Genomic DNA, 144,179 nt, shown 5'->3' with positions numbered 1-144,179 from the left:
AACCTTGAGGGAAGCCAGATGAAAGAAAAAATATCTTACCCTAAGAGAAACTAGGATAAAAATTACATTGATCTCTGCAGAAACCATGCAAGCAAGAAGACAGTGGAAATGTGTCAGGAAGAAACTAATCAGCCTAACACTCTTGTCTCCAGTGAAATTATCCTCTAAAATGAAAGAAAAATAAAGACATTCACAGAAAAACAAAGAATGAAGAAATTGATTGCCAGGTCCATGGGGTCGCTAAGAGTCAGACTCAACTGAGCGACTTCACTTTCCCTTTTCACTTTCATGCATTGGAGAAGGAAATGGCAATCCACTCCAGTGTTCTTGCCTGGAGAATCGCAGGGATGGGGGAGCCTGGTGGGCTGCCATCTATGGGGTCGCACAGAGTCGGACACAACTGAAGCAACTTAGCAGCAGCAGCAGCAGCAGAACTGCCTTGCAAGAATATGAAAATAAACTCTTCAGAGAGAAGAATAGTCACATAGGTTAGAAACAGATCAACATAAAGGAAGGGAGAGCATTAGAGGAGAAATAAGTGAAGGTAAAACTGAAGTATTTTATTTTCTTATTCATTAATCCAATGGATAACAGCGTGTTCAAAATCATAATCACAACAATGTAGTTGGTGGTTATAGATTGTGGATAAGTGAGTGAATCAAAACAAGGTTATAAAAGACGGGAGGGAAGAATTGGGATTACTCTGGTATATTTGCACTATCTAGGAAGCAGCATAGTGTTATTGAAAGTGGACCTGAATTAGTTGTAAACATATATTGCATTTTCTAGGGTAACCACTCAAAAGAGTTTAAAAAAAAAAAAAAAAACAAATATTGAGTTGGTCAAAAAGTTCATTTAGGTTTTTCCATAAGATCTTACAGAAAAATCCAAACAAGCTTTTTGGTCAACCCAATATAATTGATATGCTAAGAGAAAAGATAAAATGAAACCATACATAATGCTTTGTTAAAACCAGACAAGGCAGAAAAAGGGGAAAGGGGGAAAAAAGAAATGAAGAACCAAGGGCGATGAATAGAGGACAATTATAAACATGGTAGATATTAAACTAAAACAATAAACACTTTGAATGGTCTAAGTACATCAATTAGAAGACAGAGACTGTCAGAGTGGATTAAAAACAAGACCTAATTAAATGCTGCCTACAAGAAACCTACTTTAAATTTATATATTTATTTTTTGGCTACATTGCATGGCTTGTGGGGTCTTAGTACCCTGACCAGGGATCAAACCCAGGCCCCTGCAGTGATAACACCAAATCCTAACCACTGAACCACCAGAGAACTTCCAAGAAACCCACTTTAAACAAAAACATACAGATAGGCTAAAAATAAATGGATATAGAAAATTTTGAAACCCTATGCATTTCTGGTAGGAATATAAAATGATGCAGCTACTGTAGAAAACAGCTTGGCAGTCCCTCAAATGCTTAAAATTACCACGTGATTCAGCAATTCTACTTCGAGGTTTATACTCACAAGAATGCAAAGCAGGGACTCACATAGATACTGTACACTGATGTTTCAACAGCATTATGCACAACAGCCCAAAGGGAGAGACAACCCAAAACTCCATTGGCGGATAAATAAACCAAATGTTATTTGTACACACGATAACACATTTTTCAACCTTTAAAGTGAAATTAAATTCTGATACACGTTACAACATGAATGAACCTTGAAAACATTATGTTAAGTGAAAAAAAGTAAAGGGCTGTCACCAAATAGGACAAAAAAAAAAGAGACTTCTGTGTGGCAGAAAGAAGGATGGTGTGCAGAGAAGGCTCACTGGAACTGTGTCTTGCAAAATGAGTGCAGTTTCTCCAAAGAAGGGCATTTTAGGTGGAGGAGGCAGCTGGTGCAGCAAGGAGGTCACCAGTCAGGTGTGACTCGTGTGTAATGTAGACAAAGGGGAAAGTTCTGGAAGACCTTGTGTCCCCCCCGTATCTGCCTTTTCTGACTGCCTGCAAAGCCCAGATTCCTCCTAGAACCTGCCCTACACACACCATGTCCAAGGGTATAGCCCAAGGTCTAAGGAATCTTTACAAACCCAACACTGCCTGGCACAATGCCCGCCTCCCAGACAAACTTGATAAGTCAATACCAACTGACTCTGGCTTCATTTATGTGATGGTAAACATGACTGGTGCTGGTCAAACAACTGGAAATTGTGCCCCGACTCCTGCCCCCATAGCTGGTTAATGGTCAATCTCACAGCGCTGCCTCATGCTGTCTGGCGGGAGGCTCCATATGACTCAGGGCTCTGCTGACATTCCAGGAGGTCACAGGAGGGACACTCCCTCCAGACGTGACCCCCGGCACACAGTCTGTGAGCACCAGCAGGTGAGGGGTGGGAGGGCCTTCCCCTCTGGGTCTGCACTTAGCAACCTGATTTCTGAGGAAGAGATGGAAAAAATGACCCAAGACACTTGCTGCTTCTCCAAATGAATTTATATCATAATGAAAGGGAGAAATAAAATGTGGCCCACTTTTATAAGCACAGATGCCTTTTTGCAAGCTTGATGGGAACTTTGGGTGACTACATGGAAAGAACATTTCGAACCTTCCAAATTTCTATGCATATGCACGTTAGATTTTTGACCATTAATGTTCATAAGATAATATAATAATATTAAGCAAGAACTGTCATTTTAAGAAGAAAGCACTTAAGATATTTAAAATGAGACATATATACAAATACAAGACTTAAATATAGACTATATAGTGGTAGATTTGGAGGATAAAAGCATTTCAGAGTAAAAGCAATAAGAAGTTATTAGCTTCATGATGATAATCTGGTGGAGAGCCATGTTCACCTTACAAATAGTAGTGATCACACCTGACATTTATTAAGCAATTACTGTATAACAGAGACTCTGAAGAGTTCCATGTATTTCTTCATTCCGTGCTCTCCAGAGCACTCCAACAGGTGTCATACTATTATCCCATTTTACAGATGAAGAACAGAGGCCTGCATTAGATCAGCCAGGGTCAAGGTGACAAAGTCCAGCCCTGTGTTCTAGTCTGAGCCTTTTTGCAATCTTCTATCTTAAAACCCCACCTCACCTGAGACTGTCTCCTTGAGACGGCACCTATTCATCTATCCACTCACTGAAGAAGCATTTACTGAGCATCTGCATGCACACACATGCCAAGTACCGGGGGATAAAAATGAGTATGAAACACAACCTGTACTCGGCAAATCTTTGGTCAAGTAGTTGCTATCCTTTTTTAGCTTTAAAACTGCTATGAAGATAGCAGTTGGATTCATAATAGCCCCAAATGAGAAGCAACCCAAATGTCCCCCAGCACGTAAGCAAACCATGGCACCCACATATGGTAGAATTCCATTCCTCAACAAAAAGGAATGCACTATTAATACATGTAATATGTTACTAGTGTTACTACCAGTTACATGTACTCATTAGGACTAGTACCTCTTATGTTACATGTAATGCAGTGCTAGCAATACATTAACACATATTAATAAATAACTCCATGGATTGCAAGGAAATTGTGTCCAGTGAAAAAGTCAACCAAAAGACTATATGAGTTTATTTATGTAACAGTCTTAAAATAACAAAGTTAAAGAGCTAGAGAAAGCCTAGTGTTTGCCAAGAGGTTAGGGATGGGATTGGGAAGAAGGAAGGCAGCCACCAAGGACAGCAAGAGGGAGTCTTGATGGGATGGAACCAGTGGGCATATTGATTGGAGTGGCAATTATAAGCATAAGTTATAAGCAGGGTTTCCCTGGGGGCTCAGATGGTAAAGAATCTGCCTGCAATGCTGGAGACCTGGGTTCAATCCCTGGGTCAGGAAAAATCCCCTTGAGAAGGAAATGGCTACCCACTCTAGTATTCTTGCCTAGAGAATTCCAGGGACAGAGGAGCCTGGCGGGCTACAGTCCATGGGGCCGCAGAGAGTCAGACACGGCTGAGCGACTCACACTTCAGTAAGCATACTCACCTGTGATAATATTGCATAGAACTATTCACATACACAGACTCAGAGGCACATAAAACAGAGGAAATCTAGACAAGTTCCAAGGAGGAATGTCAGAATGCAGGCGGTAACACCGTATGCACTATAGTTATGTAGGATGTTATCATTGGGGGAAGCTGAGTGAAGGCATAAAGACCTCCCTGTGCATTTGAGGGGAACCTCCTTGAATCTTTAAATGATCTCAAATTTTCTAAAAAATGTTGACTACTCTGCAAGTATTCTTTCTTTGTCGACACTTTAACCTCACCAGCAGCTGCAACATCGCTGCTGGGCCCTGGGGTCACTGTCCTGAAAAAGCAAAGGTTTCATGGTCTTGGCAGAGGTCAAATGCAGGTGGCCTATGGTTAAATAAGTCAGCAGTTAACATGCAGCAGTCAAAGGACAGTCTTACATGCTCTTTTTTTTTTGCTGAAGCATGGTCCTTTTATTAACTAGCTCTACAAACACACATTTTGCACTTTTATGCATTCTCTGAAGTATGATCTGAAATGAGCCATACATGGAACAATCGCTTCCACTCATATGCTCTGCTTCTTAATAGGAAAATTGTCCTATTAGTGACCTAATCTATAAAACATGCCACCCATGAGCCTGAGTCAAAGGCCCCAAATCCCACGAAAGAACAGTAGCATTTGGCTGCCGGTCCAATCAAAGTGACCAAAGCCTTCTTTTGGGGCAGCAGAAACACGGGCTCTGTCTTCACCGGCACCCTCTAATCCCCTCCAGACTCTCTCCCCAAGCATCTGCTTTTGTCCAATATAAGAGTCTGGGAATTCTAAGACACATCCTGATTTCAGAGGTATTCGAGCAGGAGAAAGGCATGCCTTAGAATGCACAGAACACTGAGATTCCATCCAGATACCTCCAATGAGGTCATGCAACCTCTACCCACATCTGGAGTACAGCCTCCCTTAATGCCTCAAGGAAAATGTTCCCACATGCGGAGATACAATCCCTCCATGTGACACTCAAGGTCCAAAGAAAGGGTTTCTTTCTGTGAGATAAGAAGGTGTGTGGGGAAAGAGGAGAGTGTGTGGTTATTTGCAGCAGTGAGATGAGCTCATATGAAACTTGCCAGAAAGACCAGAGCCCGGAGTCAGGTGTGGATGCGTGCACGTGTGGGGGTGTGGGTGTACATGGAGACCAGCTGACCGGAGGTGCACGATTCACCCACGCCGGCCCTATCACCAGCAGGGGTGGAGAGGTAATCGGCTGCTTCCTGCCTGTGCAGGGGTCAGGAAGCCTCGGTGAGTCACCCGGCGGTGACCCAGGTGTCTCTGCTGAAAGGAACGGGGTCCCAGCCCCTTCTCGATGCGCCTCCTCTGCTGAGTCACCGCCTGACTATGAAGGGAAATCTCCGGGAGCAGCAGCAACATGCTGGTCCACAACTGACAAGGCAGCAGCTTCCAGAAACCAAACACGCCTGTCGCCCTGACAACAGAGAGGGCCTGAGCAGGACAGGGTGTGGTCATGACCACCAGCCCCACCGGCCGGCTCCCCCCGGCCCAGGCTGGAGGGTTAGCGCGTCCCAGGTGAGGAGGCTCAGAAGCCAGGCACTCGGTGGACCCAGTCTGGAGGTCACTCAATCACAGATCCCACGGGGCCCCAAACACCACCCAGACCAGCTGTGGACAAGACTCAGGAACAAGTGTACTTCAGAATCAGAGAGAACAGACTGTGGTGGCCGGGGGAAAGCCAGTTTGGAGCAGGGACGGACTGCGAGGTCGGCGTTAGCACATGCAAGCTCTGATATACAGGATGGATACACAGCAAGGCCTATTGTAGAGTGCAAGAAGCTATATTCAATACCCAGTGATAAACCATAATGGAGAAGAATATGAAAATGTATGTATGTATATAACTAAATCACTTTGCTGTACCGCAGTAATTAACACAACATTGTAACGCAACCATACTTCAATGAAACAGTTTTTAAAAAAATTTTAAAGGAACAGATGCACTTGGATGGAAAATAAAAAAGATCTTTGCTTCCTCTGACCCATAATAGATAATTTGGCGTTTTAACGCAGGCATTAAAAAAATGCCTGTGAATGTCGGCAGACATCTGTGCCTGCCACCAATAAAAGTCCTAAGATGCTCATGTCCCAAGATGGTAGTTGTGGATCCTGAAATACCAGCCACCCTTAATCTCTACTTGGAAATCACAGATGTTTTTCAACTTGCCATTACATCTCGCTACTTAATCCATCATTAAAGTAGCACACATGTCACTGTATTATTAACACAACTGTATCCCACCATTGTAGGTTAAACATAAGGCAGGAAAATCTCAGAGAGCAGGGAGCAAGCTCTCCTCATGTAGATGTTCTCAGAAGCCTGAGAGGTTGGGTCAGAACGCAAAGCTCTTCACCCACGAGGCCGCCAGTGCTCTGGTCCCCAGGAGAAGAGCAGGAACATTCTGGGTTCGTTGTTTTTACTTTCTGTTGGCGGCTGCCACGAGTCTCAGCTGTCATTTTTATAGTAGTTATGATGCTCTATATCACACGTAAGAGGTGGCAGGCCATGGGTTACTGGAATCCACTTGTGGTCTCCACGGAAATGCCTGCAACCTTGACAGTGCTCACCAAGCAGAAGACATTTGAACCCTTTAGGAAAATGGGAAGTATTTTTCTCAGCACTTTCTCTTCCTCTCTCTCTGAGACTCTCCTGATCCATCTTGACCTCAAGCCTATTATCCAAGTCTGAAGTCCTGTCTCCTTCATCTGACCCTGTTCTCAAGAGAACTGAATTGAAATCTTTCCACCCAGCTGCTGGCCAGCCCAAACCCAAGGATAAGAAACCAGCCCAGCGGAAACCTGTTGAAGCAGAGTTTCCAGGGCCCTCATAGACTTATTTCAACACACTGGCTGGAATCCATATATCTGATGGATGATTCAGAGTCTGATTAAGAAACTCAGCACCTCGATGTCCTAATCGGGCAACCAGAATGATCACCTCCTGTACACCAAGGGAGTAGCAGGTGAGATGATGCCCTGCAAGCCCCAGGGTGATGTCAGGGACATTTATCATCTCTGAGTAGCACTCCTCATCGGCCATTTGCCCAAGTGTACCAGCCTGGTTACAGTCCCACATCGTGGGACCTCAGCGCACTCTGCACATATTCATAACATATTAGGTACATCGTGTGTACATGCTGAGTCATGTCCCACTCTTTGCGACCCCATGGACTGTAAACCACCAGGCTCCTCTTCCATGAAATTTTCCAGGCAAGAATACTGGAGTGGGGTGCCATTTCCTCCTCCAAGGGATCTTCCTGACCCAGGGGTTGAACCCTTATGTCTTGCGTCCCCTGCAGTGGCAGGCAGGTTCTTTACCACTGAGCCACAAGGTACGTACACGTGGTGATGAAACACAGGATCACTGCTTCACACGTGTCTCCCCTTCTGGGTCACAGCAGTGTGAGAGCACAGGTGCCCACACATGACTGACACTGGTTACCACGTACTCACCCACCTCTTCCACACTCACCTATTTGATAACCTACTGCCCTTTAGTGCCACTTCCTCCCCTCTGAGGTCACCCCAGTTTGGCCAAATTTAGCTTTGAAAACATAAAAGCATGTGAGAAGAAAAAGCACACTGCCACCTGCCCTTTAGACCCAACCCCCTCCCTCCGGAGGAGCCCTGGGCTGCACTGGGTACTGGATCCCAACTGCCTTTATTGACATTCACTCTCTGGCTCAGCCAGTAAAGAAACCACTTGCAATGTGGGAGACCTGGGTTTGATCCCTGGGTTGGGAATATCCCCTGGAGAAGGGAAAGGCTACCCGCTCCAGTATTCTGGCCTGGAGGATTCCATGGGCTATATAGTCCATGGGGTTGCAAAGACTCGGACACAACTGAGAGATTTGGTATGTGCACCGCATCATTGCTTCCACAAGGACCTTATTTTGGAAACTCTTGTGCAAGGTCACACAGCTAAGATGGTACTTGTGGCATAATGAGAAACAAGTTTGGTCTTTTTAAAATTTTAATTTCTGGCTAGACTGGGTCTACATTGCTGCACATGGGCTTTCCCTAGTTGCAGCAAGACAGGACTACTCCCCAGTTGCAGTGCTTGGGCCTCTCATGCAGAGGCTTCTCGCCTTGCAGTCCACAGACTCTAGTGCTTGGGCTTTAGTAGTTGGGGCACATGGGCTCATTTGCTCTGTGGCATGTGGAATCTTCCCTGACCAGGGATCAAACCGGGGTCCCCCGCACTGGCAGGCAGATTCTTTACCCCTGGATCACCAGGGAACTCCCATGTTTGGTCTTTGTTCCCGCTCCTGGGACACAGCCCCTAAAACCCGTGGCAAGTCCTGAGTGATAGGAGTGTCTTTTATTCATAAGGAGCTCCCTTTGATCAAACCTGAGTTATTCTAATGAGGAGATACCGATGCGGCCCCCAGATGCCGATGGGTGGGGCTTCCAGGATGGGACAGTTTCAGCCCTTCTGGGTGACCCTTGGGAAAGGGAGTGGGACTGTGGATCAAGTGCTATCAAAACTCTTAAGATTTGCTGAATTTCCTGGTTGGTGAACACGTGGGGGGCCAGGATCTCCATGCCCCCCCTGACAAACCTCACACTGAGCGTCTCTTCCTTCGGATGCTTTAAAATAAACTGGTGACAGCAGGTTTTCCCTGGGTTTTGTCAGCCAGTCTAGCAGATTATCAGACTTCACAGCCGTGAGTTAGAAGCCAGGTGATGGGCAGGTGGTGTCTGCGGTGGGGCTGGTCTTATGGGACGGAGCCCTTAGCCTGGGAGGTCTGCACTGGCCCCAGAGAGCATCAGAGTTGAGCTGAAATGTTGGTAAGCAGCTGGGGTCAGAGAATGAGCTGTCATGCAAAAAAACACCCCTGGTATCAGGAGTGATCTGGAAACAGACCAGAACTGAACGAGGAGGGGAGCTCAGGTACGGCTGATTCAAACCCCGGGCTTCAGCGGCTCTTGGTGCAGCCACCTGGTCCTGGCTTCATGGCTCTGAAAGGACTTTGGCTCCCCAGCCCTGCTCTGAGCAGTGAGCCCGAGGATGGCTTTCTCTGGGCTTGCAGGCTCCCCCACAGGCAGGCTGCCTTCTGAGCCCTTCAGGGGCTACAGGGCCTCCCAGGCTGACTCACAGGAACCCAGAAATACACTAAGAGGCAAAACCTATGTTCAGCTCTCAGCCCCAGTTTGTCTGGAGTGTCAGACATACACCAGAAAAAATGGTGGCAGAACCAACCTCAGCAGAGAAGCAAGAGCAGGGAGGTCTCACCACTTCCCCCAAACACCTGTGTCCTTCCCCTTCCCCCAGTACCTTCTCACTACAATTTAAAAATTTAAACTCAGCCTGCAATTGAAGAAAAAAAAAAAAGAACAAAGATCAGAGATTTTTCATTCACACAGCCTAGCTTGGCGATTCCAGCCACTGCACTCCCACTGGTGTTTCCAGGAGGATCGGTTAAAATCCTAAACACGTTTTCTCTTGGCACTTGCCACCAGGTTCCAGACAGCGGGAGCAGTTGAATACTAATTACTTGTAGACAAGGACATGTGAAGACCATCTTTTACCTTCTTCACTATTTAAACCATCTGTTCCTGGCACTTCTTGTTCCGACCTACTTTCCAGAAAACAAGTAGATAAACTGGCAAAAAATCTCTACTTAGGATGAAATTCATAAGATTTCTTTCCTTCCTTATTTGGCAAGTAGGTATTGGATGCCTCCTGCTCCTGGGCAGTGGGCTGAATGCTGATGGGCAAATACCACACTGTTCCTACCCCTACGTGCTTAAGCCTGGTGACAGAGCAGATGGGAAGCAAAGAATTACACCAATAAATGTAAAAGGAGAAGTCTGGGAATCCTGCAGGAGAGATGCATGTGGTCCAGGGAGTGCATTTCACGGAGATTTAAATTGGTCATTGCACGGATGTGAGAATTGGACCATAAAGAAGGCTGAGCACTGAAGAATTGATGCTTTTGAACTGTGGTACTGGAGAAGACTCTTGAGAGTCCTTGGGACAGTAAGGAGATCAAACCAGTCAATCCTAGAGGAAATCAACTCTGAATATTTATTGGAAGGACTGATGCTGAAACTCCAATACTTTGGCCACCTGACGAGAAGAGCCGACTCATTGGAAAAGACCCTGATGCTGCAAAAGATTGAAAGTAAAAGGAGAAGGGGACGACAGAGGACGAGATGGTTGGTTGGCATCGCCAACTCAATGGACATGAATTTGAGCAAACTCCAGGAGATGGTGAAGGACAAGGAAGTCTGGCATGCTGCAATCCATGGGATCGCAAAGAGTTGGACACGACTCAGCTACTAAACAACTAAAGGATGTCTCCCCTGAGGACATGACCCCAGATGCATCAGGAGCTCCCTGGATGACAGGGGGAAAGGGACACCAAGGAGCAGAAGCACTAACAAGGATGAAGACCCTCCAAGGGCAGAGACAAGGAAGGTACAGAAAGTCTACACAGCCCTGGAGGAGTAAAAGTTCTAAGATGAAGCCAGGGAGGCGGCTGAGGGCCAGGCCATCCCATCCGTGGTGAGCTGTGCTTCTTGGGATTGTCACTAAGCCCAAGAGCAATAGGAAAAGAAAAAGTGACAGGCCTGGGAAAAGCCCCAGCGGAGGGCTTCAGTCACTGGGGTAACACAGCCAAACAGTTCCATCAGAAACGTTACTCTAGTTTCATGGTAGTGACGGTGAGTAATGTCAGCCAGACTGCACTTTCCATACAAAATAGGAAAACGTATGAACCACTGTCTCCTCTGGGGATGACAACATTGACACACAGAAGGAAAGCAGCTTGTGCAGGTCACAGGGTACTGGAAGCCAAAGTGCAAGACCTGGGACTTCCCTGGGAGCCCAGTGGTTAAGACTCTGCCTTCCGGGCTTCCCTGGTGGTTCAGTGATAAAGAATCCTCCTGCCAATACAGGAGACACTGGTTCGATCCCTGATCCCACCTACTTCAGAGCAACCAAGCCCAGGTGCCACAACTACTGAGCCTGTGCTCTGGAGCCTGGGGGCTGAACTACTGAGCCCACACCTCACAACTACTGAAGCCTGCACGCCCTAGAACCTCTGCTCCACAACAAGGAAGCCGCTGCAGCGAGAAACCCATGCGTCACAACTAGAGAGCAGTCCCCATCGGCCACAATAGAGAAAAACCCACACATGGCAACCAAGACCCACCGCAGCAAAATAAATAAATAACTGCATGCCTGCTCAGTCACTCGTTCATGGCCAACTTTTTGCAACCCCATGGACTTAGCCCACCAGGTTCCTCTGTCCAAGGGATTTTCCAGGCAAGAACACTAGAGTGGGTTGCCATGTCCTACTCCAGAGGATCTTTCCAACCCAGGGATCAAACCCATGTCTCCTGCATTGGCAGGCAGATTCTTTACCATTGCGCCGCCTGGGAAGCCTACCCCAAATAAATAATTACTTTTTTTAAGAAAGACTTCCCTTTCCAATGCAAGGAGTGTGGGTTCAATCCTGGTTCAGAGGCTAGGATCTCACATGTCTTGAGGCTAAAAAAGCCAAACATAAAACAGAAGCCATATTGTCTACATAAAAAAGTGTTTAAAAAATTAAAAAAACAGCAAAGTGTGGGACTCTTGTCACATGTTCCCAAGTCTCTAAACAGCCATTTTAAAAAAAATAGATGAAAAATACACTGGTAGTCACATTAGGTGACCTTCTTCTCTTATACATTTGACACGCTGACTCTTAAAGTTGTGTGGGGGTATAAATGACTCAGCCAGTAGCCAGAAATATAAGCTGCGTAAGACCACCCCGAGGGAAGGTTAAGCCTCCGACCGCCTCTCTCCACACACTTCTCTTTCTCCTCCAATTTCTCGTCACTAAGTCATTCCTAGCTTTTTAACTGCAGTGGCTTTCCTCTGGCAAAGATTAGTTCACTGCCTTTTCAGCATAACCTCATCAGAAAAGAAAAGAGAGAACCCAGAGTCCTGCAGAGGAAAATAAAGTGTTAAGTGTTACTCCCTAAAACAAGTCTAAGTCCTCCTTGACCACCGAGTCTATAGTTCAGCCTTAAATTTGTTTAGGGGCAGTTCTTTATACCAGGTCTCAGTCTTTGCACCTGTAAAATGGAAGTAAGATCTCTACTTTCAGTAGCAGAGAACAGGTCATTCCAACCAAACACCCCGCTGAGAACAAATAGTACAGCTAGAAAATGTGAACAATATCTACCAGGACAGAGCAGGAAGCTGAAAATATAGTGAAGAATTGCCATCTGAAAAAGATAAAAGCCCAGGAGATAAGCCCGTGCATGTGTAGAACCATTTTTCTCCTGGAGGCATCTGCTCATTCCAGGGGGCTGACGGAGAGGCTGAGCAGTGATGCTGTAGCCTCACCTGGCTAAGGGCTTGCGGATTGGAGTCTAGGGACAGCATGAGGAGGAAGACATTGTGAAAATCCCTGACTTTAGATTGGAACCTCACAGGACTACATGGTAACAGGGTAGGAGACAGTCCCATAGGAAACTGATGCTCAGTTTCAAAGGAGCTGAATCACTGAAACTGGACTGACGCAACCAGACTGTTTGCACCCTCAGCCACCCAGCAGAAGAAAATGACAATATTTGGGGGAAGATAGCAACATATGAATGACCTCTGCAAGTAAGTTCATAAGAATAATGCCCTGTGCACTTCCGAAAATAACAAAGCGCATGAGGAGACAAAATCACATGATTGAAAACCTGCAGAAACAATGAACAGTGAAAGTTAACAAGCATAAACTGTTCCATGCTTAATATGTTCAATGAGATAAAAGACTAAAAATTTCAACAGAGAAATGGAAAGTATTTCCTTTAAAAAGAACCAATGGAAATTTTAGAACTGAAAATAACCAGTATTAAGAACAACCACATTTAAGAGTTCTTGGGACAGGTTTAAGAGAAAATTAGTCAACTAAAATATAGAAGGCAGGAAGATAATAAATGAAGCATAGAGTATCAAAAAGGTGGAAAACACAGCAGAGTGGAAAACAGAAATAGAACAAACAGTGAGAATGTCTAGTATATGTGCTTAATAAATTCTTGAGAGAGGAATGGGGGGAAAGGTAATATTTAAGAAATAATGATTGAGAATTTCCAAAACAATGACGAACACAGCATTCCAAATTCAAAACACTCTAAAAATACTGGAAGGATAAATTTAAAAAAGAAATCTACCCCAGGTACATCATAATAAAACCACTGAAAATCAAACACAAAAGTAATATCTTGATTGCAGCAAGGGAAAAAAAGGCATATTATCTTTAAAATACATAAAATGAAATGTCAGCTGACTTCTCAACAGGAGACAGGAGAAAGGTATCTTCAAAGTGCCATGAAAAACAGCGCATATATACAGGATCAAAAATTTAAAAAGGAAATAGCTCTACAAATCCTACAGACATTAAAAATACCCTAAGAAGGTATTATGAACAACTCTAGGAAAATAATTGTGAAAATTTGAGATGGATGGTCAAAACACCAAAGAAATGAAACTTATCAAAACTGGCATGATAACACAGAAAATTACAGTTGAATCTATCATTTCAAACCTCCCCAAAAGAAAGCTCTGGTCCGCTGGGAATTCTACCAAACACTCAGAGGAGAAATAACGCTCCCCTATACAAATTCTTCTCAAAAAGAGAAATGAAGCCATCTCCAGCTCAATTTTCTGAGGCCAGCCTAGCCATGATCCAAAACCTCTTAAGAACGTTATAAAGACAGAAAGTTTCAGGCCAATCTAACTCATAAACACAGACATAAAAATCATAAAGCAAAGTGAGAGTAAACCAAATGCAACAATATATAAAGAGGTGAATATATCCCAGACAAGTTTGGTCTATTCCAGGAATGGCAGATTGCTTAATATTAAAAAATCCGTCAGAATCATGAGATATCTTACTAGCTGCAGAAAAGGCATTTGATAAAATTCAGCACATATCCATCTCTTTTTTAAAAACTCATAAACATCTAGGGATAAAAGATAATTCCTTGCTTTTTTTTTTCTAAAGCAGCTGCAAAAACTATAATGGTGAAAAGGGAAGTAGTTTTCTTCTCAGATCAGGAATGAAATGAAAGCCCACTCTCACCAGTACTATTCGACATTTTACTGGAGGGCTGAACAGCAATAAAACAAGAAAAATGGAAAAGGATAAGAATTGGAAAGGAAGAGATATAACTGACATCACTGTCTGACCTCATAATAGGTTTAGGTAGAGAGTCCAAAACAAACAAACAAAACACTACAGGAAAACTATTAGAGCTAGTCAGTGAATTCAACAAGCTCTGAAGGTACAAGGAAATTTTCAAAAACACAATTGTTATTCCTATGTAACAGCAGTAAATAAACAGTGAAATTTTGATGATGCCTTTTAACCTCTTTATGATCTTTGTAAAGGTACTATTCAGTCCAAAAAAAAAAAAAAAAAATTTGTGATGAAAGTTTTTTGTTGTGGAAAAAAAAGATAATTTTTACAACATCCTCAACACATACACACACACAAGATCCTAGTCTGAGAGATAACAGCAACCTCTTGAATTCAAAACTCTCCACACAACCTCACACACAAAAAAACAAACAAACACCAAAGCCCCACAAAACCTCCAAAACACTGCCAAAGATAAAAAAATAAAAAAGAACATTAAAAAAAATAAAGCTTAAGATTATCAAGGAGTAAAAATAAGCCACAATGCCCTCAGCATCCCCAGGATAGAGAGGAACTGAGAATTATGCAGAGAAATATGTACCTAATTGCAACACAGCTACTGCTGGAATTCTGCTGTGTGTTCAGGACCTTGGGAGTAAAAGTCTTAAGAAAATCTCCCAAAAATAAGAGATCGGTGAACTATGCAGTCGCACAGGGGCCCGTGCTCAGAAGGACGCTCGGCCTGGGTTAAGGCTCTGTTCCTGCTACCGTGAAATTCTTAACTTTACCTTTGAACTGATGTTTTAGAAGTGAGGTCTGGGCCTGCACGTCTCCTTGGCCCCCTGGCGTCCCGCTAGACTGCAGGAGGGGTCGAGAGAGGGATTCTGAGAGTCAGGAGGAACTCGGAAGCGGCTTCGTCCTTCCCACTTTGCAGTTTGGTCCAGCAGCATCTCTGGGCGGCAGCCCTTCACCCGCCTTGTGCTCTGCTCCAGCCTCCAGCCTCCCTCAGCACACCGGGGTCCAATCTTATCGCCTGCCACCCCCACCCGCAAGCTCTCAGCGTCTATCCTTCTCAGCTGTGGGCATCCTTCTCTGAGCATCTAGGTTCTCATGACCCCAATTTTTTCCCTTTGTTCCTCTAGCCTTCAAGGCAGCACCTGTTTTCTGAAGCTATTATCTCTCTGTTACCCGAAGGTTCCTTCTTGGCTTTCAGCTTCTGAAACCTGGGTAACCATGTCTCCTTGTTCAACTCTGTTGAGATAATGTGATTTCTGTTCTCTCAACTCAACAGATACATACAACACACAACACATATTCTTGTGACCTCAGGGTAAGGAAAGATTTCCTAAGCAAGACACTGAAGTGCTAATCAGAAAGAAAACATTTGGGAAGTCAGATTACATTGAACATATCAAAAGACAGCTTTTAAAGTATTAATAGGTAAGTGAGGGATATTTGCTATTCATTGAACACACACACACACACACACAAAAGTAGGCCTTCTATTCAGAAAAAGACCCTGATGCTGGTAAAGATTGAAGGCAAAAGGAGAAGAGGGGGACGGAGGATAAGATGGTTGGATAGCATCATTGACTCAATGAACATGAATTTCAGCAAACTCCAGGAGATAGTGAAGGACAGGGAAACCTGACATGCTGCAGTCCATGGGATCACAAAGAATCAGACACGACTTAGTGACTCAACAACAACAATCCAGGCATAAAGAACTACAAGTCAAGGCAGAAAACCCAATGAACAAAATATTTTAAATATATACAATTTTATTTGCCAATTACACCTCAATGAAATTGAAAAAAAGTGAGCAAAGACTTCAAAATGTACTGCACAAAAGATAATATCCAAAAGTCCAATAAATGTATGACAAGGCACTCGACTTCATTTGTCACAAATGGAATACAAATTAAAATCAAGATATCACTAAATCTGGATATCATAAAAGCTGGAATTAAGACTGATAATGCCATGCAATGGTAGGGATGCATGCCTCAGACTCTTGTACTCTGTGGGTGGGAATGTGAATTAGTACAACCAGTGTGGAAAACTGTTTAGCATCACCTACCAAAACTGAAAACATGTGGATCACCCAGCAAATTCACTCCTGTTTACATAGCCAACCGAAATGCATGCTCTTTGTCATTGAAAGACACATGCAAGAATGTTCATTGCAGCGTTTTTCTTAATAGTCCCAAATTGGAAAGACACAAACGTCCAAAAGCAGAAGAATGGAAAATAAATCATGGTATATTCATAAGAAAATATTATACAGAAAATAGAATCAACTAAAACCGATGCAGCAATAAGTATGAATCTTAAGAATTTAAAGTTGAATTAAAGAAAAAAAAACAGACACCAAAGAACATACACAGTATAATTTTGTTTTTTAAAAAACAGCAGGCAGAACCAAACTCTAGTAGTTTAGGGACACGGGCTTAGATAGTAAAACTGTAAAGAAAAGCAGGATCATCACATGTGTTAGAATGGTGGTTACTTCTGGAAGCAAAGAGGGGTGAGAATTAATAAGGGGATGAATAGGTCTTCTGGGTACTGGCAATGTTCTATTTTTAATCTCATTTATGGTTTTTGCTTTTTGATGAATTATAGAACGCTACTTCATTTTTAAGCACTATTTTTTATGTAGGTTGTATTTTGTAAAAAAAAAAAAAAAGTCAAACTGTAGATAATAATGCACATTTCTTAGGATCATTGTAAGAATGAAGTGAACTAAGGGGTATTGAAGGCTTTGCAAACTGCCCATCATGTAATAAGTATTTAGTACATGCTTATTATTATTATCAGGTGTAGTGCAATTGAGAGACAAAAATAATCATGAACCTGGTTAGGAGAAAACAAAACTCTAACAAGAAGCTGTCAAAGAGCCTAAAATGGTTTCTAATATATATTAAAGACTAGGTACAGGGTGGAGGTGAGTTTTAAGTGTATTTGCTACAAATTAAGGATTTCCCAGGTGGCATTAGTGGTAAAGAATGTGCCTGCCAATGCAGGAGATGCAAGAGACACAGGTTCAATCCTTGGGTCGAGAAGATCCCCTGGAGGAGGGCTTGGCAACCCACTCCAGTATTCTTGCCTGGAGAATCCCAAGGACAGAGGAGCCTGGCGGGCTACAGTCCATGGGGTCACAAAGAGTCTGACATGACTGAAGCGACTTAGCGCACATGCACACTACAAATAAATGCCAGGGGACAAGGAACAGTGCCTACCACAGTTTCTGCTTTATAAAACTTTCTCGATAATTATTAGAAATACAGATGGATGGATGGGTATGTGGATGGATGGATAGACAAATGGACAGATGGATGAGCGGATGAATGGATGATGGATGGGTGGATAGGTAGATGGATAGATGGATGGATGGATAGATAAGGAGGGGTAGATGGTTGGGTGGTAGATGGTTAGATAAACTGAAACAAGGGTTAGACTGATGAAAATTTTGCAGCTCCAAGAGTGTAGACTTTCTCCAGGCAATTCTCCTTGCTCAGAGCTTAACACACATCACATACAATAAAACTTTAGGCTTTGTGTTAACAGTGAAATCGGTGACCATTTTTGCAGGACTTTTTATGGTCTTTCCTGGCTGTTTACTAGCCAGGGAAAGGGCTTATATCAAGCGGGATCTATAATATCTGCCATCAAGTGGGTAATTTATTTTCCCTACAAATTAATCACTCTGCCAGGGCTACCAATCTAGGCTGAAGGCAGACAGTCCCCCACAGGGAGCAGAGGCTACACCGATGCTCATCCAATGCACCTGGATTTGCTAGGCTAAAAACATGTTTTCCGACGACTGCCTAAAATGATAAACAGGCATCCGGAACGGAGACCACTGAAACCACAATTTCCAGACCAGTATTATAGGTAATTGTAGTCCTCAAGGTTCTGTTCATCGCAGAGACAAGAAAACATCATTACATTCACCAAGCAGTCACTATCATGCTGTCTGGGTCTTAGAACTGCAGATCAAGAAGGCTGTTGGCTGTTGAGACACAGGCTACAGTCACGTGGCACAGTTGTGTAGATTGCAATTTTTCCTATTCCAATTATAAGGCATAATAGGCTCTCTCAGGAACCCTCAGTGTCTCCATCTACCTCTCCATCCCCCTCCCCAATCCCAGCCAGTTCTGTAGTAACACAATTATGATTGGATCTGTTTCCTTCCAGACTTACTTCCTGCACACACATTTCTTTTTATTTTAAAAATCATATCCAACTATATATGTAAAATCTACTAACTCGCATATTTGGTCTCTGTCCCACGTTCCTGGCACAGAGCTCCTAAAACCCTTGGAACTTCCTGAGTAAGAGGAGTCTATCTTTTTTTTTTTAATTCAAAAAGAGCCCTTTTTGATCATACCTGAGTTTATGCTAATGAGGTGATCAAAGTGTGGCCTCCACATAACCTCAGGATGGAGCTGGTCACTGGAAAGACCCAGTGATGAAAAGCTTGGAACTTTCAACTCCACCCGCTGACCTAGGGGAAGAGGGCAGGAGGACTGGAGAGTAAGCTCGCTAAGACTCTCGAGCAACGAGATGTGATGAGCCCCTGGGCTGGTGAGCACGTGGAGGTTCTGAGAGGGCAGTACACCCAGAGAAGGCAGGGATGCCCTGCACTCCGTCCTGCATACGTGCTCTCTGCATTTCTTCCATTTGTCCTGAGCTCTTGTTTAGTTGCTAAGTCATCACTGACTTTTTGCAGCCCCATGGACTGTAGCCCACCAGGCTCCTCTGTCCATGGGAGTTTTCAGGCAAGAAGACTGGAATGGGTTGCCATTTCCTACTCCAGGGGATCTTCCTCACCCAGGGATCGAACCCACGTCTCCTGAGTCTCCTGCATTGGCAGGCAGGTTCTTTACCACTGCGCCACCAGGCTGTACCCTTTATAATAAACCTGTAACTGCAAGTAAAATGCCCTTCTGAACTCTGAGCCATTCTAGCAAACCACTGAACCTGAAGAGAGGGTCCTGGGACCCCCTGATTGGTAGGAAGTCAGCCAGAGGACAAGTGGCCCCTGCGTCTGGCATGTGAAGTGGGGGGAGGCGTGTGGAACTGAACACTAGAACGAACTTATGGCATCTGACAGTAACGCCAGGCAGTTAGTGCAGGGCTGAGTTAAATCACTGATGCCTGGCTGGTGCTGCAGAACTGAGTGGTGTTGGGAAACACCCAGAATATATCACTCAGCACCTTGCTTTCTCTGCTCAGGGCCTCTCATAAACAGCTTTCACGGGAAGGGCTCTGGACTGCACTGCACTCTTTCGGTGGGAAAGCAGACACCCACCACAACCCCTCGGGTCCCTGGTTATTCCAGCATGTCTCACCCCCAGCTCACGGGTGCGTTCCTGCAGCTCCTGCCCTCAGAGCTCTCTCCTGAGGCCTGCCCCGGGCTCTGGACCATTCTCCCTGGAAGTATCGAGAACCAGGAGGGCCCGCAGGATTAAGGCCCAGCATCAGGGCCTTAGAGAACAGACTTGTGTACACAGAGGGAATGGACAGGGTGGGACGAACTGAGAGAGTAATGCTGAAATGTTTATTACCATATGTAAAACAGAGCTAGTGAGAAGCTGTTGTGTAACACAGGGAGCTCAACCTGGGCTCTGTGCCAACCTAGAGGGGCGGGATGGGCTGGGGGTGGGGGGAGGTTTCAAGAGAAAGAGGACGTGTGTATGCTATGCTGTGCTGAGTCACTTCAGACTCTTTGTGACCCCACGGACTGCAGCCCACCAGGCTCCTCTGTCCATGGGATTCTCCAGGCAAGGATACTGGAGTGGGTAGCCATGCCCTCCTCCAGGGGATCTTCCTGACCCAGGGAGTGCACCCACATCTCTTGCATCTCCTGCATTGGCAGGCCCTTTACCATTAGCACCACCTGGGAAGTCCCGGACATATGTATACCTACAGCTGATTCATGTTGATGTATGGCTGAAACCAACACAAGCAATTATCATCCAACTGAAAATAGATTTTTAACAAAGAGGGCCCAGGGCCTTGCCTGCAGGTGGTACACTGCAGTTCCCCCACGGGGATCGGGCATGCACTGAGGCTTCATCTGAACTCATCCCCTGACCTGGTGTCTTCTCCCCTGCCTCCCTCCACCCCCCACTCCTGCCCCACTTTCCTTTCCGGGGTTGTCCTAGGAACACATGCCTGGTAAGTCACATCGCGGGTGTGTCTGAGTAAGATGACTCACCGCACATACTATTCCATGTATGGGATGTGCATTCATCCACCCAGTTGGTCTCCTGTGAGTGAGTTTTTGTGTGCCTCCTGAGTTCACCTATCCCAGACCATACCATGCACATATCTGCACACCAGTCCGACAACAGAGTGCTTCCTCGCCCCCCGCTCCCCACCCTGACTCTTAGGGGTCGGCCAAGTCATCGGCCATCAGAGCTTGAGAGACCAGAGGCCCCGGGGGGCACGTGGCCCTCCTGGGGCATCCCAGCCCCGGGCACCTGCCTCAGCCGCACTAGCATCTCAGTCATGCAGGTAACTCAGGCACTCCTGCTTTGTCTCCCAAATCTTTTTCCTCCCTGCCACCCTTTATTTATCAAGGATAATATTACATATTAAAGGAGAACAAATAAGAACTTAGTAGCATCCCACCAGGGCTTGGCTAAGGATGACATTTGGAAACGAGAACAATTCTCTGAAAAATGCCAGCCGCGTTGGCACTGTACACACACATGGTCCCCACACCCCTGGTTTGGGTTTTTGGTTTTGGTTTTGGGGGGCTTTTTCATGTTACAACTATGTCTGTATTTGCATCTTATTTGTTTCACTTTGAAGTGTATCATGGCATATGCACAGATTGTTGTTGTTGTTGTTAATAATATACTAGGATTTGCTAAAAAAGGAAAATAACAACATAGAAACCCTTTTGAGTTTGCCCTAGAATAAATGAGACTTAATTCAATTTCCAGAAAAAGAAGAAAAAAATGTATCTACAAAACAGAAACAGACTCACAGACATAGAGAATAGACCTGTGGTTGCCAAGAGAGATGGGGTTACCGAGCGGCGGGGTAGTGGAGGAGGGATGGATCGGGAGTTGGGTTTAGCAGAATGGGTAAACAGCAAGGCCCGACGGTATAGCACAGGGAACTATACTCAATATCCTGTGATAAACCGTAATGGAAAAGAATATAAAAAAGAAGTATACACGTGTATAACCCAATCACCTACTGCACAGCAGAGATTGGCACGACATTGTAAATCAAGTATGTGTCCATTTAAAAAATACATGAAAAGAAGGAGCCCACCAAGAAAGCATAAGAATTGCAAACACAGCAGCAAAGAACCCACTCCCCGTATTAGCCACTGAGAAGACAGATGACTCAGCAAGCTTGTTTATTTTTTCCTGGAGTTAAGTTAGGATCAGAGGACTCAGCCCACACAACTTCCAAACTGCTCAGCTCTCAGGTTCCTAAGTAATCGATGGTTATTATTACACACCCTCCCAGAGGCTAGGCCTCGTATTTCTAGATCAATGACTCAAGAGTCCTTTGTCCGAGAAATACAAGGTCTTACGTCCCAGCGTCTGATCTCTTCCTAACACCTTGCTGAGCTATGTTAAGCTGCCTCGGTCATGTCCAGTGCCTGGTAGCCCCGTGGATGTAACCCGCCAGGCTCCTCTGTTCATGGATTTCTCCAGGCAAGAATACTGGAGTGGGTTGCCATGCCCTCCTCCAGGGGATCTTCCTGACCCAGGCATTGAACCTGCATCTTCTCTGTCTCCTGCATTGGCAGGAGGGTTCTTTATCACTAGCGCCATCTGGGAAGCCCCTCCTAACACCTTGGATGGTTCCAAATAAAAAAAAGATGAAATCCTGATGCTGGAGGGGCTTCATTTATCAATGCTACTGTGAAATTTTCACAAGGAAAAGGCTCCAAGTGGGTTGAAAATTTCATTTTGAAATGAGCAGCAAGGACATATGGAAATCTATTTGAAACCCTTTTGTTTAAGAAACCTCTAAAAATGAGCTAAACTATCTTACTCTCTGGGGAATCACTGGAATAGAAACTTCCTCCACACTGTTCTCTTGATAACAGAACCTAAGGCAGGAATCTTTGGATTCCTTCTTGATTCTCTCCTCATGGGCATAAATTTGATCTCTCAGTGTCTGAAAGGCCCCCTCTCATCTCTGGCTGTGTATTTCCACTCACAGAATAGTTCCATGTGACATTTCATTCTGATGATAAATCTCCAACCTGTTAAGTATACCTGCTAGTAGCCCCACCTCTTTCTTAAAGCTTTTGAGACAATTAATAAAGTCAGCCCACTTAAAACCCTGATGGCTCAAGAGGTAAAGAGTCCACCTGCAGTACAGGAGCCACAGGAGACGTGGGTTTGATCCTTGGGTTGGGAAGATCCCCTGGAGAGGAAAATGGCAACCCACTCCAGTAATCTTGTCTGGAAAATTCCATCGACAGAGGAGCCTGGAAGGCTACAGTCCATGAGGTTGCAAAGAGTCAGGCATGACTGAGCACACACACACCACTTAAAACACACAACCCCCCCATGTGAATAGAAGTGTTGTGGCTGCTATCTCTGGGTTGTCTGATAGAATTTGAGAAGGCATTGAAAACATAATTGCATTTCACAACCCCAGGATGAGAGTGGTCCAACCATAACCATCTCTTCTGTGTGTTTTCAGTCACATCTAGCAAAGACTCTCTTTTCTCTTTCTCATAAAACAGGCTGACTCACCTAGACCTCTCACCATCTCCTGCTGACAAACCCCTTCCCATTCTGGAAAAAAAAAAATCTCAATTAGTCTCTGGGAATTTACATCCTCTGGTGGGAGGTATACCTACCAGGCCAAACCATCCACAAAGAGGAGATGCTTTTTCAGGAGAGCATCTCAGTACTGATGCCAAAAACAAAATACAAAGTTCTGAGCGCACAGGCGCTCAAGTCTCAGAGCAGGGAGGGACTCAGACTAAGAAGGCAATGAGGTGAGTAGAATAACAATGTTTTGGAGTTTAGGTGATTCACCCCAAATCTTCCATCAGTGGCCAAGTCAGAGGTTGCAGCCAGCTCTCCCAAATCCTGGCCTGAGGCCTCCTTCCACCAAAATGTATTGTTAATGTTATTATAAACAAAGAACACAGGAGGGAACAGAAGGTACGCATCAAGGCTCCCATCACCTGCCAGTTAGTTTTTAAATAATAATAATTGTTGTTATTATTATCATAGAATGTTGTTGTCATTTCTGAAGAAGCAACTGTATCACTTCCCCAGCAGTTTCATCATCCTGTGCCCCCAAGGCCACCCCTCTGGGCCTACAACTCAGAGCAACACCAGCCAGACAAAGCTCAGAACCCATAGCCTTCCCTCCTAAAGTCCACTCATCCCACGTGGCTCCCCGCAAGGCCTATTCATCCAACACCACCACTTACTTGACCTGGCCCAGATCTGTGTAATCAACAAAACTAAGCCAAAAAAACACTCTAAGTCTCTCAAGTTTACACAGTCAGATAAGGGAGACACTTGTTTAAATTATCCAGAATATAGATATAGATATATATAGATATATAGATAAATATAAATAGATTGCATTAAAATTGATTTAAGAAAAAGAGGTTGAGTAAATTGTATTTCATTTGTATGTGGGTCAGAAAGAAATAGAAATAGATGTAAACCCTCAACGTAACTCTGGACGTGGGGCCCAAACAGTATAAAATGCCAGGTTAATGGAAAACAATCATTTTCATTCGGTCTGTATTGGCACCAAAGGCATGGACGTGAAGACACTAAAGCTTATATTTTACACGGCTGTGGCTGATCTGAAAGTGCCAGGAGACCCCAGAACTAGGAAAGCTTCTCTGGGAGGCCCACCTCTGTCTCAGGTTATCTTTAGCAGAGGAGTCACAGCAGTGAAGAAGGAGTCTAAGCCCCAGTCCAGCTCCAGGTGCTGGGTGTGGGTACCAGCCCTGAGATGGGTGCGGGACCCCCTCTCCACACACCTACAGGCTACCATGTCAGCCCGGGGGCTTGAACGGGGTGACCCAGGGTCCCTCCCAGCAGTTCCACTCTTGAACTCCTAAATAGGAGGGAGCACATTGTAGACGGATTTGCTCGAGTGGATAATCAGAAGAGGAAAAACAAGCCACCCGAGGGTATGTGAGTTAAGATACTCTGCTCCTTGTCTCGCTCGAAGCATCACCTCTCCACGCTGACGGCCCAAAGCCTGTGCCCCTTCTGAGTCTTGATGGTGCACCGACGGCCCTCCTGCTCCCTGGACCCCCAGCGCCAGGCTGGGGCAGCCTTTTCGGTCCCTGCTCTAGGCCAGCGACCGAGGAGGGAAGACAGGCTGGGACCTGGGACCCTCGGAGGCAGGGCTGCAGTGCCCGCACCTGGACACAACTTGCTTCAAGCAACAAAATACACACACACACACACAAAAAGCCCCCAAGACCGAATGGGACTAAAAATAACCATGTGCATTCACGGTTGGGGCAAATTCTGGACCAAAAGATACCAAAAGACCAAAAAACCCAACTGCCAATTTTGAAGGGTCTGGAACAAAGACAGGGTGTTGGGAGCAAAAGCAAGGTACTGAGTGCCCCCTGCACTCAGCACTACAAAAAGGTGGGCGAATTACCTAAGCCACCCCTCCAGCCAGACCCCTAGACACACCCCTACCCTCACCCCATGTAAGGAACAAGCTTGCCCCCTCACCACAGCAGAGGCCCCAGTAAAGCCTTGCCTGGATTTTTTGTCTGGCCTCTGATCAATATCTATTGATCGGGGAAGGCTGAGAATCCTGGTTGGTAACAGTAGAAGGATGTTGGAAGCCAGGCTGAGGGAGCTTCTTTTGAGCTAAAAAATCCTGTCCCAGAACACACGTCACAGGGACTGCGGGGTGACCCTGGCCTGGAGCAAGCTCGTGCCCTGAGGGGACCACATCCTGCCACCCACAGCCTTCCACCTCCACGCAGCTCAGAGGGCGACCTTGCCGGGCAGGCAGTTCGCCTCAGGGCAAATGCCCAGTCAGTTAAATTTGCTGCTACCAATTTAGATTTGTGGAAGAGAGGATAACATTTTCTTTTTAACCCTGCAATAAGCAAGCAAGCTCTAAGAGGAGGCACACACACAGGAAGAAAAGGAAAAGTCAAATCATCTAAAGATTTTACAATTTTTAATTATGTATGTAATAGAAGTAATTGTTCTCATTGTAAAAGATTCAAACATAGTTTATAGAGTAAAACATAAAGTCCCGCTTTATCATTCCCACCCATTCTAACTTACCACTACTAGCAATTTGATATGTATCATTCAAGTCTATTTCTAAGTATTGGCATATAATACACATATAATTTTTATATTTTATATAATTGCTATATAGTTATATTATTAAATCATGTTTATATAATTTATATTTTATGTTATTAAATTATAATTATATTAATTAAATATAAATGATATATAATTAACACAACTATATATTTATTTTTGCCTTATATAAGATATTTATATTATATATAATTTATATATGATGACATAAGTGGTACCATACTACTAATAATAGGTATTAGAGATATTTTCAAAACTGGATGTACATGTTTATCTCATTATTTTTAACTGTAGCACAGTTTTCCAATAGTATAATCATATAATTTTTTAACCAATTCCATATTGATGGCCATTTAACTTGTTTCAGATATTTTTATAATCATATATCCATGCATATGGGTATATGACAAATATCATTCCTTAAGGTAAGACATTTTTATCATTCCTATTTTTATCCATATTATAAATAACTTTCTGCACAAGTATTTGCATTTATGTCTTAGGACGGATTTCTAGAAGCCAAATCACTGACCTGAAGCCAAGCTTTTGAAACAAAAGTCGTACATCTTAATTATCTAACTATCAATCAGAAAGCATACAGCATTGTTGATCACCACACCACACGTACACACACACAGAAAACTGACAGAGAATGTTCCGGGTGTCTGTTATCAACTACACCATGAGTTTTGACATGAGTTTTCTGAGCTATCTCATTCATTCTCGTAAAACAAAGCTGACTTTAGGAGTCCCAAGAGTATATCCTTCAACTACACCAGGACAGCCCCTTAAGCCAAAGAGAACAGACTCTATACTAGCCACAGAGCCGCAGGAGGAGCTCCCGACAGCCAAACAGCGCAGAAGACATAGACCGAAAGCTCAGGCTTTGGAGTGAGACACAGATGTGAATCTGTCTCCACAGCGTGAAGCCTGTTCTCCCATGATACCTCTGTCTGTCAGCTTGTGTTCCCTTCTTGCCACACCCTCCCCTTGCCTCCAGCTTCTCCTAAACCTCAGTCACTGTGCCTCTGCTCAGAGCAATCTTCCCCTACACCACTCCATATCCCTCCCTTCCAAGGACTTCCATGCCTGCATCCCACTGGAACACAGAAGCTCTTAACAGACCATCACACCTACCCACAACACTGGAAAAAGAAGAAAAAAACTGAATAAACTAACAAAAACATATTTTTAAAAAGCTATTGGCCAGGGCTTCCCTGGTGGCTCAATCATAAAGAATTAGCCTGCCGATGCAGGAGGCAAGGGTTCGATCCCTGGTCTGGGATGATCCCACAAGCCGCAGAGCAACTAAGCCCATGCCTGTGCTCTAGAGCCCCGGAGCCACAGCTACTGAAGCCGGAGAGCCGCAGAGCCCACGCTCCACAACGAGAAGCCGCCACAATGAGAAGCCCTTGCGCTGCAACTAGAGAAAAGCCCACACAGCAATGAAGACCCAGCACAGCCAAGAACAAACAAATAAATAAAATTATAAGAAAAAAGATATTGGCCAGCAGAAACCAACACAATGTGGTAAAGCAATTATCCTCCTAGTAAAAATTAAAATTATAATGTAACAAAAAAGCTATTGGGGGGAGGGGGGATCGGGATGGGGAATATGTGTAAATCTATGGCTGATTCATATCAATGTATGACAAAACCCACTGAAATGTTGTGAAGTAATTAGCCTCCAACTAATAAAAAAAAATAAAAATTAAAAAAATAAAAAAATTTAAAAAAGCTATTGGGAACCACAGATTCAAAAAAGTCTAAAGGCACTAAACTGTACAGAGAGTCAGGGGCTCTTCCCCATGACCGCAGATGGGACTTTGCTCCGGAGGTGATGTCTGGGTCGGGAAAAGTGGGAGGATGAGTCTGAGGGACAGGAACTGATGGATAATCCCTCTGAGGACTAACTGAGATCAAAGATACAAATGCACTGGTTCCCTCCCACCCTTGACCCTGGACACCTGAGGTGTACTAACATCCCTTCTAACTTTTGCAGTGAGAGCAGGAAAAAATAGTTTAGATTATTCTAGTTGAAGGCTCTTGATTTTGGCTGCATGTTAGAATCAAAAGGGAATTTTAAGAAATATATCCATGGTGGAGGTGGGGTGAGGGAGAGGGCAAGGGGATGTCCAGACCAATTAAAACAGCAGGTCTGTGGCAAGACCCAGACCACAGTGCTTCCTAAACTTCACCAGGTGAGTCTGGGGTGCTGCCAATGTTAAGAAGCGCTGGTTTAATTCCACCTGCTTCTCTCATCCCTTCGACTTTAGATTTTTCACATGTTAAACTATTTTATCTCCTTCCCACTGCTGAGGGCTCAGGCCACTTCTCAGCCACCTTTCTGTCTTTACAGCATCCAGGGACTTCCTTGGTGGTCCAGTGGTAACAATTCCCCACTTCCCCTGCAGGGGACACAGGTTCAATCCCTGGTTGAGGAACTAAGGGCCAACATGCAGCGTGGTGCCACCAAAAAGAAAAGGTTCAATGTGTCTTTACAGCGTCCACCAAAGTGCTCTGCATGCAGTAGGTATTCCATAAACATTCTCAAGGTGATGGATTAAATACATGCTCATGAGAGTCTTTAGGCACTCAACATCGGGAAAAAATTGCGTTTCTTTAAAAAAAAAAAGTCAGAAAGAGAAAGACAAACACTGTATGTTAATGCATACATATGAAATTTAGAAAAACAGTACCAATGATTCTACATGCAGGGCGGCCAAGGCAAGGGTGGGATGATTTGAGAGAACACCACTGAAACATGTGTATTACCATATGTAAAATAGATAAGCAGTACAAATTCCATGCGTGAAGCAGGGCACTCAAAGCCAGTGCTCTAGGACAACCCAGAGGGATAGGGTGGGGAGGGAGGTGGGAGGAGTGTTCAGGACTCCCCCACCCAGGGGGGGACACATGTATCCCTGGGGCCGATTCATGTTTATGTATGCAAGTGTTAGTCACTCAGTCATGTCTGACTCTTTGTGACCCCACGGACTGCAGCCCGCAAGCCTGCCCACCAGGCTCCTTTCTCCATGGGACTATCCAGGCAAGAAGACTGGAGTGGGTTGCCATTTCCTCCTCCAGGGCATTTTCCCGACCTAGGAATCAAACCTGTGTCTCCTGCATTGTAGGTGGATTCTTTACCATCTGAGCTACCAAGAAAGCCCATGTATGGCAAAGACCATCACAATATTGTAAAGTGATTATTCTCAAAAAAAAAAGCAATATATAAATATAGAAAACCATACTTTTAAAATATACATTTATTTGGCTGTGTCAGATCTTAGTTGTGGGATGCAGAATCTTTTATCACAGCATTTGGACCCTTAGTTGCAGTATGTGGAATCTAGTTCCCTGACCAGGGATCGAACTGGGGTCTCCTGCATTGGGAGTGTGGAGTCTTAGCCACTGGACCACCAGGGAAGTCCCCCAAGTGCATTTCCTACAGCTTCAAATTGAACACTTCAAATATAGGAGAGGGAGAAAGACATTTCCAAGCCAGAAAAATTCACACCAGCCCAAGAAAGTAGAAGTGGATACATTTCCAGGGAAATCCCCTAGATGAAAATGAAAGAAAAGGTTGGTTTTCCTATCCCAAAAGATTGCTCCCACAGTTTCTTCTGTTTCTGGAAACTGACTTTTGCTTAATCAAGTTGGATCCAGCAAAACATCTAAGACATTGACCACCTGGTAACCACAGTCACCTGATTTGACACCCTCTCTATCTGTAACCATCTGTGTGATCCAGGGCAGATTATTTAACCTTTGCGTCAGAGTTTTCTCATATATATTGTTAAAAGATAAACTGAAGCATATTAAACTTTTGAGTTTATTTGAGCAAAAATTGATTTGAATCAAGGTAGAGCCAATTTAGCGGAAAGAAAGTTGTCTGAAGAAGCTGTGCAAAATGAAAGACTTATAGCCAGAAGGAAGCGGAAACAAGGAAGTTATTCTAGGCAAAAAAGTTAGGCTGGTTATTGCAAGGCTCCTTTCCTGTGAGGGATTCAGGGGTCTATCAGGAGGTGACCTAACCAGAGCAGATAAGGCGTTTCCTGACTAACTGGTTTAAGACTCCATTTCTGGGACAGCTGAGACTGTAATTTAGTTTGGGTTTGGTGCTGTGGGGCTTAGCATAAATGATTCCATTTGGGGCCTGTTGCCTTGCTTTTAACAATATAAAGTGAGAAATAAAACCCCCAAAGACCCAGCTTGTAAAGTTGTGGGGAAAATTCAAAGCAATGTTCCAAATCTAAACATCTAGCCATAGTGGGCATTCAAGTATTACTTCTTTGTATTCTTGGGTACCACAGAATATTACATGTCTTAAAGGTCAGTCTAGTCAAAGCTATGGTTTTTCCAGTAGTCATGTACGGAGGTGAGAGTTGGACCATAAAGAAGACTGAGCCCCAAAGAATCGATGCTTTTGAACTGTGGTGTTGGAGAAGACTGTTGAGAGTCCCTTGGACTGCAAGGAGATCAAATCAGTCAATACTAAAGGAAATCAACCTTGAATATTCATTGGAAGGACTGATGCTAAAGCTGAAGCTCCAAAACTTTGGCCACGAAGAGCTGCAAAGAGCTGACTCATTGAAAAACCCCTGATCCTGGGAAAAGTTGAGGGCAGCATAAGGTGGTGACAGAGGATGAGATGGTTGGCTGGCATCACTGACTCAATGGGCATGAGTCTGAGCAAACTCTGGGAGATAGTAAAGCACAGGGAAGCCTGATATGCTGCAGTTCACGGATGGGATCGCAAAGAGTCTGACACGACCTAGCAACTGAACAACAATATATATTATTAATATTATGAATTATATATATATATATAATTATATATCTTCAGATATCCTCTGGTAAGAAAATCAAGTTAAGCCCTTGCCTGTAGTTTTGATTCCCGGAACCATCCAATGACAAACCTGGCCCCCAAAAGAGCTGGGTAATCCCTGCCATCAAGACTAGAGGGTTGAGTCAGGATGGGTCTGGAACATGACTCGTCACAGCAGGGGAGCCACAGACTGCACTGGCCAGAGGGAAGAAAGATGGATTTTTCCATTACTGGAGGGAGAGCTGAACTCTTGAACCAACCGGATGTGTTTTCCTGTGTTTCGCCTTCCCCCAGACTCTCCAAAAGCAGTGGGTGGATGGATGTCTCTGCCGGTTTCCTCCGGTTGTTTTCACAGACCTACACTTTGAGAGGCTGATTGTTGAGTCCTCATCTTTCTTCCCCACAAGAAGAGGGCTTTGTTCAGCGATTAAGTCAGGCTGAGAGGCAAAGCCTTCTTATTTTAGATCAAAGTTTGGGCCCCCAAGTAAAACAGCGCTCACCTCCTTTTCATTTAACTGACAATGTTTTCTCCCTTAGAGACTGAACTGGAGATTTCCACCAGACAGAAAGTCCCGCCATGACTTGTATGGATATCAAAATACCAGGAAGTGAGACCCCAGCAGCTTCCCAGGGGGCAGTGGTAAAGAATCTTCCTGCCAGTGCAAGAGATGCAGGTTCGATCCCTGGGTCGGGGAGAGCCCCTGGAGAAGGGCACAGCTACTCACTCCGGTATTCTTGCCTGTAAAATTCCATGGACAGAGGAGCCTGGTGGGCTACAGTCCACGGGGCCACAAAAAGTTGGACATGGCTGAATGCACACACACACACTCTGAGACCCCAGCTAGCCGAGGAGAGCATGAAGACACTCATTTAGGCATCTTATTACTATTTCCAGTGAAGGAACACAAGCAAAGTTCACCTTTGGTTCATCTACACAATGACCTCAGCTCTCCTCCTTCCTTTGTTTTGGGATAGACTGCATTTCAGACTCAGGGGGGCAGTAACCCTGCCAGCAGCTGGGTTCTGTGCTCATTGTCACCATCTCAGGAGGTTTCCTCGGTGCCTAGCTTGGCAATACTGACGGGTTTTTCTCTGAAGTTCTAGAGCCGTTGAGAACTTCTCACTGTCCCTGTCTAAGATGATTGCCTGCTCTGAGATTCAAGGATTGTGCTCTGTGGCTTTAATCTTAGTATAAACGTCTTCAGTCCTTTCTTTGGGAATTACTGCCTGAGTTTTTTAGTACAAGTTACACAGCAAATTCACCCCTAAAAAGGAGGTTCTACAGATCTTGAGTCCATCAAAAAGCAACTCAGGAGAGCTCTGGGGCTGAGGGAAGGAAGCAGAAGGCTCAGGGACCCAGGCAGCATCTTTGAGAAGAGGGAAGAGGGTCTGTTTGCAGTAAATGAAGGAAGCTGTCTTCTCAGCCATTAGTATCAGAGGGGAGCAGCTGTACCTGGCAGCTTAGAGCTTTTTTCTTAATGCCACACAGAACTTCTGAAAATTCCTGGGGTACTGTTTTCTCTCTCCTCCTTTCCAGGAAAGTAACTCTCACTGGAAAAAGAGCTGGATCAGGAGTCAAGTTGTTTCAGTCCCAGCTACTATTATGCCTGCAATTGCTTCCCCTCTGTGAGCCTTGGTTTCCTCACCTGTATTATGTTAGGGTTAAACTAGAGGACCTTGAAGGGGGCCTCCCCTGTTGCTCAGCGGTAGTGAATCTGCCTGCAATGAAGGAGACACATGTTCATTCCCAGGGTGAGGAAGATCCCCTGGAGGAGAGTATGGCAACCTACTCCAGTATCCTTGCCTGGGAAATCCCATGGACAGACGAGCCTGGCAAGGCTACGGTCGACCCATGGGTTCACAAAGAGTCAGACTTGACTGAAGCAACACCCCGCCCAGAGGACCTTGAAGACCCCAGCTCATCAAGGGTTCAAAGACTAAAAAGCTCATATGATGATGTGTTTACAATTCTCTTTGACAGGAACTAATGTTTTTCTCATTCGTTTCCTATAAGTTTCTCCCAGGATTTAGCACGTCTTGGACCATAATAGGAATGCCATAAACCCCAATGAGTGAGTGAATGAATGAATGAATGGGCCTGATTTAAGCCAGTTCTTCTCTCTCCTGAGAAGCTCTGCTTCTGACTGAAGAGGCCCAACTAGCAGCGCAATACGCTTTTGTCCTTAACTGCCAATTTCCTGCTTCTCACTCACCTAATCCTCTGTGACCTGTGGGTTTAAAGACCAGGCATCACTTGTCCAAAGCCAAGTGGTTCTATTGGCAAAGTACACCAAGCTTCCGAAACAGAGAAAGAAAAACACTTAAGTAATTTTTATAAAATGAGTATAAGTCAGAGTCAAAATCAGAAAAGAACAGTATAAGAAACAACTATTATAAGCCAATTTCACTTCTTTGGATGTGGACAATTTTTAAAGTCTTCATTAAATTTATTACAATATCGCTTCTGTTCTATGTTTTGTTTTTTTGGCCATGAAGCATGTGGGATCTTAGTTCCCCGACCAGGGATCGAACCTGCACCCCTGCATTGGAAGGGGAAGTGTCAACCACTGGACCACTAGGGAAGTCCCCAATTTCAGTTTTAATATACTGTGAGGCTAGAATAAAAAGGCTTGGTTTTGGTTTCAAGACTGTCGAGAATGACGGCTGAAATCTAATTCCTGGTGACTTTCATTTCAGGTTCCTGCTGAATCAGTTAACAAATAAAACACAAAATATATGAGATAAAGATACAAGTTAGAAAGTGGGTGCAGCTTCCCAACTCCTGCAAAGTTTCTCAGAGACATGCTTCCTAAGTTTTGTTTTCTTTTTTTCCCGAACTTTTGTTTTCTCTGAAGAGAGGGCAGGATGAGAAGCCTACCACATCAAAGAGTTCAAGTCACCAGCTTTCTTCCATTTATGCTTTAGAAAAAGGAGAGGGGTCATAGCATCATCTGAGGGTCTCTCCACTACTATATAAAGCAATTCCTTTTTCCACTATGATGACCACAATTTTGTGTCATTGAAACACTGTGTTTACATTGCATTACTGGGTCCAAAGTAGGCTTGACCAGAGTCTACAGCAAATATACATAAAGCTCCTAAAAATGTCTATCTGCACATTGAAATATACAATATATTTTAACACATTATTGACCGGGGGATATTTGCAGAAACTAACGCCTGTAGCTGGTGATTTGTTACACAAGTGAATATTGAAATGTCACCTGTCAATAATGTTCCAGTAACAAAAGACATGTTAAAACGTCTCTGCTCAATAATCTGTTAAAAGTAAATAATGACCAGGTTGGGTATATCTTAGAAGAGGAGGGATGACATGAGATTGAAAGCTCCCATAATGTAATTTAACACATCAATAGATTAAAGGCCAAAAGGTAGAATTTTTGTACATGCAAAAAAAAAAAAAAAACCCACATTCTCTTTAATCAATTCCAATTTACAATTTAACATAAAAAACTTACCAAATCAAAAAAAAAAAATTTACTTGTCCAGATGTATTCTGCTTGCCATAGAACTAACCTATTCCTGTGTTAAGAAAGCCCAGAGTCTGGACTGGGCTTAGGTTCCTCTGACCCAGATCTTCCAACCAAACACAGCTTTTGGGGGCTCTGTGCCCAGACCTGGTCTGAACTGGAATATGGTTAGTGTCTTCCTAAAATGGGCTTCCCTGGTGGCTCAGATGGTAAAGAATCTGCCTGCAATGGGGGAGATCTGGGTTTGATCCCTGGGTCAGGCAGATGATCATTCCCAGTAGGGAATGGCTACCTACTTCAGTATTCTTGCCTGGAGAATCCCATAGACAGAGGATTCTGTCCTCTGTGGGCTACAGTCCACAGGGTTGCAAAGGTTTGGACATGACTGAGCAGTTAACACACTTCCTAAAACACTGAGCAACCACATTGCTCCAGAGAGATCAGCATCTCTCCAGAAAGTCCCTCTCTCGACCAAGTTCGTCTTCTGTGGCTGGTGGTGGTGGGACTCCCTTGGAGAGCAGAGGGTTGGATCTGCACGAGAGCACTTGACTCACGCTCCCTGTGTACGTGCCTTCTTGTCCTGGTAAGTAGTGGGTGGCATGCTCTTCATTTGGCACCTGGGGGCCCAGAAAGTCCCCGACAGCTGAGTCAACGAGGCCACGATGTCCCCTCAATGGGCTGAGAAAACAAAGAGCTAATGTGTTTAACTCCAAAGCCTTGGAGTTACAGAATGACAAACCACAATCTGTCTCACATGCTCTTTTCCACTCCATCATGGGGAGATGCAAAGTGAATTAGAGGGAGAGAACAGGCCCCAGGAAGAACAGTCCCGGCCCCCTGGAGCAGCTGAGGCAGACATCTGCCTTGGGTGGCAGCTCAGACGGACAGGCAGATCAGAGGGACCGCGCCCAGAGGCTGGTCAGGCAGACACTGTGTCCATGCTCCCTCTGTGTGAAGGGGGGCTTGTCTGAAGCTGTCACTGTGCGTTTACTTCTCCTTCCGTATTCCTCCCTCCATCCCTGTCATTCCTCACCAACTTCATCCACTCAGATATTCTGGGATTTAATAACAAAGTAAAGAGTCTTGCGTGGAATTACCCTCACACCTCAGCACTGGACCAAAGATGGGTTTGTTGTTCTGGGACCAACTGCTGTTCCACTTCCGCTCATGGCAGCGTGGTTTGTAAAAGGAATCTTTTTCCTTCTTTAATGAAATAGTGAAGCTCCTGCCTGCTTCTCCATGCTGCCACCTCGGGCGTCCTGGGTCTCGGGATAGGGGCATCCCCGGTGAAGGGATTAGATCTCTGGCTCGGAAAGGGTGCTGCCAACTCCTAAAACATTTTCTGTCTCTAATACTTAGAACAGTGACTTGCACATAACACGCCTTCAGCAGATACTCGTTGGGACATGGAGCCCTGTCCCATGCTATGTGGCAGCCTGGGTGGGAGGTGAGTATGGGGGAGAATGGATACATGGATACCTATGGCTGAGTCCCTCTGCTGTTCACTTGAAAGTATCACATTGTTAAGTCAGCTATACCCTAACAGAAAATAAAAAGCTTTTTTTAAAAACAGATACTTGTTGAGGGGGTGGGGATGGATAAGCCTCTTCCAAGTGACATGTGAAAGCTTCACATTCTGGTGAATGAACCCCTCAAACTGCCCAGTAACTGAATCTTCTGGGGAAAAAAAAGAGACAAAGGGATAAATTGGGAGCGTGAGATGAATGGATATGCACTACTGTTTATGAAATAGATAAACAAGCTCCTGCTACATAGCACAGGGAACTATTTCAATACCATGTAATAACCTATAATGGAAAATAATCTGGAAAAGAATAGATATATGTGTATATGTATATGTATAACTGAATGTGTATATGTATATGTATAACTGAATGTGTATGTGTACATGTATAACTGAATGTGTATGTGTACATGTATAACTGAATGTGTATATGTATATGTATAACTGAATGTGTATATGTGTATGTATAACTGAATGTGTATGTGTATATGTATAACTGAATGTGTATATGTATAACTGAATGTGTATATGTATATGTATAACTGAATGTGTATATGTATATGTATAGCTGAATGTGTATATGTATAACTGAATGTGTATATGTATATGTATAACTGAATGTGTATGTGTATATGTATAACTGAATGTGTATATGTATATGTACATGTATAACTGAATGTGTATATGTATATGTACATGTATAACTGAATGTGTATATGTATATGTATAACTGAATGTGTATATGTATAACTGAATGTGTATATGTATATGTATAACTGAATGTGTATATGTATATGTATAACTGAATGTGTATGTGTATATGTATAACTGAATGTGTATATGTATATGTATAACTGAATGTGTATATGTATATGTACATGTATAACTGAATGTGTATATGTATATGTATAACTGAATGTGTATATGTATAACTGAATGTGTATATGTATATGTATAACTGAATGTGTATATGTATATGTATAACTGAATGTGTATATGTATATGTATAACTGAATCCCTCTGCAGTACACCTGAAACTAACAACACTGTAAATCAACTATATTTCAATTTTTTAAAAAAGAAAGAAAAAAATAAAACAAACACTGTTTTCAGAGCATTACAGTGAGATTGTTCTCAACCTGCATGCTCCACCCAGACACCAGAAAGAAATCATCCAGAGCAGTTACAGCACATGAGTGAACCATGATGGTGATGCTGACCTTCAGGTTGGCATGGAAACTGAGGTCACCACCTCCATCGCAGGCAGGATTATCAAGTACCAAACATTCTGGGTAGTAGAAGGCAAATCGTTCTCAGAAATCAAAGAACTGCAGAGCAGGTAAGAAACTCAAAAACTTATCTGCAGAGGGATATCCGTGAGTCTGTAGTGATATAAATAGATGACTGAATAAGTAAATGAATGGGGAGAAGAGACTAATTTTCCTTACAGAAGAATCACAAACAACAATTAAAAGAAAGGAAGGAAATAGAAAGTTACCATTAGACATCACAGTAATAACAACTGCAAGGAAAATACATGAATGGATGCTAAAGTCCAGGAGTGAAACTTTAAGAAGAAACAGGGTATTTTGTTGTTATTGTTCAGTCACCCAGTGATGTCTGACTCTTTGTGACCCCATGGATTTCAGCATGCCAGACTTCCCTGTCCTTCACTATCTCCTGAAGTTTGCTCCAGAACAAAAACTGCAATCACAGAAATGAGTTATTTGTATATCCTCAAAATGTCTCCCCCGCCCCAAACCTTGATCAATTACTGTGGTGATTTTAACACATGCCCACAAATTCTTTAACACTCCTCCCTTCAGAGATGGAGATAGTTCTCCTCCTCTGAGTGGGAGCTGGACTATGACTTATTTCCAAAGAACTATAAATTGAAAGGGAAAAAATACCAGCCTGACAACGGTTAGAACTGGTAGACACCACCTTCACCAAAGGACTGGTTAACACCACCGCCGACAAGTCGTGTTGTTATTTTGTCCCCCAAAATGGTGTGATGAGAAAATCACTTGTCCCCAGATGCATTAGCTTAGTCCCATCATGAGAAAACCTAAGACAAAACCAAATCAGGAGCCTTTTACAGGATACCAGACTAGCACTCTCCAAAAGTATCAAAGTCATTTCTTTAAAAAAGCAAAGACCGAGAAAGGAAAGATTGAAGGAGGTTTAATGCCATGTGAGATCCTGAATGGGATTCTGGAACTGAAAGTGGATATTAATGGAAAAATTTGGGAAATTCAAATAAAATCCACAGTCTTGTTGATGACATTATACTAGTGTTAATTCTTCGTTTTGATTAGTGTATTGTGCGTTTATAAGATGTTGACATTGGGGAAGTGGGGTAAAGGGTAAATGGGAACTCTCTGCTATCTTTGCAATTCTTCTGTAAATCTAAAAGTGTTCAAAAATGAAAAGTGTTTGTGAAACTATCTAGTCTACTCCCTTCATTTTATATGTAAGAAATCTAGGGATGCTAATGTGCAAATATTCAGTATCCTCACACCAGGCACATGGTATGTGCATGATAAACAGTCCTTTAATTACATGGACTTGATCCCAATGGCCATAGAACCCAGATATCCTAGCCATCTAGTCCAGGGCAAGTCCCTACAGACATTGATTCTATAAAGTAATGATAATGTCAAGTTTTGCTTTTAAAAGATAAAACAGAAATATGTAAAATAAAAACAGGAGCAGCTCCATTCCTTTCAGTAACCACCAAATTTAGACTTTCCCTATCTATATTTGTTGAGGTAAGGAATATGACTTTATTCTGAGAGCCTGCTGACCAAGAAGATAGCAGACTAACGTCTCAAAATAAGCATCTTGTCAGAGTCTGTATCCCAGGTTCTGCTATAGAACTGAGATGGGGGAAGGTGAGGAAACAAAGTAAAAAGACCATCAATCTTGCAGATATCTCCTACAATGGCAGGGGGATGCGTTAATTTCTTCCTTCCTGCCATCCACAGGTGGACAGGGTCCTGAACAAAGGCTTTAGTCAGGCAGAGGCTGCAGAATTCTCTGGGGCAGGGCTTCATGTATGATTATAATAACAAAAGTAACAGAAAGCAAGTCAAGGAAAGTTTCAGCATGGAGTCAGAATTGGCTTTTCTCTGCTGTAACATATTTAGTAAAAGAGAAAGTTTAACATGGCTGAAATCTAATCTGTCTGGTGGCTGGCACATCATTCTAATTTTAACTACACGGAGGTAGACATCACTATGCATTTGAAGATAAAAGGAGGATTGGTGGCAATCAGAATAAATATTTCATGACACAATTTGATAGAACAGTATTGCAAAGAAGGAGCAACTCTGACTCCATGTTGGAACTGTTTCTTTGACTTGATTTCCATTGCCTCGTCTCTGATTTACTGGCCTGGCATGTGGCAAGCAGAGCGAGCTCAGACTCAATGACTATTGGTTCTAATTAAAAGACACAAGACTTTTTAAAGAACCCAGGAAATTCTTCAGGAAGAAATTCTTTCATGTCCTTTACATGTTTCCATGCTTCTGTTCTCATTCTTCCTACTTTGTCAGAAGTACTAAAAAGAGTTTATTTTTTTAATCCTTGTTAGACTACTGATTTCAAGAGTGGAAAACAGCAACTCCTTAGACACTTCCAGATTTTAACTTTAAAAAAATTGTAAAAATTGTTTGGATTCTTAGACCTTGACACTCCTGAAGATAAAATAAACATGTCATCTTCTATTTTATTTTGCTCAATAAAATTGTTCAGAATATCAAAAGTGGTAAAGACAATGCAAAATTTAATGTTTTGATATTGATGTTGGATATTGTTTAACATTTTGGAGAGTAACTGCCCCTGACTTCAACTCAAGGAAATACTTTTTTGCTAGTAATGTAATCAGTTTTTTTTTTAATGACACCAGCAAAAATGTGTTTATTATTTTTTTAAAAATCACATGAAAACATATAATTTTTACCTTTTTCTTTGAAAATAATTTCAAAAGTACAGAAAAGTTGCAAAAATAACAATAGAACCAAAAAATCTGTAACCTTTACCTAGGTCTCCCTATTGCTAACATTTTATCTCATTTGCTTTATGATTCATTCTCACTCTTGCCAGGTAAATTTTCACTCAAATAGTTTTACAGTAAATCATAGGTATGTAGACATTACCCCCCTGAAACCAGTAGTATAAGAGATGATGTAGAACTTTCATCTGTGGAAACTTCTTCCAATGTTTTCTACAAATTGTTTTAGCCCTAGAAAGCATTTCTGTTATGTTTTAAAGAATATTTATGACAACCTGTATTGCTGCTCTGACTTTTTAAAGGTATTTTTCTCTCCAGATGGAGAAGAATATTGAGAATAACTGAAAATAATTGCTTATGTTTAAATTTTTTAATGTTAAGCACTCAGTATTTCTTACTGACAGTCTTTGCTTTGCACACAATGGACTGTCTTTCAAGAGGGCTGTATCCTTGGATCGCTGTTGCTGTTGAGTCACTAAGTCATGTCTGAGTCTTTGTGAGCCCAGGGACTATAGCCTGCCAGGCTCCTCTGTCCATGGGATTCTCCAGGCAAGGATACAGGAGTGGGTTGCCATGCCCTCCTCAGGGGATCTTCCTGACCCAGGGGTAGAACCTGCATCCCCTGCGTTGCCAGGTGGATTCTTTAATGATGAGCCAGCCACCAGGGAAGCCTGTATGCTTGGATATCAATGGAGAAATGAAAGAAGCCAAGACACTGAAATAAAATTATTATATCCTCCACTTCCTTTTATCATATGCCATTCAGAATAATGTAAAAAAATGAATCTCCTTCTAAAGAAATATCTATAAAGCAGGGAAAGGCAGGAGGTCCAGGGTTCAGGGTATCTTAATTAATAACTGATGAAGTCTTACTTTTTGCTTTGTGGCATAGAATTTTCTTACATACTAGGGTAATGCAACTAGGTAAGATTTAACATGGGCAAGAAGCGTGTTTTCCAACACATAACTTTTGCCAAAAAAAAAAAAAAAACCATGGAATTTAAAGTCTGGGATTGCTAGAAATGATTCTGTTTACCTTACATCTTAGAAGGTCTTCCCTAAAACCCCCAGGGGAAACCTTGTATACCATTTTAAACATCACTGTCCTGAAAAAGTCATGGGTGTCTGGCCAGAGAAGGTATTAAACTGGAGGAAGAAAGAAAATTGAACCCAGATTCTTGGAGATGAGATTAGGGAGATGGCCCTCCCCCATCACCATCCAACATGAGGATCAAGAGTTGAGATTCAGCAGATGGCCAATGGCACATGAAAAGGTGCTCAGCATCACTAATTATTAGAGAAAAGCAAATCAAAACTATAAAGCAAAAAAAAAAAAAAAAAAAACTATAAAGCAATATCACCTCAAGCTGGTCAGAATGGCCTTTATTAAAAAGTCTACATGAAATGTAAGGTGGCTCAGATGGTAGGAAATCTGCCTGCAATGCAGGAAACCCAGGTTCGAAACCTGGGTGGGGAAGACCCCCTGGAGAAGGAAATGGCAACTGACTCCAGTATTCTTGCTTGGAAAAGCCCATGGACAGAGGACCCTAGTGGGCTACAGTCCATAGGGTTGCAAAGAGTCAGACATGACTTAGCAACTAAGCTACCACTAAACATCCTACAAATGATAAATGCTGGAGAAGGAGAAAAGGGAATGTTCCTACCCTGTGGTGGGAATGTAAATTGGTGCAGCCACTATGAAGAATAGTATGGGAAGTTCCTTTAAAAACTTAAAATAGAGTCGCCATATGATCCTGCAATCCCACTCCTGGGCATATATCTGGAGAAAACTCCAATTTGAAAGATTTACAAATAGTTTGTATGACTTAATATCATCAAAACAAACAACCCAATCAAAACATGGGCAGAAGACATAAATAGACATTTCTCCAAAGAAGACATACAGATGGCCAAAAAGCACATGAAAGGATGTTCAACATCGCTAATTATTAGGGAAATGCAAATCAAAACTACAATGAGGGACCAGCTCACATCAGTCAAAATAGCCATCATCAAAAAATCTACAAGCAGTAAACACTAAAAATAGAGCCACCATATGATCCTGCAATCCCACTCCTGGGCATATATCTAGAGAAAACCATAATTTGGAATATTACTCAGTCATAAAAAAAAAGAATGAAATCATGCCATTTGTAGCAACAAGGATGGACCTAGAGGATACTAAGTGAAATAAGTCAGACAGAGAAAGACAAATATCATATGATATCACTTACATGTAGAATCTAAAATATGATACAAACGAATTTTTTACAAAATAGAAACAGATTCCCAGACATAGACAACAAGCTTGTGGTTACCAAAAGGGAAAGGGTGGGGGAGGGATACAATTAGAGTTAGGGATCAGCAGATACAGATTATTGTATGTAAAATAGATCAACAACAAGGTCCTACTGTATAGCACAGGGGACTGTATTCAATATCTTGTAATAAACCATAATGGAAATGCATATGAAAAGTAATATATGAAAGAAATATATATATATAAATATATGGATCCCTTTACGGGACACCAGGTATTAACACAATACTGAAAATCAACTATACTTCAATAAAAAATTTTTTGAACAACAGTTGCAGTTCCGAGGGAAATGCAGTTGGGTAGGAGCCCTTTTATCCATTGTCCACCACTGCAGCATCTGATAAAATATCATGTGATCAGAATGGCAGCCGTGTGATCTGTGATTAATCAAGTAGAAAACAATTTGGTTAATAAAAGACAGAAAGGGAAGAAGTAACCTGAAGCAGAAGGGCAGAGTTCTGCGGAAGGGTCCCTGGCTTGCGGGCTCTGCCTGCCGCGCTAATGTCCTGTCCCTTTTTGTGGGAACTGAATGGGTGGCCACTGAAAGGATTTATGCTCAGAAATTATCAGATTTCCCTTTAGAAAGCCTTAAACGATAATACTTAGATATTTTCTCAAACACGAATGAGTGAGATTATCACTTTAAGGAAAACAACTGACAGTATTTGTTGACCATTTTGAGTTTTCAAGTAAAAACTAGAACTATAGAAAACCTGAATCCATCACTATAAGGCACATTGCTTTCCAATACTTTGAGAATTTTCTTTTTTAAAAATTTATTTATGTGGCTGTGCCGGGTCTTATTTGTAGCACATGGGCTCTCTCATTGTGGAGATCAGGTTTAGCTGCCCCAAGGCCTGTGGGGGACCTCAGTTCCCCAATCAAGGACTGAACCTGCGTCAGGGAGTGAACCTTCATCCCCTGCATTGCAAGGTGGATTCTTAACCACCAGGGAAGTTCTTTCCTTTTCTTGAGAACTTTTTGATGAGATCAGAGGGAGATTAATCAATGTGATTTTTTAAATATTGTGTTATGGAATGTGTCAATATTGGAAGATGTCCATAACTTAGTGAGTCAATATTTTCCAAATGGCCAATGCTGGATGTTACATAATCATGTGTGGGTGAAAAATCAACCCAAAATAAGATCAAACAAATGAATTTTAATATAACAAAGTACTAAAAGTTCATTGAAGTGGTCTGACATTCAGCACTCACTGCAACTAACTATAATTTGTCCAATCTGGGACAAAAAGAAATCTCACAATTATTTGAAAAGGCTATTAATGTACTCCATCCATTTTCATCTACATTTCTGTGTGAGGCTGGATTTTCTTCGTATGTATCAGCCCAAGCAACACATTACAATAGACTGAATACTGAATCAAACATGAGAACCTGCAATTAACGACCTTTCTGAAAAATACAAATGCCATTCTCCTACCTAAATAGTCTCTATTTTGAAAAATTACAGTTATTTTGCATAAAATATAGGTTAGTTATAACAGGTGATGAGTTTGGTATTTTTAAATAAATGACTAATACATGTTGATAGTTTTTGAATTTTGTAGTTTTCATTTCGAATACACTAAATACGATAGATATCACCTACATAAACAACGGCTCTTTGGACTCTAATAATTTTAAGAGTGTAAAGGAGTCTTTTTCTACATTTATTTTTTAAGATTCTTTTTTTTTATGTCGACCATTTTAAAAATCTTTATTGAATTTGTTATAATATTGTTTCTGTTTTGGTTTATTTGACTGCCAGGCATGTGGGAACCAGGGATCAAACCCACACCCCCTGCACTGAAAGACGAAATCTTAACCACTGGGATACCAGGGAAGTCCCTACAGGTGTCTTAAGATTAGAAACCTGGAGAGCTGTTGCACTAACTTATATTGTGCTAACGGTTCTAAATTCAAAATATTCCAAGAGTAGTTGGGTTTCACATTTAACAGAAGCTAGGTAGGAAAGAAATCCCTGGAGGGCTGTAGCGCCCGAGTTAACCATTAAAGGAGGCTTCTCTTTCTTGGGTGCCCTGCAGGGGTCTCCATTCGGGGTGCATTCACTGCAGTGAGTGTTTCTGGGATGGGAGAGGGGAGTTGCCTTTCTCTGCTTTGTCTGCAAAGTACACAAAGACTATTTGAGACTCTAAATAAACTTCTCAAACTACCTTGGAAAGGGCAAATGTGGAAGTCATGGATTTGGAAGATATTTGCCCCAAACCTAACCCTAACCTATGTAGGGGAGCTCCTGGGAAAGCCTTCCTGTACCCCAAGGATGGGGTACCCCAAAAGATGGGCTTGAGGCCCAGTTTAAAAGAGGTGGGGAGGGGAAAACACAGACTCTTAAGAGACTGGATGTCCTGAATCAGGACCCTTTAAAGTCATTCCATTTTCCTTCTTTCATTGGAGTATAATTGCTTTACAATATTGTGCTAGTTTCTGCTGTACTTACAAAGTGAAAGAGCTACAGGTATACGTACATCCCTTCCCTCTGGAGCCTCCCTCCCTTTGGGCATTTTTGGAAGCAGACAGACCTCTCCACAGCCCCAGGGACATAGAAGCCCATTTGCTAACTAACATGTGACTGAGTCCCATTCCTGTGGCCCGTGACTCATCCAGCAGGGTCTGGCTCCTCGGTGTGGCTCTTAGGCTGGGTGATCTGGCAGCCTGTCCCCTGGGGCTGATCCCCAGTTCTGGCTGGGCAGAGCCAAGCAGCTTCCTTGAGATCCCCCAGTCTCAGAGCCACACCTGTAAAGCCAGGGTAACAGCCTGGACTCTGCATTCAAAGGACCTGGCTCACATTAGTAGATTAATAATGGCCATTTCAGTGCTCACTGTGTGCCAAGAACCATCAAGGGCCCTTCATTTATCAGATTTAGTCCTCACAAAAAGCCTGGAAACTCACAGCAGTATTGCTTTACTTCTGAGGAGACTTCTGGTCTACATTTGGGTGGTGGTTTAGTAGCTAAGTCCTGTCTGACTCTGTGATGTCATGGACTGCAGCCTGCCAGGCTCCTCTGTCCATGGGAGTTCACAGGCAAGAATACTGGAATGGGTTGCCATGCTCCCTTCCAGGGGATCTTCCCCACCCAGGGATTGAGCCCAGGTCTCCTTCATTGCAGGCAGATTCTGTACCAACTGAGCCACTAGGGAAGCCTGGTTTAACACAACAGAAATCGGATTTCGTCTTGCACTGGTTGTGCATATGGTTCATCCTCTTTTGTACAAAAAGTTAATAAACTGATGATGTATCTTACAAAAACATGGTATGAGTCTCCCCATTTTATGGGTGGGGAACAAGTTAAAAAACAGGAAGTAACTTGTCCAGGTCCACACATGGAGGTCATGGTGGGACAGAGATGAACCCAAGACCATCTTCCTCCTGCAGTGCAGGAGACGCCAGTTTGATTCCTGGGTAAGAAAGATCCCCTGGAGAAGGGATAGGATAGGCTACCCACTGCAGTATTCTTGGGCTTCCCTGGTGGCTCAGATGGTAAAGAATCTGCCTGCAATGTGGGAGACCTGGGTTTGATCCCTGGGTTGGGAAGATCCCCTGGAGGGCACGGCAACCCACTCCAGTACTCTTGCCTGGAGAATATCCATGGACAGGGGAGCCTGGTGGGCTACAGTCCATGGGGTTGCACAGAATTGGACATGACCGAGTGACTAAGCACATATTAATTATTATAAAATAATGGCTATACTCCCTGCGTTGTATAATAATATATCCTTATAGCTTAGTTATTTTATACGTGTTTGTGTCTCTTACTCCTCCATGCTTTTGTTGTTTTTATGCAAGTTCTCTTTATCATGAGCTTAGGTGTATGTCAGAACCTGTAGATTGAAACCACTACCTTCATATCAAGGTTACCTAGGCCATTGGGGCTTCCCTTGTGGCGCTAGTGGCAAAGAACCCACCTTGCCAATTCAGGGGTCACAAGAGACCTGGGTTCGATCCCTGCGTCGGGAAGATCCCCTGGAGAAGGAAATGGCAGCCCATTCCAGTATTCTTGCCTGGAGAATCCCATGGACAGAGGAGCCTGGTGGGCTACCGTCCATGGGATGGCAGAGTCAGTCACAGCAGCACACACCTAAGCCACCAAAGCACTGGCTGAAGCCTTGACCCAAACTGCTCACACTGTGTCAAAAACGTGAGCTCCAGGGACTTCACTGGCAGTCCAGTGGCTAAGACTCCACGCTCCCAATGCAGGGGGCCCAGGTTCAATCCTTGGTCAGGGAACTAGATCCCACATGCCACAACTAAGAGCCTGCATGCTGCAATGAAGATGTGGTATAGCCAATTTTTTTTTTTTTTTAAAGTGAGTTCCAACTCAAGTTGATAAAACAACCATTAGAACTTAACTCTAACAAACTTCAGTTGTTCTCTAAGATTGCCAAGGATTAACTACAAGCCTTTGTCCAAGGATCCAGAAGAGTTGTCATGTTTTTTCTCACTGCTCTGGATGTGTTTCCAATTTACATTTTAGAAAAATTGGGGGTTGTCTAATTTGTTGCAAAATCCACTAGCCCGTGGTTTTGCTTTTGCTCATGTTCAAGGTTTTTGATGATCTTGGACTTAAAACATTCATAAGATGGAATCTCAGGATTTCCTTTGTAGTTTCTGTTATTGCTTTTAAGCCTTGTCTCTGTCCAACCAAAGTTATTCACCAACATTTTCTTCTCCTTTGTTAATAAATTTGATGTTTTGTAAATACTTAGATGGTGCAATTCTATGATTTGATTAGCTTTTTCATCCGAAATAGTTGGCCAATTCTCCTGCTACAGCTTATTTAAGTGATTCCAAGTTATGAGCGTCTCCACTGAGCTTGTGGGAAAAGTGGAAAGTTAGCCAAGGGCGAAGTGAGATGAGTATCAGTCTGCCTGGAGGCCCCTCCCCTGCCCAGGTCTGCAGGTGGGAACACCTGGTGTGAACGCAGGCGCAGCCCTGCCCTCGAGATGCACGCCACCGGCTGTTTGCTCAGAGGTCACTTTGCTGAGGCAATCCTTCCTAGACACCCAGGCCCACCCCCACCCTGACTCCACACCCCCTCTCTATGACACGGTGCAATCGGCTGCCTCTTAAAAGCACTAGTCAGTTTCTCGGAAGGACCTAAGAAAGCTGGAGTCTGATTTTACGTAGGGAGTTCCGGAATCCAGACCAGGGCTCCCATGTTCTCCCCCATGAAGACCCTGACCATGTTGGCCACCAGCCAGGCCCCAAAGGGAGCAGGCTGGAGGACAGCCCCTGACTCCCAGCCCTGCAGGTGAGCAGCTTGACCTGACCTTTCACAGGCTCCACTGCTAACTCCATTACCCTGGCGAGACCAAGAACATGCAGAGGGGAAATTTTATGATGGTTAAAAGACACAAACCTCAGAGTCCCAGGCACTTGGACTTGAATCCTTGAAATTAGCCCATTAAGCAGCCTTGGGGGACATGACTGACCTTTGCTGAGCCTCAAACTTTTCATCTGCAAAGCAGGAGGACAGAAACAGCCTCCCCTACCCAGGACACGCAGGATAAGGATCACAGATCATTAAGCCATCCGCACTGCAGCTGTTTGATGGAATGACTTTATCTGCTGCAGGTGAATTTCAAGTCCTAGGGGTTTTTTCGGCTGAAAGGCATGTGGGACCTTAGTTCCCTGGATCAGGGCTTCAACCAGTGCCCCCAGCAGTGGCAGCGTGGAATCCTACCCACCACTGGACCACCAGAGACGTCCCTACACATCCTGGTTAAAGGAAGGTGATGGGGCTGAGTGGCGGAAACTTGGTGGAGTGACCCCCAGTGTAGTTAAAGAGTCTTCCTGTCCCTCCCCCCAAAAACGACCAAGGGGTGCTTCACCTGTGTATTTCAACCAGGTATTTTATTGTTCTGGCAACTGCAAAATATACAAATTTCCGACAGGCTTTCCGTTTGAAAGCTGGCACAGCTTCATCCCAGGTAATTAATTTGGACAAATTTATAGAGAACACAGAAAAGTCAGAAGTCACACGTAGAAGGCCCCCAAGCCCACCAACCAACAAAACCCAATCTATACAGCTTTCCATCTTCAGGATCCCTTATACATATTAAATAAATAAATAGCACATCTGCTATCAAAATAATAAAAAAATAAATTTCAAGTATTAGAAACGAAAACGTCATTGGCGTGGTTCAGTCTTTCTTCCCCACCCCCAAATGAAGAGCTCTGCCCACAGTCTCAAGACAGAAGAAGGGGAGGGGCAAGCCCACCCCAAAATGAATAAGCGAAGTTAAAAATATTGGTCCCAGAAGCTTCTGGGGGAGGGGAGTGAGAGCCAGTGGTCAGCGAGGCAGAAGCCCCGTGACCGCGGCTCAGACACAGCCTCCGCCCGCCCCTCCCTCCCTGGAAGTCCAGTCTGTGGCCCCTGGACACCCCCGCCTCTGCTCCCTGCCTGTCCCCCATCCCTTCCCCCACACTGGGGTTCTCTCTCCACATCAAGGCCCCTGCAAACCAAGGTCCTGATCGGGCCAGGCCTCCTTTGTAAATGCACCGATTTCGGGCAGTCAGAGACCAGGATAAGCACTCAGATCAGCCATCACGAGTCAAAAGTCAGGGTCAGCTCCAACCACCAGAGGAGGAGCCAGAAGGTGGACGTAAGAGCCGTCCTCAGGAGGAGGGCAGCGGGCCCCTCCATCTAAACACAGATACACGCACACGGACACATGCACACAGACACACGCACACGGACACATGCACACAGACACACACACACGGACACACACGACAAGGCAGCAGGAGAGAGGGAGAGTATCACAGGCCCTGCACAGGAACACAGACAGACAGACATCGTCTTGGGAAGATGGCCAGTGATGGGAAGGGAGGGTTTGAACAGTTTGATGTGAAACCCACACGCCTGATTGTAGGGCCTCTGAATTGCGCTCCTGCTCCCCACTGAGTCCCAATCAGAGAAATGTGTATTTTTCTTCTAAAAGCTCCTCTCAAACAAAAAATACAAACAAAAACAGCTCCTCTCCCCACTCCAGGCTCCAGCTGTCTAAACGGCCCCCCACCCCCACGACTACTTCACAAGCTAAGAGGGGGAAGGAGCGGGGAGGGCAGGAAGAGAAGGTGACCTTTGGCACTGGCTTCTAGAGATTCTGAAAAGGGTCACTGGACAAGATCTACCTCCCAGTTCACACCGCTTCTCCTGGGCCTTGACCTCCTCAAGTGGAGGAGGCCCCAGGGGAAGACCAGCAGGCAGAAACTACAGGTGTTCAGAACCACGTGTCCACAGCCTGCTCTGAGCGCCCCCCACTAGAAATGCCACCGGTGCCTCGAAGGCAAGCAAGGACATCCTCTCCTCCGGACCTGCCCAGGACAGCGGGCTCCGCGCTGAGGACACAGCAGGTCTCCGCACGCACACAGGGTGCCGCTCTGCACCCTCCAGCCAGCCTCCCGGAGGACAAGGCCACGAGCGCGGCCTGGCTCGGGTCACTGTCCCCACCCAGGAAGCACAGGAGGAGACGAATGTCCCGGAGGAGGGGGCCAGGTCGTTGTTCCGCATGCTGTCGTCTGGGGTCAGTCTTGCAACAATGCCAGTACTCGCTGCCTGGCCATTTACGGGGGCGGGGGGGGGGGGGTCCCCTCACCTCCTCAGAGGCACATCCGGTTCCCACAACCTTCCAGAGCTCCAGCCCCAAGGGCACAAACCCCAAGCATCTTCAGTTGCCGAAGGTGAGATGTTTCAGGTCCCATTCTCTGCCGTTAAGAAAGTGCACAGGCCAGCAGGCCGGGAGCTGAGCGGGGAGCTTGCGCTGGAAGGCGAGGCCCCCAGGGCTGTTTCAGCAATGTGTTTCCTCCTGCCAGACTGTGCCATGCCCTCCTCAGAGGCAGGACAGACCGGGGACGGGGGGCAACACGCAGAGGGCTGCTGCCTGGCTGACCAGCAGGTCCAGCACGGGACTCCTCTCTTCAGCTGCAGGACCGGCTCTCCTGGGTAGGCCCCACCCAGCTCAAGCCATGAGCTTCCCTTCAGGAGGCAACGTCCAGGCCAGATGCACAAAGAGCCTCTTGGAAGCTTTCATTCCCTTGACCCTCAGCGGCTGAGAGCCTGGCCCCCCTTAAGGTTAGGACTCGGGGGCCAGCATCACCCCCAGCGGGGCAGGTACAGAACGAGATGAACAAGTCCGCAGGGAGGGACCACGTCCTGCCTCCTCTGCGCATGGTCCTTCCCGAGCCACTTGGGATCCACGGGGTGAGCGGCCCGACGGCTGGGGGAGCAGGGGCAGGCAGGGCCTGGTCCCCCTGGAGCAGCAGACCCTCCTCCACACTGCCCTCCGCCCCGCTCCCCTCTGTGAGACGTCCTTGGATCGCTGGCCGCAGGCAGACGGAAGGTGGGGAGCCGGGTGTAGGGGGGGGGCCGGTCAGTGCATCCTGGAGGCGTCCACGCTGCCCGGGGAGCCTTTCATGTTCTGCTCTCGGGAGAGAAGAGGGGGAAGCCTGTTACCATTCCTGCTGACTAGGCTTCGCAAGCAAAGATGAAGTTTGCAACTGAGACGCGGGCCCCCTCTCCCCAACAGAGAACACAGCCCGGAGGAGCAGCATCACCAAATACAGTGTGGGCCAGGAACGTGGTGGTGGCTAAGCCTGGGCTCCCAAGGGGAGAGGGGCCGGGAAGGGCCCTGATCCACGCCCGGAGGAGGCGGGCAGGGGGCGGGTGGGGAGGGCGGGCAGCTCCTGGGGTCCGAGCTGCTCCGAGGGGCACTGGGCACCAGCGCCGGGGGCTCCTCCAGCTGCTGCCCCTTGAGAGCCCAAGGCTGCGCTTGTCCCCACCCGGGGCACTCTTGCTGGCCTCGCTACCACGCAGGGGCGGTGGGGGGGTGGTTAAATCTGGAGAAGCACTAGGGCCCTTCTCCCAGCCCGGCCTAAGCGGAGCTGTACCACAGCCCTGGGGACCCGGGGCACAGCTGGGACGCCGGAACTCAGGCAAGGAGCTGGGCAGAGAAGATGCATGTGGGTGAAGCTCTCATCCCGTTCTAATAAAAGCAATCCTGCCCATAAGCCCCGCCCCGAAGGAGCTGGGCCAGTACCAAAGCCCCTTAAAAAATCGTTTTCCATCGTCTGGGGGAGCTGAAGCCCACCCCGCACAGCTGTGGGCTCCCTAACCCACCCTCCTTAACCTGCCCTGGAGAAAAAGGAAACACAATTTCTAAAAGTGTTCTCCTCCCAGACTGTCTTAGAGAGGCGGCAGGGCAAGTGGAACCCAGGAGGACAGAAACACAAGCATCACCACAGCCCACTCCCCTCCCAACGGAACTAAGAATCTCTGTAAGACAGGCCCATCGCAGGGCTGGCGGCACGGAAGCCAGGGCCCCACCTGAGCCTGCTTTCAGCCGGACTCAGGGCCCTGGCCACCGACCTTCCAACCATGAGGGCATCAGACCGGCCCCTGTGAGCCAGGCATCTCCAGCAAGGCTCCCGAGGCTCAGAACCAGGGAGGACTCGGTCAACCTGTGAGGTCAGAGACGGAGGTCCGGCTCCCACCCGCCCTGGGACATCACATGCCCGAGGCTGTGGCACCCACAAATGATGGTGATGCGATGAGGACACTGGAAACCACCGGCCACGGGGTGCCCGGGGCTCTGGACACACGGAGACATGGGGGCCGCCCTTGAAAGAACACACATGCTCCGGGGCCTGGGTGAATGAGTCACAGACTTCACAATGGCCAGTCTCCACGCAGACCATGATGCCCCGAGGGCTGAGATGCCATGACTTAGAGAGACGTGGAAGGAACGGAGACCGGCATGCAGGGAGCGTTTTTTACCTTGCCAAGGTTAGTAAGGAGAGAACTTTGAGAAAATATGACAGACAGTTCGTCTTTCAAGCATAGAAGGGGGAAGGAAGAAACATGTCGGGAAAGAAAAACAAAACAACATCTTTAGTAGGATTGTCTTCTGAGTGCGCTTTTGACATTTCAAAGCCGAGGAGGCATGGCAACCCACTCCGCTGTTCTCGCCTGGGAAACCCCATGGACAGAGGAGCCTGGCGGGCTACAGTCCATGGGGTTACAGGAGAGTCGGACACGACTGGGTGACTAAACTACAGCGTGGCTTTGTCAATTTCTGTTATGTGAGTACTATAAGAAGCTAAATAATTAAACACATTATATATGACTAAAAAAATAAAAATAAAAAAGCCAAGGGTGCACCGTGAGGGCCAGGCGGTCTCCGGCCCCCGGGGAACGGGCTGCAGGGTAGGTGCTGTGTCCCACCTGTCTGCCACGTGCCTGCCTTACCAGGACACCAGCATCCTGGGGCCACCACCCTAAGACCCCCAGGGCACCCTGCCCCCAGTCCCTAAGGACTCCTGCGGCCCACGAGAAGGAACCCCCAGCCTGGGCAGGCCGCCAAAGCACAGGGCACTGAGCCTCCCTCAGGAGCAGCTCTTGTCCACCAGGCACCGGCCCCGAGCCAGGTATTTTGCTAAGCACTACACCCATGTTCTCATCATCACGACACCTGAGCGCTGGCACATCTGCATGGACGCAGAGAACACATTTTCACTGAACTGGAGGGGTTCTGACCAAAGGCAGCACCAGCCTTAGAAAGAGACAAGTTCAACCTCAAAGGGTGGCTGAATGGCCCTCTCTAAGCAGGAAGATGTCCTTCCTGGCAACACCAGGCTGTGGATCAAAAGGAAGAGGACACGCACAGATGCAAAACTGTAAGGTTCCAAACCCCTAAGGCTGCTTTTCACACAAGAACATTCGCCCTCGGGGCATTCTATGTGTCAAAGGGGTCACCGACACAGGACTGTTACCCTTACAGACTGACTCTGATGGGCAAGCCCACCGTTAAATAAACACGTCGCAGCCACAGGAAGCGGCTGCAAAGCAGAGGCTGCGAGAGCCAGAAAGGAACCCAAACTGCTCTGGGCCTCGCCCCACAGGCTGCAAACGCCGGGTGCCTGGGATGGGCAGGTGAATGGGACCCGGGCAGCTCTGGAAGCCAGCAGAGAGAAAGCAGCCAGCCTTTGGGACTGGACAGCCACTCAACCACTGGTTCTGCTGAGGGCTGGTGGGGTGATTGTGGGAGAGGCCTCACCCTCATCTGGGAAGCGGGGCCAAGAACTGCCCTGCGACCTCCTGGGGTTATTTCAAGGACTAAAGACTCAGGATGTGTACAAGCTGAAAAGTGACAATGTGTATTTCTGGGCAGGTGGTATCACTCAGTCCAAACACAATGCCCAGCGGCTCCTATTTTCCAAGAATAAGCCACGTTTCTGTGTGGATGAGCCTAGCCAGCGAAGGGGAGGATGGGGCAGGTGTGACTCAAGGAGTTAGGGTGATATTTCAGGGTGTCTCTTGTTAAAATTTGTGATATAATGGCCTCAGTTTGTTCCTGTGGCTGGGGACCACCAGAGCAGAGGAAGCACGGAGTTTCTCCAGTGGAATTAAGCAGCGCTGAATTAACCAGAAACTGCAGAGAGACAGCCGCACCCCATCCTGGACATGACCGTAAAGGCCGGGAGTGTTCTGATCCAGGACAACACGATGCGGAGCAGTGGTGTCCAAGCAGACCACTCCGGAGCGGGGGTCCCGGAGCCCCTGAAGGTGGGGGATCCCTGCAGAACAGGAGGGGGCGCTCGGGTCCTCCACAGTTCACTGTGCAGGTTAGGCTCTGCACAAACTTCCCTCTCAAAATGGTAGGGCTCTTGGGGGACGCCCAGAACGTAAAAGACAACATCAATAGGCAAAGACCCAGCTTCCCACCAACGTCTGACGCTAAGAGGGAAAGAGCAGGCCGATGTCCAGCCACGGAGAACCACAAACACTGACAGTCACCCCCGCCCCGAGAGGGAGCGAGGAGAAGGCGGCGGCGGCCAGGATGGCAGGAGGACGCACGGGAACACCCACGCCCTGCGTCCTGCCCTGAAAATTCACGGACCCGTTCTCCTTTCTCCTTCAGATTTTACAAAAACTGCCGTTACCCTCACCACAACAGGCAGGGGGGCCAAGCTGGCAAGCAAGGAGAAAGAGACGCAAAGAGCAAAAGAATTCAGAGAAAAATACTTACAAACAGGCTTTCCCTAGCAAAGGCTGCAGAGAGAAAAGGTGGGAGAGAGTCAGTGGGGGGAAGGGAGAGGGCCTGGATCACTGGGGACCAGGCATTCTCTGTGGGACGGAGCCCTGGGCACCCCCAGCCTGGCCAGCGGCTTCCAGGTCTGCAACCCCGCAGGACGCGCCCTCCCGCCCCGCCCACCATCACCCGGGGCAGCACGGCCTTGACCGTCACCAAACCCCGCCTGACAGGTCCCTGCGCCTGTGACTGTGGCCTCTCATCTTCCATCTGTGACCCCACCATTTACACCAACACATTATGTCACTGACATGCCACTTTAGCTTTAAGTTTTCACAAAATCACCGCTGATGTTGAGCCCGAAAGGACCACTAATTAGATGTCTTCCGGCCAGTCTGTCTCCTTCATTTTAAAAAAAAAAACAGGGAGACTGAAGGCCAGGGAGGTGACAGAACGTGACATAAAACCCCAGAGCTGGCACCAGGGCGGGACACGACCACAGACACACTCAGCACAAGTCTCCCCATCAGCCCGTGGCAGAAGCTGCTGCTCCCCCATCCCACAGATGAGAAAACTGAGGCCTGGAGCAGGCCAATGGCCTGCCCGGGGCAGCACAGCACCGTCACCCCTGCCCCCCACCCCGGGCACACACACAGCCAAGTTTCCAGACAGCACAAGGTTTAAAGGAGTTTCGAGGAAACTCAGGAAGAGCCTGTGGACCTTCAAGTTCAACTTGAACTTGAACCCGTGATTTCTGTCAGAGGCCAGGCATGGTGGGCGGCAGTTAGGGGAGACCCCTAGATGGGACCCAAATCTGTGCCTGGGGATTTCTACATTTCACACCCTGGCCAGGATTCCCAAGTATTGTTGAGGAAGATAGTGGTGTGCTGGAAACAAATTTTATGGCCCAACAGTCAGCGTCTTTCAGCCTAGCATCACAACGGATGAAATAATCTAAGAATTAATCCGGTTGGTTTTCTGCTTTGGGGTTTGTTTTTTTTTTTACTATGCTTTAGGAAAAAGTGTCTATTCCAGGTCCTTTGGCCCGGGTCCCAATCTGTCCACGCCGGCTCCAGACACATTCCCAGGGCCCCATCTGACAAAGCTTTTCTCTAAGAGGAAGCAGTGGGGACAGAAGAGATGTCCCCAGGCCACACGGAAGCCAACAGCCCTCAGCCAGATGGGGGCCGAGCTGGTCCTGAACTGGGGGGTTGCCTTCAACTTTTAGAAGAAACTGTCCACACATGTGAATGGGTCACAGACACTCGGCCATCTCTTTGCTTGGCCTGGTTCTGCCCAGGGAAGGCCACCTCCCCGGAAAGGGCGTGTCCGTGCAAAGCCAAGGTCTCGGGAATGGATCCGGGGGTCCCACACTCAAAGGGACGGCCGGGGTCCTCTCCTCCAAGTCCCCACCCCCCCCACGCAGGCCTGAGTCTGTGGTCCCTGCCGCCCTGCCGGGCACGCTCTCCCCACCCTGCACGCGACTCGACTCAGGAAGGAGAAGGGGGTCAACGCACTTGTCCGGGCAGCTGCGTGGGTACCTCCGGGGGCAGGCAGGTGGGCAGGGCAGCGGAGGTAGAGGCCACATGCTCCTCAAAGCTGTTGATGCGAGGCTTTTTGGTGGGCTCGGGGCTGGCTAGTGGGGTGACACTATTGCGTCTCATGAGCGGGTTAGGTCCCTTCTTTGCATCCTAAGCGAGACAAAGACAAAAGAGAGAAGGCGACAGTTACGAGGAGGGGGAGGCAAATAAGCCAAAAAAAAAACACCCCAAAAATCTGAAACCAAACCAAACACGTTTCCCTGCTTCTGGATTTCACTGAGACCACGAGACTGACCACGGAGAACGGCCCTGGACCGCGGGGCCGCCGGCTCGTCCCGCGTCTCCCACTCAGCAAGACCAAGGGATGACCTCTCATCCCAAGCCCCCGCCCCGGTCACTTCCAGACAACCGCTCGACAGACACCACGTTTGCAAAGCAGGCGAGGGAGGAAGAGAGAGCGGGACAGTGATGCAGTGATAGCACGTGAAAGCAGGGGGGGTGGGGGGGTGGGGAAGACCTGGCTGCCAGCCTCCAGGGACGCAGAGGGCGGGGTCCTGGGCTTGAGGCGTGGGCGGTGGGAGGTGTCGGTGCCCGTCCCCCCTCCTGCTGACCTCAAGCCGGCATCTTCCCAGTTCCTGCTCCCGGGGAGCACACCCAGCCTCGGACAGGAAACACAGCTTCCACCGCAGCCAGGGGACCACAGACACAGGAAGCCCTAGCCTTCTTCCGACCACAGGACAATTCGATTGGAGTGGGGACCTCCAAGGTCCCCATCAAGCCCCTGCCCTGTTCTGCCTGGCAAAGCTCTCAGGGGCCATCGGAGCCCAGTTCCAGCCCATCCCCATCATCCCGCTGCAGGAGGGTCCAGTGGGGAGGCTGCTGCCCCTGGAGGGAAAGCCAACGTCCATCTTGCCACCCCCACTCGGGGGGCGCCGTCAGAGCCAAGGCATGAGGTTCACCTTCATCTCAGTCAACCAGCCGGGCGACTGGAGGCCGGGATTTGAATGCCAAGATCTTCTGGCCACGCTCCATGAGAGCAGGGACGGGAACATGGGAATGTCATGCTCGGTGTCAAAGAAAGGGTTGGGTGGATGTTGGCAGAGCACTGGAGTCTCACCATTGGGATAAAGTAAATTCGAACTTTCTTTCACAAGGTTCCTACACCTGGGCAGAACTCTGGGCTGTTTCTGGGGGATCCCAGCCAGGCTGACCACCAAATTCCAGACCGCCCCCAGGTGGTGTCGCATGCGGTCAGGCACTGGGCTTGTCCAGAGAATCATTCATTCCATCCGCCACAGCGCTAACTCCCAGTTACATCTGCGCTTCCCTAGTCCCAGCCTCTTCTTCACTCTTTATCATTTTTGTGAGACTTAGAGACGTAAGTGCATGTAGATGACACCAAAATTTGTGGGTCCCACTGCCACCCGGGACTCTGGAACCTGCGATCATTTGGCTTTCCCCAGAGGAAAAAGCGACGGTAACCAGACCGTGGTTATGTTTAAAAGAGGCTTCCTCCTCCACACTCACTTCTTGGGTCAAGAGGAAATGGGGGAAGCAGCACAGAAAGAAACAAAACGGAGGACGAAGCCAAGAAGCCACCAGACAGGCAGGCAGGAGCACACGGAGGCTGAGAGAACAGGGAGGGCAGTCCCGAGGACCACAGATCCAAACGGAGGCAGGCAGACGCCACCGACCGACACAGCCTTTGCCAGCCCCGCCGCCGGGTCCCTCCCAGACAGACGGCACAGCGGGGGTGAGGAGGGGGCCTCGAGTTCACACTCACCTCCGACCTCTCCCGGTGTGTGCTCACAGACTCCACGTTCAGGTAGATGGACTCCACTCGGCAACCTGGGTGAGGGCGGGGACAGGTCAGCTTCGGCTAAAGCGGGACCCGGGCTCACAGCCCCGCCCGGCCCACCTGGGGGACCAGTCTCGGTGGCTGGGTCCTCACGCTCACCGTAAGCGATGGGTGTCAGCTTCAAGACAGCGTGAAGCGGGCACTTCAGGTAGGGCATCTCCTCTGGAAATGACAGAAGGGCCCATGGTGAGATGGGAGACTGGAGGGTGGCCATGCCCTCATGAGAGCCCGTGCTGCCTGGGGACCGCAGACACCTGTCTGGGCAGGGTGGAGCACACCACCACCCCGACCCAGCACAGGCCCTGCTGCGGGCGGCAGGCGGCCCTGCTAAGACACCCGAAAGAACACGATCAAAGAGAACCCAAAACCCCACGCAATGAGCTGGAGTAAGAGCATCATTTCCCAAACACCTTAGGAGTCGGCATCCCACTGGCCCGCAGGCAGACACACTAGTGTTTAGCTGGGCTGGGAGCTCTTTAGAGGTAGGTTGCCCCCTCCCCACAGACCCACAGCCCCTGAGATGTGGGGAGACAGGGAGGGTGGGCTTTTTGAGGCCGTTAAGCCCACTTAGCTTCAAACTGCTCTGATACCCTCTGGGGGCTGCAAGAAACCACCCAGATGGGGCTACTTCAGGGGCCCTGCCTCCTCTTCGGGGGGTGGGACCAGCTCCCAACCCCGCCCTCCCCCGGGAGAGAGCATGCTGGGGACCAGGCACCTGCGCTCTTGTCCAGGAAGTAGGCCAGGAGGCAGCGCAGGACGGCCTGGTGGCAGATGACCAGCACGTTCTCCTGCCGCTCCAGTTCCATGATGACCGGCTCCAAGCGCTGCACCAGGTCCTGGTAGGACTGCAGGGTGGAGGGAGAAGGGGGCGCTGAGCTGGAGCAGAAGCCAGGCACCCCAGGCCACGCCCTCCCGCTGTTATAAACCAGGGGCCACGGGGGGGGGGGGGGGGGGGGGGGCACCCCCCCCCCCCCCCCCCGGCCACGCCCTCCCGTCCTTATAAACCGAGATCACTCCAGGCACCCCGGGCCACGCCCTCCAGCTGTTATAAACCAGAGACCACACCGTCCATCCTGCATCAGCCCACCACCCGCGTGCTGGTCCTGCATCCATCCCGGCCACCGGGGACCCACGCCACTGCCTCTCCCTGCTCCTTCCTGACCCCCACCCTGCACCCAGGAAACAGAGCCCCGACAGCACAGCACAAAGGAGCCTGAGCATGCTACACAGAGTGATGTCTGAGCGTGTGATTATTCCACCGACAGGAAACGTCCAGAACAGACAACTCCAGAGACAGAACACGGACTCAAAGAAGCCACAAGCCGGGGGACGGGGAACTGGGACTGACTGCTAACAGGCTGGGAGGTCTCTTTTGGGGCAATGGGGAAATGTTCTAGAATTAGTGATGATGGGTGCACAATATTGTGAATGTATAAAAAAAAAACCACTGACGTGTACTTTGGCTAAAACAGTGACTTTTATATGATAGGAACTTTATCTCAGTAGGAGAAAATTGAAAAAGAAAGGGAGGGCCTGTGACTTTCAAGACCACGACCCCTGGTCCCTCTCTCACTAAGGAGGTCCCAGGGAATGAGACCAGGGACAGTGCCTTGGGCTCCCGGGAACAGACGTGTGACAGACGCTGAGTGGAGGGGCCACAGACAGGAAGGACCCCTGCGGGGTGTCACCAGGCCAAGGCCTCCGCAGGCCCCAGAGCTCCGCCTGCACGGGACCCTCCAAGCAGAGCTCCAGGCAGCTGCTGGCTCAGCCCGAGGGCCTGCAGGGCCCAGGGGTCCCTCCGCCAGCATCCGTGGAGCCGGCACAAGGGACTTGCTGACGCGCCTGCCCTGTGGCCCACAGTCAGCGGGGTCCCGCATCCAGCACGTCAGCAGCCAGGGCTGTTTCCCTTTCCTGAACTGTCATTTCCGTCAGTGGAGAAACACCTCTGTCCCAGCTGCCGGGAAACACAGCGGTGCTTCCCTTGGAGCTGTGTGAGCGGGGAGGACTCTGTTCACAGGCGGACGGGCGAGCAGGAGCACGGGGCAGCGCAGCAGGGCGGACGCACTGGCCCTCCCTCCGCAGAGCCGCTCAGCGCCCCTGCGTCCCTGGCCTCCCGGACGCCGCGGCCTCTGCAGGCCCAGCGCGAGCTCCTCACCGCAGCCCCGCCGCCCGCCCAGCGCGCACGCACCTCCCCGGTGGGGTAGCGGTAGTAGTACTTGTCCTGCTCACGCAGCGCGTACTCCTCGGGGTAGGTGTCCTTGATCTCCTCGTACGTCATCTCCTCACACACGCCCTGCGGGCACAGGCGGAGGTCGCTCGAGGGCGCAGCCCGCAGCCGCCGGGCTGGCCAGCGTGGGAGGCTCGGGGATCCCCCGCAGCCCCTCGGGCAGAGGCCCCGGCCGGCACTCACCGCGTCGATCTCGTTGAGGGCCTTCCACTGCTCGTAGGGCAGCTGCAGGGCCTCGGCCGTCTGGATGGTGCTCTTCAACTGGCTGGTCCACACCTTGAGGTCCTTCAGGTTCTGCTCCTCCACGAACTTGCTCAGGGCGTTGGCGAACTGGGGGCATGGGGTGAGGGGCGCACGCTGGGTCACAGGCTCCACCCACCTGGGAGAGGAGGCGGTGCAGGACCGAGCCCCCGGGGAGGGCGAGGCTGCCCTCACTGCTGGGGGAAGGGGGCTCTGGGAGCAGCCCTGCACACACACCCTCCCCTCAGGCGCGCACATGCGCACACGTGTGAGTCGGTGTCCGATCGGCAAACGACACACACACACAGGGACTCGCACACGTACACATAAGGGCACCAATACATACATGAGGACACACACATACACGGGAACACAGACACACAGAGGAACACATAGACACAGGAACATGCACCTGTATACACAAGGACACAGAGATACACAGGGTCACAAACAGACACACACACAGACACAAGGTCACACATACACACAAGGACACAGACACACACACAGAGGAACACACACACGCACACAAGAGCACAGATACGTACACATGGACACACACGCACAGGGCCGCTCCCCGCCCAGCCCCGGCGCCCCCTACCTTCCTGCCCCGGCTGGACAAGCCCGAGTCGCCCCCAATCTTGCCCTGCAGGTTGTGCTCGCTCTCGCCATGACGGCACAGGTAGATGGTGCGGGGCTGCACGTGGATGTTCATCAGGTAGTACACGATGCGGCTCTGGATGTGATCCTGCACCCGGTTCACCAGGAAGCGCCGGCCCACATCGATCACCTTAATCAGCGACAGGTCCCTGCAGGGGGCGCCAGCCCGTCAGACATGGCTGGTGCGGCCAGAGCCCACCACGCAGACTCGGCCTCCACCGCACCACAGCGTCAGCTCCATGGGGGCACAGACCTTTCTGCTCTGAGAGTCGGGGGGGTCTGAGCCTGCAATTCCCACAGCAGAGTGGGGCTAGAGGGCCTCCCAGAGGATAGGAGAGAGAAAAGCAAGAGAACTGAAAGGAAAATAAGGGACAAGAGCAGAGGACAGAGAGAGACGGGCCCAGATACTCACTCTGCACACTCACACACGGTGTCTACGATAGTTACACCGAATATATCACCAAGGATTTTTTTTTGAGATATTTAAAACGAGTGTTTATAAAAGTATCTAGGAGCAAACGCTTCATGGAAATATTATTCATCGGGAATAACAGTCACAGCCCTGAAGCAGGTGGTTCAGACAGTCACTGCTTAGGAATTACCTGTCACATTTATCAGGGTCGAGGGGCTGGTAACTGGCCTCATAGCAGTTAATTCTCTTCATGAAGTCGTCCATAGCTTCTGCGGAGTTGCAATCTTTGTAATCCGGGCTGGAGATTTTCACTTCCTGTAACACCACAAAGAGGCAGCTGATGAATCACGCTGGAGGGCTTTCTGTTTAGAATGAGCAGGATTTGGGGCTTGCAAACTGGGAAAGGCATGGACGGGCTCAGAATGATGATGACCCGACCCAGCGTTCTAAGAGGAAAAACAAAAAAGAGATATGGCTGAGCTCTGAGTCACAGGGAGGGCACCCACGGTAAGGCAAGGACAGGAAACCCAAGAGGATTCAAGACTTTTTTTTTTTTAAGGTAGACCATTTTTAAAGTCTTGACTGAATTTGTGACCACATTGCTTCTGTTTTATGTTTTGGTTTTTTGTCCACGAGGCACGTGGGATCTTAGGTCCCCAACCAGGGAACGAACCCACATTCCCTGCATTGGAAGGCGAAGTCTTACCCACTGGACTGCCAGGGAAGTCCTATCCCAGGTGGGTTCTAATAAATCCCTCTGAATGGGTCCCGATTCAGGATTAATCCAGTAGCCAGGTCACTACTAGACAACCTGGTCTTCAGTCTCACTGAGTCCCTCATAAGCCCCTACCCAGAGGAGGCTGCCTGTCAGCAAAGGGGCCCCCAGGGCGTGCTGGCAATGCCCTGTCACTGTGAGTACCTTCCCGGTGGAATCATCGGGTTCCTCCACTGCCCACAGGCAGGGTGGTACCCCGTTGTCACTGGTCCCCAGTGGATGCTTCTCTACCGGGTCCCGACCAAGGCTTGCTTTCATGGGGCAGAGACAGAGGAGAAATTCCCCTCGGGCCTGCCATCCTCTAAAACTGAACAAGCCTGAGAAAGCTGGCAGATTTCGGGGAAACTCAGAATCTGTTCACACGTGCTCTTTTCTTCCTCAACAATGACCACAGCCATGAAAGAGAGGCGGGCACGCTGCAAAAACCCAACTTCAGTGGGGAGTTCGTGTTTCACGGGGGCAGGGTTTTAGTCCAGGAAGAGGAAAAAGTTCTGGAAGTGGACAGTGGTGATGGTTTCCCAGCAGGGTGAATGTGCCAAGTGACTCGGAACTGAACACTTAAAAACAGTCAAAGTGGTAACCTTTTTTATTAAGTTGGCCAAAAAATTCACTCGGGTGTTTCCATACAATGTTACAGGAAAATCTGAAAAACCTTTTTGGCCAACCCAAAGTTATGTATGAAGAAGGAAATGGCAATGCACTCCAGTATTCTTGCCTGGAGAATCCCGTGAACAGAGGAGATTGGTGGGCTACAGTCTATGGGGTCACAAGAGTTCGACAGGCGACTTAAGAGACTAAACCACCACCACCAAAGTTATGTATGTTTTAGTGTAATTAAAAAAAAAAAAAACTCAGTTCACAGATCTCTTCCGCCAACACAGCCTCTTGCATAAAAAGCACGAGAGAAAAGTCTAAAAACTGCTAAGCAGCTCTGAGGCTTCATCAGAGAAAAGAGATTTCTGAACACGGAGGGTTGGTGAACAGGGATCCAAGGATTCACAGAGGACGAGATGGTGCATGAGCTTCTGGCCAAGTGAGTGTCAACTGCTCACCAGGGAAACAGACAATCCTGCAGCTGGGCTCTGCTTCCCTACCCGGTGGAAATGTAGAACCAAACCAAAGAAATACAGCAGAAGCCTTTGTTTAGCCCAAGGCAACTTGTATTTCCTCATACTTTGAGCCTCCTCCTTTGGGGCCACTGAAACCAATCTGGACCGATTTTCTACCATTTCAATAGCCCTTCCTAAAATATGAACTCATTTCTGAGAAATGCATGTAAATATTCCCATTGCCTTGGAGCAAAGGCCCACCACCAAAAACTAACGAACTCTCAGCCATCCTTTGAAGGACACACACTATATGGCCAAAGTCTGGCACTCCCTATAGAAGGGTCCGACCAGCTTTTTGTTACAGGTAACATCTTACTCGGATGTATTTAAGCTGGAGAGAAAGTGACCTACAACGAGGAGGGAACTTCTGGTGAAGTCTTCACGATAACCTGTTCTGCTTACAGTTTATTGCTATCAAGTACAATTTATTTCAACGCATCAAATTAAGCTGCCAAGTACCCTCAATTTACCCAGGTAACCCTCCCCTTGACACAGCAAGAGGAGCAGGAAGACAGTTTTACCACTCCCATTTTTCCCAAATTTGGGAATTCTGCCCTCCGTCTGCAGGGTCCTATAGGTTGTTGTCAACACATGACCATGCTTACCTACTGGGAAAACTTACCAGCAAGAGACCAGCCTCCTGTCTCCATTTCCATCCTCCGCCCTAAGCGGCCCCTCACCCCCCAGCGGCCAAGGCTACTGCCACCAAAACAGTTTTCCCACCAAACTGAGGTCCATGACTTCTCTCTTATGTCCAATAAAGAAAGCTTTCTGCCAACCACCTGAAGGGGCCTTGATAAGATCAGTCCGGGTCGCAGAATATGTTTCTAAGTTAACTACTGCTCTGCACTGCTGACCCACCCTCCCATTCCCCCCCCAAGACAAAAGCAAACCACCAGCTGGCAGAGCCAGCTCATCCTCAAGATGCTATGGCTTCTCCTGGCTGACCCGGTCAGCCCTGTTCTCAGACTGCCACCCTCGGGGGTCTTACCATGATGTTGGAGGCAACAACTGTAGGGTCATCACACACAGACTCAATGAAAAACACCTGGAAGGAAACGAGACAGAAACGTTAGGAAACAACAAATGTGGCAACACAAAGGGCCAACTTTGGGATCACTGTGACATCACTGCCACACTGGAGCAGGAAGGCCCCCACACATAAACCCCCAGATACACAAAACAGAACCAGCCATCAGTGTGTGCCCTCCCACCATAGAGGACCCTCCCCTCCTCAGTCTCAGGAACCCCTGAGAGCCCCCACCAGGAAAGCCCAATCTGTAGGCAACAACACCCACACAGTAGCAGGGGAAGCCCAAGTGTGGAGCTGAGGTGCTCCAGACAAGGAACCAGTCAATCCCTGCGGGACCCCCTTGCTCCTGAGTGCGCTGGGCCAAGACGAGAAATCAGGCTCACCTTGAAATCGTTTTCTTTGGCAAAATGGAGGATCATATGTCTCCGCTCTCTAGTAGTATTGGTGGCATCGAAAACCTGGCCAGAGAAGAGAACCCGGTTGGTGTTGACAAGTGTTTACTGCATCAGCAGAGGTCGGGTCTGTCACTTTCTGGGGCCCCAGGAGAAACTGCATCCTCCCAGGCCCCCCACAGCCTCCCTCCTGAGCTCAGGGACCAAAGGGGAGGGCAGGGTGGGAACAGTCCTTAAAGCAATGCGCAGGGGAGGGCCACGCTGGGACACTGGCTCCGGGGCCGTGGCCCCCAGGTCCGGCGGGCTGTGCCCCTCAGTCTGTCCCACCCACCAGCTTCCTCTTGGGTCCTAGGGCTACCTTCACCCCCTGCTTCCCTCACAGCTCAGGCCAGACGCCTGTCCCCGCTGGCAGCATCCCCCCACGGCTCTGTCCACACGCTCCGCCCTCCAGGGCACCGTCCCGCGGCAGGGGGGAGATGAGACTTATTCCCCAGACTTACTGCAATCTGGCCCCCCTCCTTCGTCAGGTAACTTTTGACATCTCTCAAGGCAGCCAGGGCACACTGCCTGCAACACGGAAGGAGACAGGTGCATCAGAGTGGGTCCATCTGAGGGGACAGCCAGGCACCCCCGCCCCCCACAATGAGCAGGGTGATCTGCGACTCTGCTGCTAAAGTGTACAAGGTGGCTGAGACTGCCAGGCTGGAGGCTCCCAGTCAGAGCCCTGCACATATGGCTGCGGCCCTTGGGGAGTGATCTAATGCTGCTAGCATGCCGAAAACTGCCCCTGGGAGCTTCCAAAAGACAGCTGCCAAGTCCTGCCCACGGATGCCCACTGTACCCATCCAGGCGGGGCTGGCACTACCGCCGTGTCCCGCTCCCAAGTGACTCTCAGGTCACACTTGGGACCCCTGGTCACTTTGGGCTGAAAAGGAAATCCTTTTCTAGCGTAAACAGACGATTTTCCAGGGAACGATTTAGCTCGTGCCGAGTGAGATGCTGTCACTGGTCTGCATCGCACCAGCGGGCACAGACCGCCTGGAAGCAGAGGACAGAGGCAAAGCTCAGAGGCCAAGAGACTCGCGTGCTGCACAAACGAGACTGGCTGCCCCCCTCCCGCCCAGTCTGAGGTCACACAGCGAACAGAGCACCCCGCTCCCACAGCCGGGGCCTCACTTGCGGACTTTCATGGCCTCCTCGTTGTCAGGGCGGAAGAAGTTGTAGGAGCTGTACTGCTTCACGGCCTCCCGGCGGTACTCGCCCACGTTGAACACTGCGTGGAAAAGAACAGCCCCTTCACTGACCATGCTGACCGTCAGAAAGGATCTCCCAGGGCCCGATCCCTCTTTCCAAAGAAGGAAACCAAGCCAGTGCATGACTTGAATAACATCCCAAGAAAACCAGAAACCAGGCAGTGGGCGGTACATCCTGCACCGCCGGCATCGCTTGACCTGGAAGGCAGCTGGGGTTCCCCAAGACCCAGCACGGCTCACAGTGCCCCTGCTTCTCTGGGGTCGCCTCCCACAGTCCAGCCTGGAAGCCAGCCTTTCGGGGCCGGGGCTGGAGGCTGAGCCTGAAAGCAGGTGGTGGCCACGTGTCCAGTGAAAACTGGGGCCATGATTCCCGCCAACACGGTTGAGAGGGAGTGCGGACTCACATACATGGCCGGATCCACAGCAGCCACTTTGTATACCAGCAGCCCACACCCAGGATGGGCACTGGGTGCTGACTGAGCAGTTTGTGTATGAAGCACTGTGCTGGGCACAGGCTTGGAGTGGGGGTGAGGGTTGGGGCAGCAAATGTGAAAAATTAGTCCTCGTGCTAAAGACATTCCCCATGTCAATGGGAAGACCAGTTGCAAAAATATAATCAATAGCACAGAAAGAATACTTTAAGACAGCCAGTGGAGGAATGTCACAAACAAGGGCTGGGGGAGTTTGAAGGAAAAGATCTGCACAGACTGGGGTGGTCAGAGAGGGCTTCCTGAAGGAGATGAGGGCTGAGCTGGGGAGGATGCAGGGCAGGGTGACCAGAGAGCAGCCAGTGAGCAGAGACTCCCATACACAAAGCAGGGTGTACATACAGGGTGGTGGGTGACATACTGGAAAGGAAGGTGTGACCCCCCCCACTACCGGGAAAGCCCCCTAGAGTGGTCCTGCAAAGAGAGTTTCAGCAGCTAGAGAGGGAAAGACTGTTCTTTTTCGGGGGGAATGGGGTCATGGTGAGTAGAGTGTACCCCCAGTGTGACAGCTCCAGCCTAGGATGCAGCCTCACCTTTTGTGGGGACACCAATCCAGTTGAGGTAGCGGGTTAGCTTCTTGGAGATGTACGTCTTCCCCCGGGCGGGGAGCCCCACCATGACAATCACTGTCGGGGAGTTGGTGAGCTTCGGCCCACAGGCTGGGGAGAAACAACAGAAGGGCCATGAATAAAGCAGCCAGTGCTGCCCACAACGGTTTTAAAGAATCCCACGGAAACGCAGCTTTCATTCCCACCTCGAAGCCCCTGCTCTTTACAATCCAGCAGGAGTGGGCCCCCGGCGGCCAGAGCCCATGGTCACACGGCTCCCTCTTGCTCTGACATCCTCATGGCAGGGACCCCGAATTCCCAGCCTGACGCCTGAGGGCCCCAAACCCAGCCAGAAAATGATGACTCACCCCAGAGGGGAAAGTAGCCCTGGGGTGTAAGGAAGGGAGTCCTCTGCACCAATAAGGGTGAGGTCATCAGTAGGAGAGGCTGTCTCAGATGCAATGTAACAGGTAAACAGAGGTGGCAGGTAACAGCCCTGGGGGGTGGGGCTCCAGCAGCTAAATTACAGATAAATTTCCACACCTCCACGCAGGAGGTCTGCATGGCCTTCCTAAAAAAGGTTATTTTTAAAAGGCAATTTTCACAGTAAGAGTTTATGAAATGAAAGTCGGTCAGGGACCAAGAAGCTGACCCCACAAATTCCACCGCCCCTGGCTGCTCTGCCTCGTCCAAGTTCCGGCTGCCGCCAAGTCACAAGGGCCCCAAGCAGGACCCCCCGGAAACCCAGAGGGTCTTGCCTGTGCAGCCTCTCCTGGCTTCTCACCCATGTTCCTTGGAATCTCAACAAAACTCCAGGGAGAGAGGTTTTCACTGGGTTTGCAGAAAGCAGCCCAAAGAACCCTGCTCTGGACATTTCGGGTGCAGTGTTTCCTGAGATTCTCCGGCGACTCGCATCAGGTGAGACAAGTGTTCATGAGCCCGGGTCTGCCCATGTGGGCCAGAGACCGGCCGCCTGCCCGCCCCCCACCCAGCAGCGTGCGAGGCGCTCACTGACCACCACACAGCCCCGCTCCCTGGGCTCCGGCCACAGTGCAGACCAAGCGACTCAGGCTGCACCACGGAATCTAGGTTCTTTCCTTCTAAACAGGCGAGTGTCAGATGGGAGGGAGGGAGCCACCAGGCCGCTGACGGCACAAGCTTGAGGAGACCCCTCCTCTGAAGCTGGACGCCCCAACACAGCCCCATGATGCTGGGCCTGGTGGCCAGACTTAGGTCACGTGTCCAAGCACCGGCTGCGATGCCCAGGGTCTGCCTCTGGGACCAGCAGCCAGGGGACATGAGGCAGCAAGCGCCTCACATGGACAGTTTCTCCTCTCATGTTTCTAGACTGTCAGGGACAATCTCCGTGAGAGCGAGGAAGAGGAGGAAAAGCCGTCAGGAGGCCAAGGGACACTCAAGAGCCACAGGCACCCTTGGCTGGGATTCCCCAGCGGCCAGGGGCTGGGAACAAACAGGCTCCTAGAAAACAGAGGCCTCTCGTCCCGCGTGAGCACGGGACCGGAGCAAAGATGCACCAGGGGGCTTTCTGGAGTCCCCGAGGGGCACGCGGAGAAAGCTGATGGCCTCCTCAGAGACCAGTGGGGACAGAAGACACACCTCCTGTCAGCATGTGACAGCTGCAGGTGACACACGAGAAAGTGAAAGTGTCCTCGCTCGTGCCCGGAAACACCCACTCTGCTGATTCTTCCCCCAAGCCCCTGGTTTTCCCTTGGTCTTATCTGATATCCCCACCATGTCACTGCTCCCAGGAGCATCAAGACACACACACGCTTACACACACACACACACTCTTGGCTGTGCACATGCATGCAATACTTTTGTTGGACTCAGGCCAAGGAAGCAGAGGCAGACGCTGACTGATTTATCAAATAGGGGATTACTTCTATATCCACTAATCGTATGTGCAAATCTCCTCGGGCACTAGACACTTTGGGAGGAAAAAACAAAACCCATAAAGACACGGCAGCATAAATACCTCAAGCCCAAAATTCAAGCTGAATCTCGAAACCAAATAAACCATCCCCTGCTCGTCTGGGGAAGCAAAAGTCATTCCTTGAGTCCTTTGACTTCTTGCATGAGATTCAAAGAGCTGCCAAAGGTGTCTGCTGCTGCCCATCCACCCAGATGCTCAGGGGTCCCCGAAATGACCAAACTTTACCCTCCCTCCTCTTTGTCAAACTCACAGCACATCCCAAGTGCTTTCCTGGTCCCATCATCTCCTGCCTCTGTCTCAATTCCACTCTGACCCTCTTCTTCTCTGCTGACCTTTTAAACCCTCCCACCTTTCATACCCTCCTCCCTGGAGCCCGGCCTTTTCATCTTCCTCTCCAACAGCTCAGGAATACGGAAGATAAGTGTATAGCTTAACACTAGGTTTTCCCCAAAGTACTTGCATGTAAGGGGATACACTGAGGTTAGAGGTAAAGAAGCAACAGTCTAAAGTCCCCGGACAGAGGCCGCACTGGCAGATTCCAATTCCAGTCCCTGCACCCTGACTGAGCGGCTAACCTCTCTGATCCACATTCCCCACTGCCTCAAGCAGGCAGGACCGCTGTCCTAGCTTACCATACTGATGCTGTACTGCAGGCTCATAAAATTAAAAAACCGATGGAAGACACTTTGCCATTGTTCCTGAAGGCTTCCCTGGTGGCTCAGCGGTAAAGAATCTGCCCGCAATGCGGGAGCAACAGGAGACACAGGTTCGATCCCTGGGTCAGGAAGATCCCCTGGAAGAGGGCATGGCAACCCACTCTAGTATTCTTGCCTGGAGAATCCCATGGACAGAGGAGCTTGGTGGGCTACAGTCCCTGGGGTCGCAAAGAGTCGGACACGACAAGCGACTCAGCACACACGTACTGCACCTCCTGTAAACTTCCTGCCACCCAGAGGCACTCCAAAATGTTAACCTCAAAAGATGCCACGTCACTTATGCTCTTCTCCTCTAAGTAGGTAGTCAGGCTTCAATACCAAGTTTCAGGGGAACTCATGGAAGACAGACAGCCGAGCTGCAGACGTAGACCGGGCCAGTGCCCAGTGGGCCTCATGCAAGTTCCATGGCAGTGTCTACGGTAACCATGGCAACCTGCTCCCCCATCGCTGCCAGGCTAGGGCAAAGGAGCTGCACAGTAAGCCATGCTGTGACGTCACCACCTGAAAAGGGCTCTCTCGGAACAGGTCCACACACTCGGCCCTGGGAGAATGGAAGGCAGGGCCGGAAAGCCACAGCAGACACCTGACTGTGGTCCACTGGACACAAACCTCCTGGGATCATTTCAGTCCAGAGAGTCTACCTGGTCCCGTGTTAGGAATCCACATGGAAGTGAGCTTGCCCCAGGGGGGTAGGGGTGGTGGTGAGATGGGCTGAGGCTCTGCAGGGCGGGAGACCCCAGATCAGCAAAACCTCTTTCCTAAACTTTTCTGGACTGTGCAGTGGATGTTGCACTCATTTACTGCTTTGCATGCACATTTTAACTCAATGCCCGATTCTCGTCCAGAGAATGGCCCTCCCAACCTGACAGGCTCTCTGCCAGCAAGGGAGGGAGGGGCGTTTCAGGCAATCAGTGGACAACATAGGAACACGGTGACTGAGAGGGCCCGGAGACAGGAGAGTTCAAAGCCAGCACTGCCTCAGGTCCCAGACAAGTCACTCGACCTCTCGGCGTCTCGGTTTTCCCTGTCTGTGAAATGCACGGAATTTTCACAAAGGTTCCCGGAGGGTGAAGCAGAAGGTAATGTGTAGGATACTTGCTACGGTGGCCTCCATCAGCCATTAGGGCTTTCTTCCATTAAAGCCAGACGCGAGGGAACCTGGACCCACAAGTGAAGGAGGTCCCCTGCATAAGCGGTAAGGGACAGACCTGGGATTCACCTTGGTCCTTCTCACCTGAAACCCCTCAAGTGCTCCTTCCTCAAAAAGTGGTTCTCAACCAGCGGCTGAACCTAAGAAGCTTTTAAAACCAGGATGCACAGGCTGCACCTGTAGCAATTCTAACTCGGAAAGGGGGAACCAGCACACATTTTTTCCAAAGTCTCCCCCACATGATTTAAATGTGAAGCCAGGGCTGAGAATCACAACTGCAGTTTATAGTGGCTGCCCACGTGATAAGGTCTGTAAGGTTTCCCCGATCTTCCCTCTTTGAGCCGGAAAACCATCAGTGGGGCTAAAGCCCCTGTGAGATGAAACCTTCTCTCAGCAGACAGTACATAGCCTGCTTTACAGATGAGGAAACCGGGTTCTGAGCAGAGAAGTGATACATGAGTTGGGACCTGCACACATAACTCTTTTCGTGATGAGAAACAAAGGATCGCTAGTTCTTGCCAGTCGAGAGTCTACTTCCTTGTCCATTCAGCTGATTCACCAAGTCAGTAAGTCTCCCTGATTTACAGTCTGCACTTGAAGGAAGCTGCAGGATTTGTAAGAAGCATTTACCATCAAGAAGGTATAGCAACCGGGCCCTGAAATGATGGGCTTCAGAGGTGGAAGTGCCACCAAATGAATCAATCTGGGGCTTCCTGTGGCTGTTTTACCGTTCTTTATACATCCACGGTCATGTTTTCTGTGTCCTCTGTTAGTTAACACATCTCAGACAGGTCTGCTGTGACCCCCAACTAGGACAGCACTTAGAAAGATGGGAACAGGTTCAGGAGGGAGAAAAATCCACCCAGTTCCCAATGCCATTAAAGAAGGGGGGAGGGGCAGGGAATGGGAAAGATGCCAGGAAGAGATACCCTCTCTCCACTATGGGAGGAGACAAATGTGACCATATAAACCCAGAAAGACACAGCTACTTAAAATAATGGCATGCAAGTAATAAATACCAGGGTGCAGATAATCTTCTAAGAAAAAAATGTAACCCCACAGCCACACACGGGCATTGCAGGGGTGGGCGGGGACAAGGGACTTAATCCATCAGCTTTAGCAACACCCCCCCAGCCCCTCACCCATCAAGCTGCAAACTGTTCCGACAGGGATTTTCAGGCAAATCTCTCATCTGCGTGCGAGACGTGCAGGCTGATAGGAACTAATGGATGGATTTCTGAAGCCCCGAGGAAAAGCGTGGCCGCACACTTGTGTCTGTCAGAAACACTCAACAAGCGGATGCCAGCCAAGCTCAGAGTCCCCCCTCCCACTCCACCCTGCTGTGGCCAGACCTCCCAGTCCTCACCCTGCTGTGAACCCCAGAGGATGACTAAATGTGAGTGTGCATTTCTATGTGCACCCATACACCTACAGGTGTTTAGAGAACCAATCTATATTTGTGTGCTCCAATGTATCAAGTGTTCTTTTATCAATATCTTTTATTCAAAAGTCAAAAAGGGTTGGGGCTCCTACTGTATCTCCCTGCTGATTTCAGGTGGGGCATTTCTCACAACGAACAGGTCTTACAGAAATATAACCAGACCATTGTCAGCCTGTTCAGTGGGTATTTAAGAGCATACCTGAAGGGGCTGGGGAGCAAGACACCTGTAAGGTTCCCCAGCGCCCAGCTACCTTGCAAAGAAGCCTAGTTGTCCTTAAGGCTTCTGTGGCCCGCTGGACCTGAGGAATCAAGCTGGTGGAGGAGCACTCTACTCCACCCCACCCCTGCCAGCATGGGGAGCACCTTGCCAGGCTCCCATCACCAGGATGTCCTAGGAGCACCCCAGGGCCAACTCTCCCCACCTCCTGGGGCAGGTCTGAGGACGGGGAGGTTACTCACACCTGGGCAAACCCCAGGGAGAGGAGCTGTCACTGCGGCCTTGGTGACCAGCCCCTGAGAAATGTGACGGCAGAGGAGGCCCACAGGCCACCTAGCGCTCGGGGGATGCCTTGAAGCCACTTGGGAGGGGTTTGCACCTGGGAGCCAGTGCTTACCTCTCAGGCATCCTGACCTGACCTGACCTGGAGCAAAATGCTCACCACTGTCTCAGCCTGTCCACCTGACATGCCCATTGGTGGTTTTGCTGGAGGAGCTGGTGTCCCCTTCAAACCTCTGGAACCACCCGTTTAAGAGGTGGCTCTCTCCCTGGCTGGGGACAGAGCCCAAGGTAAACCTTCCCAAAGTATTCACCGGCCAAGACCCGACAGGGCGGGGAAGTGAACTGTCAGCAAACTCCAAGTCCAGAGAGTGTGTGTGTGTGTGCCCGCGCGCGCACTGGCTCGCACACGTGGGAAACGCTGCCAACTGTGTAGTCCCCACCCGCAGACCCTCCCCAAAACATGCACAAAGGCTGAGTTCCAGACAACTCTCTAGGCCCCTGGCACAGGGGGCAGAGGGGGGCTCGGGGAGGCGGGGGGCGGTGCAGAGAGCAGTAAAGACAGCGAAGGGAAAGGGGAAAAAGAGAACTGAAGATAGATTAGAAATACATAGAGAGGAGGAGAAAAAGACAGAAAATGGAAATACATAAAGAAAGAGCAACACATAGACTAAGGATGGAGTGAGGGGGTGGAAGCAGAGAGAGATTGAGAGAGGAGAGAGAAACACGCGGTGGGGAAGAGGAGGCGGAAAGCGGAGAAAAGGAGGCGGGAGGGAAGGAGGGGAAGAGAGGAGAGCGGAGGTAGCGATCGACACCGAACGGCGGCTGGGACACGAGGAGGCGCGGCGGGCGCCCGGGAGAGGGGCCGGGGCCGCGGGACACGCCGGCGTCCCTTCCCACGCGTCCCCGAAACGGAGGTTCCCGGAGGCGCCCGGCGCTTCCCGCTCAGCGCGCGCGCCGTTTCCGGGTGCCTCTGCGCTTCCTTCGCGAGCCGAGCAGAGCCGAGCCGAGCGGGGTCCCACGGAGCCCTCGGGTCGGGCCACAGCGCCCCCGACGCCGGCCAGGGGAGGCGCAGCGCCGGCGCCGTGCCCGCCCCGCGCCGGAGCTGGTGGGGAGGAGCGGGGGGCGCCCGGGCCGGGACGCGGGGACGGCGCGGAGGGCGGCGCCCGGCCGGCCGAGCGCGCCGGAGGAGGGGAGCCGGCACAAAAGCGCCGGGCCGGCGCCCTCCACACAATGGCCTCTCTCCGCACACGGCGCGCCCTCCCCGGCCGCCCGGCCCCGCGCGCGTCTGCACTCACTTCTGGGCAGCGAGGGGCGGTGGTCGACCGGGATCCAGATCTTCTGCACCCGGCTCTGAGTCAGTTCCAAGGGCATCTTCCCAGCCGAGGCTCGGCGGCCCTCCGCCCCTTCTGAAGAATTCAGACTTGGGGAGGAGAGCGGCCTGGCGACCCCCGAAACAAAGGGGGGCGAGGGTGCGTGCGCGAAAGCGCGGCTTTTTGGAAACGTGCTTTGTGCTAAATCACGGACGCTCGCCTGGGGCGCGAGGCTCCCCAAGCGCTGCGAGAGGGACGCGGGGCTGGGGCGGCACCCACGGCTCCCGCGGGGCTGGGATGCTCCGAGCGCAGTGACAGCCGCGGTCCTCGTGCGCCGGCTAGAGCCCGTGCGGTCCTCGCCCGCTGGCCTCCTCTCCGGCTCTGCCGGACGCCCAGCGCGCCGCCCTGGCTTTTAAGACAGCCACGCACACGTCACCCTGGGGCGGGGACGCATTCCTCGGGTTCCAGCCCCCTTTCACGTGGAAGGAGGGTGGCTCAGCCTGCTGGCGCCCCCTGCAGACCGGCGACGCCGACTCAAATAACACCCTAAACGAGCCCTGGCTGAAGGTGCCAGCCACTTCGTGAGCCTCCTCCTATCATTCCCTAAAAACGCCCTGCACAGCTTCCCAGAATAACCACTGCAGCTGTGCTGGGAGGAGAGAAACGGCACCGTCCGGTGTGGTCCGTGGAGCCCTGCAAGAGAATCACCTGGAATGCTTACTGCATCCTAAAGACTCGGCCTCTTTGGGAATGGGACCCACATACTGTGCATTTTTAACATGTATTCCGGGCCAGGCATGGTCACAGTGAAGACAGAGGTTTAGGGTTAAAGGTTGGAATAAAGTTAAGAGGGGACGGGGTGTGTGTCTCTGCTACCCTAGACGGAGGCCAAAGGGAGGTCGCTGAGAGCGCCCGTGGGGTCACTCCTTGCCGGAACTGCTCCCTAATAATATCCGTCTCAGCCGCCACGGCCCTGGCGCCACCCCAGGAGAGGGGGCTTCCTTGGCCCTTGGTCCTCACTCTGCTCAATTTCCTGAATTTCTTAGAAACCCTGACCTGTGCTGAACACTGCTCCCCAAAAGCCAGCGCCTAAGACCTGGAACCGGGGTTCCCAGAATGCTGGGCACAAGGAGCGGGCGGGAAAGACCCGGGGGCTGGACCAAAATGGAACGTGGCATCTTGGTTTTCACGGTCACCGTTTACAATATTTTCGATATACTTTTATTTCTCCTAGTAGAAGAGTAAATAAAACTGGATCCTATTCTGATCTGAAATTGATTACCTGACAAAAGTCCGTAATAACTATTGGGAGGCGGCACCTTGATTGTGCAAACCCCTAAAATTCGTGCCCTGTAACCCGCACAGCCCTACTGCACGTCTTCCTCGCCAGTTTTTGCTGTGTGTGTCCCTCCGTATCCCTGGTTCTCGAGGCTTTGCATCAGCTGGGGACATATGGCAGTAGTGAGGTCAGGTCCGTGGCCGCCCTGTGAAGATCTGGGGTGCGGGGAGCGGGGGGATGCCTCCCTCGCAGGGCATTCACTTGGATGTGACTTTGGCACGCGACGCCTCGGTGCGCAGCGCTGCGCTGCACAGGCGCATCCCTCCGCTGGGGCTGCGCGGTGATTGGAAGGAGGCGGCGCTCGCCGAAACCCACACAGCCGCGGAACAGTCTGCGCAGAGGCTGCCACACGTCGCTCACGTACCGCATGGCTCGGCTGGGAAGGCGCCCGCTCCCAGGCGGCGGGCAAGCCGCTCCTGCCTGCCCGCCCCGCCCCGCCGCGCCTCCCCCTTCCTCGCACCCCAGCTCTCCCAGAGGCAGGAGCTCCGAACCATCCCCCAGCCCCACGCCCACCCCCACCCCGGGCACTCCTCCAGTCCAGGCAGCCCCCTCCCCCAGCGCAGAGCGTCCAGCGCTACCCACCGGGCGGGGACGTACCCTCAACCCCCCTCCCTTCGCACACCGACCCCCCACTCCAGGCTCCTCACTAGCACGAGCCCGAGCATCCTCACTTTCCCCCACCCTAGCCCGCCCAGGGGTCTGGATCTCCCATTGTCGTCCACCGGGGGGTACCCTCGACCCCTTGGCCCCCGCACCCCGACTCCCATTCGGGGCACCCCACTCGCCTGAGCGTCCCCCACTCTCCCCGCTCCCCAGCCCGGGGAGGAGCTTCGCCCACCGAAACAGCGCCCTTGACCGCCTCCCCCCTCCCCGCCCCTCCTCCCTCTCCCGAGCCCCTGCCCTCCTCCCTTCCTCCGCTTTGCTGACTGCCTGGTTTCGGCGCTTGGGCAGCTGTTCAGAAACCCGAGTGCGCTGCATTCGGACTTGTTTTTCTGCACTGGGAGCAAATGCCAGAGATGACACCCTAGATCGCCCCAGGGAGAGTCCCACTCCACTCCAGAAGTAAGAGCGGGCTGATCCAAAGAGGAAAACAGCAGGGAGGGCGCACCGGCACCCTGCCCCCAGCTGCTTGGTCCAGGGCGCCCCGGCTGCACCTCTACATGTTTGCACACTCGTCTCTCCCTGAGGACCCAGAATACCTGTGTGCTTGCTATTGCCCACCGATTTTTTTTTGCACAGGCTGAAGGACAGGGCAAAGCTGGGGTGGCATTCTTCCACCCTCCAAGCTTGCAGGCAACTGTGTGTTTCCGAGCAGAGGGAGAGCAGGCCACAGAAGTGCACTGACAGTGTGTCTTTAATTTCCCTGTCTGGATCATGTGCCTGACCAGGGCCCAGCTCCCAGGGCACAAGGCAGTGACATTCCTCCAAGCTTCTAGCTAAGCATTCACACCCCACACCCAGACCTGGCGCCTTCGCTGCCTGGGTGTCCATAATGCCTTAGAGCAGAGACCCAGTTCTAGCTCATCATCACCTCCCTCACCTGATGGAGGCTGGCACATGGAAGTTTCGCATAATCCTTCTCCCACTTCTTAAATAAAAGTGCAAAGAAACTGGGAGAGAGTGGGGGACTAGGTCGAACTCACACTTTAAATAGCGTTCTTCTGGAAGATAATGTTGCTTCTCTGCAAGTCCATTTACAAACAAGCCAAGCGCATCTGAACTAGAGAATGGACTGGTCCAGAGGCAACTGGTTTAGTCATCCACCTCTTTCCCTAGTTCTGCTAACAACCTCAGCTATATCCAACCATCTATAGCTTTGACCCAATCTGGCGATCAGGGATGCCGTCTTTCAGAAAAGGCAGCCGAGAATGTAAAAATCCCTTTAATCCGATGATATTTTTACAAACAGGACAGCTTCAAGGATTGGGGGGAGTAGAATTTGATGACATGGTCTACAAGGAATCATCCAGATTATTCAATCATCCTTTTAAATGACTAAAGGGAAGTTTAGAAATTAGAGGAGTCAGAACCGGGCCAGAGGTCAAGGACCACAGCCAGTTAGGAACTTTTTTCCCTTACTTGACACAGACATCTCCCAAGGGACTTGTGATGGCCACAGCCTGACTCCGGGGTGCTGAGCGGAGTTATGATGAGGGGAGTAGAGTGCACCGTGACTCAGATCATCTCACCCAGACCACAGCCGAGAAAGCCCTTCATGTGCGGTATGGCCTGCTTCTAAGTCGCTTCAGTCGTGTCCGACTCTGTGCGACCCCACAGACGGCAGCCCACCAGGCTTCGCCATCCCTGGGATTCTCCAGGCAAGAACACTGGAGTGCATTGCCATTTCCTTCTCCAATGCATGAAAGTGAAAAGTGAAAGTGGTCCCTCAGTCATGTCCAACTCTTGGCGACCGCATGGACTGCAGCCCACCAGGCTCCTCCGTCCATGGGGTTTTCCAGGCAAGAGTACTGGAGTGGGTTGCCATTGCCTTCTCTGATGGCCTGCTGAGGTGCTTATTTATAGAGGAGAATTCCTTAGCTGGGTCCAGACTCAGAAAGAGTGGTAGGGCTGGGTTTTCTCTATGACCTCTCTCTTCTCAGTTCCCTCTGCCAGCCAAGGTCATCTAACCACCTCCCCCCCACCCCCACCACCACCCCAGACACTCCTGTAACCACAGCAAAAAAGCAATGCCATTTGCACAATGGTGAGCGACTGAACCAGATTTAAACACTGAAATGGTGCTAGAACCCACCTTCTCCCCAGCGAGAGGAGACAGAACAAGCTCTGGCAGGTAGTGAGCAATCAGATATTGTTAATTAGACACAGTGTCGTCATTTGCTCCTGTGAACAATCCAGTGTCTGAGAGGGTGAAGAGAGACACCAAACAGAAGACTGAAATCAGTCCTTACCTCATCCAAAGAAAGGGGAGAGGACTTTAAAATATATATATATATATATATATATAATGTCACTCATACATGAATAGGAATGCAGATACAGAGATCCACACTATGCAAATTCAACGAGTTGAAAACCCAGTTCAAAACTGCACATGGGGGTTTACAGCAGCTTCGTTCATCATCGCCCAAAGGTAGAAGCAGCCAAGATGTCCATCAGCAGGTGAAAGGATAAATAAACCGTGATGTCTCCAGACAATGGGATATTATTTAGTGCTAAAAAGAAAGGAGCTGTCAAGTCACAACAAAGACATGGAGGAACAGTAAGTACACATTCCTAAGTGAAAGAAGTCAATCTGAAAAGGCTACAGACTATGATTCCAACTCTATGAAATTCTGGAAAAGGTACAGTTACGGTAAAAAGATGAATGGTTGCCAGGGGTTAGGGAAGAAAGAGTGATAAACAGGTAAAGTACAAGGGATTTTTAGGGCTGTTACACTGTTCTGTATATTACAGTGATGGATATGTGTCTTTATATATCTGTCCAAACTCATTAAATATACAACACCAAGAGTGAACCCACAGTAAACGGTAGACTTTGGGTGATGATAACGCCTGCCACTGCAGGAGACACAGGAGATGAGGGTTCGATCCCTGGGTTGGGAAGATCCCCTGGAGGAGGAAATGGCAACCCACTCCAGTATTCCTGCCTGGAAAATCCCATGGACAGAGAAGCCTGGTAGGCTAGTCCATGGGTTTGCAAAGAGTCAGACACGACTGAGCACACAACAGCAGCAGTAGATGTGTCCGTGTAGGTTCAGCCTTAGTAACCATGTACCATCTGGTGAATGATGTTGATAACAGCGGACACTGTGCATGGGTGGAGGTGGGGGGTACTTGGGAAAAGTCTGTACATTCCTCTCAATTTTGCTGTGAATCTAAAACTGCTCTGAAAATAAAGTCCAGTTTTTAAAAATCATTTATTTTTCTACAACTGTCATATACATGTTTCTCCAAATGAGAGGACTTACTCATCTCATTATGAGGTACCAGGACACTTAAATGTGGCCACAGCCTGGCTCTTGGTGAAGAGTCACAACTGAAGTCCTACTGAACGAGCAAGTTTCCTTTCCTTCTGCCCAGCCCTTGTTCCTCCACTTCCTGCAGGCCTTTCCTCTTCTGAAGGCACACCCGTGACCTAGGGACCACACTCTTAAAACTGCCCTGGGTGTTTCAAGCAGGCATTGCATCAGGCTCCTGCTCTGAGAGTATCTGACACTCCCTGCCAACCTCTTCACCCAGTATCGAGACAGATGTCATGTGTGTGTATGGAATCTGGAGAGATGGTACTGGTGAACCCGTTTGCAGGGCAGCACTGGAGATGCAGACATAGATAACAGACTTGAGGGGGGAGGAGGGGGGGACAAGCTAAGAGAGTAGCATGGAAACAGATACATTACCGTATGTAAAATAGACAGCCAGTGACACAGAGCGCTCAACCCAGGGCCCTGCAACCACCTAGAGGGGTGGGATGGGGTGGGAGATGGGAAGGAGGTTCAAGAGGGAGTGGACATTTGTATACCTGTGGCTGATTCATGTTGATGTGTGGCAGAAACCAGCACAATATTGTAAAGCAATTATCCTCCAATTTAAAAAAAGTTTTTAAAGCATTCCTTTGTGTGTGCTTTTAAAAATCAGACATTCCAAAAAAAAATCAGATATTCTGTGGTCTATTTCACCATTTGGTACCAACAATCAGTTTCCTGGATTTGATATTTTTCTGCTGTCATAGGAGATGTCACCATAAGAGGAAGCTGGGTGAAGGGTTCATGGGACTCTATGTGCTATTTTGTAACTTCTCGTATTTCAAAAGAAAAAAAGTTCTTTAAAAACACCCCAGATTTTAAATTGGTGATCACTCAGTTTGCCGAAATTCTGGAGAAAAAATAGAAAGACAAAAGCATAGACAGTCTGTGCTCAGGCGCTTCAGTCATGTCTGACTCTTTGCGACCCCCTGGACTGTAGTCTGCCAGGCTCCTCTGTTCATGGGATTCTAGACAATACAGACCAAGGCATGAAGGGAGAGGGGAACTGGCAGAAAGGGAGCCAGGACTCGTGATTTGCATGTGTTCCTAACACTTTGCTTCTTGCAAATGACGCACATATATAAACAAAATTTGCACAAATCCCACACCTGCAGAAAAGGGAAATCAACCTCAAGCTGTTTTACTTTGGTGGAGGGGGGGCGATGATTCTGTTTACAGGCTTTGTGTAGATCATGGGGAGAGTATCAGTGGGTTTGCAGTCTTTGCAGGCAAGACATGAAACAAAGAGGAGACCCAAGCGGAGGTCAGCTGAGGGCTCCCAACGACCGTGCCAAACCTGTTTTCCTGGAGGGGAAAGCGGACACAGACCAGCAAGCAGCTCGCTGTCCTCCTCCTGGTACATTTGACAGATGCTCACAAGCAGGAGCTGCCAGTCAGATCCTGCACCGAACAGGCTGCGCTGGAATCGCAACCATCTCGGGTCCAGCCAGGAAGAAGCGGCAGGTGATCAACCAGCTCATCACAGTGCTGCGTGCTCCGTCTCACGCCGAGCATGACAAAGAAAGATCTCCCATGCCCACGAGCTTGTAATCGAAGATCAGAGTGCGAAATGGCCACAAAATAGAATACAAGTAGGGAACTGAGAGACAGGTGTTGGGTAAGGTAAGATCATGCCGAATGCAGGCTCAGGGTAAAAAGTTCACGTTGGCAGAATACGGAGAGTTTGCATGGACTTGGGGCAGATGGGCTGGGAATTTCGTATCCACCTTATCGTCCTATAGCGTTTCTCTGCCAAGTCCAAGAGTACACACGGGTGAAAGTCAGTATCTCTCGGTTGTTCCCATATGAAACAAGCATTCACTGACAGCAGCTGTCCTGGGGGCACCAAAGTCAAATGAGACGTGGTCCTTGTCAGAAATATGGATTCATTTTTGAATTTCATAGTGTCCCCAACACACACACACACACAGACGGACACACAGAAATACACAGACACACACTCTCCTACCTTTTCCCCTTAGAGTTAATGAAAACCAAGGCTTACAAATATGACTTCCTTGTAATAACATAGCTATTAATAATAAGCCAAGGAATAAAAAAATATCTGGCTAGGCTGGTATTCTTTCAAGTGTCACCCAATTAAATTACTTTCCAACTAGAACATTCAGTTTCCTTCTCAATAACAATGCCAACAACAAAACTTTGGATCCAAGTGGTTTCTATGACAATGTCTACATTACCTACTATTTGGATATAACGAGGAAATAAGAAGCGTCTTAAGAAACTATTATGAAGATTAATAACTAAAAACTCCCAAATAAGCCTATACTGTAAAGTGCTCCTTAGCATATGAAGACAGAGTAACCCCCCCAAAGAGTCCCAGCACTCACACCTAACAGTGTCCCCTTCTTAAAAGGCTAATAGTTGCCACCACAGCAGAGACAATTTAAAAAGAAATAACTATTTCACAAAATCAAAGTGAGTCAGCATTAAACAATTCTTTTAAAGAGGTGGAGGAGGGAGGCTTTGAGCTCTTTGTGCACTTCGCAAAGGTTTTAAGATGTCCTAATAAAAGCAAAGAGGAAAAGAAATATCCTACTTCTCGAAAACTATTCAAACTCTTTGATGAGCTCCACATTTCTATGGTTGATAAGGTATCTTTGTGGCCAGGCTGTCAAGAGCATGACATCGCTGTGGCTCCAGGGCAGTGCGGGCCCACAGGAGCAACCACTGTGGCTAAAGGTTTTCCAGTCTTGACAAGAACCAGGAGGAGCTAAAGGCCGCGCTGGGTCCCAGTCAACCTCTGCAGCACAGACACCGTCGCTTCAGCGCATCGTGCTGTGACAAGCTGGCAGACGGTCCACATTCCGTGTCGTATCCTGCATCTTCAGTCGCCCTCCCAGGTTTGTGGAGTAAGAAGCATCCAAGTGGAGACACACAGAGGAAGGCGCTGGGCTGGGATCCAGATTCAGGGAGAAGGCAGGTGGGTGCAACACACAGCCAGGTGGGCAGAGAGTGGGGCACGGGGGGCAGACAGGGGGCACCTTGTGGACCATCAGGACAACTAGCTCCTGTTCTAAAATAGAGGAAGACCCCACTGGACACTGAGAAGGAGGAGCAAGAAGTCGGGAGGGACCTTCTTTGTAATCCTGGCTGTTTCCACCCCAAGTGTAGAGTGGAGCTGGGCTGGTGGCAGGTACCCACAGCACCAGCTATCTGCACGCATGTTTGGTTAAAGGCTGGCCTCTGGTAATGGTGTTAGGGACAGGTTATAATAGGCAGGCAACAGTCTTAGGACCCTGAGATAAGGTTCAGAGTCTCTGCTCAGGGTTTGTAAGGAAGATAGGGTGAGGGGGACCTCAAGAGACAGGCCCCCCTGCGTGGAGATGATGGTTTCAAACGACTTGGTTCTCAATTTCTCCTTCACTCCTTCCCCACACAGCGTTTATCCTAAGAGGAGGGCAGGCCAGAAAACTTTTTTTCTGGAAAATTCATCTCAAAGGCATGAAAACAAGAGGCGGCGGGGTGCAGCAGGAAAAGATCGGGGTGCTAGAACCCTAAGTGGATGTAGGGACTTATAACCATACCATAGGATGCAGGTTAAAGGGCCCTCAAATCCTGAAAAAGTTGCCGTCTGCAGTGAGGATGAACTGATGGGTAATCCTGGAAAATTCCATGGACTGTATAGTCCTTGGGGTCGCAGAGCTGGACATGACTGAGCAACTTTCACTTTTGACTGCTGGGAGCCTCATCTGACAGGCTGTCTCGGCTCTGCGAGCAGCCACGACAGGGACCCTCCAGGCACGAACCCCTACAACTCCCCTTATCTTTCCTCACAGACAACCCACTGGCGAGCAGACCAGAACATTCTATCCTGCCCAGCAGCTCCGGTCCTCCTAGAAAAGTACAAAGTGAGCAATCTAGTTTAAAGACCATTCTCTCACCAGTTTGGTTTGTGACTTGGTCTCCCTAAGCTCCACCATCACTGGTTGCACTAACGTCCAACTTCTAAAGAGGAAAATCTGGGGACCAGACACTGGGCCACAGGGAACCCCCCGCCACACACACAGACACAGGGAGGGCCACCCATTTCTCTCTGATACCAGCCTTGTTTCTTTTCATCATAATCATGGAAGCGTGCCCTGGAACACTTTGTGACTCTATTTCTTGCCAGAAGAGTTTCCCAATGGCAATATTTTATTAGACACAAACACAAAACAAGGAGAGGTTGAAGAAGCAATCCAGAAGAGTAGTAAGAGCCAGATAAACTGAGGCAGCAGCTCTGGGTCCACTCACCGTGGAGCAGGGGAAACGACGACAGCTACTGATCCCTAAGTGCCCCCTACCCGGATGTCTCCTGAGGGTCTGCTAGGACCTGCATGACACTCTCTTCCAAATCACAGATGGAGAAGAAACAGGCAAAACCCCACCTGTGCCATAAGAAAAGGGCTGTGTGACTTTTGGCAGGTGAAAGATTTCCAGAACACATCACTGGATAAACTGAGGATAAGTTAGACAACTTGGGAATTTTTCTTTTTTCCCTAGTTCAGGCTGTTTCCTCATCAGCAAGAAAGCTATCACTTGGCCATTAGTCATGGTGGATGAAGAGGCCAGACGGATGCCAGGGACAGTGTGAAATACCAGGACAGTGTGCAAACACCAGGACAGCTAAAAGACAAACAATGGACTTTCCCAGTGGTCCAGTGGTTAAGAATCTGCCTGTGAATGCAGGGGACACGGGTTCGATCCCTGGTCCAGGAGGATTCCACATGTCGAGGGGCAACCACAAGTACTAAAGCCTACACTCAAGAGCCCATGCTCCACAAGAGAGTAGCCCCCACTCACTGAAACTAGATAAAGCCTGCACAGAGCAACCAAGACCCAGAGCAGCCAAAAAGAAATAGTTAAAAAAAAAAAAAAAAACCTCAATCAGTCTGGCAGCCCTTCTCTGCCCAAAGGCAAGCTCACAACAGCACAGTTGCCTGTTGTGGCTTGAGGAAGGCCAGAGCCACCTGGATACAGAGGGCTGGGCCTGGAATCCGCACCCAGACACTTAAGCACTGCTCTCTGGGGACAGGGTACACACCGTGCCTGCCCCTCCTCTGCCTTCGATTCCCTCAGTGCCAGTCACCCCTCTATGTAAAAAGGCAGTGGGTCTAGCAGTGTTTTTCACAAGAGCCAAAAGTTCAAGTATCCATCAAGAGAGGAATGGAAACACAAAACGTGGTCCATCCATACAATGGGATATTACTCAGCCTTGAAAAGGAAGGAGGTACTGATACATACTGCAACATGGATAAACCTTGAGGACCTTACATATATGCTGCTGTTTAGTGGCTATGTGGTGTCCAACTCTTTGCAACCCCATCGCCTGTAGCCCACCAGGCTCCTCTGCCCATGGGGTTTCCAGGTAAGAATACTGGAGTGGGTGGCCAGTTCCTTCTTCAACATATGTGTCTAGGGGAACTCATATGAGTTTTTGTGTTCCCCTAAAACTCACATGCTGAAGCCCTGACCCCTAGTACCTCTCAATGTGCCTGTATTTGGACATAGGGTCTTTAAAGGAGCAATTAAGTTAAATGAGGCCATTAGAATGGACCCTCATCTGACCTGACTAGAGTCTCTACAAGAAGAGGAGTTTGGACATCCAAAGAGCTAACCTGGTGTGTGCCCACAGAAAAAAGGCCCTGTGAGTGCAAGGAGGCCTCAGGAGAAACCAGACCTCCTCTCAGATTCCAGCCTCTGGAACCGTGAGAAAACAAGTGTCTGTTGTTGAAGTCGCCCCACCGGTGGTATTTCGTTATGGCAGCCGGAGCAAACTAATACAGTTATGCTCGATGAAAGAAGCCAGACACAAAGGGTCGTGCCATGTATAATTCCATCAGTGGGAGCTCTCCAGAACAGGTGGGTCCACACAGACAGAAAGCAGATGGCTGATTGCCAGGGGCTGGAGAGACCAGGGGTGACTAATGGGGATGCAGCTTTCTTTGCGGGTGATGATCACCTTTTGGGACTGGATGGGGTGCTGGTTGCACTGTACTGTGAATAAATTGTAGTAAATGCCATGGACTGTGTGCTTTACGATGGTTCATTTTGGAATTTCCCTGGTGGTCTAGTGGTTAAGACTCTGTGCTCCTAATGCAGTGGGGAGTGGTTTCGATCCTTGGTCCGGGGAGCTAGGATCCCACATGCTGCATGGCACGGCCAAGATAAATCTCGCTGTAAAACCGTTCATTTTACATTGTGTGAATTTCAGCACAATTAAAAAAAGAAAAAGACAGCGGAAAAGGGCTGATCGAGAGAGACCTGAAAAATGAAAACATTAAATCTGTTAAAGTTACAACAAGGTGGTCAACAAGACAGAGAAGAGGATGATAGAGAGACCAGGAAAAAGCAAGTTTTGGAGAACGGAGGTGAGCAGCAAGGACAGGGTCAGCCCAGAACTCTGCATCCACAGCCCGGTCCGCACCCGCCAACTGGCAGCCTTCGCCCTTTTGCCCCCTACCCGGCTCCCCCAGCTTCAACAACACGGGGAGGGAAGAGGAGAGAGCAGGAGACTGAACGAGTCACCTCACATCGGGGGGCGTGAGCTGCTGTACCTGAGCGGGCTTGCTTGGCAATGCATCGGGGTCAACGCTTAACCTAAACCACGGGGTTTTCATATGAAACGTGCACAGCAGGGACTCGGCACATAGCAGGTTCCGGACTTCCCATCCAAGAGTTCTGTGAAAAGTGAGACTTCCCCTTTCTCCAGACCCTGAATCTCTCCCTGAACTCTCAGCCAGGTGGTGCCATCTAAGCCAGAGAATGGGTTTCCCTGACTCCTTCTTCTTCCCCACCCCATCCGGCTCAGCGACATCCACCTGTAGCTGGGAGGTTCTGCCACTTCCTGTAACAGTCAAGGTTCTCCTAAGAAACGGATTTGTACATATGCATGTGTGTACGCATGTATGTAGATATGTGTGCGTGTGTGTATGTACATGCATAGGTATGTATGTGTGTAGCTAAGTGTGTGTGTCAGGGGGGCTTCCTAGGTGGTACTAGTGGTAAAGAACCCACCTTGCCAATGCAGGAGACATAAAGGGTTGCAGATTCCATCCCTGGATCAGGAAGATCCCCTGGAGGAGGAAATGGCAACCCACTCCAGTATTCTTCCCTGGAGAATCCCATGGACAGAGGAGCCTGGTGGGCTACAGTCCATGAGGTTGCAAAGAGCCGCACATGATTGAAGTGACTTGGCACACACTCGTGTGTATGTAGATATGTATGTGTGTATATATGTATGTATATGTGTGTTTATGTATGTATAAAAGGAAACTCATTACACGATTTTGGAGGCCGAGAGGTCCCACCATCTGCTGTCTGCAGGCTGGAGACCCAGGAAAGCAGGTGGGATTCACTCAAGAACCAGGAGCTCTGACATCCGAAGTCCAAGGACAGGATGGACGTCCTGACTCATACCAAGAGAGTGGGTTCACCCTTCCTCCATATTTCTGTTCCATCCAGGCCCTCACCAGACAGCATGGCACCCACCACCTTGGGAAGGCCCATCTGCTTTCCTTAGTCCACTGAGTCAAATGCAACTTCACCAGAAACATTCATACACACCCAGAAATCGAATTTTAACCAGCTGCCCAGGCACCCCTTGGCCCAGTCAGGTCAAGACATAAAATGAGCCGTCACACACCCCAGGAGCCACTCTTCCATCATCCTTCAAGGCAGAACCCCTGTTTTAGCTAAACGATCTCCCAGCTGAAAGATGGTTTTCAGAGGAGCAGGTGAGCTGTGGCTGAGAGGTGGAGGTGGGGCCACTCCGCCGCCCGCGCCTGGCGCCCCCTCTCCTTCTGTACAGCTCCCCTCCAGCCCTCCACACCCTGCCCCCCGAGGCCCCGAGCCGCTCCCGCGAGGCCTCAGCTCAAACCTGTGGCTTCCGGCTGGTCGTCCTATTATTAGATGAGCTGCTGGCCAGTCATTCTGTCCACCCAGCCAAACATCCTTTCCTGCCACTCCCCCGCCCCGGTTCTCTCTGTGCCGCCTGCCCCGTCCTCCAGAGCAGACGCCCGCCCACCCTCCAACACAGCCGAGCAGCCAGTGGGCTCCCATGAGACGCGGACTCCTTAAGTTCAGAAGCCCACTCCTGGGCTTCAGAGCAGCGTGAACAGTTTTCCACGGCACACAGCGATGCCAACTGAGAGACCAAATGGGCCCCAGGACGTGAGAGGAGTGGGGTTCTAGGCAGGAGGGAATGCTGAGTGACACCATGAGACTTAGGGTCAGTACTGCGGCCAGGATCTCAAAATGACTGGCAAAAAGCAATTCTGGGAAACCTCTCCGACGCTTACCCTGTGGGTGTGAGGGGCACAGAAGAGACTGGGGGCTAGGGGGCATGGGCTGGGTGGGGGCTGGGAGCCTGGACCCCGCTCCAAACCTGTCCATACCAGTCATGGCACTGCCCTCTCTGGACCCCAGTTCCCTCCTCTGCCCATGAGCTGTTGAAATGGCCTCAAAGCATCTCCTCCACTCCTCCAAGGATTCTAACTGTTCTCAATGAAACAGATAGAAACTGGATGCTAATTACTAGACCAGAAACACTTGAAAGAGGGACAGCTGTGCAGGCGTGCACCACCAAAGCCTGCCACCGTGTCAGGCACACAGGGCGTCTTCGTATATTGGGTGAAGGAAGAGTGGATTTGCAGCGACTCTTCGTGGCTCACATCACGGGCCAGAAGTAGCCTCCGTAAGTGTTCCGGGAACCCCAGCTCGGAGGGGGCCAGAGCGCCAGTCACCCTGGCTCATCTGGAAAATGAGGATAATCACCGCCCGGCTACCGCAAGAGACGGCTGAGGGGATCAAGGCAGATACGACTAAATGCGCTTGTGGAAACACTGAGGGACTCAAAACAAAGATTAGCATTTTCTGAATCATCCAGGCCCACCCCAGGGTCGCAGCTGAGGTGTCTGAACAGACCTCCTCTGCTCTTGAGGCTCTGTGCTCTGGTCTCCAACCCCTGGTTTCCTTAAAACACACACACACACTCATACACACATACACTCACACACACACACACCTCACACACACACTCACACATACACACACTCTCACACACACATACCTCATACACACCCACACACACCTCACAGACACCCACACACATACATACACACATACCTCATACACACACACACAAACACACCCATACATACACACTCTCCCACATACACACACATTCACACACTTACACATATACACTCATACACACACACCTCATACACACACACACCTCATACACACTCACACACACACTCACATACACTCATACACACATTCACACACACACATACACTCATACACACACACTCACACACAGACACGGCAGACAGCTGAAGTCAAAACAGCCGAGGTACCTGACCCGTGGGGAGAACAGACACTGACCAGCGCCCACCTGCTGCCATGGGGGCGATACACTGGGAGGAACCTGGGCGCTGGGCCGTGTCACCAGCCCGCTGCCACCCCGAGGTGCGTCTGGCTCTGCGATTGCCAAATCAGAGCTGGCATCCCTTCCCTGCTCGTTTCCCCCTCATACTTCTTCCTTCTCCCGGGGAAAACATGCTAAAAATAGAGCCAAATCAAGCCAAAAAAAATGTTTAAGTGTAGGTTTCAGAAAACAATGCTGCCTAGATGCTGGAAAGCCTACCGCAGCTGGGCCACGCTAACGCCTCGCGTTCTGGTTAGAGAGGCGGGCGTCTGTCATCACCGGTGCTAAGACCACAGCCACACATGTCCCGTGTTGGGTGGTGCCCTTTCAGGGAGCGGTGACAAAGTCACACGCGTCCAGAGAAAGGCCATCAGGATGCCCTCGCCGTGGGGAGCCACACTCTCTGAGGACTAGCTAAAGAACTAGCTGTGAGATAAAGAACAAGCTGATGAGATAAAGTGACGACCAGGTACCGCACAGGGGAAGCTGCCTCCATCCCCTTGCTCCCACTAGCAGAGGCCAGATTGCTGGCTGGAGGCCACAGGGACGACGATGGAGCGGAGCAGTGACACAGGGTCTGCGCCACCGTGAGCCCCAGCCCGGCTCACCAACTCAGTGACGTGGGACGGGGCACAGCCGTACACCTGAAATGTGCGGCGAGCGCGTGATCTCGGCAGCCCTGTTACGCTGTGAAATCTTCAGAACCAAGATACTAAGCGAATCTAGGTACGAAGCTGCTGACCCAGCATCTAATCATGCATTTGATCACACTGGGTAGGCACGGGGCTGGAGCCACTGATTGGGTGGAACATTCCTTTAACAAGTCCCTTGGAATGCAACAGCCCTCCGGTGATCCCGACTGACAACTCATTCTTTCCAGTCACGAGCTGGGGCAACTAGAGACCATTATGGCCCCTCTGAGCCAATCAGAGACGCCAGCTCAAAACCCTGCATAAGAATGGAGTCAGACACCTAGATCAGCGTGTCCCATCTAGCAATGACTGAAGCCTCAGAGAGCCGCCAGAGGGTAGGAGCCCAAGATGTTCACATCCCACGGAGAAAGAGTTCTGTTTCAAATTTTTAATTTTTGAATCAATAAATACAATCTTTAAATATCTTTCCTATGGCAGACTTAGCAGCATGCCCCTCAGGTCTCCCTGTAAGAGAGAACCTGTTCGTCAGCTTCGAGGAGTGGGGTTAAACGAGGCTTCAACTGCAGTACTTGGGATCCATGGAGGCCCCGGAGTCTGGCCATGCCCCTCCCTGCAGCTCCCAGGCAAGGGCTGAGCCCAGTAGGGCACGAGGCTCTGGCACTTCTGCCCACGATGGGCGAACTCTGCACTGGAGCTGCCCTTGGGGCCAGACTTCTCAGAGATGCCGTCCATCTTCCTGCGCCCCCCTTCCCACTCTTCATTCATATGTACTCATATCAGGCCTGCTCCTTATCTTACAAGCATTACCCCCAAAACATCTCTTACACTTCTGACTCCATCCCACTGCTTCTCCAAGGCTAAAACCAACACATGTGCCCAAAATAACTAGAGAGCATCCGAGTGTGTTTGGGGTTCACGGAAGCAAGAGTGCAAGATAAGTGTGCTCTCAATGCTGGGCTGGCTTATCACTCAAAGTGTCAGCAGCTGCCTTGTGGGGTTTGGACACCATGGGGCATTAGACTCCATTATTTAATATTTCATGTATACTCCAAGTTGATGACTATGTAAAAATGAACAACACAAGAAACACTGATGCTGGGACTTCCCTGGTGCTCTAGTGGTCAAGAATACACCGTTCAATGCAGAGGACACAGGTCCAATCCTAGGTCGGGGAACTAAGATCCCACTTGCTCGGGAACAACCAAGCCGTGCACCACAACTACTGAACTCATGTACAGATAAGACCCAAGGCAGCCAAGTAAACAAAATAAAGCAAATATTAAAAAAAAAAAAAAGAAACACTGATGTTGACATGTGACTTCCTGAGAAAGTGATAACGAGATATTAAAAAAAAGAAACGAGGCCTACTTTAAGGGGTTCTACTGGCCAAATCTGGTAGGAGTTGGGCAAAAAAATGAATAATAATAATAGATCCTAACCCTGAGAAACGCTTGCTCCTTGGAAGAAAAGCTATGACAAACCCAGACAGCATATTAAAAAGCAGAGACATTACTTTGCTGACAAAGTTCCGTCTAGTCAAAGCTATGGTTTTTCCAATAGTCACATATGGATGTGAGAGTTGGACCATAAAGAAAGCTGAGTGCAGAAGAATTGATGTTTTTGAACTGTGGTGTTGGAGAAGACTCTTGAGAGTCCCTTGGACTGCAAGGAGATCCAACCAGTCAAACCTAAAGGAAATCAGTCCTGAATACTCACTGGAAGGACTGATGCTAAAGCTGAAATTCCAATACTTTGGACACCTGATGCGAAGAACCAACTCATTTGAAAAGACCCTGATGCTGGGAAAGATTGAAGGCAGGAAGAGAAGGGGACGACAGAGGATGAGATTGTTGGATGGCATCACCGACTCTATGGACATGCGTTTGAGTAAACTCTGGGAGTTGGCGATGGACAGGGAGGCCTGGCATGCTTGCAGTCCATGAGGTTGCAGAGAGTCGGACACAACTGAGTGACTGAATTGACTGACTGCACCCTGAGAAAAGTGAGAATCCCAAACCCATTCAACTGTAAATAAAATGATGAATAAATGGGTGAAGGAGATGAGACAGCTTCTCCTTGCACAGAATGCCAACAAATAAGTGTAAAAGCAATAATGAAATTTGTAAGGCACTGGTTGGTAATAATGATTTCAGACAAGAGTCGTCGAGTGGCTGAATGTTTGGCAAGAAAAAGGATATTTGCAGAGTCTCAGAGCATCTCCCCACAAGACAACACCTCTTAGTTACAAAGGAGGAACAGTAACCTCACAGTAGAGGAAGTTGGCAGATGCCATCCAGAACAAGGGGTCAAAGTGAACCTGGGGACTTCCCTGGTGGTCTAGTGGTTGAGAATCCGCCTGTCAATGCAGGGGACATGGGTTCGATCCCTGGTCTGGGAAGATTCCACATACTGTGGGGCAACTAAGCTCACAGGCTGCAAGTACTGAAGCCCTTTTGCCTTAGAGACCAAGACTCTGCAACAAGAGAAGCCACCACAATGAGAAGCTGGTGCACCACAACTAGAGAGTGGTCCCCACTCACTGCAAGTAGAGAAAAGCCTGTGAGTAGCAAGGAAGACCCAGCACAGTCATAAGCAATTAATTATTTTAAAAAGTGAATGTGGGCAAGAATGGGACAAAGACCTACTACACGTGTCCTGACATGATGCCCCAAAGACACGGCACTGCTCCCCCGGGTGCTCCTGCCAAAGTGCAAAGCCTGGGTCTCATCATAAGGAAGCAACCAGCAATCCAAGCTCAAGGGGTGGGGGTGGGGGGGGGGTACTCTAAGAAGTAGATGGCCTGGATCCCAAGGAGGTATTTGCACACCCATGTTCAAAACAGCATTATTCACAGTAGCCAAGAGGTGGAAACAACCCAGATGTATCTAAATGAACGGATACACAGAATGTAGTCTCTCTACATAGTGGAATATTACTCAGTGTGTAAGAACAAAGGAAATTCTGACATCTGCTACACAGGGATGAATTGTAAGGACACTGTGTTGAGTGAAAAAAGTCAGTTGCCACAAAGACAGAAATATATAGATCAATGAAACAAAATAGGAAGTCCAGAGATAAATCCACACAGCTATGGACACCTTATCTTTGACAAAGGAGGCAAAAATACACAATGGAGAAAAGAGCGTCTCTTTAACAAGTGATGCTGGGAAAACTGGTCAACCACCTGCAAAAGAATGAAACTAGAACACTTTCCAACACCATACACAGAAATAAACTCAAAATGGATTAAAGGTCTAAACGTAAGACCAGAAACTATAAAACTCATAGAGAAAAACATAGGCAGAACACTCTCTGACATAAATCACAGCAAGATCCTCTATGACCCACCTCCCAGAGTAATGGAAACAAAAACAAAAATAAACAAATGGGACCTAAGTGAACTTAAAAGCTTTTGCACAATGAAGGAAACTATAAGCAAGGTGAAAAGACAACCTTCAGAATGGGAAACAAAACAACTGACAGAGAATTAATCTCCAAAATGTACAAGCAGCTCATGCAGCTCAATACCAGAAAAATGAACAACCCAATCAAAAAGTGGGCAAAAGAACTAAACGGACATTGCTCCAAAGAAGACATATAGATGGCTAATAAACACACGAAAAGATGCTCAATATTGCTCATCATCAGAGAAATGCAAATCAAAACCACAATGAGGTATCATCTCAAGCCATCATCAAAAAGTCGACAAGCAATAAGTGCTGGAGAGGGTGTGGAGAAAAGGGAACGCTCTTACTTTTGGTGGGAATGCAAACTGGTACAGCCACTATGGAGAACAGTGTGGAGATTCCTTAAAAAGCTGGAAATAGAACTGCCATACGACCCACCAATCCAACTGCTGGGCATACACACCGAGGAAACCAGAACTGAATGAGACACGTGTATCCCAATGTTCACTGCAGCACTGTTTACAATAGCTGGGACTGGAAGCAACCTAGATGTCCACAGGCAGACAAATGGATAAGAAAGTTGTGGTACATATACACAATGGGACATTACTCAGCTATAAAAAGGAACACATTTGAGTCAGTTCTAGTGAGGTGGGTGAACCTGGAGCCTATTATACAGAGTGAAGAAAGTCAGAAAGAGAAACACAAATACTGTATATTAACACATATATTTGGAATTTAGAAAGACAGTAACTACGATCCTATATGCAAGGCAGCAAAAGAAACACAGACATAAAAAACAGATTTTTTGACTCTGTGGGAAAAGACAAGGGTGGGGTGATTTGAGAGAATAGCATTGAAACATGTGTATTACCATATGTAAAAGAGATGATCAGTGCAAGTCCGATGCATGAAGCAGGGCACCCAAAGCCGGTGCTCTGGGACAACTGAGAGGGATGGGGTGGGGAGGGAGGTGGAAGGGGGATTCAGGATGGGGCACACATGTGTGCCCATGGCTGATTCATGTCAATGTGTGGCAAAAAAAACACCACAATATTGTAAATTAATTATCCTCCAATTGAAATAAATTAAATAAATTTTTTTAAAAGTGAGTCGCAAAAGAACAAATACTGTATGATTCCACTTCCATGTCTGCTCCAGGTGAGGTAGTATGGATGGGTGGAGAGAAAGAGACAGGCAGGCAGAGGAGTGAGGGAAAGAGGGAAAGAAAGAAATAGACTCAACCCTCTAGGTTGTCCCAGAACACAGGTTTGAGCTCCTTGAGTCTCTCACAGTGAATTCCCACTGGCTACCTATTTTACATATAGTAGTGTATATGTTTCCCTACCACTCACCTAGAGGGGTGTGATGGGGTGGGAGGTGGGAGGGAGGTTCAAGACATAGGGAACATATGTATACCTACGGCTGATTCATGTTGATGTACGGCAGAAACCAACACTCTATTGCAAAGTGATTACTCTTCAATTAAAAATAAATTATTTTTAAAAGGAGAAACAGAAAAAAAAAAAAAAGAAAATCAATAAATTCTTTAAAAAAGAGAAAGACTCAGAAATCAAATAGGGTAAATGTGAACTTTTGCAAAATCTGGGTGGAGGTTATCCTGCAAGGCTTTGTGCTATTTTTGCAACTTTCATGTAACTCTATGATTATTTCAAAACAAAAAATAAAACTCAAAAAAATGTTAAGTTCACAAAGGGCCTAAAATGGTAGCAATTCTGCACACTTACTTCAAAAGGCTCTTCCTTGGGGTTGTAATTTACACACATCTGATCAAATCAAGGCATCTCTCGTAGGTCAAAACCTGATGGTTTATTATAAAACGTATAATTGCAATTACATTTAATTTGACTTTTCACTTGTTGACAACAAAAGACCTGCCAGGCAGCAAACAGGTAATTTGTGTAGAAGCTGCCTAGAACAGTTGTTACCTAATATCTCTCTCCTCATTAACCGTATTTTAAATGGTGTAACCTAAGCCACGTCATATGTATTACATTATATTAAACAGCATAACATAAGCTATGTCATATATATTATACTATTTAAATACTACAAAATTACATATGCCAAAATACTACCGGCTCAAAGGATGCCTGGCTTTTTGCTTTTAAAACACTCTGCAAAAGTCCTTCGAACACCTCCATGTCGTCTCACTAGGCAGAACTTGGTCGTAGAGCCAGTCACACTAGCCACCAACTCGGGGGAACTCAGTCTTTTAACTGAACTCTCTGCCCAAGACTCTGCTGCTCAGAAAGCAGGGGTGCATGGTTGTTGGGGGAATGTTAACAACCTCTGCAATAGCATCCTTTTCTGCTTACACAGTTTTTCAACAAACATCTCTCAGGAGACATGGTCTTTAATCACAAGAAGAGTGGGGAAAGATATTAAGCTTTGTACTCAGACAAGACTGACAATGTTTATACATTCAACTTCCACACTAACATTTTTTGGGGGTGGGGGACACACCACTCAGCCTGCAGAATTCTAGTTCCCCAACCAGGGTTTGAACCCTTGCCCTCCACAGTGAAAGTGTGGAGTGCTACCCACTGGACTGCTAGGGAGCTCCCAACAATGCCATTCTTGAACTCACTTGTGGAAAATTCATATTTCCCTTCCATAACTAAAGTAAATCAAATAGCATGTGTCAGTTGTAAAAGACAGAATGTTGAAGATTTATTTCAATGGATGTGGAGATGCCCCTCCAGAAGGAAATGGCAACCCACTCCAGTGTTCTTGCCTAGAGCATCCCACGGATAGAGGAGTCTGGCGGGCTACAGTCCATAGGGTCGCAAAGAGTCGGACACTACTAAATGACTAAGCACGCACACGTAGGTGGAGACGCGGCCCACCATGTGCCGTCCCGCACTTCCACGCTTGCCCCTGGCTGACCAAACCTCAAAAGGGCAGATGGGGGAGGCAGAAATCCCCATCTCCCAGACTGAGCACTGGTCCAGCCGCATCAGAGAGGAGACGGGCGGGACCAGCAGGACCACCTTTGAGAACTGGTCTTCTTCCCCCACCCTCCACGCCCCCACTGTGGCCAACCATTTTTAGGGCCTGTTCTCTCCTTCCTTATCAGACTAGCTTCCCGAAAAGACTGCATCACACCGAATTAGCTTATCAGTGGTTTCTGGTTGACTTAGCACGTCTCCCCTCCTGTGGTCCTTGACTTACCAAGCATCCAGCCCTTAAGCTGGAGACAGCTCATCAGGCGTTGACCCTGAGGCCCTGCATGAAGGGGTGGGCTTGGGACTGGCCTCTTGTGGCTGCAGTCTGCTCCCGGGGGCTGATCTCTTCTGGGGCGGGGGGGGGGGACCCTTAAGCACCTTCATGTTTGCTGCTGAGTGGGGGTGCTCTCTTTCCCTTGGTCTTTGGGAAACTGGCCCGAGCCACTCAGCGTCCTGACCCGGGCCACCCCAGTTCCCTGCCTCCACAGTTAGAATGATACCCCCACCCAGAGGAGGGGGAGGCACGAGGCTGGTGGCAGGGGGGTGCAGGCGAGCCCCGCTCACCTCGGGCCACAGCGGGGAGACAGCCGGCTCCACAGGAAGCATCTGGGTGCACGAATCAAGGGAAGAACACCCCCAGGGAGGCAGGGAGCCCAGTGTGTTGAGCGACCTCCACGGTGAGCTGTCAGAAACCCACCACCAGGGAGTAAGGAGGAAAAGGATAAGCAACAGAGACACAGAAGTCCCTGACCCAGATGCCGTCACTGCCGAGCTGAGTGCGTTTTTGACGCTGTCACGTGCCACACATGAGGTGTACTGCTGGTAGCAGAATACGGGGACGGGGGAAGGACACGTAAAAGTAATGCCAGTCGGATATAGAGCTGACGTGGATGCCAGGAGGGCGAGGGGGAGGGAGGGACTCGGAGTTTGGGATTAGCAGATGCAAACTATTACATGTGGAAGCGATAAACAGCAAGGTCTTACTGTATAACACAGAGAACTACATTCAACATCCTGTGATAAACCACAATGGAAAAAAATATGAAAAAGAATATACATAGATACACATATATGTGTATGTATAACTGAATCACTTTGCTGTACCCCAGAAACTTATAAATGAACTATACTTCAATCACATTTTTTAAAAACAATGCTGGTGGAATCTCAACTTTCTAGAATATATTAGGTATGTCTATAGATCAGAAGGACTTCCCAGGTGGTGCTAGTGGTAAAGAACCTGCCTGCCAATGCAGGAGATGTAAGAGACGCTGGTTCGATTCCAGGGTCAGGAAGATCCCCTGGAGGAGACCATGGCAACCCACTCCAGTGTTCTTGCCTGGGAAATCCCATGGACAGAGGAGCCTGGTGGGCTACAGTCCATGGGGTTGCAAAGAGTCAGACACTTATTGAAGAGACTTAGCACGCGTACATATACCAGAAATGGTGAATCTTGGTGGCTGAATTATAGGTGATTTTCATCTTCATGATGAAAGGCATAGCTCAGTTGGTAAAGAATCTGCCTGCAATGCAGGAGACCCTGGTTTGATCCCTGGGTCGGGAAGATCTGCTGGAGAAGGGATAGGCTACCCACTCCAGTATTCTTGGGCTTCCCTTGTGGCTCAGCTGGAAAAGAATGTGCCTGCAATGTGGGAGACCTGGGTTGGGAAGATCCCCTGGAGAAGGGAAAGGCCACCCACTCTAGTATTCTGGCCTGGAGAATTCCAGGGACTAAGTCCATGGGATCACAGAGTCGGACAGGACTGAGAGACTTTCACTCACTTTCATCTTCATTAAGTGAAAATATTATAAGATTCTTTATAAAGACTAGAACACAATACTGTAACAACTACTTGATAAAACAGCTACCATGTATCCCGAGCACTGCATCTGGGCCAAGTTCTGTGCTCAAGTTTTACATGTTATTTTTTCAACAACGCAATCAGGTAAGTAATGGTATCACTAGTTTTCAGAGAAAGAAATCCAGGTTGAGAGGTAAAGTCCTGCACCAGCTCACACAATGGGGATTCCAATCCCACTGTGTCTGCTACAAACAGTCCATGCGGTTACCCACCATGAAATGAAACCCTTTTTAAGGACGTATATGCCTATGTGTGAATCGGGTTAAAGGGGGCAGAGAAAGAGGGAAAGGCAGTGGATCTGGGGTGAGGGTCTGCCAGGGAGCCCCTGTGTCACCCAGAGGAAGGGCTGTGGTCAGCAGGCCTCACCACCTCTTCTCACCTGTTTGCTGACCCTGGACCATTTTCCTAGAGGAAGATAAAGACTCTCATTTCTCCGTCTGACCTTCGGTGCAAAAGTGGGTTGAATAACACTTGAAGTAAAACAACGGATACAGTACAGGACTAGCAAATTAGCAAGCAGAGATGAGGGCACCTTCTGATTGCCTCCTTCCTGGTTTTTTTGGAAAGGGAACTCAGGATCCCCAGGTTGGAGGCTGGAGGCGTCAGAAGGAGATGAAATCCCTCAACCTGGCAGTTTAGCTGTGGGGCAAGTCTGGGACAGAGCACAGCTGTGCCCAACAGGGATTACTCTGGCACTTCCTGCGATGTGTTAAACTGTGTTGACGCATCACACAATACTAAAATACTCCTTCTTCCGAAGGAGTTGGAACCGAGAGGCCGCAGACCCCCCACAGCGTGTGCCCCCAGAAGAGGGGCCAGTATCAGGCACTGTGGACGAGGGGGGCCCCTGCAGAAATAGCCCGGCCTGCCCGCGATGCTTCGTCTGTGGACTGCAGGTTGAAACAGTTTCCACAATCCTCACAAAGCAACGAGAGATCAACTCAGGATGGAAAGACAGAATTGGATGGCCTCGTGGGCTAGTACGAGATGGAAGGCCGCTTCAGCAGGAAGCTCTCCGGGGCACGACCTGGTCCCCCAAGCATTTCTCCCACAGGAGCCTCATGCAAAGCCAGACCTCAGACTCCTGGCTATTTCCATCAGGTTCATTGTGTCGTAAGATTCAGTAACTTGAGGTCGCAGGCTGCTAGGCTGGATAATCTGGAGAGGGGTGGGGATAGGGAGGGCACTGGGGGAGGGAGAGAGTGGACGCACAAAACTGGTCACTGAGCGTGAACTGTGATACACATCTCTGGTTCTCTGCATCAGGAACACACGAAAACCACCCAGAGCACATCTTTTAAACATCTGATGTGTAAACTCCATGCTAGACCCCTTTGATCAGGGCTGCTGGGTGGGGTTTAGGCTTTGCAATTTTTTAAAGCCTTTCAAGCGATGCCCGGGTCTAGCCAAACACAGATTCCAATTTGCACCACACCTAACCAGCTCTGTGCCGGGCTTCAGGTTGGGGCTACGGGACTGGGAGAAGTCGGCGGCATCTGATCACACATGTCTCATACTGTGTTCAGGAAACCAGCGTACATGCATGGGAAGAAACCAGTAAACACAGTCCCCGTGGAGTCTGTTGGTGTTCTGGAGACTCGTGAGCAAAAGCATCTAGAATAAGAGAAGTCCTCAAAGTCAGTGCTTCTGCTGTACCTACAGCCCTATCTCCTCCACGGCCGATGACCACTGGGCAGCTCAGAAGCCTGTTCTTGTGTCTTTCGTTTTGCCTTTGAGGGTGAAGAACTGGGTTGACCTTCTCCAGGAAGGCTGGATAAACTCTTAGGATACTAAACTACTAGGTGGTTCCCAGAGAAAACTCCCTCTTGCCTGCTAGGCCAGGCGAGAAAAGTCCCCCGAGAGGCCATTTGGCCATGAGGCCTGTTCACCCAGGAGAGAGGAGGAGACTCACTGGGAGCCCCACCCTCACCCCCTGTGAGAGCAGCAGGGGTGGCGGGTATGGGGATGGGCCTGGGTGTGTGTGTGCATGTGTGTATGCATGTGTGTGTGCACGCAGAGCTCTGCTGCTTCTCTGCTGCAGGGCTTGGCCATGTCCACTTTCTGAGGTCACCAGGGTGGGTCCATGGGGACAGACGGACACTCTGGCTGACCCTGAGGTAGAGCAAGTGGGGTCTCTGGGGCAGTGGTAATGGTGTTGCACTGTCTGGCAGAGACTTGGCCCTCTGTCTTCTGACCCTGGACTGGATGACAAACCTTACCCACACTTGGGCATCCGTCAATGGGTACTTTGGGTTGCTTCGCCCTTTGCATTTGCTGTGAATGAGCTTGGGTGTACAAACATCTGTTTGAGTCTCTGTTTTCACTTCCAGTTCTAGTTCAAACCTGTGAGGATCCATCTCAGTATTGTTATGATTAGGCTGTGCCTTAGTTTGAGGAACACATGCAACAATTTGTCATGTTCCAGGGAACTAACACACAGAGTAGACCATCTTCATCTGAATTCTTAAAAGGAAGGCCGTCAGGACTTCCCTGATGGTCCAGGGGTTAAGAGTCCACCTGCCACCGCAGGGGACATGGGTTCGATCCCTGGTCCTAGAAGGTTCCACATGCCGAAGTGCCACTAAGCCCGTGAGCCACAATTGCTCAGCCTGCTCGCCCACGAGCGCATGCTCTGCAACAAGAGAAGCCACCGCAGTGAGAAGCCCTCACCCTATAACTAGAGAGTAGCCCCCACTCACTGCAACAAGAGAAAGAAAGAAAGTGAAGTCGCTCAGTCACGTCCGACTTTTTGCAACCCCATGGACTGTAGCCTACCAGGCTCCTCTGTCCATGGGATTTTCCAGGCAAGAGTACTGGAGTGGGTGGCCATAAGCCCATGACAAAGACTCTGCGCAGCCAAAAATAAAATAAATAAATTTATTAAAGTTTATTCTTAAAAGGGTAAGGCATCAGAGTACAAATTGCATATACCCCATGATCAACTTTTTGAAAAAAAAAAGGGAGGAAATTCCTGGAAGTGATAACAAAGCTACTTCTGTGTTATGGAATTATGGGTGATGCCTTTCTTTCTTTGCACTTTCCTGCCCTTTCTACACGAGCCTGTCCTATTGTTATCCTTAGGGGGGAAAAACAGTAGTGTGTTTTTCTCTTGGTCCAAATTCCTTAGGATGGCCTGCTGTCCGGGAGTCAACACTGACGTACGTACACATCATTCATTCATTCAAACTAACACTAATTCCAGAGATTTTTAGAAGCTGGTTACTCTGAATGGCTGAGTGCCCAGAGTCCAGTCATTTCCATGCGATCACTTAGCCTGATTTCACTCTGCATCTGTGAAAGGATGTGCCCAGTCTGGAGCTGGTCACGGGCCTCAGTGTCACTTAGGGGCCCAGCGGTCATCTCACGACTCTCGAAGCTGGAGGGTGCCCTGGGTTCCAGCGCCACCCCTGCTGGTGACCTCAGCTGAGCCTGGCTCAGGTGCCCATCTCTGTATTTCTATACCCCATCCCTCCCATACCCACTTGCTCAGACAGCAGGATTCCTGCCCACCTTGGGCTCCTGGGGTGCCAGCAAGTACACCGTTCAAAAACCCAGCCCAGTGGAACTCATGGTCCCTTCTCTTCCCCCACCTTCTGCCTGGTGCCTTCCTGAGTCTCCACACCATCCTTTGACAGCTCCCACTAATATTGACACCCCAGAGCAGAGAAAGAAGGAATGGGAAAATTCCTCCAGCTGGGGGCCTCCTCGCCACACCCCAATCCTCCTTTCAGCACCAGAAGGAGCAAGCTGATAAATGATCAGAAAGCTTCCAGCAAAAAAGGGATTTGGACAAAGAGCTCAGAAGCAGCATAAGGTCCCGCAGGTTCAAGCTTTTGCCTGCTTCAGCTTCATCTGCTACTTCTCCCCGATGGGAACCAGACAGCCTGGGTTCAAATTCACCATTTACCAGCTATGTGACTTTGAACTGAGAACTTAACCTCTCTGGGCCTCAGCTTCTTCACTGGTGAAACAGGAGCAGTCACAGAGCCCAGGAAGCATTAGCTGTTTTTATTCTTAGCCTATAAATTCATCACAGCTCCCTTTTATTGAATGTACCAGGCACTGTGTTAAGTACTTAAAAGAGATTATCTCTCATCTTTGGAACCAACCCAACCAGGTGGGAACTAACTACCACTATATCCTGGCTATTCTGGAGGTTAGGATGCAATCTCAGAGGGACTAAATAACTCGCCCTAGGACACAGAGAGGGGGGGAGGCCCTTCACAGTGGTCACCCGGGTAGGGAGGAGGAAACAGACTAGAGACGATTTCCCAAGGCAGTTTGTTTCAAATGTGGTGCCAGCAGCAACCAAAGTCTGTGATCATATCCCACCGGCCCGCTTTGCAGAAGAAGAAGGGCAGGATGCCCGCTGGGGCAGAGGTGCAGGGGTGGGGGAGGGGGGTGGGGGTGGGGGGACTAGACGCCTGCAGGGGCACTCAAGCACTGCTGCAGGCCTGGAATTGCTCCAAAAGCAATAAATACCTGGATCCAGCAAACAAATTCAAGGCAAAGACGCCCATTCCCTGCCCCCAGGAGAAATGACACCTGACTGCATTCCAGGGTAATCTCCAAGGCACCTGGCTTGGAGAAGAGCTCCTTCCACTTCAGTTTCTGCCGCTGCCCTCCCACCCCAGGACCCCTGGCCCTCGCTCCCCTGTCCTGCCAAAGTCACTTGGTAATGCCCCCCACCATGATTCAGCACACACACTCAACACTTCACGTCCCTCTTTCCTGTTTATTTTCCGCCCCTTGGCACTTATCACCCTTAACGTGCTGTGTTCTGTTATCCTGTTTGTTGCCTCATCTCCCCCATCAGGGCACAGATTTTTCTTTGCTTGTTTCTGCCTCTGATGAACCCCCAATACCTAGAATGAAGCCTGGCACCCAGTAGGTGCCAACATCTGATGAGTGGATGGTACGGGCTGTGCTGGGCAGCGTGTGCCCACGGGCTCACACAGGCCGAAAGCAACGGGGCTTAGATAGATGGGGCACTCTCTATCCGAGTCTGAGCATCGCTGATGCTCGATTCCTCACGTCCCAGCTCCAGTAGACAAGGAGCAGCCATCGCACTGGGCTCCACCCCATCCACACTCAGCTTGGCCCTCTGTAAAATCGGGTGGGGATGCTAGGACCTCACTCAGTAAGCTTGGTGTGCGCGCACACCAATGCCTAGGATGACACCACACATCCTAAGGGCTCCACGCATCGGGATTTTTACCACAACACCAAGCAATGTGCCCCTGAAAGTGCCTGCAACTGCACAGAAAAAGGGCAGAGGGCATGGACCAAGACCGAGAGGATATTTCACAATCGGTCAGCAACTTATTGCTTCTTCAGTGGCCTCCTGCTTCCCCCAATGGAAAAGAGAGACACCCCTCGTGCGTGGCAACCGGAGGAGAGGTGACGCAGGGATTTGAGGAGAAGCTGGGGCCCAGCCATCACCAAGAAAAGAAGCCAAATAGCACCGTCCGTGAGGCTCGCCGGGACCCCAGGTCCGGGCATCAGCCACTGAGGCTGCAGAAGAGGAGCTGGGAGTCCAGAGCCAAGGAGACGCAGAGCCCACGGAGCACGGGGCAGCCCCACACCCACCCTTCCTCCCACCTCCACGCTTAGTCCCGGGCTCGCCTGGTCGGTCCGGCAGCTGGGTCCCATCTCAGCTTCCTTGGCCGGGGCCTCGGGGCAGCTCCAGGCAGCGGGCCCAGGAGGTCAGCCCAGGCTGTGGCCACCCTCGCTCGTGGAATCTGAGATGCGCCCCGGGACACCCTGCCTGGGCAGCCGGGCCAAGACAGGCCAGGTGCTGGGACCCTGGACAGACGGGGGGAGCAGGGACGAGGTCGGGGGGAGGTGGGGAGCGGGCTGCTGGTAAACAGCCCGGGTCAGTGAACGATGTAAACAGCAGGTCTGCGCCAGGAGGCCAGGCGAATATGAGTCTGGGATGAATCACCAGCTGCAGCTCCCTAAGGGTACAGACAAGGAAACTGAGGCTTGGGAGTTTGGAAGACCAGCCCACTGGTGGCCCCTGCTCCCACTTCTGACCGCAACCTGCAGCTTCCCTCGGAGCCCCACCACTAATTAGTCACCAAACCCTGTATGACGTATCATCGCTCAGACAAGTGATCTGTGTTCCGAGTATTCCTACCGCCCCCGGTCAGATCTGAGCCCTGAAACCCCCATGAGAGCACAGGACACTGCTTCCAGTTTCCCTTGGCCCCCCTTGGCCCACAAGCCTCTCAATTCCAGTCCATGGCACACGCTGCTCACATGTTCATCTCCTAAAACAGTACTTCAGCTCTGCTCGTCCCCTGCTCAGAAACTACCACAGGCTCCCTACTTCCCCCTAAGACCACTTCTAATTCCTCTGCCTGCCCTGCAGGACCTCTGCAGCGGCCTCTGTGTTGATGTGCTGACTTGGAGACCGACCTTGGTCCCAGATGGTGCAGACTCAGGGGTGGATGTCCACTCTTCCCATGCCCAGGGCCAACCCCTTCTGCTCCAGCACGTGCCAAACCCGACCTGGCTGTTACATCTGAAGCTTTAGGAAAAGTGTTAGAAATTCTGTTTTCAAAGAAACTCTTCTCATGCTGTGTTGGGAAGTTCACCGCACCCTCCAAGTCACCGCAAGGCTGGTGTTGAGTGTGCGTGCCCTGCACAGACAAACCCCATGGTAAGCTGGTCAGCAGTCCGGGAAGGCTTCATGGGGGAAGTGGGCTTTTTCTGCCAGAGAGGGATTCAGGGGTAAGGTGGAGCTTCTAAACGGCGGGACACGGGTATAGGGTGGGCAGAGGGGGGCCTGGACTGACTGCTCACAGTCAGCTCCTTCCCCAAACCTGAAGACCAAGTTCCAGGGGCTCCAAACCCGAGGTTGCTGACTCCTGGGCCGACTGCTGGGGATATCTTCAGAGCCAGCCAGCCAAACCTGATCCAGACTCTGGCCCAGAACAGACTGGAAGCAAACCCTCTGGCCCTGGGGAACTTTCTGTTCTTTTGTTTGAGGACAGTTGATAGTTACATTAAATGTACATGGCCTAAACACTACTTAAAGACACATCACACCGGATAAAGAGAAAAAGCAAGCCAGACGATAAGAAATCCAGCTTACATACAAAGATGTGCATTGTTCAAAGTAAAAGGATGTGGGAATTACAGCAGGCAGACGCATGTCATCAGAAAAGGGAGCTGCTCTATTAACAGCCAAGTGACTCTCAGAACAAACACTATTCAGTGTTCAAGAGGGACCTTCCATGACGATTAAGTGGGCTGAAGACACAACAAGCGGCTCACTTAGGATTATCATTAACCTAATGCTTAGGTAATGACTTCGGATTATCACTGTTAGGTTTCAAATGTATCATTAATCACCATCACTTCTGTCTCCGTCAAATGGAGGAGAAATCCCAGTGTCCACACACTGAGTCACCTGGTGCAGTTGCCCCCACCCCTGTCTTGCTGGATATTCCCTCTCAGGTCTCAGCCGACACACCCCGCCGGTCACCTCCTGTGCTGCCCCTTCCATAGCAACGGGACCCTCCAGGGGCGCTGTGACCTGACCCCACCACAGCACCCAACAGGCTGGTAGACTCAGCTCTGCTCCTCTGTCTCCCTCCTTAAGGCCAAGGACTGCCTTGTTCAGCCCTGAATTCTGAACACTTAGGTCTAGACACAGCCTAGAAACTTGCCTGATGAATGAATGAATGAACGAACGGAGCTAGAAGTCCTCAAAACCGCAAGCCTCTGAGCTCCCTCGGGCTCCCCACGCAGAGGGAGTCTTCATTCAGACAGAAGGAACAGTGAGCATGCTGGGAAGGACCCGCTCCGCTCCACTGCACCCACCCTGCAAGCTCACATGAGTCACGTGACCGCTCAGGGCCTCAGTTTCTTCACTTGCAAAGCGATAAAAAGAATTCCGCCAGTGACAGAGGAATGGATCAAGATGTGGTGCGTATATACAGTGGAATATTACTCAACCATAAAAAGGAATGAGACGGGTCATTTGTAGAGATGTGGATTGACCTAGAGTTTTTTGTACAGAGTGAAGTAAGTCAGAAAGAGGGAAAAAAAAAAAAATAAGGTATATTAACACACATGTGGGGAATCTAGAAAAATGGTACAGATGAACCTATTTGTAGGGCTGGAATAGAGACGCAGCTGTAGGGGCCGGCCATGCGGACGCAGAGTGGGAGGGGGAGAGCGGCATGAATGGGGAGGTTGGGACTGACATCCCTAATACACTGTGCTGTGTGTGTTCTGCTTAGTCGCTGAGTCCTGTCCTACCCTCTTTGCGACCCTATGAACTGTAGCCTGCCAGGCTCCTCTTTGCATGGGATTCTCTGGGCAAGAATACTGGAGGGAGGTGTATTTCCTCCTCCAAGGGTCTTCCCAGGGATTGAACCCACGTCTCTTATGTCTCCTGCGTTGGCAGGCATGTTCTTTACCACTAGCGCCACCTGGGAAGTCCACACGCACACTACCGTGTATAAAAGAGCTAGGGGGAGCCCGCTCTGAACTGAGGAAGCTCAGTTCAGAGCTCTGCCATGACCTAGAGGGGTGGGAGGGAGGCCCCCGAGGGAGGGGGTATATGTACTGGAATGGCTGATTCACTGTGTTACACACCAGAAACTAACCCAACATTGTAAAGCAGTTATACTCCAGTTTTTTTTTTTTTTAATAATTGTATTATTTATTTATTTACGCTATGCTGGGTCTTTGCTGCCGAGAGAGCTTTTCTCTAGTCCTGGCCAGCGAGTGCTACGCTGTAGTTGCGATGCGCGGACTTCTCGCTGCGGTGGCTCCTCTGGTTGTGGAGCCCGGGCTTGGAGCTGCGGCAAGTGGGCTCAGCAGTTGGGGCCCCGGGCTCTAGAGCGCGGGCTCAGTAGTTGAGCACATGGAGTTAAGCTGCTCCGTGGCACGTGGGATCTCCGTGGACCAGGGAATCTCCTGCGTTAGCAGGCAGATTCTTTACCACTGAGCCACCAGGGAAGCCTTATACTCTAATTAAAATAATAATAATTCTGGGCCTGGGGAGCCATCATTTTTAAGCAACAGTATTGAAATGTGCTTTGCAAATGTGAGCTAAGCGTTAGAAGTAGAAGGTACCAACCACATCACCTGCATCGCAGAGTGCCCAGATGAAGCCAGCAAGGGAAGGAAAACGCTGGAACCACATGGAACAAGGAGGGGCACCGGCACTCACAGGTACACCCGTCCGCTCACCTTCTCCCTCTCTCCCCCTCCTCTCCCCCTCCCCCGTCTTGCATACCGCAGACGGTCAGGGCCATCTGGACCAAGAAGCAAAGCAGCGTCACAGTGTCATATGACCCAGGACACTGACGCATCCCTGATGGAAACGGATCCCAGGACCTCTATGACACCGACCACACGGGGACTTCCCTGCAGTGTTAGGGGTCAGGCAGGGACATTCCAGGGAGGAGGCGCCACAGCATCTTGTTCCGATCCCCCACTGACTTTCCCTCAATGACTAAAACACCAACTGGAACACTACTGCAAAAAAAAAAAACAAAAAGGCAGGCAGAGGGACCACTATTTCACTCCTTCTGAATCAGCCCTCCAATTGCAGAATTTGGGGCTCTGGCACTGACGTCCTGAACACAAATTTGCATTTCAGCAACAAAGTCTCCAATGAGTCACCAGCATTCAAGTTTACGGAGTACTAGTCTCTCCCTGCTGCGTCATCATTTCTGAGCAGTGACTCCCAACTTTTCTGATGTCAAACCACCACTTCCCAAGTAGGTATGTCTTTAGTTGTAAATTATATACACACACCACTCTGCTGATAATATTATGTACATTATAAAACCTGCTTGAAAATTAGAAATGAAGAAGGATGAGTTCACAGTTAGTAGAAAGAGAAGTTGTGGTATTTTCTTCTGGCACTTGAAGTCATGCTTTGGGGGCTGAGGAGGGACATAGTGTGCCCTGCCTTTCCCAACAGCGAGATTAAGGGAAGGAAGCTCAGGGTCCTGGCATACATAGGTCATCTCCTCCGGCTCCTCACTCCCCTCACCCCCCAGTACACTCTGCTCCTGCTTGACCATCACCTTCGTACATTACCCACCTCCACTCTTCTTCTTCATCTCCCCTTCTGCACCATCCACCGCCCCAGGAATTTCTGTGGCTGAAAGTTTCTAGTCCCTTTCAAACATTATGTCCTCCTGTACTTCATGTGTTGCAGGGACAGGAAGGAAAATGCACACGCGGTGCAGAGGAGGGTGGGAGTGAGCTTGGAGAATGGATCTCTTTTGATGTGAAAGCCATCCGTCCTCTTTCTGATTTCTAGATCACCAAACAATCTAAGCAGTCTCTCCGGATTAGATGAGGATCAAAGTACAGAGTTTTTTAAACTGCTTCTAGGCTCACTGCCTCCTATCTTGGGATACGGACCTATGGCTCTTTCTGGAGCTCCAGTAAATGGTAAACTTGGTTCTCCCACTGAAAGCAAACTACAGTCTCCTCATTAGAGAGCCGGTGGGTGGGCCTCCGAGGCACATCCCCCAATGCCGCCACTTCAAATAACCACAGGCAGAAGTCCAGGAGATTGGATGCAAAGGAAAAAATAAAAGACTCCCAAAATGTTACTAATTTAAGGTTTCTACAAACAGGGAAGAGGAAAAGTCAAGTCATTCCAAAGAGCAAGCCAGACACACAACCAGTAAGAACACCAGTCTTCCCAGTGCAAACCTGAGAGATGCTGGCGGAGGTTCAAGGAAAGTTAAAAATGAAAGTGAAGTCGCTCAGTCCTATCCCACTCTTTTGCGACCCTGTGGACTGTAGCCCACAAGGCTCCTCTGTCCATGGGATTCTCCAGGCAAGAACACTGGAGTGGGTTGCCATTTCCTTCTCCACCAAGGAAATGCACATACAAAACTGAAATTGAAACTTTATAAAAACATAAATGTGAGAGGCAGGGAGGGGCCAGTCCTCCCTGGGGTCTCTGACTATCATGGCAAATCTTGTAGCAGAGCCCAGGAATTGGAATTTCACCCCAGGACATACACATTTAAGGATGCCACACCTTTTAGAGGTGCTTCCCAGGTGGCGCAGTGGCGAAGAATCCGCCTGCCAATGCAGGAGACACAGGTTAGATCCCTGGGTGGGGAAGATCCCCTGGAGTAGGAAATGGCTTGTCTGAAAAATTCCATGGACAGAAGAGCCTGGTGGGTTACAGTCCAGGGGGATCACAAAGAGTCAGACACGACTGAACATGCACACACTTTTTAGACAGATTTTTAAGCGTTCTTTAGACTTTGAGCCTCTCTCCAGACCTCAGAAAACTACCTCTTTCTCCCAGTTCCTCCCCCACACCCACCAATCAGCAAAGGTAAGTTCACTTACACATGCGCGCATGCATGCGTGCGCGCGCGCGCACACACACACACACACACACACACACACACCCCCACCCTCCCGGCAGCCTAAGGAACAGACACAAAGGTTCAAGATCAAAATCAAACTATAAAACTCCTAGAGGAGAACATAGGCAAAACACTCTCCGACATAAATCACAGCAAGATCCTCTATGACCCACCTCCCAGAATATTGGAAATAAAAGCAAAAATAAACAAATGGGACCTAATGAAACTTAAAAGCTTTTGCACTACAAAGGAAACTATAAGCAAGGTGAAAAGACAGCCCTCAGACTGGGAGAAAATAATAGCAAACGAAGCAACAGACAAAGGATTAATCTCAAAAATATACAAGCAACTCCTGAAGCTCAATTCCAGAAAAATAAATGACCCAATCAAAAAATGGGCCAAAGAACTAAACAGACATTTCTCCAAAGAAGACATACAGATGGCTAACAAACACATGAAAAGATGCTCAACATCACTCATTATTGGAGAAATGCAAATCAAAACCACAATGAGGTACCATTACACGCCAGTCAGGATGGCTGCTATCCAAAAGTCTACAAGCAATAAATGCTGGAGAGGGTGTGGAGAAAAGGGAACCCTCTTACCCTGTTGGTGGGAATGCAAACTAGTACAGCCACTATGGAGAACAGTGTGGAGATTTCTTAAAAAACTGGAAATAGAACTGCCATATGACCCAGCAATCCCACTTCTGGGCATACACACTGAGGAAACCAGATCTGAAAGAGACACGTGCACCCCAATGTTCATCGCAGCACTGTTTATAATAGCCAGGACATGGAAGCAACCTAGATGCCCATCAGCAGATGAATGGATAAGGAAGCTGTGGTACATATACACCATGGAATATTACTCAGCCATCAAAAAGAATTCATTTGAACCAGTCCTAATGAGATGGATGAAACTGGAGCCCCTTATACAGAGTGAAGTAAGCCAGAAAGATAAAGAACATTACAGCATACTAACACATATATATGGAATTTAGAAAGATGGTAACGATAACCCTATATGCAAAACAGAAAAAGAGACACAGAAATACAGAACAGACTTTTGAACTCTGTGGGAGAAGGTGAGGGTGGGATGTTTCAAAAGAACAGCATGTATACTATCTATGGTGAAACAGATCACCAGCCCAGGTGGGATGCATGAGACAAGTGCTCGGGCCTGGTGCACTGGGAAGACCCAGAGGAATCGGGTGGAGAGGGAGGTGGGAGGGGGGATCGGGATGGGGCAATAAGTGTAAATCTATGGCTGATTCATATCAATGTATGACAAAACCCACTGAAATGTTGTGAAGTAATTAGCCTCCAACTAATAAAAAAATTAAAAAAAAAATAATAAAATAAATCCCAATTATAAAAGCTAAAAAAAAATAAATAAATGAATTATAAGTGAACAGTGAAAGACAGTTGGCTGGGGAGCAGAACCTAGGCTCAGTAAGCAGAAGCAGAAGTGGGGACCTCACAGTCGAGAGATCTGGGCCCCACCCCAGTAGTCCTTCAGGGTGAGAAGGCTGGGGTAAGAAGGGGACAAGCTGGGAAAAGAAGGATGTGATTTAACCTTTGCCCCCACCCTAACCCTAAGATGTTCATCAGTAAAAATGCAAACCAAGCTACTATCGTTACCAAGTCTTAGCTCTCTGCTCGCTGAATGATGGGCCAATGAATCCAAGAGATGAGGAGTTGAGGCAAGGAAGACACTTGCATGGGTAGCCAGCTGACCAAGAAGATGGCAAGCTAGTGCCTCAAAATAACTATCTGATGACTGGGGGGCTGGGGGGGTGGTCTATATTCCAGGTTCTTTTATAGACCAGAGATCCCGGGAGGTGAGGAAGCAAAATAAGGCCATTAATCTTGCAAATATCTCCTAGAATGGGAAGCCTCAGGCAGGAGATGTATTAACTTCTTCCTTCCTGCCAGCCACAGGTGGACAGGGTTCTGAACAAAGGCACTTTAACCGTCAGGCAGAGGGGAAGGATACTCTGAAGCAGGCCATTTCGTATGATTATAACAACAAAAGCAACGAAAAGCAAATCAAAGAAACAGTTCCATCATGGAGTTAGAATTGGCTTCTTTGCAACACTATCCCTTTAGGACGATGTCCATGGGGACTTCCCTGGTGGTCCAGTGGTTGAGAGTTCACCTACTGATGCAGGGGACACAGGTTTGCTCCCCGGTCCATGAAGATTCCACATACCGTGGGGCAACGAAGCCTGTGCACCACCACTGCTGAGCCGGTGCTCTAGAGGGTGAGAGCAGAAACAGGAGAAGCCACTGCAACAAGAAGGCCGAGCATGGCAACTGGAGAGCAGCCCCTCGCTTGCCGCAACTAGAGAAAGCCCATGCACAGCAACCAGAGTAGACAGAAATAAAGAGTAGATAAAGTAAATTCAGATGATGGCCATGAAGGTTGTGAGGAACAGGAGAATGCAGGAGAGGACTTCAGAGATAGGGAGAAAGAGGCCAGAAGGACGCAGGCAGACACATTTCACTCTCTGTGGTGCTGCTCAGGGCTGGGCTGGGCTGCCTGGGAGATGGCCAATGTCTTGGTACCCTGGAGACAGGAGGACCCAGGAGATTAAGGATGAATAATCAAGAAACTTACTGAAAGGAAGAAGAGCAGACATTCAGCAACGGCCGTCTGGAGGTCTAAAAACTGTGTGCTGGGTGGATGCAGCCACAGGCAAATTCCTCTAGGGGAAGAGGGTTCAGCCTGGTATTTTCTCCCTGGGTTATTTTTATAAGAAATTGTAACTAGGTTCACTAGAGATCCAAGAAAAACCGGATTCTGCCTCCTATGTTACATGCATTTCATACCCCTACCTTCCTCCCAGGGGTGCTAACATGGGAAATACTGAACACTACATGTAGTGGGGACAAAAAAAATGACTCCTAAAGTGCTCATCTTTTCAGAAAGCTTGAAGATATTAACTCATAAGGTGAATCCAAGACCTCAAAGAAAGCCACTTCCTCTATGCATCTTCCCTAAAGGTTTAAAAGTGTGAACTCTTGAGGCACTAGGGGCCACAGACTGAAATCCAACCAGCCTGGGCCCTCCCCTCCTGACTTTTCATGGCACTGCGTCTCATGCTGCCTGTAGGACTGACATACTCAGGTCAAAGTTACTTGCTACCCCAGACCTCAGCTCTTACTGTGTTAGTCCCATGTTTACCTGAGTCTAGACAGATGGAGTGCACAAGGGGCAGAGTGTCAGATGCAAAAAATGGGCTGGGAGGTTGTAGCAAAGACTGATGACAACTGGGCCCTGTGATCACATTTGTTAAACTCAAAGTCAGGACTGTTCCAAACAGGTGAGAGCGCTTGCAGGGCCAACAGAGCAGACATGTGCCCTGGTGGAAAATCTGACTTGCTGGTGAAATGGGGAGACCTCCTCCTTCACAGGTAGCCCTAGTCTCCTTGTCTGGCCCAAGACAAGTTCCTTCTCCATCAGATACAGAAATCAGTGACACAGCTAAACAGGGCTGGCTGAACCTTCCAGTCCAATGCACTCCATCACTGCAGAAACCCTTTGGCACTGTCATTACCCCCAAAGTAACCCACTACATTAAAACAGATGCATCATGAAAAATGAAAAGGCTCTGGAATTTGGCAGATCAGAGTTTGAATCTAAGCTCCCCCCTTTTCCTACTGAAACAAGTAAGCACCTATCTGTACCAGGTTCCTGGATAAAACTCCAGCAAGGTTCTTTGCTGCCCCTTCTCTGTAATTGACCTGAAATTCACCTGCCTGCCATAAACATCCCTGTTCTGTCCCCTCAGGCAGCACGGTACCAGAGCAATCCAAGAGTCCTTCACATATTTGTAGCTGGGTTTGTGTGCCCTAGGGACCTGTCTGGGTTAATCACCCCAATTCTTCAACCACTCCTCACATGACTTGGTTTCCTGACCCTCCACTAGCTGAGTCACTCTCGAAAGTTAACTCCAGAGCTCCACGGACCCGACTCATTCTAGACTCTGAGTGAGGGTGAGCGGCTGGGGAAAGAGTTGTTCAGCTAGGGGTCGAAGCTTGAGACACCTAAGCCTCAACCCATTGGGGGCTGGGAAAGCTCGCACGCAGAAGGTGGCCGCCCACCCTCTGGAGGCGTCCTCCAGGGGAGGCTGTGAAAGCTGTTTACACCGTGACACACGGAACACCGCGTCCAGGATCAGTTTGGTACATCTTTTGGTACATCTTTCTGCCGGGCAGGAAAACGAAACGCGACCACTTGCACTGTTTACTTCCCGAAGATAAAAACACTGCACGGGCTTACGCAATCTTCCCGTCCGGGCTCTTTTTAAATGCCTCCCGGATCCCCTTCCTCTTCTGCGGCGCGCCCGCCCGGCCCCGCCCGGAAGGCAAACCACCTGCCGCCCTAGTTCCTCTGGCGCTTTAAACAAAATACGGCCACTCCCGGACCTTCTCGGAAAGAACCGTAGGCCGGAAAATGAAACCAGGCCGCAGGGAGGGGAGGCGCGGAACCCTAACGCGGCGCCGGCAGGTACCTCGGGGTGCACGCCACGCCGCGCCCACGTGCAGGACCTGCCGCTGAGCCGGCTGGGGCGGCGCCACGTGAACGCGGCGTGCGGCGTACCGGGGCGGGGCTGAGCGCGCGCTGATCGGCCCGTGCGCTGCGCAGGCAGCCAATCCGCGCGCCCACCCGCGCGCCCGGCCCGCCCCGCTCACTGGGCCCCGCCCCGCCCACCGGGCCCCGCCCCGCCCGTTCCTGCCCCTCCCGCCACCGCCTAGTGTCCCCGGGTGACCTCTCCCTGGGCAGCCGGGCTCAGCTGACCTGCGCGCCCAGCATCAGCCCTGGGAGGGCGAGGCGGCAGCCGCTGGGGCAGGGCTCCACCTGCAGGCTCCTGCCTGGCCTCCCACGGCGGAGGCCCCGCGGACACCTGCCTTCTGCCTGCCCCTCTTTCTCCCCCAGCTTCTGGGCCACCTCGATGCCCGCAGCCTGGCTCCAGGAGGTGTATCGAGGGCGGCAGAGCCTGACACCCTAAAATATGCCTCCTGGCGTAAGGATTATTTTGAGCTGGTTATTTTAGAGAGACCGCAGGCACAGGAGAAGTTACCCTTTTTATAAGAAAAATTCACATTAGATGGGGTCCTGTTTCTGGGAGACAGTGCTGCTTCACAGGAGACACCTGTCTGCAGGGCGTGGCGGGGGTTGTGGACCACACTGTTCCTTCATTATGAAGCCCCCAGGCACTCATCCCTGTCCTTAGTTCAACTGCCTGGCAGCTTTTTGAGTCTCATATCTTTGTGGGCATATGTCTGTTCACCATAAAAACATTTTTTCCCTTCTATTGATCTTTTTATGAGGGAGAGGCAATCTTCATCGAACATTTTTCTTTCATTTCCTCTTTCCTTCTTTAAATGCCTGGTGGTCCGAGCTGCGTGTTGCTTATCTGCTCCCGTGGCCATGGGTGAGGAGCAGGCCTGTTGCCCAGAGGAGTTGGGAGCACTCAGCTAGCAGGTGCGGGGGTGCCATGCCCCGTCCTCTGAACTTTACCGTAAAAATTCTATTAAAGGAAAACACATGCATTGTGAAATGACTGGCAGATACAGAAAGGACCAAAGTATTCCTGCTTGTGGTCTCCTTCAGACCTCCTGTCTGCAGATATTTTTTAAGGCCCCAGAAGATAGGACGGTCAGCCCCCACCTGTGCACTGAATTTATGATCCACTCACTTCCATCGCTCATGGGGAATCAATTATTCAGCACAAGGAATTTTGGGTACCAAATCAATAACACCAGGAGTAAAGGAGAGTGAAGATTAAAAAAAAAAAAAAAAAAATGGCTCACTGTGCAGCTTCTGGGATCTTAAGTTTCCTGACGGGATCGAACCCATGCCCCCTGCAGTGGAAGTGTGGAGTCTTAATCACTGGACTGCCAGGGAAACCCCGAGATTTAAAAAAAAAAAAAAAAAGATTCCTTGGGAAAATATAAAAGGTAAATATGCAAAATTGGGAGGAAGGAGAGGAAGAGATATCTGGTATTGGACCAGAATGAGAGCAGTATGAATTTATATTTTTTAAAAGCATGTTTCCTAGCTCTATCCACTGAAAAGTCCCCAGAAACAATGGTAGCCCATGAGCAAAAATCAAACCAGAGCCCAGGTCTGACTTCTAACCACCATCCTCCAGTGAAAGAAACCAGGGCTCTTTGGAGCAGCCGCTGATCCCAAGGCTGACAGAGGATATAGCAATAAAGCACCTGGGGTGCCAGAAAAACAAGGAAGAGCTCAAAAGGCAAAGGGAATGTGTCGAAAAGACATGGCAGCCGACTTGAAAGGGTGTCTGTTAAATCTGGGACGTTTTGAGCATTAAAATCCATCAGGTCAGGATTGGATTCTAACACATGTGATCATCATTTTAAAAATCCTCGAATTCATATGGATAATTTAAGAGAACATTCTTTTTGATTTTGGGAGGAACACGCTAAAGTATCTAGGGATGAAGTGTCAGGATGTCTGCAATGAAGTCTCAAGTGTTTCAGCAACAACGAAACACCCTGAGACAATAACACAGTAAAATGCAACAACCGCTGGGGAATCCAGGCAATGCGGGTCATCCCCTGTGCTGTGCCTGCAACTTTGCTAAATGCTTAACATTTTTTAAAGTAGAAAGTGATACAGATAGAAATGGAAAACTTCCTCCAGGCAAGGAGTATCACTCATTGCTGACACATGCAATGAAAGCTTGTGGACCTGAGAACTATTTTCTGAGTCATCGAACGTAAATCAAACATCTTGTTCGTGTAGACACACAAATAAAATACATAGGCAGTGAAAGGGACATGTCTGGGGCAAACGACTCCCAGGTGTCTTGTCCAACGTTCGCTGCAGAAAGGTTTCCATCTACTCCCAGGCCGCCTTCTCAGCAGGGCAGTGTCCCCCCAGGGAGGCTCACATGCTCGGAGGGGGCCTCTTTATAACGGACTCTGAGGAGGGTGGGTGCAGATCAAAAGAGCGACGTGGACATTGATAATTAAGAAGCACACGGGGTCACTGAAAAGGTCTCCTGAAACCAAGGTCCCCACTTTGGCCAGTTGTGCTGGGACACATTTCTGCTGTCATTTAAACATTTCATGTCTCCTTCATTACAGGAGGTCGGCCAGGCCTGCGCCATTCATTCATCACACACTTGCTACTATGGTTCTCAAGCCTTCGGGAGGAGACCCAGGACAGCCTGAACTCTGTTATCTCGTGTTCCAGGGCCCTCCTCTCAGGGGTTCTGATTCATTCTGCCCGTCCCCCCAGACGCCCTGTGTGAATGGGACACCAGGTGTCCCGGCTGGAGTAACTTAGGACTTCAATCTAAGTAACTCGAAGAGGACAGTGTCTAACCCAGACTAGTCCCCTTCTGAAAAAGAGGCATTTGACTTGTTAACCAGGCAGAACAACGGAGGAGAGGTACAACGCAGAATAAAACCTGTGGAAACGCCCCTCAGAGAAGTCATCAGAGCGGTGTTACAGGGTCAACAACACACGGAGGCTGAGGGGCTGCGGGCTCCCGAGCCAGGGGGCTACAAAGCCCAGAGCCTCTGGACACAGCGCTGGCTCTGCAGCCTTGTGCTCCTTCCCTGAAGGGCAGGCTCCCCTGCGTGGACCTTCCGTGCGATCACTGTCAGGTGCTGGGAGAAGATTCCATTAGTAAGTTAATCAAGAAGAAAGAAAGACCCTCAAGTTAGAGAGTGATATCCTTTGAGGCCTGAAGTATTAATGTTCCTACTAATTCTTTAGTTAATTCCGTATGTGGTTATCAATCACATCGGGCCCAAGGCTGGACAAGGGGACACTGCCCAGGAGCTTATGGTCCAGCTGGGGAAATGGAGTGAACACACACTATGGCATAGGAACCACGATTACCTCTGGAGAGGGAGAAAGGGCTAGATCTTGCAAAGTAAAGGATTGCTTCTAATGTCTTAGTGAATTCAACACCTATAGACGTGTAGAGACTGATCAAGATTTGAACACTTGCCCTATATTTGTTATACCTCAGCTTAAAAACACATAAAACATAAGCCAATAACAGAAAAGACTCACTTAGGTCTTGGTGTAAACCACTTTTTTGTAATCACCAAAGACGTCAGGTATGTGGATCCCCAGATTAGGACCAGGTGACACTTCAGAGCAGGAGAGACTGTCCTGTTGTGACTTGTTCAAGTCGCCTATATACCAGCTCTTAGTGTGACGCACACTTTGTAGAGGGGATGAAGAAGAGGGATTAATGAAAACTGAAAGACCTACAGCATACCCATCAAGATAGCTAAATATACCACATGTATCACCAGTTAAAGGTAGGAATCATTACTGTAGGCCTTTGGGGACTAAAACTCAAATGCATATTGAAGAAACCAACCCTAACAGCATGAGAGATGAAAGAGGATCATTAGAATCTCACAGTGCACTTGCTGGAAGAGATGACCCAGCCAATTCCTCCTTTTATAGAAGAGAACAAAAGTCTCAAGAGATGAAGGGACCATCAGAGGCCCCCCAACAGGCAGAGACATCACAGGACTGGAATCAAGTCCCTCCTGCCCACCCAGTATGCTCTCCCATGCCCCCTGAGGTCGCCTGGGGCACCCTCAGGCCAAGGTCCACGTCACCCCTGCCCGGAACCCGGCGCCCTCGCAACAAGCAGAAAGCCGTGGTGGGCGGGCAGAAGTCCAGACAGAGACTGGAACCCAGAACCAGCCTCAGCTGTTCCTCCTGGTCATCCGTCACCTTGGCAGGGTCTGTGAAATCGTTCTCTCTTTCTGCTCATCCAGAAAGTCGAGACAAAACCTTGCTTCTTGAAAGCTGAGAAAGCAGCTGCCATGAAGACGATGAATTCTTTTTGTTTGGTTTTTGGAACGGCTTTCTTGAGACATAATTCACCCATTTAAAACCAAGCAATTCTAGGACTTCCCTGGTGGTCCAGTGGCTAAGACTCCGAACTCCCAACTCAGGGGGCCCGGGTTCCATCCCTGGGCAGGGAACTAGATCCCCATGCTAAAACGAGGATTCCACGTGCCGCGACTAAGATCCAGTGCAGCCAAATTAATTATTTTTTTTAAAAAGCTATAAATAGGGAACAAGGTTTTAAAAAAGCATATTGCTTAGATTTTGTAGTTTTTATTTTTTAAAAAGCATCTGTATCCAATGTTTTGCGTTTTTTTTTTAATAGTCATGGACAATACTGAGTGTAGCTGTCTTCAGAGTGTAGCTCATTCAGATGGCCACAGAATACTCCATAATGGGGCTATACCAAGAATGAACTCAGGCTTCTGTTCATGTGCTTTCGGGGTGTCTAAAGGGATTCCTAACAGAGTCTTAGGGGACACCAGCTGCCCAGGAGTCTCCCTCAGTGACACACCCGAGTGACACCTGGTGACAAAGAATGATGCCTGGTGACAGGCTGTGTGGGTGTCCACTTTATAAGGCAGCTCCAGACTCTTTCCCAGGCACTCGCGTCAGTTCACTCACCGTCCAGCAATATGTCAGACCACCCTTCTGGTTCACATTCTACCCAACACTCCATAATGCCAGCCTTCCTGTCTGTCAGCAAAGAAGGGTCAAACGGTGCCTTCCACCGCGCTCTCCACCTGCACTTTCCTGAGCAGTGAAGAGGCGGGATTTCTTTTTCTCCTTCATCCCATTACACACTGGCTGATTTCTAAAAGGTTTTCCCAGGCCTTTGGTTATTTCTAACAGGAGCCAGAGAAAGGAACACGGCCACAGACACACACAGGCCGCCCCCCTTGCTGGGCACAGCTGGTGCTCCTGGAGCGCGGATGACCGGTTTACCGTCATGCCCTGTATTATGTATTGGGAGGCATCCACAAATGAAGCCTGTAGAAGTTTTATAACATGAAGAAACCAATTTCCTCTAAAGCAGTCTGTGATCACGTGACCTTTTCCTGCATTCAAATGACTTTATACAAAAAAGCTTTTATATCATCTGGGATTTGCACCAAACATGATTTCAGCTTGAAGTGGGTTCCGTGTTTTGTTCCCCATTTTTACGTCTGGGAAATGATATCATGACAGCAAACATGACTCATGGTAAAGTGGATGCTGACTGACTCATTTTTGTGAAAAAGGGATGACATTTGAGTTTTAGGCTTTTCGTGCAGAAGCCAGGCAATTTGCAGATTCAGATTCCTTTGCTGTTATTACTGCAAGTTGCTGATAACATTCTTGTTCTGATTTTCTACTCTGTCTGCTGACAGAATTGCTTTGAAACTTATCTTCATACTTTCCAGCCTGTAACCCAGGGCCATAAAAATAACTTGGATTCTATTTGTTGCTCCAATATGATGTTTTCAAACCTACTTCTCCAACAAGAGGCCATCCAGGGGTCATCGAGCCAAGGCACGAGGGTTGGCTGAAGGTGGGTCAGGTATCCGCCATCCCAGTTTGCTCGGGATGAGGAGGCAGCTGGCTCTGGGGACTGTCGATGCTAAAATGGGGAGATCTCAGGGACACAGACTCGACTCCTGGTCGGGGAACTAGAAGACTGTCTGGAGAAGACTTTTGAGAATCCCTTGGACAGTGAGGAGATCAAACCAGTCAATCCTAAATGAAATCAACCCGAATATTCATTGGAAGGACTGATGCTGAAGCTGAAGCTCCAGTACTTTGGCCACCTGATGCAAAGAGACTCATTAGAAAAGACCCTGATGCTGGGAAAGACTGTAGGCAGGAGGAGAAGGGGATGACAGAGGATGAGATGGTTGGATGGCATCACCAACTCAATGGACATGAGTTTGAGCAAGCTCCAGGAGACAGTGAAGGAGATGGAAGCTCGGCGTGCTGCAGTCCACGGGGTCGCAGAGTCAGACACGACTGTGTGACGGAACAGCAGCAGCGGGTACTGAAGATTGCAAATGCCGCAGGGCAACTAAGCCTGCGTGCTGCAACTAAAGAGTCCGTGTGCTGCAATGAAAGATCCCGCATGACGCAACTAAAATCCGATGCAGCCAAATAAATATTTTTTTAAAAAAAAGAACGGTCAACGCTGATTTGACTTGAAAGCCAGTTTCTTCTTACAAAAAGCGTCTGTCTGGAGATCAGCCCAGAGCAAAACGGATCTCTGCAGATGTCCGCTTGCCAAGTCCCAATCCCGAATCTTCTCACGGTTACTCAGCAGTCACCGAGCCCCGCAGCCCCACTGTGACTGGCCCCCTCTGCTGACCACGCGACTCTTAACAGTAACGTGCCCAGCATGTCCACAGGTCAGCTGGGGGCAGTCGTGGAAGTCGCCCCAACTCTCTCTCCCTCCACATCCGATCCATCCACAGACCTGCCGTCTCTACCGCCTGAATACATCGCCTGCAGTCTGGTCCCAGGAGGGCCCCCACGTGCCAGCCTGAAGATTTTATAATATAGTTGATTTGTGCCTGCCCTCCACCAAGTCCCTCCCGGGCCCTCCCATCCCACTGCAGGAAGGAGGCCAAGGCCTTACAACGGCCTTGAGGACCCACACCACCCACCCACCCACCCCTTCTGAACCGTGACCCACACCCAGCCCACACCAGCCCCTCCCACCTCCAAACTCAGCCCACTGCAGCCGCGGGGCCTTTGCGTCTACACACCCCCCTGCCAGACACTCTCCTAAGAAACCACATGGTTCACTCCCCACTCGCCTTCGGTCCCTGCTCAAATGTCCCCTCAGTGACCATCCTATTGCAAACAGCAGCACCCCCCAACCCCGCCTTCCCTGGTCTCTCCTGTGTTATTTTCCTACCCAGCGCGGAAACCCCGTGGACAGACGCGGTGCTCACTGACTCGCCTGTTACCGTCTGTCTCCCCGTCAGAATGGAAGCCCACGAGGGCAGGCATCTGACCAGATCCCTGCTGCACCCTTGGCACTTCACCCGATCCTGCTCCACGAGGCGAAGGACAGACACGTGCCGCGCAATGGAAGGACTTCTGGAGGCGACTGAAGTAACATCACAGGGTCGGGGTCGTCCAAGGCAGCCCATCTGGCCTCCCAGTGCGTCTCCTGCCTTTTCTCCCAAGTTCCTCAGCTAAAACTCTTTCCTTGTGTTCCCCAAACATCCGTTTTCTGATGTTTCCCCAGAAAAAGGTGGCCCTTGCAGATGGATGGCTGCGTGGTGGGGGCCTCCCTCCTTTGATGCAGATTCACAGAGCCCCCCACCCCACTGAGTTTGGGAAGGTCCCTTGCACCCCCAGACCTGCCAGAGACCCTCAGTCACATCCAGAGCCCAAGCGTCAAGAAGTCTGGAAGCGCCCTGAGGGCTTCCTGGTCCCTGAGGTGCAACAAGAGCGTTCTCAGGAGTGCTGGGTTCTCCTTGTTCATGGCCTTGAAGTGGGTTTGCTGAAGCTTGACCAGCCTCCTTGTTAATGAAATGGAACTGACTGGAAATGTCACCATGTACCTGTATGCTAAGGATGAGACTGTCTCATGAATCTTTCTGTCCAGGCATCAACCAAGTACCATTAAATCAAAATTTCTGGCACATTAGACTTTTTAAATAAAAACCCCAGTTAACCCAAGTGTGGGCTTCCGTGGTGGCTCAGACAGTAAAAAATCCTCCTGCAATGTGGAAGACCTGGGTTCGATCCCTGGATTGGGAAGATCTCCTGGAGGAGGGCAAGACAGCCCACTCCAGTGTTCTTGCCTGGAGAATCCCCACGGACAGAGGAACCTGGCGGGCTACAGTCCATGGGGTTGCAAAGAGTCAGATGTGACTGAGCGACTAAGCATAGCCGAAGTGTGCGGCCAGAAATAAGACAGATGGTGCCCTGGAGCCCCGTCCCCGGCCGGCACCTGCCGCCCCGCCGCCCTGGGGCCGCCAGGGGCCAGGCCTTCCCTAGCGTCCGCTCCGGTCTTTCTCCCTCTCTCTTCCTGTATCTCGCTAAGCTCCTGTCCACCCCCACGGGCTGATGGAACCCTGCTCTCCCTCTGACTGGACCGGCCCAGGTCCCCAGGCCTCCGGATGAGCCCAAGCAGCCTCAGGGGGAGGCTTCCCTGAACCCCACTAGAGGTTCAGCAGGTCAAGCCCACAGTCAAAACACCAAAGCAGTCGGTCCTCGGAAAGAACACATTTGTTCCCTCAAAAGCATCAGCACCCCTGCCTGTCCCAGCAGGGGCAGCCAGGGTCGGACAGCCCCACACCCTCCCGTTGCTCACACACCGCCTGCCTAGCCCCTGCCCAGGGCTTCAACATGCCCCCCACCCCGGCTGCGCCCCCCGGCTCAGTCCCTGGACACAGAAGCAGCCAGTATCCAGACGGGCCGTCTCAGGCCAGTGGGATGAGAGTCCGCTTCTCCCTGGCACTCAGGACACCTTCAGTTGCCACTCTCCTGAGACGTCAGCCCAGACCCTGGAGCTGCTGGGAGAGGCTGTCCAGGGTGCCCAGGACAGAGTCCCTGGAGGACACAGTCCAGTGGGGGGACCCCCCCTGCCTCCCACAGCCCAGCTTAGCTAAGGAGCTTGGAGGGGCAGACAGAGCAGGAAGCATGTGTGACAAGCATCCAAGCTGGGGAGAAGCATCGGTCTCTGGGCCGGAGCTGGAGCAATCTCAGGGTGCCACCCCCTTTGTTTCCAAATGGTCAGCCAAGGGCTGTCTGCACCTCCCAGTACCCACTGGAGATCAGGAGGAACAGGAAGGCCACCCACAAAGGAGCTGGGTGCTGGGAGACAGGTGATGGCTCAGGCAGGCCTGCCCTGGGAAAACCCTGTGAAGTTCAAGAAGAGACTCATGTCCCCTGCAGGGGAGGAGGGGGGCGGGGGGCGTGCTGGAGGCTCAGACACTTCATGGATCCACAAATCCTGAGCACATGTGAGCAATGGGCATTTTTAACTCCACAGAGAGAAGAGAAGAGCATCCACCTGCACGGGGCCCACAGGTCTGAACCCACGAAGGTGCAGACCACACTCAGGCGCGCAGCATCAGGTGCTGTTGTTAAGGACCTAACTGTCCCACCCAGAAGCACCAAAAAATAGTGACCATCGTCAGAATCACAAGTGTGTCCGCCTTGCTTACATTTATGTCTTTATTTTAGATTACACGTGGGAGGATGACCGTAAATCTTGCAGTGATCAGGGAATCTGACAGTCTTACTTTGGCTCTACAACTGCTTACCGCAGAGAAAACTGGAGTTTTGGACAAACTAACCAGGCACAAAGATTTATGAAGCACTTGCAACCGCCTGGCTGGACAGAAGTATGAGATCCAGACCCTCCCCAAATCGAGGGCAAGCAAACTGAGCACAAGTAAGTGTCTGCAAGAGCCCCATCTGCACAGAATAGATGGAAAACAGGGCAGAGAAGACTTGAACTTGAGCAGGGCCTTAAGGCAGGACCAGAAGCTGGTGTGTGTATCCACGTGTGTGCAGATGTACCAGGAAGGATGGTACATCTCCCCCTCCCCAACCCGGGAGGGGGCGGTTGGCTCCCCCAGGGGAGAGGATGCGGGCGGGGAGCCCAGATGTGGGAGCATGGGGGTCCTGGGGGCCACCACTGGATGCTGAGGACATGGACCACAGCAGAGGACATACTTTAAGGGAACAGGAAAGCGTTAGAGGGGCACAGCTCAGGGATCGAAGGTCTGGGAGGACAAAGCAGAAGATCCTGTGGGGAACAGAGGCCCTCAAGGAAATGAGATGGTCGGCCTGGCTGGCAGGTCCTTCCCTGGGGCAGAGTCTCTGAGATGGAGCCTCCTGCTCAGCAAGCTGCCCCGGACCCACAGGAGGAGAGCGCCCCACGACACGGCCTGCCTGCACCAGAGCAGAGGGCGGTGCTGGCCCCGCGCCGGAGCGCAGGGGCTGATGGAGGGACGGGGGACCAGCCCAGCCTTCTGGAGGGTAGAGTCGGGGTCTGCTCTTTGCAATCCTACTGGGAGAGAAAGGAAGGAGAGAGCCCGAGTTGGGGTCCAAAAACCCACTGCCAGCAGCTCACTGGTGGGAACCCCTCAGGTGCCTCCTCTCCTGTGATGGAGGCACTGGTTTGTGCCTCCACTCCCGGCAGGGGACAGGGCAGGTCCCTGGGCAGCTGCAGCAAATCATCTGACTGAACCAGGGCACTGAGTCCTGCCCCTGACAGGTGTGACCTCAGGGCCACGGGAGAGACGGGAACACGACTTGTCTCCACGTGCAGCCCCATGCCCTCCTCGGGCCTCCCTCAGGGACTCAGAAGATTCAGGCATCTGAGTTTCTCTCTGCTCTTGTCTAACGTGGAAAACGCTGCTGGTCCATAACTGCAGACTTTTCAGGCTGCGCAGTCTCAGCCTGACGCACAAAGTACCACATCCCCACCTAGCCTATCATCGCAGGCCGAGTTGGAAAGGCAAAGCATCCGTCCGGCTCTGCTCTGCCCCCGAGCTGACCGCTGCGTACAGAGCCTCACTCCTTCACCCTCGCAGTGGACGTAACAGCCCCGGGGTGGTTGAGAGGGTAAGTGCACACATGCAGAGCTCTCACCCCCGGACTGGAAGGTGCTCCCTAAGGGTGAGTTTGGTTTCTCACGGTTATTTATTATGAGAACCTCATCCCTCTCCCCATCCCTTCTGAAGGTGGGACATGCAGGAACACCTAGGACTCCACCATCTAAAGATATTTTTTTCAGCTCCTCCACCTGGAAGTGTCCCAAGAATTTGGTCCAAGCCCCAGACTCGGAACGGAGCACCCCTCCACCCCCTTGAAAATCACCATCCAGCCTGGTTTCAAAGTCCTCCAGAGGGGGACGTGCCAGGTTCACAGATTTAATCACCCGATTCGCCGCCTTCCTCCTGGGTTCCCACATAAGTTTTTGCTGCCCCCTTTGGTCTCACGATTTTCCCTGATGGTCCACATCAGGATGTTTCATTCTCACTCTAGCCCATCTCAAGATTCCAGCAGTTCAACCAAGGGTCCCACTCTGTTCCCCTCCCCCCACACACAGCCACCAGCACCCTGGAACCACCAAGGAGAGAGGGAGGGTGTGAGCATGGTGAACATGTGAATAGCATGAACATGGTGCTGGCATGTCATCCCCTCGGCTGGCGGGGAAGGTCATCGAAGGTTTCTGCCCACCACCCCAGCCCCACCGTTCACCCCTTTTGGGCTACATGGTTCCTGCTGCTGTCATCACAGCAGGTGGATCACGCCCGGGGGGTGTGACTACAGGTAGAGAACCTCCAGCGTGCCTGGCGCACAGCAGACGCTCGATCTGAAGAATGAATGAGTGAAGGAGCAAATGAATGAGCAAGCAAGCAAGTGGTGTGCAGTCACGGAACCCTGTCCTCATTACATTCAGTGCCATCGATTGAGGCCCTCCAGAGGCAAGGCACAGGCTGAGAACCAAAGCCTGAGTGGCGATCTGTTTGTCGCCCCAGGCCCACTGCCATGAAGGGCAAGGCCAGGTCCTAGCAGGTTCGGGTCCCCACAAGCTGACCCACTCGCACACCACGAGCTTCCTGGCCCTCCGCTGCCAACACCCTAGGGTCAGAGGAAGGGAGCGGCAAGCGGTCTCTGCGAGGTCACGAGCCACCAGCATCCTCCAGAGAGGGGCAGGCCCCATCCAGCCACCGGCTCCAGTGACCACTGGACCTTCAGCTACCCCCGGCCTGGGGTGGGACTGCTAGGGCTTCTGTAATACCCACTGTGGTTTTCCCCTCCCCTACCCCGGACCTTTGTAATGGGCCCTTCACTAAGCTCTTCTCAGCTTGCCTGGAGTGAGCGGGCTGAGTGCTTCCTGCCAGGCCCTGACCCAGCTGGTCCCCGAATCTGTCTTGCAAGACACAGAAACACAGCCTAGGAGACACAGCGGTCAGTTAGCCTTCTGGGTGTGAGCCACAAAGGAGTCCTCCATCTGGCTTTTCGTCGTTTTGCAGGGAGAGAAGCAAAGTCTTTTCATTTCCCATTTTTTTAGTTATTTTAAAAAAATACTTAATAGATTCAGATTCAAATTCTTTAAAGTATGAGTGAGTGAAGATGCTCAGTCATGTCCGACTCTTTGCGACCCTATGGGCTGTAGCCTGCCAGGCTCCTCCATCCATGGAATTTTCCAGGCCAGAATACTGGAGGGGGTTGCCATTTCCTTCTCCAGGGGATCTTCCAGACCCAGGGATTGAACTCAGATCTCCGGCACTGCGGGCAGACTCTTTACCAGCTGAGCCACCCCTTTAAACTTTATACTTTATACTTTAAAGGGCTTTTTAAAGGGCTCCCCCCTTTAAAGTATAAAAGAGTATATATATGTACACTGAAGTCTCAGTATATATACTGTGCATATATTCTGTGTATATCTATATGTATAGAAGTCTCTAGCAGTGGGATTGTTCCAGGGATGGAGTGCCGCAGCCCCTCTCACAGGCTGACCTCTCCACCTCCTGGCAGGTCCCGATGCTGTCTCATCACCGAACTGGACTGCACGTACCTGGTCTCGCCCTAATTTCCACTCACTGCGTTTATTTCTCAACAGGAGGTCCCAACCCAGTCAAGTGGGGAAGTTCTGCTTGGACCGCAAGCCTGCCCAAGCCCCGCCCTGGCTCACAGCAAACCTTCCGAAAAAGCCACAAGGCCCGGTTCTCACACTCTGGACCCTTCAGGAATCAGTATTCATGGAACAGAGAGGCAGGGTTCGCCTGTCCAGGCAGCAATGTTCTTCTCTTCAGACTACGGAGAAAAGTCAAAACATGGTGGGCAGCGTGAGGACCAAGGTCTGCTGTGTGTGACTTAATGAGGCTGTCACAGAGGGAAACCTCCACAGATGAACATCGGCTCAGACGCCCAGGGACCTGCTCCTCCTGCGCAAGACGGGCTCCCTCCGAGTGAGCAGTGGCTGTGCCTCCCAGGAGTCTGCCTCCAGAGACCCATGGACGCAGTAGATAAGTGACCATTCACACTGCAGCTACACGAGGTCAGGTGGGGACTCCGGGGAGTGTCCAAGACATGGCAGCCCCGTTACATACGGAATAATGGAGCCATTGAAGCCGGTCACTTTGGGACCACACATCATCAGCCGAGGACCTGACAGAACCCTCAGTCCCCACACTGAGCTGTCACCTGCCTTCTCAACATCCCTACAGGCCGGGAGTGCAGACCACGTCCCTTCACAACCAGGACCTCACAGTGGCACCATAGCAACCTCCGTTTAAGGGACAAAGGCCAGTAGGGTAATCGGGGCAACCCTAGCATTAATCTGACGATGAACTGGGATGACGAGAGAAGTGTAGAGACGCCAGAAAGGTGGGTGGAGGCAGAGGGAGGAAGCCACGCAGCCCGTCCCCAGTCCCCAGGTGTTCGAGAGGGCGTCACTGGCATGGGTCACTGGTACCCAGGCAGGGGTGGGGAAGCCTTGGGTCCGAGTGACAGTGGGTCCCCGAGCCCTTGCCAACAGAAATAGAAAAAGCAGGAGTCAATCAGACGGCTCTGTTTGGAAAGTAAACCGAGCCTCCTCCATCCATCCTGGGCTCCGACCTGAGGATGGAGCGTCCTGGCCCACCTCTGGAGTGCCCGGGGCACAGCAAGGCCTCCATCACCCCGCCAGGAAAATGGGCCACGGGAGTAGCTGGGGCTTTTCTGCAGGGGAGCAGGGCCTGCAGGTGGGCCGGGTGGGAAGCTCGGTGCAGGCTGCCGGGCACAGGGAGGCAGGTCTTGCCTGGTAGGCGGGCCGCTCCTCTGCCGGCTGCCCCGCGCGCCTCTCACTCGTCCCACACGTCCCAGCTGACGCGCTCGTATTGCGGATGAAGAAACCGAGACTCCGGTAGGCTAAACGACTTCCCGAGAGTCAGAGGGGAGGTAGAAAAGGCCGGAGGCAGGACTCCCACTCGGATCTGCTTCCACACCTGCGTGCTCCCCCGCCCGTCTCTCCGGGAGGCTCGGACCGCAACCCGAGCGCGCCGCCGAGACCCCACGCTCCCAACCTCTCGCCACTTCTGGCCGCCATAGAACACTCCCCTCCCAAATCTTCAGCCCGCGGGGAGAGCCCGATTCCACCTGCATCTCAGAACTTGCCGCGGCGCGATCCGGGTTTGTCCAAGTACCGCGACCCACGCTCTGCGCGCGGCCTTTGCCGTGCGCGCTGCGCACCGGCTCGGGCACGTGGGGATCAGCCCACCGGGTGGCCGGAGGCGGCGACGCGGGGTCGGAGGGGCCGCACGGAAGGAGAGGGGCAGTGCGGGGCCGGCGGGCACACCGCGGCGCCCGGCTCCCCGCGCCCTACGGGCCTCCCCGGGCACCTGGCCGCTCAGGTCTCCCACCCCGGCCGGGGCGCGCTCCGCGGGGACCCCGCCTACCTTTTCGGAAGGGCATTGCGGAAAAGTGCTCCCGGGACACTGAGGCCGAGCGACGTCCGAGTGCCAGCCCCGTGGCTCGGGGGCGCCTGCGGGCGCCGGGTGTCGGGCGAGGGAGGGGAAAGGGACATATTTGGGCAAAGGCCGGCGCGTCACCGGCGGAGGGAGGAACCGCGGCGGAGCGGGAAGCGCGGCCCCGGGGCGGGCCTCACGGAAACCGTTTAACCCTTGCTCCCCCGGCCGGCCGGCCAGCGCCGGCGGTCTCCCAGCCACTGCTAGGGTCTGGGTCCCGAGCTCCCCGACGCCTGGCCTGCCTCTCCTGACGCATCTGAGCGGAAACTCCTGATCCGGAACAAAAATCTACTCCCTTATCAAAGCCTTCGGGCTGCTGGGAGCGCTTCATCCCTGGAAGTGTTGGGAGAACTTTATTCCATTTTAATCTTTTTGTCCTCAGACCCAGGAGATGGCTCCAACGCTGGCTGAACTGATTTGAAATTAAATGAGGGCTGGAGGGAGCAGCCACACGCACAGCTCAATAAGTATGTTAAAAAAATAATGATGGTAGTGGGACTTAGGGAACTGTAACCCAGAGAAATGGAGGAGGGGCGTCGCCCCTCAAGTTACTGGTTTGCTTGCGAGACCAGCACCTGAGAAAATGCTTTATAATATGATGGACTCAAAAAGCCTCAAAGGCAGGTCATCCTTCCAGTCAAGTAGGAGTTAATTCCTGTGACAAGTGCTATTTCACGTTACAGTTTGAAGATGTTAGCACAATCTCCTGATCTAATATTTAAAGCATCCATGCAAATAGTAATTGGCATTTCTATGTAGTGAAAACTACCAACCAGGTGAGCTGGAAAAATCAAAGCCCATAGTTTGGTTTCTAAAATTTTTTTCTTAATCAGAATCAGAACCATTACTGGTTAATAGTCCTGACTACCTCCTCACCCCCACCCCCGCCCCCAGCCCCACCGCACCCTGTTTTGAAAGAAGGAAGTGGCCATTGGGTCAGACTGTCAAGGGCCCTGGTGGAGCCTTTTGGAAAGACACTGTTACATGGACCCCGCTGGAGAGCTGGCTAGTGAGCCCTGGTGAGTGTGGGCTTCAGTCTGCCCCCGGGAGCAGGAAGTGAAGGACAGCTGGGGGAGCCCCAGATTCAATTCCACGCTCAGCTCCCTCTGCCCTTTTCCCGCTGTGAGCATAATGCCTGGTGGCCGTGCACTTTACTCCATGGTCTGAGCTGCCACGGAAGGCACATTTTATCTAAGGCCAGATAAAGTGCACAGGACCGCACATCACAGATGCAGACTGCTCTGAGTCACCGAAGCCAGAGGACGTGCACTTTGCGATGACGGCCCTTTTGTCCTTCTGGTTGGCACCTTTACTGCTCTATGGACTTGAGTGACTGACTGTGAAATACAGTAAGGAATCTTTGGTCTTTGTACCGGTTCTTGGCACACAGCTCCTAAAACCTTTGAAATCACTGGGGTGATCTTCTGTATGCTAGTGAGAAGAGCGGTGGCCAGGAGCCCCTCAATAGTTTCAGGATAGGAGCGGGTGGTCAGAAAGACCCAGCATGATTAGAGGACTGGACATGGAGCTCAATCACCAATGGGCAATGATTTAATTAATCATACCTCCAAAACGAAACCTCAGTCAAAAACCCCACCATGGCAGGGTTGGGAGAGCTTCTGGATGGTGGGCATGTGGAGGTGCTGGGAGGTTGAGGCACCCAAGGAGACCTGGAGGTTCTCTGCCCCCCTTCCCTCTCACCTGCCCCCTGCATCTCCTCTGTGTAGCTGCTCCTGACTTACATCCTCTATGTTATCGTTAGTTGCTCAGTCATGTCCGAGTCTGTAACCTCGTGGATTATAGCCCACCAAACTCCTCTGTTCATGGAATTCTCCAAGCAAGAATACTGGGGTGGGTAGCCATCCCCTTCTCCAGGGGCTCCTCCTGACCCAGGGATTGAACCTGCATCTCCTGCATTGCAGGCAAGTTTCTTTAGTATCTGAGCCACCATAGTAGCCAGTGAAGTAAATACTTTCCTGGCTCCTGTGAGCTTGTCTAGCCAGTTATCAAACCTGAAAGGATGGGGTTGGAGGAACCCCACTTTGCAGCCAAACTCAACAGAAAATGGTACCCTGGGCAGTACTTGTGACGGACATCTGAAATGGGGCAGTCTTGAGGGACTAATCCCGTAACCCCTGGGATATGGGCTAAACCCGGGTAGTTTCAGAGCTGAGTTGAACTTCAGGACATCCAGTGGGACAACTGGCTGTTGGTGTGGAAAACCTACACATTTGGTACCAGAAGGGCTGAGTAAAACCAGTTCAGATTCATGCAGCCTGATCTGTCCACTTTGAGTATAATGCAGCGTAGGAAACAGGACTCCTTACAGTCTGGTTTCCCTCCCATGTTCAGAGAGCAGCCCTCTCTGATTTTTGTGGTGTCTGTTTAACAAGCCTGAGAACATTTGTTCTTTCACCACCAGTCAGAGGCAGCCAACAAGGATTGATGTCAACATCTAATAACAGAGTGCTTCTGCTTGTCCCTTGCAGAAGGGAGGAAATAGCCCAGGCAAGTTCCCACAAGAGGTAAGAGTGTCATGGACAGTGGGATTTGCTGAAGCACTAACTTATCACAGGCAGTGCTGGTGGGGAATGCGCTGGGGTGGTGGGTCATAACTTATCACAGGCAGTGCTGGTGGGGAATGCGCTGGGGTGGTGGGTCACGGTCCTCTGGTTTACAGATGTGGAGGAAAGGTCGGGAGCAATTTGAAATTGAGAATACGTTCCCAGGTCCTGTCACCAATGTAACATGAGTCATAAACTAAGTCATATCATCAGTGTTCAGCAAATTTCAATTGTGTCAGCTGACATTTTTGTCTTCAGTCTAATGGAGTATTGATTCAACACTTCTTCTCTGCTAAGGAGCTCTTGGTGCATCGAAGTGACATTTTTAAAACCTACCCTAATTTCTAGAACTGTGAGGAAACTTCAGGGCCTCCCCTAGGCCCTAGCTGATCATCAGTTTAGGATGGTCACCATCAGCGGAATCATCTGAGGTCCTGAGGCCAGAGGCAGTCAGCTCGCAGGCAGGCGAGGAGAGGAGGCAGGAGGGCTGCTCACACAGATCGCTGGGCCTCAGCCCTTGTTTCTGATTCAGTCTGGGGTGGGGCCCAGTAACTGCCCCATCTGGCAAGAAGCCCAGGTTATAAGGATGCTGCCGGTTCTCCTGGTTCAGACTGCGCTTAGAGAACCAAGAGGAAAGCTTAGATGCGAGGCGGGGGACTGGAGGAGCCAGATCAGAATCTCGGGCTCTGTTTCCCCAGGACATGAGCTGCCTTCTCCTGGCTTTGGTGCCCTGTGCCCAGGCTCTTGGCAGGAAATGCCCAGGGCACAGCCTCTGGTTTTCTCTCTGCAGGAAGAAAAGGGTCCCCACCCAGATTTCTTTTCTGATTCATACGCAGAAGGCTTTCGTGTCCTCTCATAGGGACAGGAACACTCAAATAGGAAGAGATCTCACAGTCCACCAGACTCCCCAGGAGGAGTGTCCAGGGGCTGTCCCCACTGCGCTGGCTCCCACAGCCTGGCCGCCCCCTCATTCTTCCCGGCTCCTGGGTGTCTGCAGACCCACAGTCCCCACAGGGGAGGGCGGATGCAAAGAGCAGAGCTGAAGAGTGAGAATCCCCACTTCGTGCTTCCTAAGCTGGGTGACAGCCCCCTTGGAGCCTCCGTGTTTGGTCCATAAATGGGGAAGCTGCCTCCTTCGTGGGTTGCTTGTAAGGATTCGAACTCATGTTTGCCTGGAGCACAAGTGCCCAATAAGAGGTATTAATAGTTATTAGTAACATTAATAATAGATCTGAAAGCGGAGACAGGCTCCTTCCAGGGTCGTTGAGTGGGAAGGGTCCCTGCAGAGGAGGTGAGTGATGGGAGCACCTGGGGAGGCATGGAGTGGGGGCACGTGGCTAGCCCAGGGAACGTGGGGTCTGAGGTTCAGGGGGGTCAAGTGTAGCAAGAAGAATCCAGCTGCGGGCAGATGAGCTCCCCTTGACTGCATTTTACCAAAAGGTAAGTGTGTGTCTGTGTGTGACGATGAAAGGGTCAATGATCCATAGTATCAGAGCATGACCATTAAGTGTAGTTCTATGGAAATAGCCAATACATGCATGGAAACAACAAATGTCCATCAACAGATGAACGGATAAAGAAGATGTGGTACACATATACAATATTACTCAGCCATGAAAAGAGTGAAATCATGCCATTTGCAGCTACATTGATGAACCTAGAGATTATCGCACTAAGTGAAGTAAGTCAGAAAAAAAGACAAATACTGTGTGATGTGATATTATATGTGGAAGCTAAAATATGATACATATCTACAAAACAGAAACAGTATCACAGATCTTGAGAACAGACTTGTGTCTGCTAAGGGGTACGGGGTTAGGGGAGGGATGGATTGGGAGTCTTGGGTCAGTGGATGCAAACTTATTATTTATAGGATGGATAAACAACAAGGTCCTACTGTAGAACACAGGGAACTATATTCAATATCCTGTGATGAACCATAATGGAAAAGAATAGGAAAGAGAGTATATGTGTATAACTGAGTCAGTTTGCGGTGGTTGTTAAAGTCAGTGAGCAAAAATACGGTGAGAAACAGGATACCGACAGGCTCACAGTCTTTCCCACAAGGTTTATTCATGACAATGGGGGAGAAGGCAGCTTTACAATGGAGAAACCAGGCAGCTGCTTTGGCCAAGGGACCAACGTGAACGCCTTCCGTGAGGGACCAAATTGGGCCTCTTGACACAGTGCGCTGAGAAGGACACAGCGTCACATCTTCGATGCTCTTGCCAAAAATCCGTACTCTGAATTTAATCTCGAGGAAACAACGGGCACCTAAAATAAGGGGCATTCTACAAAATAACTAGTTGGTACTTCTTCAAATACATCAACCTCACGGAGACAAAGACTGAGGAGGTGTTCCAGATGAAAGAGGGCTAACAGGTTCCTGCACCACAAATGGACCACAAAGGGGACACCAGCAGGACAGCTGGGGGAATGTGTTCACTTCCAGACTTTAATAACCATGCTGTATTTATGCAACAGTTGGGGGGTTGGAGTGAAGGGTTTTTGAGAATGCTGTGTACTGTGTACAACTTTTTTGTGAGTCTGAAATTAATTAAAAATGAAAAGGCTTAAAAAGTCAAAACCTAATTATAGGTACTGGAGAGCTCGCTAAATGAGAAGACTCCCAAACTGACTTGGCCGTGTGATCACCGCCGGTTACCCTGGTGACTGGAACTGTCCAACGGCCGGGTGGCCCAAGTGCTGACAAACCCAGGGCCTTATCACTGCCCATCTACTGGGCCACAGTTCTGTAGGTCAGAGGTCACACAGCGGGCCTGGGCTCTCTGCTCAGGGTCTCCCGAGGTTGAACGGCGGTGTCAGCTGTGCTCAGGTCTCACCAGGTGGCTCTGGAGACAAACACGCTTCTGGGCCCTTGCTTGGAGGCAGAATTCAGTTCCCACGGCTACGAAAACAAGGTCCCCATTTCCCGCTGGCTGTCCGTGGGCCACACTCCGCTCCCAGAAGCTGCCTGTGTTCCTGCCACGTGGCCCCTCCATCTTCAAGACCACAAATCCTCCTCATGCTTTGAGCTCTGACATCTGGGACCAGCTGGAGAAAACTCTCCACCTTAAGGACTCGGGCCCACCCAGATAATTGCCCTCTCTTAAGGCCAGCTGGCTTGGGATCTTAATTCTATATGCAGTCTCCTCCTCGGCAGTACCTAGACTCATGTTTGCCAGGATCACTGCAGAGGTGTACAGCAGCGCCAGGGGTCTTGGGGGCAGGATGAGAATCCTGCCTACCACGGAGAGTAACCTCTTAAACCGAACCGGCATGTGGATGGGGGAGCGGACTACCCGCAGTGAGGCTGCCCCAGGGCCTCGCAAATGAGTCTGACCCAGCCCGGCCATGGCTGATTCTCAGAGGGGCCTCCTTTTTCTCTCTGAGCACTCCTCCTGCCTCTGCTGCTTGACCATGACGTTGATAACGTCATCCGTTATCCTCTCTTCTTCCAGCTGGAGTTTCAGAAGTCAGAATTTAGTCTCTAGGGAACAGAGCCTTTTCAAACCCTTGATTAGCATCCCCAAGGCAGGCGAGCACCTTTGTATCTCTTGCTCAACTCTGCCTGCAGCTTTGCGAGCAGTTACCGCTGTGCCCGCTGGGAACATGCGCCTCGAGGCCAACCGGCTCCATCGGGGACGGTCACCCCTTTCTTCAGAAGTAAAGACTAGCTAAAGTGAGGCTCCAAAGTCAGTGATCGGCCTTTTTGAGCTGCTCAGAGTTGAACTCGGGCCTTTGAAGCCGGCGGGACCCAGGGATGGGTTTACCTTGAGGAAGGAGCCACTGAAAACATCAGAGTCCTAAAGGACTCGGAGCGTAACCAGTCTGCTGCTGGGAAGCCACTCCTGTGTCAGTACAACTAGGCTTTTATTTAATGTTACAAAGGGCTTTCATGTGTTTTTTTCACTGCACTGATAAGTTTCTGATTCGAGCAGAGGCCAGCATTCGCAAATGACAAAGCTGGCCGCATGGGGGACATGGCTTGCCCTGGTGCCTGGGCCAAACCAAGACAGAACAGAGGCCCGAACCTCCAGGGAGCTGGGCTCTCTCTTGCCGTCAGTGTCCTTGGCGGGGTGTCATGATCCTCTGGGGGTTAGCTCAGCCGGGAATCGGGGGCCATTCAGTCTCGGTGTATTTTGTCTTAATAACCTATTTATGGCAGAGTAGCCAGGCTGCCTCTTTCCCAGAAATCAGGCTAAACCTCTCGGGCCAAGTGGCGGCTTTCCACCCCATTACGGTTTGAGAATACAAGGCTGCCTCTGAAGGGGGAAATGGGAGTCATAGTGATTTCAATTAGTCACATAATCGCTTCTGGAGAAAAAGGGTACATTTTCCTTATTAGGGGACACTTCACTCTTAATAAAGATCCTCGGGCCACAAGGTAACTAGAGGCAAGGGCAGTGGGCAGGCTGGCGGAGGCGCAGGCAGCGGTCACACAGTAAACAGCCTAGAGGAAGTCGGGCTCTAGAGAAAAGGATGCGGGCCGAGGGAACCGGCCCGGCCAGACGCAAAACTCTTGAGAGGGAGGGGACTTGTGGCCCAAGTGTCTCTGGAGACCCCTGGCCACCTTGCAAGGACAGCCGACCACTCATGCTATGCCTCCAGCTGGGTCCCCTACCCCTTGTTTCATTCCTTCCTGAATGTAACTTCCGGCACCTGTGGTCCTATTCAAAAGCAGAATGACTCTGTAATCCTGTTTACTGTTTCCCCTCAGCTTGAGGTCTGAGCCTGCCTGGTACCATTCAGGTGCCCAATGAACATTTATTGGGTGAATGAAGGATGAATATTTAGAAGACTGTGCTCCTAAAGGCTTATAGCTATGACATTCATCTCTGTATCTTTAGCGCCAAAAGCCTGGTTCGCTGTAGGTGCACAATCATTGTTAAAGGAATGAGTCAGCCAATCACAAAGCTATCCTTGCTGAATATAGATTCTTATTTCTGTCTGGCTTGGACTCTAAATATTTTGTCATCTGTATCACTGGTCTCGCACAATGTATGGCATGTGGAAAATGCTCAGTAAACATAAAAGTTCAATTTAATAAACAATAGCTCCTAAGTTCAGTTCAATTCAGTTCAGTCGCTCACTCATGTCTGACTTTGCAACCCCATGGACTGCAGCACGCCAGGCCTCCCTGCCCATCAGGGAGGGGCAACTCCCAGAGTGTACTCAAACTCATGTCCATTGAGTCAGTGATGCCATCCAACCATCTCATCCTCTGCCATCTTCTTCTCCTTCTGCCTTCAATCTTTCCCAGCATCATGGTCTTTTCAAATGAGTCAGCTCTTCCCATCAGGTGGCCAAAGTATTGGAGTTTGAGCTTCTACATCAACATTCATTGTGATTCCAATGAATATTCAGGACTGATTTCCTTTAGGATGGACTGGTTGGATCTGCTTGCAGTCCAAGGGACTCTCAAGAGTCTTCTCCAACACCACAGTTCAAAAACATCAATTCTTTGGCACTCAGCTGTCTTTATAGTCTACATCCATACATGACTACTGGAAAAACCATAGCCTTGACTAGATGGAATTTTGTTGGCGAAGTAATGTCTCTGCTTTTTAATACGATATCTAGGTTCGTGATAACTTTTCTTCTAAGGAGTAAGCGTCTTTTAATTTGATGGCTGCAGTCACCATCTGCAGTGATTTTGGAGCCCCCCAAAAATAAAGAGTGCCACTGTTTCCACTGTTTCCCCATCTATTTGCCATGAAGTGAGAGACCAGATGCCATGACCTTAGTTTTCTGGATGTTGAGCTTTAAGCCAACTTTTTCACTCTCCTCTTTCACTTTCATCAAGAGGCTCTTTAGTTCCTCTTTGCTTTCTGCCTTAAGGGTGGTGTCATCTGTATATCTGAGGTTATTGATATTTCTCCCGGCAATCTTGATTCCAGCTTGTACTTCATCCAGCCCAGCATTTCTCATGATGTACTCTGCATATAAGTTAAATAAGTAGGGTGACAACATACAGCCTTGACGTACTCCTTTTCCTATTTGGAACCAGTCTGTTGTTCCATGTCCAGTTCTAGCTGTTGCTTCCTGACCTGCATATAGGTTTCTCAAGAGGCAGGTCAGGTGCTCTGGTATTCCGTCTCTTTTAGAAATTTTCACAGTTTGTGGTGATCCACACATTCAAAGGCATAGTCAAAAAAGCAGAAATAGATGTTTTTCTGGAACTCTCTTGCTTTTTCAATGATCCCCAATGGATGTTGGCAATTTGATCTCTGGTTCCTCTGCCTTTTCTAAAACCAGCTTGAACATCTGGAAGTTCACAGTTCACATACTGTTGAAGCCTGACTTGGAGAATTTTGAGCATTACTTTACTAGCATTAGAGATGAGTGCAATTGTGTGGTAGTTTGAGCATTCTTTGGCATTGCCTTTCTTTGGGATTGGAATGAAAACTGACCTTTTCCAGTCCTGTGGCCACTGCTGAGTTTTCCAAATTTGCTGGCATACTGAGTGCAGCATTTTCACAGCATCATCTTTTAGGATTTGAAATAGCTCAATTGGAATTTCATCACCTCCACTAGCTTTGTTCATAGTGATGCTTCCTAAAGCCCGCTTGACTTCACATTCCAGGATGTCTGGCTCTAGGCGAGTGATCACACCATCGTGATTATCTGGGTCGTGAAGATCTTTGTTGTATAGTTCTCCTGTGTATCCTTGTCACCTCTTCTTAATATCTTCTGCTTCTGTTAGGTCCATACCATTTCTGTCCTTTATTAAGCTCCTATTTGCGTGAAATGTTCCCTTGGTATCTCTAATGTTCTTGAAGAGATCTCTAGTCTTTCCCATTCTATTGTTATTCTCTGTTTCTTTGCATTGATCACTGAGGAAGGCTTTCTTATCTCTCCTTGCTATTCTTTGGAACTCGGCATTCAAATGTGTATCTTTCCCTTTCTCCTTTGCTTTTTGCTTCTCTTCTATTGATGGCTATTTGTAAGGCCTCCTCAGATAGCCATTTGGCTTTTTTGCATTTCTTTTTCTTGGGGATGGTCTTGATCCCTGTCTCCTGTATAATGTCACGAACCTCTGTCCATAGTTCATCAGGCACTCTATCAGATCTAGTCTCTTAAATCTATTTCTCACTTCCACTGTATAATCATGAGGGATTTGATTTAGGTCATACCTGAATGGTCTAGTGGTTTCCCCTACTTTCAATTTAAGTCTGAATTTGGCAATATCATCATCTGAGCCACACTCAGCTCCTGGTCTTGTTTTTGCTGACTATATAGAGCTTCTCCATCTTCAGCTACAGAGAATATAATCAATCTGACTTTGGTGTTGACCATCTGGTGATGTCCATGTGTAGAGTCTTCTCTTGTGTTGTTTGAAGAGGGTGTTTGCTATGACCAGTGCATTCTCTTGGCAAAACTCTATTAGCCTTTGCCCTGCTTCATTCTGTACTCCAAGGCCAATTTGCGTGTTACTCCAGGTGTTTCTTGACTTCCTACTTTTGCATTCCAGTCCCCTATAAAGAAAAGGACATCTTTTTGGGTGTTAGGTCTAGAAGGTCTTGTAGGTCTTCATAGAACCGTTCAACTTCAGCTTCTCCAGCATAACTGGTTGGGGCATAGACTTGGATTACCATGATATTGAATGGTTTACCTTGGAAACGAACAGAGATCATTCTGTTGTTTTTGAGATTGCATCCAAGTACTGCATTTCAGACTCTTTTGTTGACTATGATGGCTACTCCATTTCTTCTAAGGGATTCTTGCCCACAGTAATAGACATAATGGTTATCTGAGTTAAATGCACCATTTCAGTCCATTTTAGTTCACTGATTCCTAAAATGTTGATGTTCACTCTTGCTATCTCCTGTTTGACTACTTCCAATTTGCCTTGATTCATGGACCTAACATTCCAGGTTCCTATGCAATATTGCTCTTTACAGTATCGGACCTTGCTTCTATCACCAGTCACATCCACAACTGTGTGTTGTTTTTGCTTTGGCTCCATCCCTTCATTCTTTCTGGAGTTTTCTCTCCACTCTACTCCAGTAGCATATTGGGCACCTACCGACCTGGGGAGTTCCTCTTGCAGTGTCCTATCTTTTTGCCTTTTCATACGGTTCATGGGGTTCTCAAGGCAAGAATACTCAAGTGGTTTGCCATTCCTTTCTCCAGCGGACCACATTTTGTCAGAACTCTCCATCATGGCCCATCTGTCTTTGGTGGCCCTACATGGCTCATAGTTTCATTGAGTTAGACAAGGCTGTGGTCCATGTGATTAGTTTGGTTAGTTTTCTGTGATTGTGGTTTTCATTCTGTCTGCTTTCTGATGGAGAAGGATAAGAGACTTATGGAAGCTTCCTGATGGGAGAGACTGACTAAGGGGGAAACTGGGTCTTGTTCTGATGGGCGGGGCCATGCTCAGTAAATCTTTAATCCAGTTTTCTGTTGATGGGTGGAGCTGAGTTCCCTCCCTGCTGTTTACCTGGGGCCTAACTATGGTGGAGGTTGAGAAACCTGTATGCAGTTCAGGAATCAAGAGTTAGAACTGGACATGGAGCAACAGACTGGTTCCAAATAGGAAAAGGAGTATGTCAAGGCTGCGTATTGTCACCCTGCTTATTTAACTTATATGCAGAGTACATCATGAGAAACGCTGGGCTGGAAGAAGCACAAGCTGGAATCAAGATTGCTGGGAGAAATATCAATAACCTCAGATATGCAGATGACACCACCCTTATGGCAGAAAGTGAAGAACTAAAAAGCCTCTTGAAAGAGGAGAGTGAAAAAGTTGGCTTAAAGCTTAACATTCAGAAAACTAAGATCATGACATCTGGTCCCATCACCTGATGGGAAATAGATGGGGAGACAGTGGAAACAGTGTCAGACTTTATTTTTCTGGGCTCCAAAATCACTGCAGATGGTGATTGCAGCCGTGAAATTAAAAGACACTCCTTTGAAGGAAAGTTATGACCAATCTAGATAGCATATTAAAAAGCAGAGACATTACTGCCAACAAAGGTCCATCTAGTCAAGGCTATGGTTTTTTTCAGTGGTCATGTATGGATGTGAGAGTCGGACTGTGAAGAAAGCTAAGCGCCGAAAAATTGATGTTTTTGAACTGTGGTGTTGGAGAAGACTCTTGAGAGTCCCTTGGACTGCAAGGAAGATCCAACCAGTCCATCTTAAAGGAGATCAGTCCTGGGTGTTCATTGGAAGGACTGATGCTGAAGCTGAAACTCCAATACTTTGGCCACCTCATGCGAAGAGTTGACTCATTGGAAAAGACCCTGGTGCTGGGAGGGATTGGGGGCAGGAAGGGAAGGGGACAACAGAGGATGAGGTGGCTGGATGACATCACCGACTCGATGGGCATGAGTTTGAGCAAACTCCAGGAGTTGGTGATGGACAGGGAGGCCTGGCGTGCTGCAATTCATGAGGTCGCAAAGAGTCGGATACAGGTGAGCGACTGAACTGAACTGAACTGAATGATGATAATGAAGACCTTCTTCAAAAGGTCCCATGCAATGTTACACTCAGTGCCCCCAACACTGCAGCAGGCCACCACCAACCCATGCTTCTGCTGGAGACCCCTGTACACTCACAGGCAACTCCAGGTCAGTCTCTTGTGGGGTCGCTGCTCCTTTCTCCTGGGTCCTGGTGCCCTCCAAGAGTCTATTTCCCAGTCCTGTGTAAGGTCTGGAAGCTCTATCCTCCAAGAGGGCTTATGCCATACCCATGTCTACTGAACCCAGAGCCCCCGTCCCTGTGGCAGTCCACAGCTGACCCGTACCTCCAAAGGAGGTGCTCAAACACAGTTCTGTCTCAGGCTCTGTGGGGTCCCTAGGTCCTGGTGCACACAAGGTGAGCCCTCTGAGCATCTCTGGCGGGAATGGGGTTTGATTCTAAACGTGAATTTGTCCCTCCTACCGTCTTACTGGGGTTTCTCTGACCTTGGACGTGGGGTATCTCCTCCCAGCTGCTCGCTCCAGCAAAGCGCAGCCGCCGCTCCTGTTTTGGTTTTTCACAGTCCGTGCACTGACCAAGTTCTTTCCCCACTATCCACAGACTACATTTTCCATAATAAAAGTAGCGTGACCTTACCTCTGGCCCAAGGGAGACAGGTCTCCTAATACCTCCTATACTCTATATTAAAAAAAAATAATCCAGGGAGCTATGAATTTCAGACCTCTAACTCTGTACCAGTCTTGGATTTTTCTAACTGCAAGTAACTTAGTCCCTGGGTCTACTGGGACTTAACAAGAAAAGGTTTTGCAGGAAGAAGTCCAGAGGTGAGCAGTTCAGAGCTGGTGATGAGTCTCAGGCTCCGTCCCATCAACCATGGCAGGTGAACTCGTTGCCCACAGTGTGGCCACTGCTGCCTCTCCAGGCGCGGGGGCCACGTGGTACAAGCTGCAACAGGGACACAGGCTTGCACCAGCTCACCTTCTCCTTTTACCAGGAAAGCAAAAGCGTTGCCTGGAGGGCCTACCATAGTCCTACTTTCATCTCATGAGGCAGACTTGAGGCTTGCTGCTGGGGAAGCAGAAAATGTGTCTCCTAGGGTAGAGCAGGCAGAAAAGAGAAGGCCAGGGGACAGTGTGTGACCCCAGTGTGGGAGGAGGGCATCCAGAGGCTTTTCAGTCTTGTTTAGGTTCGTGAGGGGAAGCAGTCTCTGTAGGATATTCAAGGTTCTTCCTATCCCAGTCCTGAGAACTTACTCAAAGCAAAGATTCTAAACAAGCACCGATTGTTGACCCAGGGTTTTGACACATCTGACTAAAAAGAACTAAAATGGGCTTCTCTTGTGGCTCAGTTGATAAAGAATCCTCCTGCAATGCCGGAGACCTGGATTTGAACCCTGCGTTGGGAAGATGCCCTGGAGAAGGGAAAGGCTACCGACTCCAGTATTCTGGTCTGGAGAATTCCATGAGGTCACAAAGAGTTGGACGTGACTGAGCAACTTTCACTTCACTCAAAATGAACTGATGCCCATGATCAGCTTGGAGTTCACAGTTGACTTGCTCTCTCCTAGGCTAAGTCAGTGTCCACATCTTTGCTGTCTGACAGAGGACGCTGAGCAGCCCATGTCTGGTCAGTGGACTTAGAACTGAACACAGATGAGGATGTGGAACTAAAGCCTTCATCCCCTTCTGTTGGGTGGAAGGAGTCTACCTGCCTTTCAGGGAATACCGAAGAGCCAAGTAAACACTGAAGTTTGGGCGTAGATGATGGCCTTCCAGTGGCTTTAGCAAAGGGTTTGTGCTTTGGGATTTTTTGTTTTAATGTGGATCTAAGAGCTGGAAAAACAAAACAAAACAAAAAACTCTTCTAAGCTCTGGGGTTTTTCAGGCTAATTATACCTTTATCTGTTTGTCAGCATTATGGTTTTCATATTTTAGAACTGTATTTGTTCCCTCATTTTCAATGTGGATTTGGGACAGCTGATATACTTTTTAAACTTATGTTACTGCCGAACAGAATTGTAAGCATTTCAGAAATACTCAGAGTCTAACTGGTATAAAGATATATGATTTCCCTGAATACATTTTTCAACCTGCCCCAATAAACAAACAAATTACGCAGTTTGGCTTAAATGACTCCTCTCTGCCAATAAGCAGAGAGATGGCATCTTCCAACACTGGGAAAATCAAGTTCTATCACTCTTCCCCGCCTCGCCCAATACTTTTCAAGTTGACTTGTTTCAAAAAGAAGTTAAACATCTTACTCTAGCCTATTCTTCCCTCTGAGCCCTGAGAAGACAAAATGTTTCAACATAATTAAACTCGATAAGGGCCATCAAATAGCACTGTAGTGGCACCACCCAGCTGGCAATGTTATTTCAGTCTCTGGAGACAACTTCTGGGTCTGCCCCCAAGGGCTGTCATTAGTAGGAGGGGACCAGCTATTCAGAGCAAGAGGCGTGTGGGTGATTGGTGGGAAACCTAAGAGGACATGCAAGGAGGAAGGATTATTTTTGTCAGAAAAATACGCATTTGTCTGATCGCCTGGAGGAAAAAGCATCGCCTTTAGTCCTGCATAGTCATTGTTATGAAACTAACACAACTGGTGAGATGTGGCAAATGTGGAAATTATACACCAGCCTTCTTGAGCAACTGTCCACTGTGAAGTGTGCAGACAGTCAGAGAAACTGTCAGCTCTCCTCTCGAGGAAAGGAATGGAGTCTTGGACTAGAGGGCTTCCCTGGTGGCTCAGCGGCAATGACTCTGCCTGCAGTGCAGGAGACCGGTGAGCTCAGGGCAGGAGCCTGCGGATGGCAGCCCACGTGCCCGTGCGCTGTCTCCATACGTGGGACCAGCTCCCGTGTCACCCCTCCACCCACACCAAGCTCTCGATTCCAGCTGAGACGTGACTAAGCCCTTCCTACAGCTCCCTCACAAGGGGGTGTGTGTGCACATGTGTGCATGCTAAGTCGATTCAGTCATGTTTCACTCTGCTGCCCTATGGACGGTAGCCCGCCGGGCTCCTCTGTCCACGGGATTTCCCAGGTAAGAATACTGGAGTGGGGTACCACTTCCTCCTCTAGGGGATCTTCTGACCCACCCAGGGATTGAATCCACCTCTCCCGCAGCTCCTGCACTGCACAAGGATTCTTTACCGCAGAGCTACTGGGGAAGCCCAGTGCGGGGTGGGGAGGGTGGGCAGTGACAGCTAGAGAGAAGACAACTGTGAGGAAAAGCTTCAGAGGACCACGACTTTCACGGACAGGAGGCTCCCCTCAGTAGGAATGCTGGGAACAGACTGACCAGAGACCAGCAAAGTGAGTCAGAGATCTGCATCATCGAGAAGACGATGACTCACTGGACCAGGGACAAGCAAGGCAACAGAAGTGAGACAATTCTCCTCCTCCATCCTTCTCCCAGCCTCCCTCAGGCTTTCTATGGGACCAAGGATGTTATTCTTAGTAACCGCCATGTCTCCCCTTTCGTGTTATCTGATAACATCCAGACTTAAGAAATCACTGCAAGAAACCCTAACTTTTTTCATGCCTTCAGGGGCTTATAAAAGCCCCCACAGGAGGGAGCAAGGAGAATGCATCTGGAAGGAGGAGGAGGAGACTCCGTGGCGCCCAGATGTGGGAGGGGAGGGCGCCACTCTCTGTGGACAAGGGCATCCTGGGCAGAGACGGGAGGTTCAGCTGTGTGCTTGCAAAGGGGCAGACTTGAAGCACCATCACTTCCCTTGAGCGTCTCAGGTAACCAACAGCCTGCATCTTTTTATTTTTTTTAAGTCATCTTTGGAGTTCTTCAGTCATCTCTGGTTCCTACGAACCTAGATCACTTTTTAAGGGAATATATCATCAAGACATTTAGAAAATCATTTAATAAGCACAGTAGGTTTTGGAGATACACTTAAGAAACTACTTCTTACATATCATGGGGAAATAAAGACAAGCCACCCTGACTGTGGAAGATTGCTGGTTGCCTACTTAATACCCATTAAGCCTCTTTTTCTCAGAAAAAGAAGTTCCAAGGTTTAGCAGGACATAAAGCTGTCTAAAAAAAGGCTACACCCCCAGCCTCCTTTCAGCTGACTGTGCATCTGACAGAGTTCCATCCGCTACAACAAAAACCAAAATACTGGATTGTTTCTCAAAGAACAGATGGCACATGCCTCGTAAACTCTTCATCTCCTCTTTCTCCTTACTGCAGGTGGGAGGCAAATGCGATGGCTGGAACTTGGCAGCCTTCACAGACCATGAGTAGAAGGCATGTGCTAAACACAGTGGGGCGATCAGATAGGTAGCCCCTGGGCTCCTGATACTCTCATCTGGGCCCCTCAAACTGCTTGTCTTGGAACTCTTCTATGAGAGACAAAAACACATCTTATTTCTACCTTATTTAAGCTACTGTACTGGGGTGAACAGTACCCCCCAATTTATGTCCACCCAGAACTTCAGAATGTGACCTTATTTGGAAATAGGCTCTTTGCAGATGCAATTAGTCAAGATGAGAGCAAACCAGA

The 144,179-nt window shown here is 49.4% G+C and overlaps 1 protein-coding gene across 5 annotated transcripts; it reads right to left on the bottom strand.

Moving 5' to 3' along the window:
• Positions 1-47,530: 47,530 nt before the first annotated feature.
• On the bottom strand, positions 47,531-127,742 carry PFKFB3 (6-phosphofructo-2-kinase/fructose-2,6-biphosphatase 3). 5 transcript variants are annotated; one of them, XM_043882890.1, is made up of 16 exons: positions 73,320-73,729; positions 66,250-66,375; positions 65,152-65,248; positions 64,476-64,542; positions 63,967-64,041; positions 63,542-63,598; positions 60,857-60,981; positions 60,196-60,403; positions 59,538-59,684; positions 59,316-59,420; positions 57,843-57,972; positions 57,227-57,289; positions 57,053-57,117; positions 55,246-55,419; positions 53,726-53,748; positions 47,531-50,119 (listed from the first exon to the last, which is right to left on the bottom strand). In XM_043882890.1, exons 1-16 carry the CDS (start codon positions 73,393-73,395, stop codon positions 50,113-50,115), a joined length of 1,545 nt encoding a protein of 514 aa, XP_043738825.1. In that variant the 5' UTR covers positions 73,396-73,729; the 3' UTR covers positions 47,531-50,112. The 5 variants fall into 5 exon arrangements, with proteins under 5 accessions (XP_043738825.1, XP_043738824.1, XP_043738827.1 ...); XM_043882891.1 differs by lacking the exons at positions 47,531-50,119; positions 73,320-73,729 and adding exons at positions 50,126-51,527; positions 127,600-127,742; XM_043882888.1 differs by lacking the exon at positions 47,531-50,119 and adding an exon at positions 50,126-51,527.
• Between the last annotated feature and the right edge of the window lie 16,437 nt (positions 127,743-144,179).

This window comes from Cervus elaphus, chromosome 23, assembly GCF_910594005.1.
Source record: "Cervus elaphus chromosome 23, mCerEla1.1, whole genome shotgun sequence".
Classification (NCBI taxonomy): domain Eukaryota; kingdom Metazoa; phylum Chordata; class Mammalia; order Artiodactyla; family Cervidae; genus Cervus; species Cervus elaphus.
This window is presented reverse-complemented; position numbering and strand designations above follow the sequence as displayed.

Coding starts and splice junctions, on each gene's coding strand:
- PFKFB3 (XM_043882888.1), bottom strand. CDS start 73,395: ATGCCCTTGGAACTGACTCAGAGCCGGGTGCAGAAGATCTGGATCCCG. Junction 60,404..60,856: donor GACCCTGATAAATGTGACAG/GTAATTCCTAAG, acceptor CGCCCCCTGCAG/GGACCTGTCGCTGATTAAGG. Junction 55,420..57,052: donor CACACCGGGAGAGGTCGGAG/GTGAGTGTGAAC, acceptor TGTCTCGCTTAG/GATGCAAAGAAGGGACCTAA.